Here is a 110,005-nt window from a genome sequence, read left to right on the forward strand (position 1 = left end):
ATATGCCCCTCACCACATCTAACTAAAACCTACCATGAGTTTTTTTATTAAATTAAACCCTTGTTGGTATAAACCACGGCAATATAGCCCGTTTGATTTGAACCCTGGCGATTTTAGCCCTCTATTTTTTTATTTAATAATTATATATGTATCTCTCTAGGGTGTGACCATTCTCCTTTCTGGGCCTGTGGTGTCCTTTAGTGGTCAGTAGAAAGTGGGCCAGTGCACAGCCATTTCTGGGGCCTTCGGGCCCTAGATCTTGGATTTTTCATTCCCCTAACCAAGCCCGTGCCACCGCCTCTGAGCTTTTGGATTGCCCCTCGTCTGGATTGGATTGTGTGTGATGTCTGTGAGTGTATGTGTATGATTATTGAATATTAAAATTAAAAACAAATTTATTGATAGTGAAAAAACTATTTATGAAGCACCATACAGTGCTGAAAGGTATTTAGTAGTGGGAGGGGCACCCCGCCCTCTACCACTATAAAGTCCAGAGGGACCACGCCCTCAAGCACTCTGTAGTTGCAGAGGGAACAGAGACAGTTGTCATTTCAATTCGCCTGATGAGAACCTTGGGAAAGTTCGAAACGCGTCGCGAGAGTGCCTGAATGACACAAAACCGTAAAAATGAGTACAGCTGCCATCATTTTGAAGGTGGGTGATGTAGCAGAGCTTTGGAAAATTTTCTCTTCGCCCATACAGGCGTCGAGTTGGTTAAAATGGCCGCCATCATTGTTGTGGGTGATGTTGCAGAGCCACATAATTTTTTCTCCGTCCACTGTGACGTCGAGCGTCTCCTCATGTCCATACAGACGTGAGTTATATGCCCCTCACCACATCTAACTAAAACCTACCATGAGTTTTTTTATTAAATTAAACCCTTGTTGGTATAAACCACGGCAATATAGCCCGTTTGATTTGAACCCTGGCGATTTTAGCCCTCTATTTTTTTATTTAATAATTATATATGTATCTCTCTAGGGTGTGACCATTCTCCTTTCTGGGCCTGTGGTGTCCTTTAGTGGTCAGTAGAAAGTGGGCCAGTGCACAGCCATTTCTGGGGCCTTCGGGCCCTAGATCTTGGATTTTTCATTCCCCTAACCAAGCCCGTGCCACCGCCTCTGAGCTTTTGGATTGCCCCTCGTCTGGATTGGATTGTGTGTGATGTCTGTGAGTGTATGTGTATGATTATTGAATATTAAAATTAAAAACAAATTTATTGATAGTGAAAAAACTATTTATGAAGCACCATACAGTGCTGAAAGGTATTTAGTAGTGGGAGGGGCACCCCGCCCTCTACCACTATAAAGTCCAGAGGGACCACGCCCTCAAGCACTCTGTAGTTGCAGAGGGAACAGAGACAGTTGTCATTTCAATTCGCCTGATGAGAACCTTGGGAAAGTTCGAAACGCGTCGCGAGAGTGCCTGAATGACACAAAACCGTAAAAATGAGTACAGCTGCCATCATTTTGAAGGTGGGTGATGTAGCAGAGCTTTGGAAAATTTTCTCTTCGCCCATACAGGCGTCGAGTTGGTTAAAATGGCCGCCATCATTGTTGTGGGTGATGTTGCAGAGCCACATAATTTTTTCTCCGTCCACTGTGACGTCGAGCGTCTCCTCATGTCCATACAGACGTGAGTTATATGCCCCTCACCACATCTAACTAAAACCTACCATGAGTTTTTTTATTAAATTAAACCCTTGTTGGTATAAACCACGGCAATATAGCCCGTTTGATTTGAACCCTGGCGATTTTAGCCCTCTATTTTTTTATTTAATAATTATATATGTATCTCTCTAGGGTGTGACCATTCTCCTTTCTGGGCCTGTGGTGTCCTTTAGTGGTCAGTAGAAAGTGGGCCAGTGCACAGCCATTTCTGGGGCCTTCGGGCCCTAGATCTTGGATTTTTCATTCCCCTAACCAAGCCCGTGCCACCGCCTCTGAGCTTTTGGATTGCCCCTCGTCTGGATTGGATTGTGTGTGATGTCTGTGAGTGTATGTGTATGATTATTGAATATTAAAATTAAAAACAAATTTATTGATAGTGAAAAAACTATTTATGAAGCACCATACAGTGCTGAAAGGTATTTAGTAGTGGGAGGGGCACCCCGCCCTCTACCACTATAAAGTCCAGAGGGACCACGCCCTCAAGCACTCTGTAGTTGCAGAGGGAACAGAGACAGTTGTCATTTCAATTCGCCTGATGAGAACCTTGGGAAAGTTCGAAACGCGTCGCGAGAGTGCCTGAATGACACAAAACCGTAAAAATGAGTACAGCTGCCATCATTTTGAAGGTGGGTGATGTAGCAGAGCTTTGGAAAATTTTCTCTTCGCCCATACAGGCGTCGAGTTGGTTAAAATGGCCGCCATCATTGTTGTGGGTGATGTTGCAGAGCCACATAATTTTTTCTCCGTCCACTGTGACGTCGAGCGTCTCCTCATGTCCATACAGACGTGAGTTATATGCCCCTCACCACATCTAACTAAAACCTACCATGAGTTTTTTTATTAAATTAAACCCTTGTTGGTATAAACCACGGCAATATAGCCCGTTTGATTTGAACCCTGGCGATTTTAGCCCTCTATTTTTTTATTTAATAATTATATATGTATCTCTCTAGGGTGTGACCATTCTCCTTTCTGGGCCTGTGGTGTCCTTTAGTGGTCAGTAGAAAGTGGGCCAGTGCACAGCCATTTCTGGGGCCTTCGGGCCCTAGATCTTGGATTTTTCATTCCCCTAACCAAGCCCGTGCCACCGCCTCTGAGCTTTTGGATTGCCCCTCGTCTGGATTGGATTGTGTGTGATGTCTGTGAGTGTATGTGTATGATTATTGAATATTAAAATTAAAAACAAATTTATTGATAGTGAAAAAACTATTTATGAAGCACCATACAGTGCTGAAAGGTATTTAGTAGTGGGAGGGGCACCCCGCCCTCTACCACTATAAAGTCCAGAGGGACCACGCCCTCAAGCACTCTGTAGTTGCAGAGGGAACAGAGACAGTTGTCATTTCAATTCGCCTGATGAGAACCTTGGGAAAGTTCGAAACGCGTCGCGAGAGTGCCTGAATGACACAAAACCGTAAAAATGAGTACAGCTGCCATCATTTTGAAGGTGGGTGATGTAGCAGAGCTTTGGAAAATTTTCTCTTCGCCCATACAGGCGTCGAGTTGGTTAAAATGGCCGCCATCATTGTTGTGGGTGATGTTGCAGAGCCACATAATTTTTTCTCCGTCCACTGTGACGTCGAGCGTCTCCTCATGTCCATACAGACGTGAGTTATATGCCCCTCACCACATCTAACTAAAACCTACCATGAGTTTTTTTATTAAATTAAACCCTTGTTGGTATAAACCACGGCAATATAGCCCGTTTGATTTGAACCCTGGCGATTTTAGCCCTCTATTTTTTTATTTAATAATTATATATGTATCTCTCTAGGGTGTGACCATTCTCCTTTCTGGGCCTGTGGTGTCCTTTAGTGGTCAGTAGAAAGTGGGCCAGTGCACAGCCATTTCTGGGGCCTTCGGGCCCTAGATCTTGGATTTTTCATTCCCCTAACCAAGCCCGTGCCACCGCCTCTGAGCTTTTGGATTGCCCCTCGTCTGGATTGGATTGTGTGTGATGTCTGTGAGTGTATGTGTATGATTATTGAATATTAAAATTAAAAACAAATTTATTGATAGTGAAAAAACTATTTATGAAGCACCATACAGTGCTGAAAGGTATTTAGTAGTGGGAGGGGCACCCCGCCCTCTACCACTATAAAGTCCAGAGGGACCACGCCCTCAAGCACTCTGTAGTTGCAGAGGGAACAGAGACAGTTGTCATTTCAATTCGCCTGATGAGAACCTTGGGAAAGTTCGAAACGCGTCGCGAGAGTGCCTGAATGACACAAAACCGTAAAAATGAGTACAGCTGCCATCATTTTGAAGGTGGGTGATGTAGCAGAGCTTTGGAAAATTTTCTCTTCGCCCATACAGGCGTCGAGTTGGTTAAAATGGCCGCCATCATTGTTGTGGGTGATGTTGCAGAGCCACATAATTTTTTCTCCGTCCACTGTGACGTCGAGCGTCTCCTCATGTCCATACAGACGTGAGTTATATGCCCCTCACCACATCTAACTAAAACCTACCATGAGTTTTTTTATTAAATTAAACCCTTGTTGGTATAAACCACGGCAATATAGCCCGTTTGATTTGAACCCTGGCGATTTTAGCCCTCTATTTTTTTATTTAATAATTATATATGTATCTCTCTAGGGTGTGACCATTCTCCTTTCTGGGCCTGTGGTGTCCTTTAGTGGTCAGTAGAAAGTGGGCCAGTGCACAGCCATTTCTGGGGCCTTCGGGCCCTAGATCTTGGATTTTTCATTCCCCTAACCAAGCCCGTGCCACCGCCTCTGAGCTTTTGGATTGCCCCTCGTCTGGATTGGATTGTGTGTGATGTCTGTGAGTGTATGTGTATGATTATTGAATATTAAAATTAAAAACAAATTTATTGATAGTGAAAAAACTATTTATGAAGCACCATACAGTGCTGAAAGGTATTTAGTAGTGGGAGGGGCACCCCGCCCTCTACCACTATAAAGTCCAGAGGGACCACGCCCTCAAGCACTCTGTAGTTGCAGAGGGAACAGAGACAGTTGTCATTTCAATTCGCCTGATGAGAACCTTGGGAAAGTTCGAAACGCGTCGCGAGAGTGCCTGAATGACACAAAACCGTAAAAATGAGTACAGCTGCCATCATTTTGAAGGTGGGTGATGTAGCAGAGCTTTGGAAAATTTTCTCTTCGCCCATACAGGCGTCGAGTTGGTTAAAATGGCCGCCATCATTGTTGTGGGTGATGTTGCAGAGCCACATAATTTTTTCTCCGTCCACTGTGACGTCGAGCGTCTCCTCATGTCCATACAGACGTGAGTTATATGCCCCTCACCACATCTAACTAAAACCTACCATGAGTTTTTTTATTAAATTAAACCCTTGTTGGTATAAACCACGGCAATATAGCCCGTTTGATTTGAACCCTGGCGATTTTAGCCCTCTATTTTTTTATTTAATAATTATATATGTATCTCTCTAGGGTGTGACCATTCTCCTTTCTGGGCCTGTGGTGTCCTTTAGTGGTCAGTAGAAAGTGGGCCAGTGCACAGCCATTTCTGGGGCCTTCGGGCCCTAGATCTTGGATTTTTCATTCCCCTAACCAAGCCCGTGCCACCGCCTCTGAGCTTTTGGATTGCCCCTCGTCTGGATTGGATTGTGTGTGATGTCTGTGAGTGTATGTGTATGATTATTGAATATTAAAATTAAAAACAAATTTATTGATAGTGAAAAAACTATTTATGAAGCACCATACAGTGCTGAAAGGTATTTAGTAGTGGGAGGGGCACCCCGCCCTCTACCACTATAAAGTCCAGAGGGACCACGCCCTCAAGCACTCTGTAGTTGCAGAGGGAACAGAGACAGTTGTCATTTCAATTCGCCTGATGAGAACCTTGGGAAAGTTCGAAACGCGTCGCGAGAGTGCCTGAATGACACAAAACCGTAAAAATGAGTACAGCTGCCATCATTTTGAAGGTGGGTGATGTAGCAGAGCTTTGGAAAATTTTCTCTTCGCCCATACAGGCGTCGAGTTGGTTAAAATGGCCGCCATCATTGTTGTGGGTGATGTTGCAGAGCCACATAATTTTTTCTCCGTCCACTGTGACGTCGAGCGTCTCCTCATGTCCATACAGACGTGAGTTATATGCCCCTCACCACATCTAACTAAAACCTACCATGAGTTTTTTTATTAAATTAAACCCTTGTTGGTATAAACCACGGCAATATAGCCCGTTTGATTTGAACCCTGGCGATTTTAGCCCTCTATTTTTTTATTTAATAATTATATATGTATCTCTCTAGGGTGTGACCATTCTCCTTTCTGGGCCTGTGGTGTCCTTTAGTGGTCAGTAGAAAGTGGGCCAGTGCACAGCCATTTCTGGGGCCTTCGGGCCCTAGATCTTGGATTTTTCATTCCCCTAACCAAGCCCGTGCCACCGCCTCTGAGCTTTTGGATTGCCCCTCGTCTGGATTGGATTGTGTGTGATGTCTGTGAGTGTATGTGTATGATTATTGAATATTAAAATTAAAAACAAATTTATTGATAGTGAAAAAACTATTTATGAAGCACCATACAGTGCTGAAAGGTATTTAGTAGTGGGAGGGGCACCCCGCCCTCTACCACTATAAAGTCCAGAGGGACCACGCCCTCAAGCACTCTGTAGTTGCAGAGGGAACAGAGACAGTTGTCATTTCAATTCGCCTGATGAGAACCTTGGGAAAGTTCGAAACGCGTCGCGAGAGTGCCTGAATGACACAAAACCGTAAAAATGAGTACAGCTGCCATCATTTTGAAGGTGGGTGATGTAGCAGAGCTTTGGAAAATTTTCTCTTCGCCCATACAGGCGTCGAGTTGGTTAAAATGGCCGCCATCATTGTTGTGGGTGATGTTGCAGAGCCACATAATTTTTTCTCCGTCCACTGTGACGTCGAGCGTCTCCTCATGTCCATACAGACGTGAGTTATATGCCCCTCACCACATCTAACTAAAACCTACCATGAGTTTTTTTATTAAATTAAACCCTTGTTGGTATAAACCACGGCAATATAGCCCGTTTGATTTGAACCCTGGCGATTTTAGCCCTCTATTTTTTTATTTAATAATTATATATGTATCTCTCTAGGGTGTGACCATTCTCCTTTCTGGGCCTGTGGTGTCCTTTAGTGGTCAGTAGAAAGTGGGCCAGTGCACAGCCATTTCTGGGGCCTTCGGGCCCTAGATCTTGGATTTTTCATTCCCCTAACCAAGCCCGTGCCACCGCCTCTGAGCTTTTGGATTGCCCCTCGTCTGGATTGGATTGTGTGTGATGTCTGTGAGTGTATGTGTATGATTATTGAATATTAAAATTAAAAACAAATTTATTGATAGTGAAAAAACTATTTATGAAGCACCATACAGTGCTGAAAGGTATTTAGTAGTGGGAGGGGCACCCCGCCCTCTACCACTATAAAGTCCAGAGGGACCACGCCCTCAAGCACTCTGTAGTTGCAGAGGGAACAGAGACAGTTGTCATTTCAATTCGCCTGATGAGAACCTTGGGAAAGTTCGAAACGCGTCGCGAGAGTGCCTGAATGACACAAAACCGTAAAAATGAGTACAGCTGCCATCATTTTGAAGGTGGGTGATGTAGCAGAGCTTTGGAAAATTTTCTCTTCGCCCATACAGGCGTCGAGTTGGTTAAAATGGCCGCCATCATTGTTGTGGGTGATGTTGCAGAGCCACATAATTTTTTCTCCGTCCACTGTGACGTCGAGCGTCTCCTCATGTCCATACAGACGTGAGTTATATGCCCCTCACCACATCTAACTAAAACCTACCATGAGTTTTTTTATTAAATTAAACCCTTGTTGGTATAAACCACGGCAATATAGCCCGTTTGATTTGAACCCTGGCGATTTTAGCCCTCTATTTTTTTATTTAATAATTATATATGTATCTCTCTAGGGTGTGACCATTCTCCTTTCTGGGCCTGTGGTGTCCTTTAGTGGTCAGTAGAAAGTGGGCCAGTGCACAGCCATTTCTGGGGCCTTCGGGCCCTAGATCTTGGATTTTTCATTCCCCTAACCAAGCCCGTGCCACCGCCTCTGAGCTTTTGGATTGCCCCTCGTCTGGATTGGATTGTGTGTGATGTCTGTGAGTGTATGTGTATGATTATTGAATATTAAAATTAAAAACAAATTTATTGATAGTGAAAAAACTATTTATGAAGCACCATACAGTGCTGAAAGGTATTTAGTAGTGGGAGGGGCACCCCGCCCTCTACCACTATAAAGTCCAGAGGGACCACGCCCTCAAGCACTCTGTAGTTGCAGAGGGAACAGAGACAGTTGTCATTTCAATTCGCCTGATGAGAACCTTGGGAAAGTTCGAAACGCGTCGCGAGAGTGCCTGAATGACACAAAACCGTAAAAATGAGTACAGCTGCCATCATTTTGAAGGTGGGTGATGTAGCAGAGCTTTGGAAAATTTTCTCTTCGCCCATACAGGCGTCGAGTTGGTTAAAATGGCCGCCATCATTGTTGTGGGTGATGTTGCAGAGCCACATAATTTTTTCTCCGTCCACTGTGACGTCGAGCGTCTCCTCATGTCCATACAGACGTGAGTTATATGCCCCTCACCACATCTAACTAAAACCTACCATGAGTTTTTTTATTAAATTAAACCCTTGTTGGTATAAACCACGGCAATATAGCCCGTTTGATTTGAACCCTGGCGATTTTAGCCCTCTATTTTTTTATTTAATAATTATATATGTATCTCTCTAGGGTGTGACCATTCTCCTTTCTGGGCCTGTGGTGTCCTTTAGTGGTCAGTAGAAAGTGGGCCAGTGCACAGCCATTTCTGGGGCCTTCGGGCCCTAGATCTTGGATTTTTCATTCCCCTAACCAAGCCCGTGCCACCGCCTCTGAGCTTTTGGATTGCCCCTCGTCTGGATTGGATTGTGTGTGATGTCTGTGAGTGTATGTGTATGATTATTGAATATTAAAATTAAAAACAAATTTATTGATAGTGAAAAAACTATTTATGAAGCACCATACAGTGCTGAAAGGTATTTAGTAGTGGGAGGGGCACCCCGCCCTCTACCACTATAAAGTCCAGAGGGACCACGCCCTCAAGCACTCTGTAGTTGCAGAGGGAACAGAGACAGTTGTCATTTCAATTCGCCTGATGAGAACCTTGGGAAAGTTCGAAACGCGTCGCGAGAGTGCCTGAATGACACAAAACCGTAAAAATGAGTACAGCTGCCATCATTTTGAAGGTGGGTGATGTAGCAGAGCTTTGGAAAATTTTCTCTTCGCCCATACAGGCGTCGAGTTGGTTAAAATGGCCGCCATCATTGTTGTGGGTGATGTTGCAGAGCCACATAATTTTTTCTCCGTCCACTGTGACGTCGAGCGTCTCCTCATGTCCATACAGACGTGAGTTATATGCCCCTCACCACATCTAACTAAAACCTACCATGAGTTTTTTTATTAAATTAAACCCTTGTTGGTATAAACCACGGCAATATAGCCCGTTTGATTTGAACCCTGGCGATTTTAGCCCTCTATTTTTTTATTTAATAATTATATATGTATCTCTCTAGGGTGTGACCATTCTCCTTTCTGGGCCTGTGGTGTCCTTTAGTGGTCAGTAGAAAGTGGGCCAGTGCACAGCCATTTCTGGGGCCTTCGGGCCCTAGATCTTGGATTTTTCATTCCCCTAACCAAGCCCGTGCCACCGCCTCTGAGCTTTTGGATTGCCCCTCGTCTGGATTGGATTGTGTGTGATGTCTGTGAGTGTATGTGTATGATTATTGAATATTAAAATTAAAAACAAATTTATTGATAGTGAAAAAACTATTTATGAAGCACCATACAGTGCTGAAAGGTATTTAGTAGTGGGAGGGGCACCCCGCCCTCTACCACTATAAAGTCCAGAGGGACCACGCCCTCAAGCACTCTGTAGTTGCAGAGGGAACAGAGACAGTTGTCATTTCAATTCGCCTGATGAGAACCTTGGGAAAGTTCGAAACGCGTCGCGAGAGTGCCTGAATGACACAAAACCGTAAAAATGAGTACAGCTGCCATCATTTTGAAGGTGGGTGATGTAGCAGAGCTTTGGAAAATTTTCTCTTCGCCCATACAGGCGTCGAGTTGGTTAAAATGGCCGCCATCATTGTTGTGGGTGATGTTGCAGAGCCACATAATTTTTTCTCCGTCCACTGTGACGTCGAGCGTCTCCTCATGTCCATACAGACGTGAGTTATATGCCCCTCACCACATCTAACTAAAACCTACCATGAGTTTTTTTATTAAATTAAACCCTTGTTGGTATAAACCACGGCAATATAGCCCGTTTGATTTGAACCCTGGCGATTTTAGCCCTCTATTTTTTTATTTAATAATTATATATGTATCTCTCTAGGGTGTGACCATTCTCCTTTCTGGGCCTGTGGTGTCCTTTAGTGGTCAGTAGAAAGTGGGCCAGTGCACAGCCATTTCTGGGGCCTTCGGGCCCTAGATCTTGGATTTTTCATTCCCCTAACCAAGCCCGTGCCACCGCCTCTGAGCTTTTGGATTGCCCCTCGTCTGGATTGGATTGTGTGTGATGTCTGTGAGTGTATGTGTATGATTATTGAATATTAAAATTAAAAACAAATTTATTGATAGTGAAAAAACTATTTATGAAGCACCATACAGTGCTGAAAGGTATTTAGTAGTGGGAGGGGCACCCCGCCCTCTACCACTATAAAGTCCAGAGGGACCACGCCCTCAAGCACTCTGTAGTTGCAGAGGGAACAGAGACAGTTGTCATTTCAATTCGCCTGATGAGAACCTTGGGAAAGTTCGAAACGCGTCGCGAGAGTGCCTGAATGACACAAAACCGTAAAAATGAGTACAGCTGCCATCATTTTGAAGGTGGGTGATGTAGCAGAGCTTTGGAAAATTTTCTCTTCGCCCATACAGGCGTCGAGTTGGTTAAAATGGCCGCCATCATTGTTGTGGGTGATGTTGCAGAGCCACATAATTTTTTCTCCGTCCACTGTGACGTCGAGCGTCTCCTCATGTCCATACAGACGTGAGTTATATGCCCCTCACCACATCTAACTAAAACCTACCATGAGTTTTTTTATTAAATTAAACCCTTGTTGGTATAAACCACGGCAATATAGCCCGTTTGATTTGAACCCTGGCGATTTTAGCCCTCTATTTTTTTATTTAATAATTATATATGTATCTCTCTAGGGTGTGACCATTCTCCTTTCTGGGCCTGTGGTGTCCTTTAGTGGTCAGTAGAAAGTGGGCCAGTGCACAGCCATTTCTGGGGCCTTCGGGCCCTAGATCTTGGATTTTTCATTCCCCTAACCAAGCCCGTGCCACCGCCTCTGAGCTTTTGGATTGCCCCTCGTCTGGATTGGATTGTGTGTGATGTCTGTGAGTGTATGTGTATGATTATTGAATATTAAAATTAAAAACAAATTTATTGATAGTGAAAAAACTATTTATGAAGCACCATACAGTGCTGAAAGGTATTTAGTAGTGGGAGGGGCACCCCGCCCTCTACCACTATAAAGTCCAGAGGGACCACGCCCTCAAGCACTCTGTAGTTGCAGAGGGAACAGAGACAGTTGTCATTTCAATTCGCCTGATGAGAACCTTGGGAAAGTTCGAAACGCGTCGCGAGAGTGCCTGAATGACACAAAACCGTAAAAATGAGTACAGCTGCCATCATTTTGAAGGTGGGTGATGTAGCAGAGCTTTGGAAAATTTTCTCTTCGCCCATACAGGCGTCGAGTTGGTTAAAATGGCCGCCATCATTGTTGTGGGTGATGTTGCAGAGCCACATAATTTTTTCTCCGTCCACTGTGACGTCGAGCGTCTCCTCATGTCCATACAGACGTGAGTTATATGCCCCTCACCACATCTAACTAAAACCTACCATGAGTTTTTTTATTAAATTAAACCCTTGTTGGTATAAACCACGGCAATATAGCCCGTTTGATTTGAACCCTGGCGATTTTAGCCCTCTATTTTTTTATTTAATAATTATATATGTATCTCTCTAGGGTGTGACCATTCTCCTTTCTGGGCCTGTGGTGTCCTTTAGTGGTCAGTAGAAAGTGGGCCAGTGCACAGCCATTTCTGGGGCCTTCGGGCCCTAGATCTTGGATTTTTCATTCCCCTAACAAACAAACAAAAATATCAATTACTCCATTATCTACACTAAAAATCTACCCCCACTTACCTGTTGATGCGGTCTGGACGGCCCTCTGTCGCCTACCCCGACTGTTGTTAGCCCTCTCTGGTCGACCCCTGCAAGAAGGTTTAAAAACAAACAAACAAAAATATCAATTACTCCATTATCTACACTAAAATCTACCCCCACTTACCTGTTGATGCGGTCTGGACGGCCCTCCGTCGCCTACCCCGACTGTTGTTAGCCCTCTCTGGTCGACCCCTGCAAGAAGGTTTAAAAACAAACAAACAAAAATATCAATTACTCCATTTTCTACACTAAATTCTACCCCCACTTACCTGTTGATGCGGTCTGGACGGCCCTCCGTCGCCTACCCCGACTGTTGTTAGCCCTCTCTGGTCGACCCCTGCAAGAAGGTTTAAAAACAAACAAACAAAAATATCAATTACTCCATTTTCTATACTAAAATCTACCCCCACTTACCTGTTGATGCGGTCTGGACGGCCCTCCGTCGCCTACCCCGACTGTTGTTGACCCTCTCTGGTCGACCCCTGGAAAAATATTAAAAACAAACAAACAAAATAGGGGTCATCTCATCATTTTTTACACTCATTATGGCACAACACAACCATATGGACAATAAAATATAAATATACACACGTGTGTGGGCAGACATATAAAACAGATATTATGAGACGGGTTATAGGTGTTAGCATTTTAATAATTATTATTATAATAATAATTTATTATTATTATTATTATATTTGCCACTAATATCATACACAGATTTACGTATTTGTCAAGTGGACATTGTAGTGGGACGTTGGAGCACGGCATCGTTCCCTTTCTTTGCCTTGGGTAACCTTTAGTGGTCAGCAGAAAGTGGGCCAGTGCACAGCCATTTCTGGGACCTTAGGGTCCCAGATCTTGGATTTCTCATTCCCCTAACCCTAACCCACCCTAACCCTACCCTAACCCTAACCCTAACCTAACCGTAAAAATGAGTACAGCTGCCATCATTTTGAAGGTGGGTGATGTAGCAGAGCTTTGGAAAATTTTCTCTTCGCCCATACAGGCGTCGAGTTGGTCAAAATGGCCGCCATCATTGTTGTGGGTGATGTTGCAGAGCCACATAATTTTTTCTCCGTCCACTGTGACGTCGAGCGTCTCCTCATGTCCATATAGACGTGAGTTATATGCCCCTCACCACATCTAACTAAAACCTACCATTAGTTTTTTTATTAAATTAAACCCTTGTTGGTATAAACCACGGCAATATAACCCGTGTGATTGGAACCCTGGCGATTGTAGCCCTATATTTTATTATTTTATAATTATATATGTCTCTCTATTGTCAGCACTGCTTTCCCTTTTGGGCCTGGGTTTTCCTTTAGTGGTCAGTAGAAAGTGGGCCAGTGCACAGCCATTTCTGGGGCCTCAGGGTCCTAGATCTTGGAATTTTTCTTCACCTAACCACGCCCGTGCCACCGCCTCTGAGCTTTTGGATTGCCCTTCGTCTGGATTGGTTTGTGTGTGATGTCTGTGAGTGTATGTGTATAATTATTAAATATTAAAATTAAAAACAAATTTATTGATAGCAAAAAAACTATTTATGAAGCACCATATAGTGCTGAAAGGTATTTAGTAGTGGGAGGGGCACCCCGCCCTCTACCACTATAAAGTCTGGAGGGACCACGCCCTCAAGCACTCTGTAGTTGCAGAGGGAACAGAGACAGTTGTCATTTCAATTCGCCTGATGAGAACCTTGGGAAAGTTCGAAACGCGTCGCGAGAGTATGCCTGAATGACACAAAACCGTAAAAATGAGTACAGCTGCCATCATTTTGAAGGTGGGTGATGTAGCAGAGCTTTGGAAAATTTTCTCTTCGCCCATACAGGCGTCGAGTTGGTCAAAATGGCCGCCATCATTGTTGTGGGTGATGTTGCAGAGCCACATAATTTTTTCTCCGTCCACTGTGACGTCGAGCGTCTCCTCATGTCCATATAGACGTGAGTTATATGCCCCTCACCACATCTAACTAAAACCTACCATTAGTTTTTTTATTAAATTAAACCCTTGTTGGTATAAACCACGGCAATATAACCCGTGTGATTGGAACCCTGGCGATTGTAGCCCTATATTTTATTATTTTATAATTATATATGTCTCTCTATTGTCAGCACTGCTTTCCCTTTTGGGCCTGGGTTTTCCTTTAGTGGTCAGTAGAAAGTGGGCCAGTGCACAGCCATTTCTGGGGCCTCAGGGTCCTAGATCTTGGAATTTTTCTTCACCTAACCCTAACCACACTAAAACCTACCCCGCTCACCTGTTAATCGGGTTTGGACGGCCCTCGGTCGCCTACCCCGACCGTTTTCAGCCCTCTCTGGTCGACCCCGGCCAGAAGGTTAAAAACATACAAACAAAAATATCAATTACTCCATTATCTACACTAAAATCTACCCCCACTACCTGTTGATGCGGTCTGGACGGCCCTCTGTCGCCTACCCCGACTGTTGTTAGCCCTCTCTGGTCGACCCCTGCAAGAAGGTTTAAAAACAAGCAAACAAAAATATCAATTACTCCATTATCTACACTAAAATCTACCCCCACTTACCTGTTGATGCGGTCTGGACGGCCCTCTGTCGCCTACCCCAACTGTTGTTAGCCCTCTCTGGTCGACCCCGGCAAGAAGGTTTAAAAACAAGCAAACAAAAATATCAATTACTCCATTTTCTACACTAAATTCTACCCCCACTTACCTGTTGATGCGGTCTGGACGGCCCTCTGTCGCCTACCCCGACTGTTGTTAGCCCTCTCTGGTCGACCCCTGCAAGAAGGTTTAAAAACAAGCAAACAAAAATATCAATTACTCCATTATCTACACTAAAATCTACCCCCACTTACCTGTTGATGCGGTCTGGACGGCCCTCTGTCGCCTACCCCGACTGTTGTTAGCCCTCTCTGGTCGACCCCTGCAAGAAGGTTTAAAAACAAGCAAACAAAAATATCAATTACTCCATTTTCTACACTAAATTCTACCCCCACTTACCTGTTGATGCGGTCTGGACGGCCCTCCGTCGCCTACCCCGACTGTTGTTGGCCCTCTCTGGTCGACCCCTGGAAAAATATTAAAAACAAACAAACAAAATAGGGGTCATCTCATCATTTTTTACACTCATTATGGCACAACACAACCATATGGACAATAAAATATAAATATACACACGTGTGTGGGCGGACATATAAAACAGATATTATGAGACGGGTTATAGGTGTTAGCATTTTAATAATTATTATTATAATAATTATTATTATTATTATTATTATTATTGTTATATTTGCCACTAATATTATACACAGATTTACGTATTTGTCAAGTGGACATTGTAGTGGGACGTTGGAGCACGGCATCGTTCCCTTTCTTTGCCTTGGGTAACCTTTAGTGGTCAGCAGAAAGTGGGCCAGTGCACAGCCATTTCTGGGACCTTAGGGTCCCAGATCTTGGATTTTTCATTCCCCTAACTATTTACGTCCATTTAAGACATAAACTGCATTTAAGTGAATAAACTGTTTAAGTGAATCTCCAAGACGGCCATTTTGACATATTTGTGTGTATATTTGATCGTTTAGATGCCCACACGAAGCTCAAAATATACGTTGCTTGTCTCGTTGCGGTGTGTTTTGGAGCGCGCGCCACATTTGGAACAGCGTCTATTGCGTCAATTCTGCGTACTTTTAATAGCCTTTTATTATCAAACACATCCCGCAGTTTAGCAACAGTAAAGACTACATTTTACAACAATCAACGATCGTGCAGATTCTGCCATTACGTTTGGGATTTAGGGAGAAATGACAGCGCACCGCCGTGAAGTTAAGGAAGTTGTGCTGGAGAGAATGCGGCTTTAGATTTTAATGGTTATACCTCAAATATCTTCTTTTTTATAATCATTGGAAGCCAAAATCTAAATCTAAAATAAAATTTGTTTAATATCAAAGATCTAAAGTGTAACCGTTTGAATGTTTAGTTCTGTCCTCATCGTCACTCATTAAAGGTGCCCTAGAATGTGTTGAAATAATATTTTAATTTTGTCTCTGATATCTACATAGAGGGTATGGCTTATTTAAGGGCATTTAAAATGTCCAGATATGGTTTTACAGGTCCATTTTCAACCCTAGAAATTGGCCCTAGAATGAAATGGTCTGTTTTTACCTTATTTGGAAGGGTCATGAATAGTAATGAGGAGTTCTGCTCTGATTGGCTGTTTCACTGCGGGCTCATTACAGTAGCTCAGAGTGACAGCAAACAGGTCCCTGATGTCCAGCGTGACAATGGAGAGATTAGGCGTTCAACCGTACATCAGAGTCCTGCACGGGTCCGATTTTGTAAATCCGCACCCGCCTGTACCCGCAGTGCTTCAAACCGCATCCGACCCGTTTTCCGACAGCAGCACTAATTAAAATCCGCACACGACCCGACCCGACCTGCTTAAAATAGAACCGACCACCCGACCCGCACCCGAAATAAAATAAGTTTGGCCAATCACATTATAGACACAATTACAAAAATGTTTATTGCCAGGTCATACAGAAGTTATTACACAACAATTAACACAAGGACAACTTCAGCCGAAGCTGTAAAAAGGCTGATACATGAAGAACATGGATAACGTTACCACAAAACTGAGTAGCCTTATAACATTTTACCAATCGCACAGACGCGGCTACAACACTATATCTGCCACGCAATTTCGTCTAGCCTACATCTGACAATTTTGGGTTCAAACACGCCCTGCACTAGAGCCCTGCACGGGACTGTTTTCTTCATCCCGCTCCCGCCCGCGCCCGCCGAATTTCTGACCATTACCGCCCGCTCCCGCAACGTATGTGTTACACTCCCGCCCGCTCCCGCAATATGTATGTCCACTCCCGCCCGCACCCGCAAAACTCTGAGAATTTATTCCCGCACAATAATAGAGATGCATTGATTTTGTGTCTTCTCCCGTCCCGCAGGAAAAAAAACACGTATTTGTATTGCTATTATTAAAGAGATTCATGGGGTTGTTTGTTTCGTTTCCCTGGCCTGCATGTAAAAAAAAAAAAGACAAAACACACAATATATTCAAATATAATTTCGTTTTCATCAAAAACTTTGCACATAAAAATAGACTGCTTTGCAAAAAAAAAAATATATAATACGATAAACTAGGCTACATGAAAAACAGCAGTTTTACAATTATTAGCCAAAGCCAGATGTCGCAGGTATTCTGTTTGAAAAAATACAAATAAGAATAAAAACATTCAAACTTAGGCAGCCTGCTCAATAACACTGGCATCATCACGCCTCTTGACCTAATTAACAAATGGCAACGAGGGGCTGTGCTCAAAAAACAACACTAATAAATAACATAAAATAAACAACGTTAACGAATGAATTTAACAAATGAATCACTTTGCAATATTGCTGTGGAGGAAGAGAATGTTGCTGATCGACTGCGGTCCCAATCCCGTGCGTCTCTCTTCCAAGATGCGCCCACAGACACTAAAGGCCCGCTCTGAAGGTGCACTGGATGCGGGGATACTAAAGATGAAACGTGCCAGCTTTGATAGCGCTGGGAAGCGCTCTTTGTTGAACTTCCACCATTGAAGCACGCTGTCTGGGTCTGGGTTATCAGAGAGCCGAGATATTCAGCCATTTCATCATCGATCGGCTTTGGCACTGAAGCAACGGACGCATCGTCTTCCCAGTCTGCAAACGGGTCTGTGCTTTGCTGTTTGCCTGGTGGCTCATCCTCTGCTGTGGCTGGGCCCAGATGAAACTGCATCTTCTGAATAATTTCCTTTGCACCTTTGGATAGGATTTGATTTATATAAAAATTAATATGTATTTTTAAAATGGCTCATGCTGTTATTCATTTAGATTTTTTATTTATTCATTGTCTTTTATCTCCGTTTCTATTTTTTTTTTTTTTTTACTGCTTTTTACTTATTCTATTGTGATTGCACTGTGTTTTGTGTATGTCTGTAATAGGTTACATATAGCCTACCTTTAACCACTTCGTCTTTTTCATCTGGGGGCAGCATCCGTAGCATTCGTATTTTAGGAGTCAGGAGCGTTGCAATTCTGTACATCATGTGGAGAGGTAATGCAGATGTGTCACTGGTGCCCATCAGTTCTTCCAGACGCGAGGCACACACATTGGCGACTCCAGAGAGCAAGGGCTCGAGCATTGCTGCTTGGCAGTGTTCAATGAGTTTCACGGACCACGGCAGTGGAAGTAATGTGCTGGGAGTGGAGTTGTCGGACTCTAAGTCATTAGTAGCTTCCTTGAATAACTTAAGGAACGCAACTACTGTTTTTAAAAGTGTATGCATTGATCTGCGCAACTCTTTCATACTGGTTATTTCTAAGCAGTATTGTGGAGATCTCCTCATGCTGTTGCAGTATGGAATCCAGCATTTCATAATTTGAATTCCATCTTGTCTCGATGGATTGCTTGAGGGATTTTTTTAAGATGTTTTGAAGACCTGAATGTTTGAAATATTTCACCAGTTTTTTTGCACTGGTCAACAGTTCAGACAGCTCAGTACTTTCAGCCAACACGTCTGGTGCAAATGCACTTGATAGGGTGACGTTCAGGATGTGCGCGTTGCAGTTCAGCCTGGTGTATCCACGCAGGGCAGCGACTATGTTGAGTTTCTGGAACAGCAGGCTCCTGATATTCTCCCCTGTCTTTGATACACCACTCTCAAAGGGAGCCGCGAATAACACCCTGGAAACGAGGTCGAAGTTGTTATTTGTATAATGGATGGTGCCGGATATGAAGGAAGTTTTATGATAATCCTCCGTCCATATATCGGTTGTGATGGCACATCCATATGTATCAATGATAGGCTTTATCTCCGCTGCCACTGACGCCTGCAGTACTTGGGCTCGCCCCTCGACATGTCTGGATACAGTGGTTGGATGAGGTAAAACATCTTTAACATCAAATTTGCCATATTTAGCAGCGACATCAACAAAGTGTTGCGATATATCAACAAAGCCTTTCCCGGCGACGAAGTCATATGGCCTTATGTCTAGACAGCACATTTCCACACATTTCTCTGTAGTTTCTTGTTTAATGTGTGTAGGGAGATGTTGTTTATCCTTGAAAACCAGCTTACTTTGACCGGGGAGAACAGAGCAGGTGTGTCGCCTCAACCCAGACGTGCCGGATTTGTGCCCATTGTAGATTAGTATCACTTGTCACAATGAACAAAGTCCAGTTCCTTTCCATCTTTATCACAAACAATTGAGAAACTTCTCCAAATGTCAGACTTTCCTTGCTTAGCTTTTGTGCTGTAAATACCTCGTTTGAGGTTCTTTTCTACATCATTTATGGACATCTCCATCATGTCGCTAGGCAACCTCCCTATCCCGCGGTGTTTTTTTTAGCCGCCCATTCCCGCCCGCAGCAAAATTCAAACCGCCCGCTTCCGCGAGATTTGTGTTGGGTCCCGCGGGACCCGGCGGGACTCAATCCCAATGCAGCCCTCTACCCTGCACACCACTCATACTTAACAGTGTTAAATTTGAAAAATACTGTTCGATAGAACTGCTTGGTTTGTTACTACAGTTATCTGCGTGCTTCCTCTGCGATGAAGTTCCACATCTGCGGCTATCCAACACGAAAATGCATGCAGCAAATAAGCCTTTCACAATATTTTCTTCAGATAACTCCAGATTTCTCCCACACACATGCATCCATCTCGACGACTGCAAGCAGATCACGCATGCCGTTATGATGAATTTTTAAAAGTGAAAGTAGCCTAGGTAACGTTATAGGTCCTGGGAGGGCGCAGTTCCGCCTGGCATTGAACATGGGCTGGCATATGCAAATTTTTGGAGGCGTGCATATTAATGATCCCGACTGTTGCGTCACAGTCGGTGTTATGTGGAGATTCGCCTATTTTTCAGGGGTGTTTTTCAAAAACGAGATTTAAATAAGAAGGAGAAAACAATGGTGTTTGAGACTCACTGTATGTCATGTCCATGTACTGAACTCTTGTTATTTAACTATGCCAATATAAATTCAATTTCAAATTCTAGGGCACCTTTAAGCAGAGCTGTTGTGTTGTGCGCGCCGTGGCTCCGCGTGAAAGATCGCTCTCTCTCTCACACACACACTCTCTATCTTTAGCAAAATTGCATCACAGACAAATGGTTCAATATTATTATATATAGAAGTGGCTGGCAAGATTAAATTTGCAAGATAATAATTTCTTAATAGCAATGATAAATAGCGTGTGTACTTTCTTAATTTCTCCAGTACCGACAGCAGAACCGATAACGTCCGAGCTTATCGATCCAGCGGTCTTTCATAATTCAGCGAGAAGTTTCTTTTATTTCCAAGCTTGAGATCTTAATGACTTACAGTCTCTGACGCCCAGACATGTTTAGAGCAGAAAAATAATAACTGATAAAACACTGCAAATATAATAATGTTGCAGTGGCTTCAGTGCTTGAACCCATTAAATACACCTGGATTAAAACCAGTGGCGGCTGCTGGTCTTTCAAAGAGGGGAAGCTCATTTTCGGCCTACATCATAAAAATTGTCCATTTATTTATACGTAAATTCTGCCCAACGTTCCTTTTCAAGAAAATGCTCTGTGACCCTATATCGTTCCAACTAGGCGTCTTTTCCAGTGACTTGACCAGTGTCCTCTCAATGGCCAGCAGAGTTAGGTATAATTGTATAAATGTAATAATATAATAAAGGTATAAATAATAATATAATAAAGTATAATGATAATACTACTAATAATATATAGGTTATTTTTAATTATTTTAATAATTATTGTTTTAATTATTACTACTAATATTATAAAAAATATAATAGGATAAGTCAAGTCAAGTCAAGTATATTTGTATAGCGCTTTTCACAATACAGATTGTATCAAAGCAGCTTCACAGTATTAAATTAAAATAATACAACAAGGTTTGTTTCTAGTGGAATTTATTGATTGATAAAATTAAATTAAATATCCCCAAAATATCCCCATATATTTTGTAATAATATAATAAAGGTATAAATAATTGTGTGAAATGTATTATGAAAAATGGCTAGCAATTTCGACAAGCAAATACCAAGAAAGAGGTAGCAGCAGTTTGTCTTTTGACTATCACTTGAAAAATCCACGATGGGACTGAGCTCGAACAGCTTCAGCGGCAGCGACTTTTTATTGTATGAAATCGCTGTCAATCAAAAGGAGATGCAGCCCCTCCAATCATCATGCGGAAGCCCGGAGTCTGGGCCAGCCCACTCCTCATTCACCCCCAGAGACGCTGAGCGTCCGTGGGTGGGACATAATCGCAGCATTTATTCAATGACCGTCTAGTTTCGAAGCGCTGAAAAAAACTGTTCAGAGCAGCCCCATTGAAGTCAATGGACGCTGGGCTTCAACAGGGAAATGCACTGTCTGTGACGCTACGGGAATGTATGAGAAGGAAATCGAGTCAGCCGACCTGCTGTATGTAGCTGATTCTGAACGAACTAACGTTTTCTAACGCATTTTTAGTCAATAAAATGTTAACACAATAGTACATATTTGACCATTAATTTTTTAGACATTATAGGGGAAGCCGAGCTTCCCTTGCAGTCTTAAAGAAATCCCCACTGATTAAAATACGTTTAAAGGGATACTTCACTTTAAAATTAAAACTCATCATTTACTCACCCTCAAGTTGTTTCAAACCTGTATGAATTTCTTTCCTCTGCTGAACACATAGGAAGATATTTTGAAGAATGTCAGTAACCAAACAGTTAACTGGAACCATTGACATCCATAGAACTTTTTTTTTCCTACTATGGAAGTCAATGGTTCCAGTTAACCCTCTGGGGTCTGGGGTGTTTTTGGGGTCCTTGAGATGTTCTGACATGCCCTGACATTTGTGCTTTTTTCAGTTGCTTATAAACATATCAATGCAAAAAAAAATTACACTCTATTTAGCACAAACAGGACTACCATAATATTTGAGCCACATGTATGTACATGTTTTCATTTTGGAGAGAATAATGTTTATGCATGGTTATTGAAAATACTAAAAATGAAAGTTTCTGAAATAAGGCCACAAAACACATACTAAATATGTGTCAATAAGACTTTTGACTAATGGACGTCGTCGCCTAGAGTTTTTTCTTCAAAATGATGTGAAAATCATCCTGCCTATTCATTCACATAAAACGATACATTGATTTAAGTTTTGTGAAACACTTTTAGTTTGGAAAGCCAATATGCGGATGGGGCGTAAACGATCATGCATATTTAGTAGTTCACACCTGATGAGACAATGCCCCTGCATACTTAATGAGCCATTCATTCAGGTGTGTCACCTATAGCTAACTTAAATATACAAGCTTCATAAAAATGATCATTCTAGAAGAAAATTTCAGATGGCATTTAGAGGCTTTTGCATCTGAACTCTTCATATATACACACACACACACACACACACACACACACACACACACACATATATATATATATATATATATATATATATATATATATATATATATATATATACAGTACCAGTCAAAAGTTTGGAAACATTACTATTTTTAATGTTTTTGAAAGAAGTCTCTTATGCTCATCAAGCCTGCAGTTAAAAAAAAAAAAAAAAACGAAAAAAAAAAAACAGTAATATTATGAAATATTATTACAATTTAAAATAATGGTTCTCTTTTTTAATATATTTTAAAATGTAATTTATTTTTGTGATGCAAAGCTAAATTTTCATCAGCAAGTACTCCAGTCTTTGGTGTCTTATGATCCTTCAGAAATCATTCTAATATGATGATTTGATACTCAGTTATTATCAATGATGGAAACAGTTGTGCTGTTTAATATTTTTTTTGGAATACTTTTTTCAGGATTCATTGATGAGTAAAACGTTAACAGCGTTTATTCATAAAAACAGCATTTATTCAAAATAAAAACATTTCTAACAATATAAATCATTACCATCACCTTTTATCAATTTAACGCATCCTTGTTGAATTAAAGTACTAATTTCTTAAAAAAAAATAGTTATTGTTCCCAAACTTTTGACCGGTAGTGTATATTGTTACAAAAGATTTCTATTCTAAATAAATACAGTTCTTTTTAACTTTTTATTCATCAAATAATCCTGAAAAAAGTATCTCAGGTTATAAAAAAAATATTAAGCAGCACAACTGTTTCCAACATTGATCATAAATCAGCATATTAGAATGATTTCTGAAGGATCATAAGACACCAAAGACTGGAGTACTTGCTGATGAAAATTCAGCTTTGCATTACAAAAATAAATTACATTTTAAAGTATATTAAAAAAGATAACCATTATTTTAAATTGTAATAATATTTCATAATATTACTGTTTTTTTGTTTTTGTTTTTTTTTTAACTGCAGGCTTGATGAGCATAAGAGACTTCTTTCAAAAACATTAAAAATAGTAATGTTTCCAAACTTTTGACTGGTACTGTATATATATATATATATATATATATATATATATATATATATATATATATATATATATATACACACTACCAAATTGGTTCACAGTTGGAAGCATCGCAATTTTTTTTTATTTTTCCACAAATTGTGCTTGCAAATTGTATAATATCCAAAGTTAACATCTAGTAATTGTGCAGTTAATTCTCATACTGTATTTTCAGTTTTGGAATATTTATCCTCTCCCCAAATTTGTCACTAATAAAACACAATACAAATTTTTTAAAGAAAAAAAATTATATTTACTTTTTAATAGTTTGTTTACATCTACCTTGTAAATATATATTTTTTATTAAAAAGGTTACAATTACAACAACAATTCAAGTGTAACCTTTCTTTTTAAAAACTAAAGTATACAAAACGTATTATTTGATGACTTTATTTTTGACAAAACATACTATATTTAACATATAAGCAAAATTGGCAAACAAAAGCTTATTTGATGTGGCAGTCTATTGTACAGTAAAAACTTTACAATCTATTCAAAACTATTCAGCGTCTTTCAAAACTAAAGTGTACATTTTATCATACGTATTTCAAAGTAAAGGATTCATTAGTTAGTTGATGACTTTATTTTTGACAAAACACATACAGTATATATTCCTCATCTCAGTATAGCAATAGAGTTTGCTAAAAGCTGTTCATTCAATACAGCAGTATTTGAAAATCGATAATATTTTGTAAAATTACATTTATATTTGCATTTATGTCAAAACCTAGACACTTTTAAACATCAAAATGACATTTATTAATATGTATTCGTGTCAAAATGACATAAACAGATTTTCCTATTCAGTTTTGCATGGAAACGCTTCCAAGATGCTTGCGTGTCGCGTGAAAAGTAGGCGTTGGTTCTATTTCTAGCATGCACGCGTTTTCCACGCGGCGATGCCACGCCTGAGACGCGCGTCTCACACAGGCAGTGTGCAGACTCTAAACTGTTAACATGGGAGCCGAAATAAAAACGGACACGCCACGCAGCTGAGACTTACGCCACGCATCCAGTGTGTCACCGGCCTTATCCAGCTGAAGTGGGCGTTTCACAGGTTTGTATGGATCGCCTCACATTTGCGTTTGTATAGCGCGGTCTCCGTGGGCGGAGTTACATTAAAACTTAATTAGCTGAGATGAGAACGACTGACATCTCTCTCTTTACATACATATTACATAAACTGTGAATATTTGTTTTTTTATAAAACTTACTTCATTTAAAAGAAGAGAATTCAAGCTTCATGCCTGTGTGTCTGTATGCCTGTTTGACTGAGTATTCGCTGAGTTATGGTTCATTTTCGGACGCGTTTCAGAATTGACTTCACTGACGGAGAGTAGGCAGAACTCGCATCATGTTTATTTTTCTTTATTTGGCGAAAAGCACAACACTTTGTTTTTATCATGAGTATACACAAAAAAAATACACACTAAACAGGATCGATTGATGTATAGCACAAGCTTATAAGATAAAAATTAATATTAGTATTTCGATTTTTTTTTTGGACTGATAAGGAAAAAAACGGGCCTATCGCGCCGGCGCGATAGCCGACCTCAGGGGGTTAACTGTTTGGTTACTGACATTCTTCAAAATATCTATCTTTCTGTGCAGCAGAAGAAAGAAATTTATACAGGTTTGAAACAACTTGAGGGTGAGTAAATGATGACAGAATTTTCATTTTAAAGTGAACTATCCCTTTAACAAATCCCACTTCTACATGATTTATAAATGATTGATGATTGACTCTACTGTGAAACTAAATGAAGCTGATACACACATCACACACACTGATGTCTATATGAGGATTTATTACACAGTTATTCTGACATGATATTCTGACAGAAGTTCAGCTGTTATTAATGTAATGAAGATAAAGTAAGAGACTCTGTAACATCTCACTTAACTGATTTATCATGAAGCTCAAAGCATTATGGGTTGAATCTCTCTACAGTCTATTCTCATTCATCAACAGTTTCATTGAGCCATAAACCCCAAACCCAGGATAGAGCGGCTGAGTGAATGTGGTCTTCTCTGTGTGTATGTGGCTCATTGTGTCTCCGCTGATGCTGTAGAAGGACAGAGTTCCTGCACTGTAATCCACATACACTCCTACTCTATGACTGCTGCTGGGCTTTACAGGGAGATTAGTCTCTATGTTATTGTGCCAGAATGAGGATCTGGAGGGAGAGCAGAACAAACTCCAGGACTGATCATTAGCTCCAAACTTACACTCATCACTCCGTCCCTTCCTGCTGATGCTCTTATATGACACTGATATAGACACACCATTATCACCACTCCACTCAATCTCCCAGTAAGAGTGTCCTTTCACACTCTCTCTACACAACACCTGATGATAATAATCAAATCTGTCTGGATGATCAGGATACGACTGATGCTCTGGGTGAGAGTAAGTAATCACTCTGTTCCTCTCAGACAGACGGAGCTCTTTATTCGCTGTATTCAGATCCAGAGTGAGCTGATGGGAATCTGATGGATATAAAACACATCAGAATCAGGAATTATGAATCTGATATTTTAATGTATCTGAACTCTTCATGTTCAATATATCAGCAGTGTCTCAGTGCTGTTTAATCATCATTTACATGATCAACTCTAAAACTCTTCTGTCATGTTTTCTTTCAGCTTCTCCAGGAAGAACATGAACACACTCAGTGAGTTTCTCTGCTTGTTTTCTGACTTACATTGAAGGAAGTCACACCTGGTCTTGGGAACAGTGGCTGTGGAAATCAACAGACATGAAGAGTGTGATTATCATGTCGAGAGAAAGTGATCCTGCATCCATTGCTAACACATGCAGAAATCCTCCAACACAGAAGATATTTAGAGATGTCTCTGCTGTTTACAGAGCCCAGATCCTGACACAACCACTGTTGAGGGTTTGATATTATTGACATGTCACCATATTTGATTTGGCTTCTGTAGACATGAACTGATCACAGATTTGATCAGAGGGAATATGGTTAATCATATTAATCATATACAAAGTAATCATATTGCTCTATAAGACTTGGATTAAAGCTCAACCTCCTTTTTATTCTTTTTCAAAGAGACATCAATTGATCAATACATGTCAAATGCTCAATCATTTTAATCATTCTACTGCTTATTATGAGAATTTTTGTGAATACATGAAAGCCGCATTTTAGTTCTAATTATTAAAATCATAAAAATGCATCACTGATGTTTGGTTTTAAAGGCTGATATCACAAAATCATATCTCTTAAATTCTTAAAAACATATTGTTATCAGATATTCATTCAACTTTTGGTATCAATAGATTTAGCAGTATTTAAATATGTGATTTAACAGTAAATATCAAAAGTTTCCTTCATGTTCACAAATGCATTGTTGTCATAAACAGTGTCTACTTAAAGTCACAGAGTACGGGGATTTAATGTCAGATATACTGGTTTTAATTATTGGCTTAAAGCACGTTCAACTCGTTCAAGTATTTGCAATAAGACAAACTGACAACAGAGAATACGGTGAGTTGTGTTGTCTGTAATATTGCTGTCATGATGTGGTGAACTAATTCATACAGTATATTAAGCTTTAATCTGCTAAAATATTGAATCTGTTCTCATCTTTATCATTTTATCATTGAACAGCCTGGTCCCATTGTTAATACGTAGGTATTAATACGTATTTTTCAGAGACACAAATATGTATGTTTTTTGTACATTTGGATAGATGCTAAAATGTATAATGTGGAAGTATCTGCAACATTTAAACATAGCATTATTACGCTTTTACAGCTACAGAACGTCACATATTTACAAATCTTTCATAGCATAAAGATATTTGTATAATTTTCCTTTTACCTAAACATACCCTTTTTATACAGAATTTAAACAGAATTTTATTATTTTTTTATTTTATTATTATACCTTTATTTAACCAGGGAAGAAAATCACATTGAGATAGATATCTCATTTACAAGTGAGCCCTGGCCAAGGTAGCAGCACACTAATAAACATAATAAAAACAAACAAAATAAAATTAAGAACATAAAACAATAATCACAACACACACATACACTAACACACTCACACACACTCACAACCACACACATACACACTCACACACACAACAATAAAACAAAATTAAAAGTTAAGAACAGGTACAGACAGTTTGGAATGTTTGGTTGAGATATAACTTAAACTCATTGACTGAAATAAATACAGTAAGTTTCAATGATCTTTGAATCTCATTCCAAGCAGTTGGTGCATTATACCCTTCTACCCTTCTAATGCAATGTCATGGCTTGAGATTGATTTTTTAAGCCACGTCTCAGAGATAACCAAAATGTCTGCTTTGGTCGTCTTGGCCCATATTTGTACTTGGTCTAATTTTGTCAACAGGCTACGAACATTTAAGTGTACAATGCCAAGGCCTGATCTATTTGAGAAATCCAAAGGAGTTGAAACAATTCCAACTGAACCAGGATTTGGATTAATACCGGCCAATAAGAGCAACAACATTATCAGATATCGCTGCCTTGGATTTTTTGGTGGAGGACTTCATTGTTCATTACGAGAGTCCAATAGAGAGTTCGACATGAAAAAAGGGTTCTTAGGAATGAGAATAAAGATGAGTGAGTTCTTTGTCCCTGTATCCATTAACGCGGGATTACTAGCAGCCCGAAATATGAAGATAGTGTCCGTACATTTTGATGGGAGATGCATGTGGAGACGCGCCAAATGAATCGCTTTGTCTTCCGTCCTCCTTGGTATGTCCCATAGTCCGAGCATGGAGAAAAGCAGCACCTTCATGATACCAGCGTTGAAGTGAAAATCGCACAAACAAGCTCTGAGACAAGCTCGCACAGACAGCTCCACGACCCCGATGGAAGAGCAGACAGCAGAGCGATAGTGTGGCAGATGTAGGCCTCGTTTACGGGCGAACAACAGCTGGAGAGTTCAGACAAGGCGAGAAAACATCACCGACCTTAACTGCAAGTATCCCCACCGCCGCGATGATCTGTGAGCTCCAGTTAGTTTAGTATCCGGGGGGTTCTTCAAGGAACAACCGTGACTTTCTGATCGCCGTTGTTAACGCAAACGCTTTCCAAAGCGAAAACGTGGTGATGGATGGCGACCCGGGGTAGTGCAACAGGTAAGCACACTTCACCAAACGCAAAATAGGTTGTAGGTAACTAAAAGTCTGTTAAAACTGGTCTGACTTTAATCCAGACTCAATGCAAGATAGAGCCAGATTTTAAAAAGCCTTCTTGAAATAAAACAAGCAACATTTAAACGTACGGGAGAAGACTGCAGATCAGCAGATCAGACAAGACAAACACAGTGCTGCCATCTTGGATTTGAACTTAAAACAGTAATGAACAGAGATGTGGCTGAATTTGGAAAATTACAATTTTAGAAACAATATAGCATTAAAAAGATGTTTTGAGCCGCTAAGTTAGGCCACTACGCCTAACACATAACCATAACCACAGACTACATAACGTTATGAAGAAAAACATAACAAAAAGACAAGTGTAATCACAATCATTTATTTATTGTGAAAATGTCAAAAGCGCCACAAAAAGTCGTTCATATGACGATGTGTCACAGTTGCAGTATGGATTCTAAAGATTTGGATTACAGTGAGCGAATAAAATTGATGTCTTTTGTGAATTTATGTTGTGTTTTGGTGTTTTGGTGTTACGAGCGTATGGGATGCTCAGAGAGTTCGGTTAAGCACTAGTAGAAATGGTGGTGGGAGTTTCTGATTAGAGAAACTGGAGCAAGAGAGCAGAAGGGTTTTAGTAAGATTATTTCCTTTACAATGAACTTCTGCATGCTTTGCATTAATAATGATTATTATTAAAAAATTTAAATAATGAGATTTGTATTTTGTTAAATATATTATTGACTGAGGTCTTTCTACATTGGGCTTAAAGGATTAGTTCACTTTCAAAAAAATGTTGCTGATAATTTACTCACCCCGATGTCATCCAAGATATCCATGTCTTTCTTTCTTCAGTCGAAAAAAAAATTAAGGTTTTTGAGGAAAACATTCCAGGATTTTTCTTCATATAATGGACTTCAATGGCAACCAACGGTTTGAAGGTTCAAATGTCCGTCTCAATGCAGCTTCAAAGTCTCGACACGATTCCAGTCGAGAAATAAGGGTCTTATCTAGCGAAACAATGTCATTTTCAAAAAAAAAAAAATACTGTATATATATACTTTTTAACCACAAATGCTCATCGTGTGCCATCTCTGAGATGTGCCACGTATTGCGTCATCACGTTGGAAAGGTCACGCGTCACGTCATCTAAGTTATTTGTCTGTGTACTCCGGTTCATGAAGGTAGGGAAGGGTGAAAAATTTCATCTCATTTTTTCCTCCAACTTCAAAATCGTCCGACATCTTTGTTTTCATTTATTATTATTATTATTTTTTATTTTATTTTTTGTGACCTTTCCAACATGATGACGTAATACGTGGCGCATCTCAGAGATGGTACAAGACGGGCATTTGTAGTTAAAAAGTATATACTGTATATATATATTTTTTTTTTTTTTTAGAAAATGACCGATCGTTTAATTTTTGTGAAAGTGAACTAATCCTTTAAGAGTCAACAGTTTTTGTGTTTTAAGTTGATTATTTGTTTTTGTGTGTGTGTTTTTGTTTATGATTGTTGTTGTTTATTTATTTATTTTATTTTTATGTCAGCTATATCATCTGGTGCTCTTTGGTCTGTTTTAGTTAAATTTTCTGTTTTAATTATTATTATTTTTTTCACAGCTTCATCGGAATGGTACGAAACTTGGTGACTTTTATGGCATTTGGAATGTGAACACACAAAAAAATTGAGGGCATGGTTCGAGCAGGTCATAAAAAATGTAGTCATTTCGATCACAAATGACCGACCATAGGAAATTAATGTGAAATGGACAAAAACACATTTGTACGATTTGTACAATCTACAAATCGGCCACGATGCAGAAAAAAAGTGCTCAGCAATGAAGGGGTGACACTCTAAAACATCAATAGTGCAAAACAGACACACCCACACACACACACACACAGACTGTACAGACTGGTGTGACTGTAATAGAACAAATATGTAAAATGAAATCAATAATTCAACCACAATGCAGTAAAAAAGTGGACAGCAAGAATTACATTCTAAAACATCAATAGTGCAAAACAGATCCACCTACACACACACAAGCACACACACACACACACAATTATACACACAAATGAACAGGTAGGGCTACTACCATACAGACAAAATGAGTCAGAAGACTGAAATAAGAGGTGGAAAGATCCAGATGGATTAAGCTGTGATACAGCATTCCTGTTTATTTTTGTTACATTTTTAGAATTTTAATGTTATGTGTAACAAAATGTCTCTGTATTCAGGTTTGGCTGTAGTTATAATAATGCAAAAACGTGTACACTTCAAATCAGCACAAAAAAAGTTTTATTTGAGAATTTCTTTTTAAAAAAAACAAAAAAACATTCAAATCCACATTTTAAAAGTAAGTAATTTTGTCCAAAAACTACTAGAGAATTCACAAGCCTCTCCATAGAGAGCTATACAGGCATCTTGTGGTAACACCATGAAATTACAACAGATGGCGCTAATCTGCCTTCAAAAATTGATTTAAAAGGCTTTGGGCCCTATTTTAACGATCTGAAACGCAAGTGTCAAAGCGCAAAGCGCAAGTAACTTTGTGGGCGGGTCTTGGCGCTGTTGCTATTTTCCCGGCGGGATAAATGACTCTTGCGCCAGGCGCAAATCTAAAATGGGTTGGTCTGAAGAGCTTCATTATTCATAGGTGTGGTTTTGGCGTAACGTGAAATAAACCAATCAGAGCGTCATCTCACATTCCCTTTAAGAGCAGGCGCGCTTGTTCTAAAGCGGATTCCTATCATAACGGCGGATTTGCCAGGCGCGTGCCAGGAGCGGTTCACAGCCGAGGAGACAGACGTTCTCGTCAGGGATGTTGGGGATGGAGAAACCCACCCAAATTAACTTCGATTAAAAAGGCGTATGATAATTTGGGTAAATGTGTAAGCTGGATGTATGCTTTTATAATAAATTGTCTATCTATCTATCTATCTATCTATCTATCTATCTATCTATCTTAATAATGTATGATTTGCAAAAATGAAAACTGCTGCTTCTGTGTAGATGAGAGAATCAAAGTGTATGCACGTTGTGCACACGCTACATTGATTATGGCCAAGCATGCTCCTTAAAATAGCACATGAATAACATGCGCAACGCGCCACTGACTTTAAACAATTTTTTCCTGGTTAGTGGCGCAATTGTTTTCTAAACCTGCAAAATTGCATGAAGGAACGTTTGCGCCGGAACACGCCTCCTTTTTTGCGCTGAACCGCCCAGGGAGTGCAAGTTCATTCCCTAGTTTAGCGACGTGATTCTGTGGAGGGAAAAGCGCGCTTTGCGCGGGTGCAAAATAGGAATGATACATGCGTCGGTGTACAAAGTCAATACTGCATTAATTGAAAAAATATAATGTTTTTAAATTATTGTCAATGGCAAAAATGGACCATAATTATTGCATAAACATGAATAATTACAATCAAATCCTCTCAAAATACAATTTTACATTTTACAAATTTGATCAAATAAAACTGTTGTAGCGACAATGGCATCTGCTTTTCAAATTAGCGGATCATGTGATAAAAAGAAACACATCGTCTTTGTCCTTGCTGGTTAATAATTGCCCCACGAGGACCAATTTGCCAGCACCGACCTTCTCCCCAACTTTTACAGCCTCCTGGCATTCCAGAAGACACACACACACACACACACACACACACACACACTCGTGGACTTTCAACCAGAAACCCACCACGAGATGCAACTGAAGCACATTGCCATATATGGACTTCCACATAGTAAAATTTCATTTTACCATTCATTACAAATTTATAATTGAGGTGTGGTTTGCTAGAGTAAAATCTTTAATTCCGAAGATTCATTGAAAGAAAATCACTCCATAGTGTCTTGTAACTCGAACCTGGTCATAAACTTTTATGACCTCAAGACGGCATCTCATCCAGTTCCTCTTGTAAAACCAACATTCCAAAACCTTAACATACATGGAACATTTCAGAGAAAACTCTTCAAATGTTTGATATGTATTCCTGTGTTTCTCAAGTGTCTTCACATACCATAACGGAAATACTGACCATTTTATTGTGTGTTTTAATCAAGTTTTATTTGTGTGTAATGAGGCATATGAACATAATGTTATGTGTGTCCAATATCTACCTGTAATTCTTGGTATCTGTCTGACCGTCCTGTTTTAATTCAACCAGTCCCGCACATAGTAACACTGTATTGTAAGATGTATTGTTCCAGGTGTACAATCTTAAGAAGAAATATGAATTCTTTCTCTCATAAGACATATGGTGAAAGTAGGCGTTTTCTTCTTCACACAAAGAGAATTTTCCCGCGTCAGAAAAGACAATCTGATTCGCTGTCGTTCCAAGAGAAGGCGTAAACAGATGTTTGTTAAAAGGCAGAAACCCCCTCATCACTTTCTCTTCCTTCTTCGACCTCGCTCTTCTCTCATCGATCCTGCTTGACCTCCTCCTTCTCCACGTGCAGCGCTGCTCCGGTTGGACAGGCCCTCGCCTCGGCCTCTGGGACACATGGCCCGCGTCATGTAAAAGCCTGCCGTCTTTTAGAAACCAAGATTTCTAGCCTCTTCCGCACGGAAGACGAACTTTCTCGATAATGTACATCCAGTGAGCCTTTAAACTTCGCGGCACCTGAAGACGCAACAGAAACAGGACACCATCCGCGCTGTCCTGCCAGTTTCAGCATCACCCGAACAAAAGACAAAATCGCAAGTATATTGAGTTGATAAAACTGCTTTCCAGGTTGTCTCGTGAATTTAGGTTTTCTGTATGTAATTATTATTTTCCCCTTCTCTGCCTTTCTTTCTTTCTTTCATTTCATGTTATCCTGATCACGTATTTTCTTGTTTGGTTAAATGTGTGTTTGTTTTATTGTTTGCATTTTTACGTACGTTTATATTCGTAGCTCATATAATCTCTAGTTTTGCATTTATTAAAATTCATAAATACTTTTCACTGTCTCTGTATTTGAAAGCCCACCATTCTAAAGTCACTGAAACAAAAGATCTTAAGCTACAAGCTCGATATTAGACTACATTCAGTAGTTTTAATTAATAAACTCAATAAAGTTTAATGTTCGTGGCCAGGACCTAAACTTTAGTAAAGTTTGTGAATACCCCTCCTTAACTGTACTGACCTTACATCTACTCGCTGGACGAATTAAATGTTGGTCAGACCAGTTACAGAACGAGGTAATCTCGATAATTGATAAAATAAATGTACATGCGACTTATGAATTATGACCATGAGTCATAAATATTAATATTCCCAAGATTCCCCATATTCTTGAGCTAATTCATATTTACCCAGAGTCGTATTCGTTACATGTTTGGTGGAAAATCCAAAGGCAGTTTCAAACTTTATTTTGGTGGGCAAAATTCAGTTTCAGTTGAATGTGTATTATTGGTTTAATAATTGTAAGCTATACGCGCGTTTTGAATTGTGAGTAAGTCGCTAAGGCGAACTCACCCAGCTGATGGTATAGGCACAAAGCCAGCTCAGCTCTGTAAAAATCTGCAGTTCATGATATTACAATTGTCTCTGTACATGTAATATGATTTAAACCGACTAAATGAAGACGAAGGATCTTTTTTTAGGACGAAGACGTAAATCTGATCTGAGCAGTGCGTCAGTTTCAGTCGTAGTAGGCCTTATGATACGTTAACGATAAACTCCTGGTCAGAAATTGGCGTCGCGATCCAATTTTGTACACCTAATGCATTATCATAAAGTGCTATTTTGATTAATGTTTATGGGAGATGAGCAGAGGCATAATTCCTGCTCATAGCTGTTTTGATGCCTGTCGTGCTCACAGCTTAAGTAAATAGATGTTTTAATCCCTGTTTGCTCACAGTTTCTAATAATTGAACAGAAGATAATTCCTGTTCACAGCTGGAACAGAAGAATAATACCTGTTCACAGCTGTAGTAATCACAGATGTTTTAATCCCTGTGTACTCACAGTTTAAGTAAATAGATGTTTAATCCCTGTTTGCTCACAGTTTCTATAAAACAGAAGTCCTAATTCCTGTTTTTATTGTAAACCGTTTCATATATAATGTGTAATTTAATAGATGTGTAATTCCTATTAGTCACATGTTATGAAACTCGTGTAATTTTTCCGCATGCAACAGAGTGCGAAATACTCGTGATTTCCACAGATAAAAAAATCTGCTGTCTAAATTGCTGAATCATGCACCGACACTAGAGGGCAGCCTCTAGAGGTGTGGCAGTGCTCAAATTACACGCCCCCCACCGACGTCATCCTGCGTGAGCGTCGCCTCCCACTGACGTCAGCCTGCGCGAGCGCAACTACGCCATCTCGTGGCGTTATAAGATAATACCTGCTTTCAATTTCTTTTTCTCTCTCTGCATTCATTTTCTCTTCTTTTCCCCGATCATAGAATGAACGGTCGAACTCTCAAATACTTACCTGCATTCAAAGCTTAGCTTATGCTGATATTATTTGGAGTTAGACAATTCTCTTTTCTGTTTTTGATTGTCACACTTTAAGAAAAAAAAACTTTTCCGAATTAAAGCTTAGACTTGATTCACTCAGTTCATTGATAGTCCCAGCCTGCATTGAAGGGTCTCATTGCTAACCTTTTCGTTTGATTATTTTTATAATCAATACTAATAACTTCAGTGTTATTGTAAGGATTATAGGAAGTCATTCTGAATTTCAGTTTTAATTATTATTGATACTTCACTGTTATCATTCTAATTTTCTTTCCTTCCTTATTTTTATTATTTTGGACCTCTCCTTGAACGCTTAGTTGAATTTCAATTCAAACTAGTTTGAATTTTGATTTAAAATTGTGTCTAATCCACCAGGTCGACCACTGAGAGGACATACGCCCTCACCCTTGTGGCACAAATCCACTGCCGGGGCCTATTCCTCTGCCTGCGTCTCAAGCCTGTGTTGTTATTCACATTTTATTTCATTGATAATTTTCTTTTTCCTCTTCCCTCTCTTCTCCAGTCTCTCCAAAAGGGGGGGGGGGGGGGGGGGGGGGTTATTCTGATAAATCACCATCAGTTATCATAATTTCCTTTTTGTTGTATCACTATTTTAGTAAAGCCTTTGCCTCTGACTCCTGCATACATATTTACCCAATTTGATGAAACCAGAAAGCCTTAATTCAGTCCAACCTCTTAATCCCTTATTGTGTATCTATGGGCAGGACTCAGTCAGTGCACTGTGGTGATTGAGACGTCATCACTGGTTTCCACCTGGATGACCTCTATTCACCCCAGGTAACTAAAATTTGATAGAACCCATCCACTTATTATGAACCACAGAATACTAGATATTCCTCCTGGTGTATTTTAAGTGTTTGGGCCCACCTTTTTCTCTCTAAGACACACCTTCTTTCGAGGTCCTGTCCCGATAACTCTAGCAGTATTAATAGGCTTAGGCCTCTTTAATTTTTTTTTTTTACTTTACTATATAACACTCTCCGTGTTATTGTTTGTGACATTTCATTGCAGACCAATTCACTTCCTTGTGTTGTGTTTCCCTTTTTCTTCCCTACCTCTAACTTTGTCTTTCTCTATTCTGTTGTGATTTGTTTCTCTCATTTCACGTACATACAGAACCTAAGAGAGACCCCAGGAAAGCTGAATAATAGAGTAAACAATCCAAGCGGGCGTCATAGACGACCCCCAGGCTACCGCCTGTCAAAATCTCTATTGTGGGTTTAGCCATACCCACGAAATTGGCTCCGCTAACTGTCGGCATCAGTTAGCCCCGAAATTCTCATAAACGGCCTAGCCCGTATGAGTATAGCTCATTTGACCCTAAAACAAACTTGCATTTTGTCTCTTTTTGTGTGTGCTGTGCTTCTCTCGCCAACAGTAAGCCGAGATGTCGAGCTCACCCTGTCCTGCAGTCCGCTGGGACGACCTTGAGGCATGGCTGAGAGACATAACAAAGACCGTGCTGCCCCAGGACCCACATCGCTCGAGCCAAGAGCAACGGGACACAGACCTGAGCCAGTTCGAGTCCCATGATCCAGCCCAGACATACAGCCACGAGCAGCTGTCCAAAATCTTCGGAAACCTCGCACTCAAACTCGTCGCCAGGGCCCGGGACAGCGAAAGGAGCAACGCCGACCTGTTTCACTTTTCACTTTTGACCGCAAAGAGAATAAGTGTGACTCCCAAATTAAATGTACACGTCACTTGTTTTTGGCTTTGTATTGTTTATTGTGAATGTCATATGATTAAGTATAGTAGCCTACATTAGACATCAAATACATAATATAACTCCGCGTCTTTAAGGACTATTTGTAACAACATGAACAAAGGAAATAATGCGTTCATATATACAGTCAAGTGGGAAATACTTTACAACATGTTACACATTTAATTATAGCCACACGTGTTAGGAAATATGGTTGTCAATGCAAACATTGTCTGTGAATGAAGCAAAATATATATTTTTTTAAAAGATAAAGATTAATGCAAAAAAAAGTGCATATAACACTTACCTGAAGACGGTATGGGGCCGATAGTGTCACTGGCTTCACTCACTCCCACTTTACCCACTATCCTGTAGCGGATCGAGTACTGCTTTCCAGACTCCAATCCAGTCAGAGTAAAGACTTCCTCAGCTGTGTTTATGATAATCCACTGTTCCTCAGCACCAGAATCTGCTTTCACCTGCTGGTACTCCACTCTGAACTGCACAGTTTTTCCAGTTGGGGACTTCTGCAGTTTCAGGATCACACCGCGCTCCAGGACCTTCATCACTTCTGGTGGAGGAGGCTTCGACACGGGCTGGAACTGTGTGTCTGTCAGCTTCCCTGATTCATACAGATAGATAGAGGAGCCAGGACTGGAGGGATCGGAGATGGCAGAAATAATGAATCGATATCTCTTTTCATCTTTATTAGCCTCTGAAAAACTTCTGAAAAGAGATAACTTCTCTCTCATCTTTGAGATGATATCAGGATCGGTGAACCCCTTTCTGACAGATGATAATGTGCTAGAATTGTGTTTCATTCCCTCATCTAGCTCTTTAAACTCGTCAGATTCCAGAAACTTCTTCATGGCTGAAAGATACGGGTCCTCATACTTCAGAGATGTGAAGGTCAAGCACACCACAACATCAATATTAGGATCAAGGAGGATGATGTTGAGATGGTTTGAGTCTTCAGTATTGATTCCCTCCAGCATCTTGGTTTGAAAACTCAAGAGGTTAAGTTCAGCCTTTGCATAATCTAACCACTGGTTAAGCATGTCAGCAGTAAAGGGGGAGCTCTTGTGGATCTTCAGGATGTCTTCCAATGAATTTTGCTCCTTCTCTCCTCCCCGTATAGCAGGCAAGACATTGGCCACTTCTTTCAGGAGCACCGTTTTGTAAGTGCTAAGAGAGCCCTGAAATAAACGGAGCCTCTCTTTGATGTCTTTGAAAATATTTACCCGTGTTTTTCTGGAGAGGTCGTTGCATGTCCTCTCTACTTCTCCCAGCCCCTCTACTATATCTTCAGTGTTGGAAACCAGACTTGTGCTAATTTCTCTCTCCAACTTAGCTGCTTTTGTATCCAGTAGAGAAAGAGGATAGAGCCAGACTTTTATTGGAACTGCATTATGTGGATTCTCCTTCAGTATAGTGGGGAGCTTCTTGTACACCTCTATGGCCTTTATATAAGTGGTGGGGTTCTGCTCAAGATGGACGTCACCATGAAATGTGCAGGCAATATTCTCAGCCACTTTCTTTTGAGCATTTGTCATATTTACAGCTCCGTGTCCCTCAATGGAAAATTGAGGAATATTCTTGACTATGATATTCAGGTCTCCCTCAATCTCCTGCTTGTCTTCCTCTTCTGAAAATGTCCGATCAAACACCATGAAGGCCTGAGCTCCGTATAGTACACCTGTGACCACATGAGTTGCAGTTTTCTGGTCAAAGACCTGAGGGTAGGTGATCTGACCCAACTGAGTCATAGTGAGCTGTTCGAATCTAGAGGTTTCACTGTAATACATTGTAACTCTGGACTGTTGGTTTGAGGATTTGGTGTCACGCAGGAACTTGGCAGATCCTCCCACCTCCACCAGCCGTGCCAAGAAGCTGGCCTTCAGAGAAGCACTTACATCCAGGAGACTGGACTTACTAGAGAGAGAGTCGGAGCTACTGAACTTCACATCTGTCCTGGACTGTGGACGACTGTCCAAATCTTCTCTCAATGATTTCTTATCCCACAGAGTGACACCTGAAATGAGAAATTACTTTTAGAGTTACTAGTACAAAATGCCCGTGCAAAATCAGTTTTTGTGTGTTTTTAGTAATTGTTGGTTTGCTGTGTTTGAGTAACTGCTTAAGCTCCGCTGCTTTCTTCAACCCTTTCTGTCTCTGGTCCTGGGCTGTGCTCACTCAGTGTGCAGTGTGAGAGGGGGAGTGGCCAGCTGTGCTCACTGTGTGTGTGTGTGTGAGAGGTGGAGTGGCCAGCTGTGCTCACTCAGTGTGCAGTGTGAGAGGGGGAGTGGCCAGCTGTGCTCACTCAGTGTGTGTGTGAGAGGGGGAGGGGCCAGCTGTGCTCACTCAGTGTGCAGTGTGAGAGGGGGAGGGGCCAGCTGTGCTCACTCAGTGTGTGTGAGAGAGGGGGAGTGGCCAGCTGTGCTCACTGTGTGTGTGTGTGTGTGTGTGTGTGTGTGTGAGAGGGGGAGTGGCCAGCTGTGCTCACTCAGTGTGCAGTGTGAGAGGGGGAGGGGCCAGCTGTGCTCACTCAGTGTGCAGTGTGAGAGGGGGAGTGGCCAGCTGTGCTCACTGTGTGTGTGTGTGTGAGAGGGGGAGTGGCCAGCTGTGATCACTCAGTGTGCAGTGTGAGAGGGGGAGGGGCCAGCTGTGCTCACTCAGTGTGCAGTGTGAGAGGGGGAGTGGCCAGCTGTGCTCACTCAGTGTGCAGTGTGAGAGGGGGAGGGGCCAGCTGTGCTCACTCAGTGTGCAGTGTGAGAGGGGGAGTGGCCAGCTGTGCTCACTCAGTGTGTGTGTGAGAGGGGGAGGGGCCAGATGTGCTCACTCAGTGTGTGTGTGAGAGGGGGAGTGACCAGCTGTGCTCACTCAGTGTGTGTGTCAGAGAGGGAGTGGCCAGCTGTGCTCACTCAGTGTCAGTGTGAGAGTGGGAGGGGCCAGCTGTGCTCACTCAGTGTGTGTGTGAGAGGGGGAGTGGCCAGCTGTGCTCACTCAGTGTGTGTGTCAGAGGGGGAGGGGCCAGCTGTGCTCACTCAGTGTGTGTGTGAGAGGGGGAGTGGCCAGCTGTGCTCATTAAGTGTCAGTGTGAGAGGGGGAGTGGCCAGCTGTGCTCACTCAGTGTGCAGTGTGAGAGGGGGTGGGGCCAACTGTGCTCAATCAGTGTGTGTGTGAGAGGGGGAGTGGCCAGCTGTGCTCATTAAGTGTCAGTGTGAGAGGGGGAGTGGCCAGCTGTGCTCACTCAGTGTGCAGTGTGAGAGGGGGTGGGGCCAACTGTGCTCACTCAGTGTGTGTGTGAGAGGGGGAGTGGCCAGCTGTGCTCACTCAGTGTGTGTGTGAGAGGGGGAGCGGCCAGCTGTGCTCACTCAGTGTGTGTGTGAGAGGGGGAGTGGCCAGCTGTGCTCACTCAGTAGGCTTGTTCGACTTCATGCAGCTCTGCGCAGACCGATCGGCGGCTGACTTGAAGCAGTGCATGCCAGTAAGAAATTTTATCCAACCTGATACAGCGCCGACACCACGTGACTGTGACGTGTGCCATCAAAGTACCGCGAGAGCGATTCGAGAGTAGCCGGAGAACTCAGACAGCGCAGCTTCTCAAGAGCGGCTGCACGAGGGCTGATGATGACACAGCTGTTCCACGATTGGCCGGATTCACCGTGTCATGGCACATATTTGTTTTTTATTTGTTAGCACCATCTTGTGGCAGTTTGGTGTTATAACAAAGAAATTGATTATTGTGAACCGTTTTCTTAGTGGTTGGTTTAGGTCATGTGACTCTTGGGTTAGAGGTTAACCAGGAAATAGCCGCTGTGTTCCAGTTTCTTTCCATGCGGTGGGCCAACAAGTCATCTCTCTGTTTTCTTTACGTTTTTGTGCCTCGGAAAGGCTTTGCCTGTAAGTTTATCTTTTTTCAGTGTTTGCATGAACGTGTATATATATTTGTAATTCATTAGTTTGAGTTTAAAAACGAACTATTCAACAGTGATGGCAATTTGTTTATAATTACACTAAGAAGAGCTGATTGTAGCCTTTTGATATGTGCTCAGAGAATATTTGTAAACAGCGGAAATTCATTTGTGTTTATTTTGAGAATATTTTGTAACAAGACATTTGTAATCTTTGTATATTTCAGTTTTACAAAAAAGAGAAAGAAGAGGAAAGAACAAAACAGTAAAACTTTCAACTTTAATACTGCGTCTGCCCTTTTCTGACTCCTGTTAGCTATCTGTCAGTGTTGCGTAGATGGAACGCGCATCTAGGACAGAATACACCGCATGACAATGATCACGTGTGTTTCGTGTTTATTCAAACACCTTTAGTTCCTCTAAAGCTCACAAATCAGTTTTTTTATAACAGTAAACACTCTTTTCATGTAGTTGCAATGTTATATTGTGTCATGTTTATCAAAGTAAAACTGATTAAAAAATGTAGACTCCACTTCATTGATAGTAGCTTATGTTGAACTTTACAACTCTGAAACATCTGTGTATTTGGCAAATATTGCATTTATTTCACTTCAGCTGTGGTAAGGCTGTGGCTGGATGTATATTAACCGATATATATTAACGATATCTTTTGCATGTCTAATCCAAACAACGTCAAACTTGGCACTGCACTCGTGCCCGTAGCAAGACACCTGTCAAGTTTGAAATCCATCGGACTAACGGATCGAGAGATATGGGAATAACACACACACACACACACACACACACACACACACACACACACACACAGACAGACAGACAGACGTTGCTGTAATTTATAGATAGATGTACGAGGAAGTGATGTACTGTTGAAGAAACATGCAGGTTTTATAGTGTTGTTAAAAACAAGGATTGGTAATTAGTGATGCAATATTTGATGAAGAGGGGAAAATAAACTTTTATTCATTTATATATTTTAGGTTTGTAAAGCACCTGGAATGAAGGTATCCTTGCGGCAGTCATACAGCATACCAGGATACAGAGGTCTTCCTAGAGCTGCCACTTCAATGGGCTGTGATGCCAGGGCTGCAGTAAATAACAAATAAAAGGTATCATTTATACTTAGAATATTTATAATATATTAACAAAATTATATCTGATGGTAATGAATACTGTTTAACTCTTTACCCGCCAGCATTTTTGAAAAATTTGCTAGCCACTGCCAGCATTTTTAATCATTTTCACAAAATGTTCATGACCCCCAAAGTATTTTGTTATGTGAATATCTCAAACATGCAAAATTTCAAAATAAAGAGCACACCCTCTGCTTTAAAAAACAAAAAGGTTGTATTCTAGCTTTATGCATTTCCTTTTTAAGTTAAAAAAAAGCAACAATGAGCAAAAAGCTGAAAAAATCACGTTTTTGTCAAAGACTACTGCATCTATATCTAAATCAGAACGATGATCAAAACATAGATGGATAGAGTAGATTGAGTCAACACCCTCAAAGCTTGCACAGTCCTATAGCTTGTCCTGGGTCGACTTTTCATTCGGTAACATTAGGCAGTTTGATTAATGTGATGTTTAAGGCAAGGCAAGGCAAGGCAAGGCAAGTTTATTTATATAGCACATTTCATACACAGTGGCAATTCAAAGTGCTTTACATAGAAGAAATTAAAATAAAAAGAAATAAGAATAATTAAAACAGTTTAGAAAAAAATAAAAAATAAAATACAGTACAGTACAAACAGTCGGACGAACATTGGCACAGTGCTCATTCATTAAATGCATAGTTAAACAGATGTGTTTTTAGTCTGGATTTGAATGTGACTACTGTAGGAGCACGTCTGATCTCCTCTGGAAGCTGGTTCCAGCTGCGGCTGGCATAATAGCTAAAAGCGGACTCGCCATGCTTAGAGTGAACCCTTGGTATTTCTAGCTGATATGATCCTAATGATCTGAGTGATCTGTTGGGTTTATATTCTGTGAGCATATCGGAAATGTATTGAGGTCCTAGGCCATTAAATGATTTATATACCAGTAATAATACTTTAAAATCAATCCTAAATTTAACTGGGAGCCAGTGTAAAGACCTGAGGACTGGTGTGATATGTTCATATTTTCTGGTTCTGCTCAGAATCCTGGCGGCAGCGTTCTGTATGAGCTGCAACTGTCTTATGGTTTTTTTGGGAAGGCCAGTGAGGAGTCCATTACAATAATCCACCCTGCTGGTGATGAAAGCATGCACAAGTTTCTCTAAGTCTTGTCTGGAAACAAAGCATCTAATTCTTGCAATATTTTTCAGATGATAGTATGCTGATTTAGTTATTGCTTTGACATGACTACTGAAACTAAGGTCTGACTCTAGTGTCACACCAAGATTCCTGACTTGATTTTTAGTTGTTTGACCCCTAGAGTGAAGGTATGCGTTCACCTTGAGAACTTCATCTTTGTTTCCAAATGCAATGACTTCAGTTTTGTCTTTGTTTAACTGAAGAAAGTTTTGACACATCCAACTGTTGACTTCATCGATGCATTGGCACAGGGAATCAATGGGGCTGTAATCGTTAGGCGATAGGGCTAAGTAGATCTGTGTGTCGTCTGCATAGCTGTGGTAAGCAATTTGGTTCTTTCTCATTATTTGGCTCATTGGGAGCATATACAGGTTGAACAGGAGTGGCGCAAGAATTGAGCCTTGAGGGACTCCGCATGTCATGGATGTCCACTCAGACTTATGATCTCCTATACTCACATAATAACCTCTCCCATCTAAGTATGACCTGAACCATTTTAGGACTATCCCAGAAAGCCCCACCCAGTTTTCCAGCCTGTCAAGAAGTATGTTATGATCGACAGTATCAAATGCAGCACTGAGGTCGAGTAGTACCAGCACTGATAATTTGCCTGAATCAGTATTTAAGCGAATATCGTTTATTATCTTTATGAGCACTGTCTCTGTGCTGTGGTGCGGTCGGAAACCAGATTGAAAATTGTCAAAGTATCCATTTGAGCATAAGAATTTGTTCAGCTGATTGAAGACAACTTTTTCAACGATCTTGCCTATGAAAGGAAGATTTGAGATCGGCCTATAGTTGCTTAATATGGTCTTATCCAGATTGTTCTTTTTCAGGAGGGGCTTGACAACTGCAGTTTTCAGGGAGTTTGGAAAACTCCCAGAGAGAAGTGAGGCATTTACCACTTCTAGAAGATCTGCTTCTAAACTGTTTAACACACTTTTGAAAAATAATGTGGGAAGTGTGTCAAGAGCGCAGGTTGATGTTTTAAGGTGCTGTACGGTTTCTTCCAAAATTTTGCCATCAATTTCTTTGAAGTCAGACATAGTAACTACTTTCTCAGGTGGTTTGATGGTCTGTCTAACCTCAGGGCAACTCAAGGATGTGCGGATCACCTTTCTGATATTATTGATTTTCTCAGAGAAGTAAGAGGCAAACTCACTGCACTTGTTGTCTGAGAGCATTTCACTGGGAATCTGGCTTGGGGGGTTTGTCAGTCTCTCTACAGTAGCAAAAAGAGTGCGTGTGTTGTTTAAATTACTGTTTATAATATTTGAGAAGAAAGTCTGTCTAGCTTTGCCTAGTTCCATATTAAAAGCATGGATGCAGTCTTTGTAGATGTTATAATGGACTACAAGTTTTGTCTTCCGCCACATGCGCTCTACTTTTCTGCATTGTCTTTTCATATTTTGCACTGCTGTTGAGTTTCTCCAAGGTGCTTTTAGTCTGCCACTCTTCTTCCTGACTTTCACAGGAGCAATATCATCAATTACAGTTTTAACTTTTGAGTTAAAGGAATCAAGGAGAAAATCAACAGAGTCTGCAGATATGCTTGGTGTTAAGGATATAGCCTTCATAAATAGTACACTAGTGTTCTCATTTAAGCATCTCTTCTTGACAGACATAGATCTAGCTTCAGTGGCAGGAGAGATCAATATATCAAAGAAAATACAGAAATGATCAGACAGTGCTACATCCTTAATAACAATCGATGAAATGTTTAGACCCTTACTGATGAGTAAATCTAGAGTGTGTCCACGATTGTGTGTGGGTCCATGTACATGCTGAGTCAGATCAAAAGTTTTTAAAACAGTATTGATTTCTTTTGCCATATTGGTTTCTGCATTATCTATGTGGATGTTAAAATCTCCAGCAATGGCAAAACAGTCAAACTCTGAGGTAATTGTTGATAACAGTTCTGTAAAGTCCTCAGCAAAGGCTGGAGAGCATTTTGGAGGCCTGTAAATAATGATAAGTAAAATGCGTGGAGCACCTTTTAACACAATACCCAGATATTCAAAAGACAAGTAATTCCCAAATGATATTTGCTTACATTGATAGATATCTTTAAAAAGAGCAGCTAGACCCCCACCTCTCTTAACAGCTCTGCAGACACTCATAAAAGTAAAGTTAGGAGGGGCTCCTTCATTGAGGATTGTTGCACTGCAGCTGTCTTCTAGCCAGGTTTCATTTAGAAGCATAAAATCCAGATTGTTTGTGGTTATTAAGTCGTTGACTAGAAGTGATTTATTTTTAAGTGAGCGGATGTTAAGGAGTGCTAACTTAACAGTCTTACTTTTCCCCCACAGCAATATTAGTTTGACGTGTAAGAGGCACCAGATTAGTTAGGTTTGCTGTACGGCTATTGAAGGCCTTAGACTTTCTATCTTGTAATAGAACAGCAATAGAGGAAGATACAGGCACACTGGGTTCCCGTTCTGTAAACATTTGAGAAAGTTACTGTTATCAAAACGGGGACCCGACACATATCACTGAGAGCTGGTATCAGTTGTTTTTGGTTCACCTCGAGCAGATGGAGGAGGGTGTGGGCCCTGGCGTTGTGGCAGAGGCCGAAGAGCTCTCACAGGAGGAGGGGGAGGGCGAGCTGGGCCCGCAGGCTTGGGTGGTAATGGTGCCTGTCTTTTTTTGGTTGGTATCTGGGGGCTCGCAGCAAAAGAGTGGGATAGTCTGGTTCCAGCATGCACTAGTTCTTCCATTTTCTGTGAGAAGCACAGTAGTGGCGATGCTGATGCTGGGGAGAGGGAGAAAGTGTCTGGTGAAAGGGGCTGTTGCTCTGGTGTTATCGGAGGTTGTGATATGCTGTCCTGGCTTCCCTGACTGTTTTCCAGGAAGTCGTCCTTGGGTGTTGAATCTTCAAGCAGTTCTGATATGTCTGTCTGTGGTGAGCTCTGTTGGCAGAGCTCAGCTGAGATTGTGTCCGTGAGCAGAGGTTGTTGTGGCGGAGTGGTGTTATCATGTCCATTTTGCTGCTGAAGTGAAGTCCTGTGGTCATTAATACTGTGTCCAGATGTGTGTATGCTGTTCAGATTGAGTGGATTGGCACACACTGCAGAAGGATGATTGAGGGAGAAGTAGATATTGTCCTTTAACACTCTTGAACCAAGTTTGTTTGGGTGATGGCCATCCCGATGAAAAAGTTGTCTCTGACTCCAGAAAAGATTGAAATTGTCAATGAAGTTCACTCCTTTTATATTGCAGGTTTTTTGCAGCCATGTATTAAGCCCAAGCAACCGTGAAAACCTGTTTGTTCCTCTTGATGGGAATGGTCCACTGATGAATGTTTGAACTTTCAGTCTTTTAAGTGTTTCAAAAAGTTCATTGAAATCCTTCTTAAGGAGTTCTGACTGCTTTTTATGAATATCATTCTTCCCCACATGAATGATGAGTCGATTTGCAGTCTTATGTTTCATCAGAATGTTCTGAAGTTCCCTGTTTATATCAGAAGTTGTTGCTTGTGGAAGGCAGCATGTAGTTGTATCCCTGCTGCTAATGTTTCTGATTATGGAGTCCCCCACTATCAGAGTCCTGGGCTCGGCTGCGCTCTGAGCTGAGTGCCGCTGTCTGCTCGACCTTGAGCGCCAGTTAGCATCAGTGTTAGCTACTGGCCCATTCAGTCTGTGTTCGATCACATTCATCACATTTGGGGATTCCTCATTTACATTCATTAGCACTTCAAATCTGTTCTCAAGATGTATAGGTGGTGGTAGGAGACCAGTGTTTGCAATCCTTGTCAGAGCTGTATCTGGGGTAGAGGATGCTACTGCGGCAATATGTGATGCTCGTGACAATCTGATGTCTCGAGTGCCTTTGGGTCTCGCTCCCTGTTTGTGCCATCGATTAGTAAGTCGATCGGCTTGTTTCTCTACCTGTCGAGGAGCACTAGTTTCATGGGACTCACCGGTATGCTGAGGGTGTCCATGACGAAGCTCTGTTGTGCGCTCCGTCTGGTTTGGTGGTCCTGTAAGTAACTTTGTTTCAAGAACTACAATCCTTTGTAAAAGTCTGTGGCAGTTGGTGCAGCAAGAAGATTCCAGAAGAGGCATTTTCTCTTATCCTTGAGGCAGTTGTGTTTTCCTTTCCCGGAATGTAAGCTGGTCGGGTAAAAGAATTCTGCGTTTTTGTAGTAATCCAAACTTTGTCGTCTAAGCACTGTGCTGATTTGCTGAAGTTAAAATTAGGTGAAAAAAGGAAATAAAATAAAGGAAATAAAATATAAAAAAAATAGGAGATAAAATGTAAAAGCGATAGAGCAAAGCGCGGAGCAGTAAGCAAGAGCGTCCGAACAGTAGCTGAGCAGGAAGAGTATGTTTAATGTTGATGAATGAATGTTTCCGCTTCTTTTTCACCTGTGTTTTGATCAGGAGATTCTTTACTCTTTCAGAAGATGCGTAATAGTGCCCCCTACCGTAAAACAGTGAAAACATGAAATGCCGGAAATTTCCGTCAATGGCAGGGAAGTGTTTTGTCACAAATGATGGAAATTTCCGTCAATGGCAGGGAAAGAGTTAATACTGAAGAAATCCATTTTAAAATAAAGATGCAAGCAGCAATATGGGGTCAAGCAAGCACTGAAGCCATAGCAAGCACATGGCATGGCAAAGAAAATGGTCATAGGAAATACAGAATTAAACTTTCGACCTTCAGGTCAGTATAATTATATCATATAAAATGCTTTATTTGCATGTACACATTTAAAAGACGCTTTTATCCAAAGCATCTTACAATAGAGTCTCTTACATCAATCACCAGAGCGAGCTGTGCTTGCACCTCCTATTCAGGCAGGCACAGCAGTTCATGCTTTTGGCAGAAACCAATCTGCTCTTCCAGAGGGCAATTTACTTTCTGGCTGAAGATTTGGAAACTTTGGGTCTTGTCTGATCTCTCAACTGAGGATGTTGAGACACTTTTGACTTCCAGAGCTCCCACCACAAGAAAATTGTATGACCTAAAATTGCAGAGTTCCTTTGTAGGATCTTTCTGTGGTCCTGGAAAGTTTTGTTTTTTTATTAGAGGCTCCATTTGAGCCCTTAGAGTCAGCCTCAGAGAGGCTTCTCACTTTTAAGGTGGCTCTACTCTTTGCATTGACATTGCTCAAAAGAGGCCCTGTCAGTAGACTTTGCCCCAGGTATGATCAGAGCTATTTTGCACACCACCTGTAACCAGCCACCCGGTCGTACTTCCCTTTGCCGCATGAATTGCCATAGCAATAGAGAGGCTGCATCTACTATAACCAATCCAGGCTCTTAGGATTTATTTCGGGCCAGTGGCGTACATTCTCCCAGTTTTATTGCAAGTGTGGATATCTGCAGGTTGGAGTAATGAGCATTATGAAAGGTTGGGGCATGCCAAATGGTAGGTGCGCATAGAAGGGTCTTTATTATCGGTCGCGAAAGCTGTCGACCAAAGTGTGCGGCAGGGTTAGTTTCTGTTGTAGCAATTTACACTTCCAAAGCACACCTCCTTTCTGCACGCCCATTGCTCCAACATGCAGCTACCCCTGTCTTGTTTTCTGGTCTGCTTTAGTAACACAGTCACCAAGCAGTGCCTTGCCCATTGGATTATAGATGCTATCGCTCTGGCCTATGAGGCCAAGTCAAGTCAAGTCAAGTCATCTTCATTTATATAGCGCTTTTAACAATGTACAGGGTGGGCCATTTATATGGATTCACCGTAATAACATGGGAATGGTTGGTGATATTAAAGTCCTGTTTGTGGCACATTAGTATATGTGAGGGGGCAAACTCCTCAAGATGGGTGGTGACCATGGTGGCCATTTAGAAGTCGGCCATCTTGGATACAACTTTTGTTTTTTCAATAGGAAGAGGGCCATGTGACACATCAAACTTATTGGTAATGTCACAAGAAAAACAATGGTGTGCTTGGTTTCAACGTAACTTTACTCGTTCATGAGTTATTTACAAGTTTCTGACCACTTATAAAATGTGTTCAATGTGCTGCCCATTGTGTTGGATTGTCAATGCAACCCTGTTCTCCCACTCTTCACACACTGATAGCAACACCGCAGGAGAAATGCCAGCACAGGCATCCAGTATCCGTAGTTTCAGGTGCTGCACATCTCGTATCTTCACACCATAGACAATTGCCTTCAGATGACCCCAAAGGAAACCTCAAGGCCACTGGATATTTAAAATTGCTACATGATGATGTGTTTCCCTCTTTATGCACTGAAGCTGGCACGTTCCCTGAGTTTTTCCAGCAAGATGGTGCACCACCACATTATGGGTGCCAGGTCCGAGCATTCCTAGATGAACAGTTTCCTGGAAAGTGGATTGGTCGTCGTGGGCCAGTTGAATGGCCCCCAAGGTCTCCCGATCTGACCCCCTTAGACTTTTATCTTTGGGGTCATCTGAAGGCAATTGTCTATGGTGTGAAGATACGAGATGTGCAGCACCTGAAACTACGGATACTGGATGCCTGTGCTGGCATTTCTCCTGCGGTGTTGCTATCAGTGTGTGAAGAGTGGGAGAACAGGGTTGCATTGACAATCCAACACAATGGGCAGCACATTGAACACATTTTATAAGTGGTCAGAAACTTGTAAATAACTCATGAACGAATAAAGTTACGTTGAAACCAAGCACACCATTGTTTTTCTTGTGACATTACCAATAAGTTTGATGTGTCACATGGCCCTCTTCCTATTGAAAAAACAAAAGTTGTATCCAAGATGGCCGACTTTTAAATGGCCACCATGGTCACCACCCATCTTGAGGAGTTTGCCCCCTCACATATACTAATGTGCCACAAACAGGACTTTAATATCACCAACCATTCCCATGTTATTACGGTGTATCCATATAAATGGCCCACCCTGTAGATTGTTTAAAGCAGCTTTACAGAGATAAACGTATAATTTAAGGTAAGATTGTTTTGGCTTTATAGCGGTTCTTAAAGTTATTTTCCAGCTTAAGTTAGTTTTGATTGATTCGCTTCCATCGCAACGATCATTTGTTATTAAATTAGGGGCCGCTAAGACGACACCATTCTCTCTACACAAACTTTAAACGCGAACCTGTGAGAAACGCTGATGGCGTTCACATGCGCATTAAGAATTGGTTCTATAGTTATGTGCGTTTGAATATATGTGCGCAGGTTTGTAATTCTCTACAGACCAAGCCTAAACAAAGTACTGGTGTTTCCTTATAATTTTTGATACAGAATTTTATTTTATTTTATCAATTTGGGGTAGGTACGCAAATTGAGTTTTCCCGACGACGCTTTATCTGTAGAGTGGTAAAGGGATCCTTCATAGGGAGAGACTAGTTGGCACTTCAGCACTGCGTTGACATCAGGTTCAGGCGAAGGTCCTTCGTCAGATCTGGATTCGGCCTGTATGCAGCAGGCTGCGGGAAAACCTCGGGATAAACGAAGACACTAAAATTAGCGTAGATGCCATTCTTCTCATGATGTAACGAGTACATCAGATTTATGGGAAGTGTTCCCGGTTCCAGCTGACCTAATCTATGCAGCCTAACATTGAATTATAGAAGTCTATAATGTGTTATGTGAATGCTAGGTCAAAGAGATGTGTCTTTAATCTAGCTTTGAACTGACAGAGTGTGTCTGCTTCCCGGACAATGGTAGGAAGACTGTTCCAAAGTTTTGGTGCAAAATAGGAAAAGGATCTACCGCCAGCAGTCGATTTTGATATTCTAGGTATTATCAACTGGCCGGAATTTTGAGATCGCAATAGACGTGAAGGACTATAATGCGTTAAGAGCTCACTCAAGTACTGCGGAACTAAACCATTTAGTGCTTTGTAAGTAATTAGCAATATTTTAAAATTGATGCGATGTTTAATAGGGAGCCATTGCAGTTTTGACAGAACTGGGCTAATATGGTCATACTTCCTGGTTCTGGTAAGAACTCGAGCTGCTGCGTTTTGAACTAGCTGTAGTTTGTTTATTAAGCGTGCAGGGCAACCACCCAGTAGAGCATTACAATAATCTAGCCTTGAGGTCATGAACGCATGAACTAATTGTTCCGCATTTGTCAATGAGAGCATATGGCGTAATTTAGATATATTTTTAAGATGGAAAAATGTCGTTTTACAGATTCTAGACACGTGACTTTCAAATGAAAGATTGGTATCAAAGAGCACACCCAGGTTCCTAACCGACGACGAAGACTTAACAGAGCAGCCATCAAGTGTTAGACAGTATTCTAGATTATTACGTGAGGAAGTTTTTTGTCCAATAATTTGAATCTCTGTTTTTTCAGAATTTAGAAGTAGGAAATTACGAGTCATCCAATTTTTTATATCAGCTATGCATTCCGTTAATTTTGTGAATTGGTAAGTTTCATTAGGTTTTGAAAAAATATAGAGCTGAGTATCGTTGGCATAACAGTGAAAGCTAATTCCATGTTTACAAATGATATCTCCTAATGGTAGCATGTACAGAGTGAACAGCAGCGGTCCTAGTACTGAGCCTTGTGGTACGCCATACTGAACTTGTGATCGATAAGACATCTCTTCATTTACTGCTACAAACTGATAACGGTCAGATAAGTATGATTTAAACCATGCTAGTGCAATTCCACTAATGCCAACATAGTTTTCTAGTCTATTTAACCCCCTGAGGTCAGCAATCACGCCGGCGTGATCTGCTCGTTTTTTTTTATATCAGTGCAAAATACTCTGTTGATTTTGATTTTACATACTTGTGTTGTACATCATTCAAAGCTATTAAATGTCTTCTTTTATTTGTGTACACTCATAATAAAAACAAAATGTTGTGTTTTCCGTAAAACAAAGAAAATAAACATGATGCGCGTTCTGCCATCTCTCTCAATGTGAAACTCATTCTGAAACGCGACAGAAAATGACCTGTAACTCAGCGAATGTTTGTCACACAGACTTGAAACGCATGTCTATACAACGCTTGGAATCTCTATTTTTAAAGTATGTAAATTATATAAAAAACAAATATTATATTTTTAAGTAATCCATACGAAAGCAGCGGCATGTACAGTTTCTCAGACGCGTCCTAATTAACATTATAATGTGACCACACCCACGCGCGCACAAGCGATTGACATGCAAATGATCCATGCGGAGAAACGCAGACCTGTAAACGCCCTCATTACCTCAAAACAAAGAAGCAGAGACTTCATAACTTACTCCTCTCTGCTTTCATCGAGTTGGAAGACTGTAAGCTGTGCTGTGCTGGTTACCTCGGATTTACCTCGGATTTAGCTCAGAAGAACGCGATTTGAAGATGAGACGAGTTTTAAGGTAAGACATGTTAAACTGGTCGTGCCAGATTAAAATGTATGTTATGAAATGAGTTTGGAGTAAAAACATGAACTAAGCCTAATGTCATATATGTAGCCTACATGTATATATAGACAGAAACATGAAATGTGAACTAGAATGGTAGGCAACCTTTCAGTGCTTGTATACATGTTCGACACGAGGATGTTTTTATATTCTATAATAAAACACAGCATGGTAAAAGTAGGCTAATATATAAATATATATATATATATATATATATATATATATATATATATATGTGTGTGTGTGTGTGTGTGTGTGTGTGTGTATTCTGCACATTTTAAAAAGCTATTTTAACCTGAAAAATCTAAAATGTATTCCCCAAATTGTGCAGCATAGTTTCTCTTGATATCAGCATGTTCACAGCTGTTTTGTTGTTGTTGTTGTTTTTAGAGGAACAAGATGCCACTGATGAGTCCTGCTGACTTCAACATTCACATAAGTCTCCATACATGAACATGCTAAAGTGAAAAATCAAACACCATGGAAATGAAAGGTACTATGTTTCAGGAATGGCACAAAGGTGTGTGACAGTTCAAGTCTCTGTCTTTAGTTCAGTGTGTTAAATAATGTGTTTTTTTGTCATTTGTGTATCTTTGGATTATGTTGTGTTGTAAATAAATTAAAAACAATCAAAAAGCCATTCTTTTTTAAATCTCCTCATTCTTTGTGCAAGGTTGCTCAGAATGACAGGGCCTGATAGCTCCTAATAGGGCCGTTAGGGGAGGTTCTTTGTCCTTCTCAGGTGAGAAAAGCTTACATATTAATGAGCTCCCGCATAGAGCTTTCTCACACAAAACACGTCGTAAAAATTTTAAATCAATATATTGTCTTCTCTGAATGAGCAGTCAGGGTGATTTTCACATAGTTTTGAAGCAAATATTCTAGGCTATGTCATACAATTTTCAAAAGTCTTGTGAAGAAATAATCAGTATGGGTTTCATGAGCTTATTTCAGTGACAATTGTTTTTTGTTTTTTCACAAACCACGCATAAATGTTATTATCTCAAAACTAGTCAAGTCAAGTCAAGTCAACTTTATTTATATAGCGCTTTTCACAATACAGATTGCATCAAAGCAGCTTCACAGTATTAGATAAAATAGTACATCAGTGTTTGTTTCTAGTGTAAAACATCCACGTTTGTTAATGCTGATCAATAGTATTGTTGATTGATTAATTAAATTAAGTATCCCCAACTGAGCAAGCCAAAGGCAACAGTGGCAAGGAACCGAAAAACTCCATCAGGTGACCTAATGGAGAAAAAAAAAACCTTGGGAGAACCCAGGCTCAGTCGGGGGCCAGTTCTCCTCTGGCGTTTATGAAGTAGAGACCGGATTTAACTGTAAGATTAAAAATATTATATAAATGCCTGGCTGAAGAGATGCGTCTTTAGTCTAGTTTTAAACTGGGAGAGCGAGTCTGAGCAACGAACAGTATCAGGAAGGCTATTCCAGAGTTTTGGAGCTAAATGTGAAAATGATCTCCCTCCTTTGGTTGATCTGGATATCCTAGGTATGACCAAAAGCCTTGAATTTAGTGATCTTAAAGAGCGCGATGGATTATAGGGCGATAGAAGATCCGTTAAATAGACTGGAGCTAGGCCGTTTAGGGCTTTATAAGTCAGTAGCAATACCTTGTAGTTAATACGGAACTTTATAGGTAACCAATGTAGTGATGATAAAATTGGTGTTATATGGTCAAATTTTCTTGATCTAGTAAGAACTCTAGCGGCGGCATTTTGGACTAACTGTAGCTTGTTTATTGAGGATGCAGGACAACCAGCTAATAAATCATTACAGTAATCTAGTCTCGAGGTCATGAACGCATGAACTAACTTTTCTGCATCAGAAACAGATAGCATATTACGTAGCTTAGCAATGTTTCTAAGGTGGAAAAAGGCTGTTTTTGTAACATATGAAATATGATTTTCAAAAGACAGGTTACAATCTAATATAACACCCAGGTCTTTTACTGTAGAGGATAAAGTAACAGGACACCCTACTATGTTAAAGTTGTATTGTGAGAGGTTTTGTGGGCGGTTTTTTGAACCGATAAGTATTACCTCTGTCTTGTCTGGATTTAATAAAAGAAAATTGCGCGTCATCCAATCTTTTATATCTTTAACACACTCTGTCAATTTGGATAATTCAGCGTTTTCATCCGGCCGTGATGAAATATAGATTTGAGTGTCATCAGCATAACAATGGAAACTAATTCCATGTTTCCTTATAATATTTCCAAGTGGCAGCATATATATTGAGAATAATAGAGGGCCTAACACAGATCCTTGCGGCACTCCATAGTTTACTGGAGTTATGATCGATTTTTCTCCATTTAAATAGACAAAATGGTATCGGTCAGATAGGTATGATCTGAACCAGCTTAATGCTTGTCCTTGAACACCAGTATAATTTTGTAGTCGATCTAAGAGTATTGTGTGATCTATAGTATCGAACGCAGCACTAAGATCAAGTAAAACTAATATTGAGATACAGCCTTGGTCAGAAGCTAAGAGTAAATCATTTGTGATTTTAACGAGCGCAGTTTCAGTGCTATGATGCGGCCTGAATCTAGACTGAAACTTTTCATAGATGTCATTTTCTTGTAAGAAAGAGCCTAGTTGGGCGGACACAACTTTTTCTAGTATTTTGGACATAAAAGGAAGATTTGAAATGGGTCTATAATTTGCTAGGTTATTTGGGTCTAATTGTGGTTTCTTAATGAGTGGTTTTATAACTGCCAGTTTAAAAGTTCTTGAAACATGACCTAAAGTTAAAGATAAGTTAATAATATTGAGGAGAGGCTCTTCCACTACAGGTAACACTTCTTTCAGTAGTTTAGTTGGTATAGGATCTAATAAACATGTTGTTGTTTCAGAGGAAGTGATAAGTTTATTTAACTCTTTTTGTTCTATAGTTGTAAAGTACTGTAATTGTTCTTGCGGGGTAATCGAGGCTGAATTATAAGGCGCGATTGAGGATTGAACGTTTACAATTGTGGTTCTGATGTTTTCTATTTTTTCAGTGAAAAAATTCATGAAATCATTACTACTAAACTGTAACGGAATATTTTGTTCAGGTGACGCTTGTTTATTTGTTAGTCTAGCCACGGTGTTAAATAAAAACCTAGGATTGTTTTGGTTATTTTCTATTAGTTTGCGGAGGTGCTCAGCCCTGGCTACTTTTAGGGCCTTTTTATAACGTGACGTACTGTCTTTCCAAGCGATTCTAAAAACCTCTAAATTAGTTTGTTTCCATTTACGCTCTAAATTACGGGTTTCTCTCTTTAGAACACGCGTAGTATTGTTGTACCATGGTGCTTTAATTTTCTCTCTGACCTTTTTTAGTCTCATAGGTGCAACAATATCCAATTTCCCAGAGAGAATGGTGCTCATAGTGCTGGTTAGTTCCTCTAGTTCATCTGTTTGTTTAGGTTCAGACAGCAGCCGAGACAGATCCGATAAGCAATTTGAAAAATGATCTATGGTGGATGGAAGGATTGTTCTGCCTAATCGATAACGCGGCGCAGCATGATATATTACAGGGGTACGTAATATGCAAGTTACCATGTAATGGTCAGTTACATCATCACTTTGTGGAATGATATCTATATCGGTTGGATCGGTTCCATGTGATATAATTAAATCGAGTGTATGATTAAAACACAATGAATCTTGTCCAGCTCAGATTCAAGATGGCGGCACATGTGTTTCACGTTGTTTTCGTCTCTGTGTTTTATGATTACCTTGTTTAGTTTGTCTTGAGATGGCTGTTTTATGATTTTATGGTGAATTTGGGGCTATTTGGAAGAAAAAGGAAAAAACTAAACAAAAAACAAAACAAAAACAATAACAAACTATAACAACAGTCTCATAACTACACAACTATGTGGCCCATCGGGCTGTTCTACCTATGGGGTAGCATCGTGTTATCATCACAAATGGCAGACAAATCGGAGGATAGCGACGGACTGGGTGCTTTGATGTGGATCACTGCGCCTTGTACGGTGGATTTTTTCCATTCGGATGTGGCTCCATTTGGATCAAACCACTGGAATACAGCAGCGCGTCCTGCAGAATTGTGTCAATCTGACAATCGGCGGTTGCAGCACGTGCAGTGGTGTAGAGGAACAATGAATGCGCGGCAGTTTGTTTCTTCGGCTGCTTGCAGACAAGGACGGAGATTTGCTCCAGTTAAGAAACCCTTGTTGATTCTACTGCTTCTTCTACCAGGTAACATTCACCCCAATCCAGGCCCTGATCTGGCACAGCTTGAAACCCCAGAAGATTTAAAAAACAGCAGTGGACTAAGTTTCATTCATTTAAATGTGCGCAGTTTAATTAATAAAATTGATGCAGTTCGTGTCTGGGCAAATTCGACTCATTGCGACGTCATGGTTTTGTCAGAAACGTGGCTGAAGTCATCGATTACAAATAATATGATTAACATTGACGGATACAACATTTATAGGACAGATCGCACCAGTAAAGGAGGGGGAATTGCGATCTATGTCAGAACGGCATTGAACTGCACTTGGATTGATTCAATCAGTAAACCAAAGTGTTTTGAATTGTCTGTAGTTAAGTTACATCTTCCTAACGGTGTGGATTTTACAGTAATGGGATGCTATCGTCCACCATCGGCATCTCACAAAGCTTTAATACTGCTGTCGGACTATTTGAAAATGTCTTCAGACAATGACTTTGTATTACTAGGAGACTTAAACTGGGACTGGTTATCGAAAACTTTAAACGTTTTAAGGACTTCTGTGATGGCCTAAATATTTCGCAATTAATCAACTATCCAACTCGGTTGAATTTAAAACATATGGAAAAGTCTACTCTGCTTGACGTTATCCTTACAAATTCTCCACAAAAGTATTCTTCAGTTGGAATATTTAGTAATGATGTTAGTGACCATTGTACAGTAGCCTGTGTTAGAAATTGTAAACTTCCTAAATATAAACCCAAGTTCATTTTTAGAAGAAACTATAAACATTTTAGTGAGCAAGCCTTTTTTACACGATTTGTACAATAGTGATGTGTTCCATGTCTGTGAAATGGCAGATGTTGATCTGGCATGGAAGTATTTTCAAACAAACTTTTTAACCTTGATTAATAAGCATGCACCTGTAAGAAGATTGAGAGTACGCGGTAAAGATAATCCATGGTTTAATAAATCAATATCCTCCTCCATTAGAGCAAGAAACATTGCCTGGGCTAAGACAAAAAAAACTAATAATGCTAGTGACTGGGAACAATATAGGGCATTAAGGAATATTTGTACAAAAATTATAAAAAATGCAAAAAGTGAGTATTACCTTAACATGATAAATAAAAATTTTAATGATCCTAGTAAATTTTGGAAGCTGGTCAAATCATCAACGGGGTCTATTCCCCCTCCAGCAGTTCCTGATTTACTAAAGGTCAAAGATGAAGAAATTAAGGATAAACGAGATATAGCAGAAGCTTTTAATTTTCACTTTAATAATGTAGGCTCAAGTTCAACAACTTATTCAAGTATTCCTGTAGACGATAAAGATAATATGGTTATCCCTTTAAGTAGTAAAAGAAATCATTTTAATTTTCTTCCTATTTCTCCATCCCAGGTTTGTAAAGCTCTGTTAACTCTCGATTGTAAAAAATCTGCTGGCCCTGATCAAATAGAGCCTTATTTTCTAAAAATATCTGCGGACTTGATAGCGAGACCGATTGCTTCTATTTTTAATTTAAGTCTAAGTAGTGGTTTGATACCAAGTTCATGGAAGTCAGCAGAAATTCGTCCATTACTGAAAGGTGGAGATTGCACTTTGTTGGATAATTATCGCCCTATTTCCAGACTGTCTGTTACAGCCAAAGTGTTTGAATCCCTGGTAAATGAACAGTTAAAACACTATTTATCGACTAATAATATTTTAAGTCAAACTCAGTCAGGTTTTAGACAAGGACATAGTACTATAACTGCTGCAATGTCAGTCACAAATGACATTATTACTGGATTGGATAAAAAAAAAATCATGTGTTGCACTTTTTATTGATTTATCCAAAGCATTTGATTCTGTGGATCATGATCTTCTTTTGCAAAGGCTTAAATGTGTAGGTTTTAGTAGTACAGTTTTAAAGTGGTTTTCAAATTATTTGACTGGAAGAACTCAATGTGTGTCTGTAGATAATTATATTTCTAACCCATTAATAGTGAAGACAGGTGTCCCTCAAGGATCAATTTTGGGACCAATTTTATTTTCTATTTACATAAATGAACTTGGTGTAGGATTAGAGACCGTAAAAGTACACTTTTATGCAGATGATACTATCATTTATACAATGGCTTCATCCATAAAAGTGGCAATGGATTCCTTACAGAATGCTTTTAATTTATTTCAGACTTCACTTGATAATCTAAAATTGGTGATGAATAAAAAAAAAACTAAATACATGATCTTCACACGCTCTAGATTATCACTAAATGATTTTATGATTAAAACTTTTGATGGTACTTTGATTGAGAGAGTCGCATCCTATAAATATCTTGGAATCTGGCTGGATGATAAATTTACTTTTAGTTCTCATATTGATATACTTTTAAAGAAATTGAGACCAAGATTGGGTTTTTATTTTCGTTTGAAAAAATGTTTTTCCTTTGTTGCTCGAAAACGATTAGTGCAAAGTACCTTTTTGCCAGTATTGGACTATGGTGATATAATATATATGCATGCGCCTCTAAATACTTTGAAAAAATTGGATGCTGTTTATCATGCTGCCTTACGATTTGTGACTGATTCAAGTGTGCGTACACATCACTGTAAATTATATGAGTTGACAAATTGGACTTCACTGTGCTTGAGGAGGAAACATCATATGTTGATCTTTATTTTAAAAGCTTTACTGGGTAAATTACCACAGTATATATCTAATCTATTGACATACTGTACTAGTATCTATAATACTAGATCAACAGTTAAACTTTTACTCAAGAACTCAATTTTCCATACAGAACTAGGTAGATCAGCCTTCTCTAATTATGCTCCTTATGTATGGAATGAGCTCCAAGGTATATTACACATGAAATATGTACCATCACTTACTTATTTTAAAAACACTTTAAAGTCTGTTTTTATAGAACGGTGTAAATGTTTTAGTAATTGATTGTGGGTTGTGCTGTCTTTCAGATATGGAAATTCTTTGTTTATTTTGTTGTGTTATGTACTACTTTGTATTTTTGTTTTGTGCTGACTATCTTGACCAGGACTCCCTGGTAGAAGAGATATTGTATCTCAATGGGACCTTCCTGGTTAAACAAATAAAATGAAAATTAAAATGAAAACGATGAGTTGGTCCGGAAACGTTTTGCTTAATCCCAAAGGAGTTTAATAAATCTATAAACGCAGCCCCTAACGCATCATTTGGATTATCTACGTGTATGTTAAAATCTCGCAATACCGCCGCCACGACCAATCAGACGGGGCTCATGTTTATAGGAGTATCCTGATGGAGTAGATTCATTTAGACCGAAATAATCATTTGGTTTAAGCCAGGTTTCAGTAAGGCAAAGTACATCGATGCTATTATCTGTGACTATTTCATTTACAATAACTGCCTTATGTGTGAGTGATCTAATGTTTAAAAGACCTAGCTTTAGAAATTGTTTTTGTTTACTAATAGAAACATTTTCTGTTTTAATAACAACTAAGTTTTTCCTAGATCCTGCAGTAGATTTATTTATTTATTTGATCGCACTAAACGAGGAATAGACACAATTTCTATGCAATGTTCTACAATAGTATTTATATCAGTTAATTTGGTGCAGCAGAGACTATGATTTGGACTTTTGGTTACTAGTCAAAAGGTATTTAACATTTTGGAGATGTTATCCGACAGAAGATCCGCTCCGAATCTGTTTGGGTGTAAGCCATCAGCACGGAAAAGCCTAGGACGCTCCCAAAACAGATTCCAATTATTTACAAAGAGCAGTTTCTGCTCATTGCACCATGACGTTAACCATTCATTTAGCGCGAATAATCTACTAAACTTGTCATGTCCTAGACGGTACGTGGGAAGCGGTCCTGACACAATGATCGTTATATCAGGCGATGTGCTGCGTACCGTATCGATCAGATTCCTGAAGTCTTTCTTCAGAACCTCCGTCTGGCGCAGCCTGATGTCGGCCCCTCCCGCGTGCAGGACCACAGTTCTGACGCGCTCGTTCAGAATCTCGGGAACGTGAGCAGCGATTTCAGAAACACGAGCACCAGGAAAGCAGTGACTGTGCACCTTATTTTTACCTAATATAGCGCGTACGTGTCGAACGATGGAATCACCGATGATCACAGCATCGCGTTCTGTTTCGCGAAGAGGGGAGAAGCGGTTTTGTGTGGATATCTCGAAAACCGGGAGGGTCGGAGAGAGTTTTCTTGGTCTAGACCTGACTCGTGTCTTCCGCTGCGGAAATATCCAGGGTTCGTGGTGGCGTGTTGGAGCTGGAGTGAACGAGACCATGGCTGGTCGCGACCTCGACGCTCGGGACCGATGCTGAGTAACGCACAGAGTAGACGAGGTCGGAGTCAGCGGGTTAGTAACATTAATCTCTGATTTGTGAGCATCAGCGCATGATGTTTCAAGAGCTAACCGCCGGTCTATTAGCTCGGCTTGTCTCACTAAAAGGTTGTGGATCTGTTTCTCAACAGCTTCCAGCTCAGACTGTAACGCGTGCAGCTCAAATGTGTCCTCACCTGCACCAAAAGGTAGACTACTTACATCTGATATATTCGCCATTTTAACAGATGGACAGTAAGTTAGCAACGACGCTACCAGTGATGCTATCAATACTAATTTCTGACTAACGTCTTAGATATAATCCGTCTTTTAGTGGTACGGGTGTAGAGTAGACGCACGATAGGCGAAGAAATGTTTGTAAAAAGTGAGTGTTGAGAAGAACGCGTTCAGCCGTGATCCCCGGGAGTAATCTATAAGAGTATCCAGCGTTGGATCACTAACAGGCTTGAGACGCGTCTGCTCAACAGTCCGCGTGTAACTATGAACTTTTATATACTTGCTGCTGATATATTATTGTAGCAGAGTTTGTGCTGAATACAGTGTAATCAGACTTTAGCCATGAAAATGTCACAAGTAACAGAAATAAGCACAAATGTCAGAGCATGTCAGAACACCTCCAGGGCCCAGAAAACACCTCAGACCTCAGAGGGTTAAAAGAATTTTGTGGTCAATGGTGTCAAATGCAGCACTAAGATCGAGTAACACTAATAGAGAGATACAACCACGATCGGATGATAAGAGCAAATCATTTGTGACTCTAATGAGGGCAGTCTCTGTACTATGGTACGCGGACTGGAAATTCTCGCAGATATCATTTCTTTCAATAAAGGAACACAGTTGTGAAGATACTGCTTTTTCTAATATCTTTGACAGAAAAGGTAGATTCGAGATCGGCCTGTAATTGACTAATTCTGTAGGATCAAGTTGCGTTTTTTAACAAGCGGTTTAATCATAGCCAGCTTAAAGTTTTTTGGTACGTATCCTAGAGACAAAGATGAATTAAAGGGATACTTCAGGATTTAGCATTAAGCTTTGTATTAGTAGAAAACCTGTAGTATTTTTGAATTACCATGCTTTCCACCCTCTTATCCCCCTGAGAGGAGAGATTTATGTATTTTTTGTCTGGAAAAAAATCCTCAGATGACGCAAAAATCGTCATTTTGCGTCATCGGAGGATTTTCTGGCCAGAGGCTGAAGACTACAGCCAGTAGGAGGCGCTGTTCCGCATGTCCTCAACCCGCCCATAGGAGGTGGGATCTCACTCACAGAATGTACACAGTGTCAGCCGTCTTTCTTTGGAAGCTAAGTTAACAGGCTCTTGTTCTGTGGAGAAAGCTGAATAGTAGGAGAAAGCTGAGTAGTAGGGGTTACCATCCTCCTTTTCCTGGACTTGTCCGGCGGGTGAGATCGTTCAAAATGTCCGTGATTCGGCTTTTGCTTTCTGCAGTCGCCATTCATTGTTTACATGCACACCTTTTGTTTCAATCTAACTGAATTCATTCCGATTGGTGAATCTGAATGTAGTGTTTACATGAACGCTAAACAAGTGATCGGTTAATGTGCGTTTTAACATTGCTATGAAAATTCCCGCTCCTCCGTGAGAGATACGAGACCGGCGCGTCTCAGTAATGACGCCACCGGCCTCGTGCCGTTCTCCCGCGGCCATCAGCCTCGTCCTGCTCGCCACAGTAAACATAATGAATGGCGACTGTAGAACGCAAAAAACGAATCCTGGACATTTTGGGCGATCTCGAAACCCAGGGCAAACCATAGACTGTAAAAAATAGGGGGCAAACTCGTCACGGAGACTCACTAGTAGCCTAACCTTGTTGTTTTCAACTGCGCTCTCTTACCGGTAGGCGTGGCTTGGGAGTGGCCTCCTAGGGCAGCGAAGCAAGTGCATTCTGGGAGTTGTTGTCTTTCATCCACATAAGCCAAAAATACATTTTCTGGCTTTTCTCAGTCTAGAAAGCTCCAAATTCAAAAATTTCTTCAAATTTCTTCTACATAAATGACATATTTTAAATACACATTCATCTTTCCAGAGGTGAAGTATCCCTTTAATGATATTAAGAAGAGGATCTATGACCTCTGGAAGCATCTCTTTCAGTAGCTTAGTCGGTATAGGGTCTAACACAGTGGTTCTCAACTCCAGTCCTCGGGACCCACTCCTCTGCACATTTTGTATGTCTCTCTTATCTGACACCCTCAGTTCAGTTCATGGAGTCTCTCTTAACGAGCTGATGATCTGATTCAGGTGTGTTAAATAAGGGAGACATACAAAATGTGCAGAGCAGTGGGTCCCGAGGACTGGAGTTGAGAACCACTGGTCTAACATACATGTTGTAGATTTAGATGATTTAACAAGTTTAGTAAATTCTTCCTCTCCTATAGCAACGAATGAATCAAATTTTTCCTCAGGGAGACTTAAACGCACTGCCTGATGCGATACTGTAGTAGACGGTTGCATAGTTATAATTTTGTCCCTGATACTATCAATCTTATAAGTGAAGAATTCATAGTCATTACTGCTGTGCTGCTTGGAAACTTCTGGGCTTTAAGCTTTCTTTTTCGTTAGTTTAGCCACTGTTTCAAATAAATACCTAGGATTATGTTTATTTTCTTCTAATAGGGTTGTAAAATAACCAGATCTAGCAGCTTTTAAAGCCTCTCTGTACGTAATCGAGCTCTCCTTCCATGAAATGCCAAATACCTCTAGTATTGTTTTCTTCCAGTTGCGCTCCATTTTTCTGGCTGCTCTCTTAAGGGCCAGAGTGTGCTCGTTGTACCACGGCATTGGACTATTTTCTTTAATCTTCTTTAAGTGCAACGGAGCAACTGTGTCTAAAGTGCTGGAAAAGAGAGAGTTAAAAGTTTCTGTTGCAATATCTAGTTATTCTAAGCTATCTGGGATGCTGAGATGATGAAACTGATCAGTAAGATTGTTAACCCTCTGGGGTTCTTCATTTATGACTCACACTCAGGACCTTCGGGTCAAAAATGACCCGGAGGGCGGGATTCATATTTTATTTTTTTTTCAGCAAAATCAATCAAATGTATTTTTGTTCAATAATATTTTTTCTTTTTTTCTATGGTGTTTTGAGATAATTTTATGATAATAATTAATATTTATGCAATAATTATGATCCATTTTTTCCCATTGAATATAATAGAATTTTTTTATTTTTTTTATTTTTTTTTCAATTAATGCTGTATTTCAGGTTAAAGTAGAGACTAGGCCTGTAGAAAACAATTTTTGAAGTCAGATTGGTGCCATCTGGTGGATGTAGTAAGCATAATTATCGTGAAATATCATATTTTAACCACTAGATGGATTTACAGCTCTCTGTATAAAGGCTTGTGAATTCTAGTTGTTTTTGCACATATTTGCCTATTTTTTTCAGGTTGTGGATTTTAATATATAATAAGAGATTCTCAGAGACTATTTTTATAAAGTTTTTTGTTTGTTTGTTTGGTTTAAATGGTAATTTGAAGTGCCAGTTTTACTTTATAATACAGTCAAACCTGAACATTGCATTAGAAAGAGAACAAATGGAAAGCATTTTGTTACCCATTGTTTTAATTCTAACTTAATAAAAATGCAATTCTTTCAGTCATAACATTTTTTTATTAACCTTTTATAATAAACATTTTCATTAAAATTATTTTTGTACAATTCAATGAACAGTAACTCTTATTCAAAACTGGCAACAGCAATTATGAACAAAAAACTAAGGCATTTTTAGAGTTGTTTTGTCTGAGTGACACACACAAAACTAAAGACTCATAACTTCAAAACTATAACAAGGAGAGTCAAAAGGTAGGTATCGTTTGATAGAACACTTTTCAAAATTTTTTATTATTATAAATTACATTATATTTGGACATTCTCCTTCCGAGAAACTGCTGATAAAAGAAAAAAAATCTATATAATTTTTATTATTATTTTGCATATCTCTCTTGTTTGACATGCAATAACTCGGGAAGGAAATAAAGTAGGGGAAAAATTCTTTTTTGAGGAAGTTTCCCTAAATGTGAGCTGCATCTGCATAAAATTTTGTAGTGATCGCAGAAAGTACTCAAAAGTTACAGAATTTGGAACAAAGGTAGCCTTTTTGTTTAGTCCTCACACATTTGGAAGGCAATAAAAAAATTGTTTTCTGAGTGACATACACAAAACTAAAGACTCATAACTTCAAAACTGTAGCAAGGAGAGTCAAAAGGTAGGTATCTTTTGAAAGAACACTTTTCAAATTTTCTGAAAATATAAATTACATTACATCTGGACATTCTCCTGCCGAGAAACTGCTGATAAAAGACAATATATATATATATATATATATATATATATATATAATTTTTATAATGATAATGCATATCTTTCTTATTTGACATGGAATAACTCAGGAAGGAAATAAGGTAGGAGGAAAATTCTTTTTTGGGCAAGTCCATTTATATATGAGCTGCATCTGGATAAAATTTTGTGGTGTTTGGATAAAGGCATCAAAAGTTACAGCATTTGGAACCAAATTGTTCAGTCTTTGACGCCCCCTCATTGGCATTTTTTATATTGTTTCACCATGAAGAATATCCTGTAATAAAAGCAATAGATTAAGTTCATTTTGGGCTCATTTTAATTGTAATAATATGCTGTAAAAAATGAAGTGCCATTTTCAAAGATTTTTGAATGTTTCATGAGATGTATGATGTTTTTGACACATTGCAGTACATGGTACAAAAAAGTATTTTATAGATTATGAAAAAAAAAATTCTATTTATCAGCAAATAACTCAGCAATACTTAGGAGTTTTTCAAATTGGCTACATTCACTGTAAAGATCAGACTCTAAGCTTTCAAATGACACCAATTTTGTTTTAATCAAGGCAATATTTTTGAAAAATATGATAATGAATACTTTCGCAGCTAGGTGGAGTCCGCGGGCAGTACACTCCGGTTTAGCGCAACTAGTCAGCTCTCTTTCAGAGTTGATCGAAGTGGTTGGATGCTTTAAAAAGCTGAGATTCTACGTTTTAAGATGATACATATTTTTTGTTATTCCACGTTTGAAAACGAGCGCGGACGGTTATGGAAAAATTGGAAAACACTTTGCACCCCAAAAAGATGAGAGACTTGTTTTTTAGCCAAGTATGCATAACTTCGTGAGGGATATCTCGTGATCAAAGTAATGGATTGTGTTGTGTTTGGGCTCTTTGTAATCGTGAGAATCTGCTGTAAATAAAGATGTTCATTGTTTCATTGAGTTATGAGCTGAAACGTCACATCAAAACAACATAGCATCACTGCTACTGCTACTTCCTTGGTGCATCTGTGGTATTTTTTGTGTTAGAACACCATGCGGAATATCTTTAGATCTGATTGATGGAATATATTGATTATATATATATATATTATATATCGTTTTAATCGTGAGCTCCTGCTGTAAATAACGATGTGTCATTTTTCATGATCGATGTATGTTTCATGAAGATACGAGTAAAAAGGGCAAGTCTAAGCTACCTTGTTTGGCTACGTGCGTCTGTGGATTTTTTTGTGTGTTAGAACTCCATGAGGAATATCTTTAGTTCTGAGTAAAGAATTATGTTGGGTTTGGACTCTTTTTAATTGTAAGCATCTGCTGTAAATAATGATGTGTCATTTTCCACAATCGGAGCATATTTCATGAAGTTACGAGCGGAAATGTGTCTAAAATTGAGTATCCATATATGGGTCTTTTGAGGGGCGTCTTTTACAAAAACCTTGCTTAAATTTAGTAAAAAGCCTGAAACAATTATGCTTGTTGTATTCTACTCATCGAGACCTTTCAAATGACATATGACACAGGACTATCAGAATTGTATGATGTCTTTGACATGTTGCTGTATGTAGTACAAAAAAGTAGTTAAATATTCATTCATATAATAAACGATGAAAACATTTTTTTTCTATTTATCAGCAAATAACTCAGCACTACATAGGAGTTTATCAAATTGGCTACATTCATTGTAAATTTCAGACTCTAAGCTTTCAAATGACACCTATTTTAAGTTGATCAATGTAATATTTTTGAAAAATATTATGATTATATTTTTCGCAGCCAGGTGGCGCCTGCGGGGGGGTACACTCTGTTTTAGAGTGATAACTCTACACTCTTTTGGAGTTGATCAAAATGATTAGATGCATTAAAAAACTGAGATTCTAAGCTTTAAAATGATACCTATTTTGTGTTATCGTGGCTGATTTGTAGATTGTACGCACAAAAAAACTCTATAAAAACTCTAAAACTATTTTTGCCAATTTCCCATTCATTTCCTATGGGGGTCATTTTTGACCCGAAGGTCCTGAGTGTGACTATTTTTTTTACAGCCACTTAGACTATTCAAATCCTGTCCCCATTTTTTTGGGTGTTCATATACCAAGTACCAACAAAGTCACCAAGTTTCGGACCATTCTGATGAAGCTACGATTTTTAATAATTTTTTATTAAACATACATAGCAGCAACATAAACTTAAAAAAATCCGTAATTTGTGGTCATAAAAATAAAATAAATACATGATTATAAACTATAGAGTGTCTTCTTTTTTTTGTGTACACTCACATTAACATCAAAACCTTGTTTTTATTTTTAAATAAATAAAATAAACAGGGTGCGCTTTCAGCTCACTCTGTCTCCGCAAAAATCTTTCTGAAACAAGTCTGGAAAATGAACTGAAACTCAGCTAATACTTATCACACAACCATGAAACATGCGTCTAAAGAAAGCTTTAAATTTCTACTTTTAAATAAAACAATTCACATTCAAAACAAATATTCTCCTGCAATGTAATCTGTATGAAACTAAATAGAAGTACAGTTTCTCCCGTCTCATCTAATTATCGATAATGAGTTCACACCCACTCGCAGAGCGCGCTATTCATAAGATAATGTGCTGAGGTGATCTATGCAAAATGAGGTAAACGCCCCCTGAAATGCCTTCAAACCTCTATGCTTCAAACCAGCAAGTTTCATTCATTCACATTCCTGCGCTGTTGGAATATCACGAGTTCAAATTTTGCTCAGAAGAAGAGCAGGACACTGACGAGTCGACGAACGTTTGTATTTTGAGCAATGAACGTTGAGCGACTTGATCCAGCCGTGGATAATATTTCGGGTGAGTAAGTCTTTTAAATTTACTTGCATTAGTTGACACGTGTTCGCATTTATGAGGAAAAAACAATATTACGTGACAGTTCTCCATTATGGACGCGAGCGCTTTGAAAGCAGCAGACTTTCAAACTTTCACAGAGACCTCAAAACAGAAAGCACAAATCCTTTCTTTAAAACGAATTTCGTTTTGTATTAATTGTATCTTAATTTTAATATTATTTTCATTAACAAATTTAATACATAAAAAGCAATCACAACATAAGGGGCTTGAACTGGAGATCATCATTAACCAGACTACTCGCCTCACATGTCTAAAAAATTTGAAATATATTTACAGAAAGCTGGTTCTAAACAAAACCATCCAAAACAAAAAACTATGTAGCCTAATAAATGTGCATTTCACCGGTGCGTTCACTAGCCTACTGCTGAAGATCGCGAGTCAATAGCCTATCGTCAAATTCATCTTTGCCAGAAGTTAATAAACAATTACAATGTCTTATTGCAATATTTTACATATTCATAATCATTACTTTTGATGGATCTTTGAGGCAGCTTTTTAGGTTTATGGCGTTTTGGAAAAGAGCTTCACGTACAACGTTTCACCAAAGCACAGCGGCCCTTCAGCACATAAGAAAAAAAAGAGAGAAAAAGCACGAGACTTACTCTTTACGAAACTTTGATGTGGTTGAACAGGTGAAACAGTCACAAATTCCTCTGCAACTCAAACTTTCTCAGTACAAGTTATGAAGGAAGAGAACAGCATTACAGTTTTCAGCGCGTCCTCCTCTGATTGCTGTGTTCTGACTGAAAAAGTGCGTGAAGGAGCACATGCGCAAAACGTAGGTTTGTAAAATGTGCTTTTTTAAAAGCTTTTTTATGTCCTCTCCACATAGAGGAATTACAATAAAATAAAAAAAAACCTCCTCTACTTCTTTGTTCAGGCTGTGATGGGCCATTAGTCATGGGGGGGTGTCTATGTCACACCCTGGTCTGAATCTCATTAATATTTATAGCCATTACCACTCCCATGCATAAACCTCTTCTGACAAAAAAAACTGTTTTACAACGTTTAAATCAATGTATTGTTTTATGAAAACGATTAGGCAGGATGATTTTTACATCATTTTGAAGAAAAAACACTAGGGAACAAGATCCATTAGTCAAAAGTCTTGTGGACACATATTTACTATATGTTTTGTGGTGTTATTTCAGCAACTTTCATTTTTATTTTTTCAAATAACCACGCATAAACATTATTTTCTTAAAAACACAAAGATTTACAAGCATGTTGATCAGATATGATGGTAGCCCTGTTTGTGCTTTATAGAGTGAATTTACACCTTTGCCATTAACATGTTTATGAATAACTGAAAAAAACAACAAATGTCAGAGCATGTCAGAACACCTCCAGGGCCCAGAAAACAGCTCAGACTCCAGAGGGTTAACAATGAGTGCTTTTGAAGTAAGCGATCGAATATTCAGCAACCCAAGCTTTAGCATTTGTTCATCTGTATTATAGCTGTTTTTTATTTGTTGAACATCAATTAAATCTTTAACCTTAGATGGGTTTAAACGTTTTTTGGATTTCCAAATTCGGGGAACAGACACAGTCTCTATATGATAATATCTAGGTGAAAGAGGCTCTATGTGATTGGTTGTATCTGACCTTGGTGACGCGAGGCCGCTAGCAGACAGTTGGTTTAGCCAGTCTGTCTGCTTCCTGACCTGAGCCCCAGATTGTCATGTTTGAGCTCTAAGACTATGTGTCATATTACTAGAGAGAAGAGCAGCACCATCCCAGGAGGGATGAATACCATCTCTTTTCAACAGGTCAGGTCTGCCCCAAAAACTTTTCCAATTGTCTATGAATTCTATATTATTAAGCGGACACCACTTAGACAGCTAGCGATTCAGTGAACACAATCTACTAACTATCTCATCACTCCTGCGAACAGGAAGGGGGCCAGAGCAAATTACAGTGCTTGACATCGTACTTGCGAGTTCACACACCTCTTTAATATTAATTTTGGTGATCTCCGACTGGCGGAGTCGAACATCCTTAGTGCCGACATGAATAACGATCTTAGAGAATTTACGATTAGCATTAGCCAGCACTTTTAAATTTGCTTTGATGTCAGGCGCTCTGGCTCCAGGCAAACATGTGACTATGGTGGCTGGTGTCTCTATTTTCACATTCCGTTTGATCGAATCACCAATAACTAGGGCACAATCAACAGAATTCTCAGTGGATGTGTCACTGAGCGGGGCAAATCGATTTATTATGGTAATCGGAAGAGTGGTTTTTTGATCCGCGACTAGAGTGATCCCTCACTGTCACCCATTTGCCCGGCTGCACGGGCTCTACTTCAGCTGGTACCGCATCATGTAAAGAGTTCACTACGCTAGGCGCATCCAAAATAGTATCTAAAACTCTAGCACTCTTACTATCCTCAATTAAAGTTTGGATGCGTGTTTCTAGTTCTGAAATCTTCTCTGTCAGCCTATCTGACTCCTTGCATTTATCACATATAAATCCTATATTGCCAACAGAGAAGGCTATGCTAAACATGTGACATGAAGTGCAGGTGACAATAACAGGACAAGACATTACTCACTGTGTTTGTTGACTGATTCTTACTCACCTGAGCTTTTTATGAACTCAAAGGCGCGGGCGCGTGAAAAAAAAAGAAAAAAAAGTAGCTGAGTGCACGGGTGGCGCGTTAACAGGCTAGAGAATTACTAGCGTGTTGTGCTAATAGTAACGGAAGCTAGCGATGTCAGGTTAATCTGAGATGTTGGGTAAGCTGTATTTAGTAGTAGTATAAACAACTAGAAATGATAGTAAATGATGGTTCAAAACAAAGAAATACGAGGCTAAGACGGAGCTTACAGCACCGAAGCAAACACACTCACAGCAGGCAGCGAGGCAGTCAGGAGCCAATAATGGCTCTCATAATGGCTTTGCCTCTGGAAATCCACAAGGAGTATAGCATCTTCTATAGCTCTATCTAGGGGTGAGCCCTAACATAAGGTTTGTGCTGCAGCCGGCTGGCCCTCTCCGCACACATTACTTAGGATTTACAGTCTGGACATGGGCTCAACCCCAGGGTCACAGGTCCTTCAGGGTTTACCAAGTCATGTCTGCATTCAACAGTTGTCTGTGCCAGTATTACACAGCCTTGTTGAGCAGACAATCTTCCTCAGTGTGGCAGCGTTGGTAATGACATTCCCATAGTGTCAATGCCATGACAGTGTTGAGTTCCAAAAAGGAACGTTTCCGGTTACGCATGTAACTTGGTTCCCTGAAAGGGGAACTAGATGCTGTCATGGTGTTAACACTATGGAAATGTCATTACCAACCCTTAGGGAACCAGGTTATATGCGTAACCTGAGACAATTTTTCCTTCAAATGATATTGAATCTGTCCAGTGATATTTTTGATATCACATTCACATTTTGTAACAACATTTCAATCTTACCTGGATGTTTTTTGTTTCCTTCATCTGCTAAGAAATGAAGTCCTCTGGTGTCTTTATTTAAAATCTGAAGGTCATCAGGTTTGGGCTGTAACACTTCCTATTTTTGAAGGAATGGTTCATAAAAAAATACAAATAAAAAAAAACTTCCACAAAGGTTTTTTATCCTTAATCTCATGAAATACATCTGGTTCCACTTGCACATTTTGTCTGAGGGAGTGCACTTACCTGTGCATTCACCGCAGTTAGGGTCGCCAACCATAGATATGTACAGTAGATGCAGCTCAGCTGCTTCAGGTACGTCAAAACTGCCGCCATCTTGGAATTGTCAGCCAGGAGACCTGTTTGAATGTCAATGTGAAGGAGATGCCTGTCACGACCTTGTCTTGTTTAGTCTCATTGTCATATTCTGCTTAGTTTTCCCTGTCACCATTTGTTCTCGTTTTTTGTTTGTTGTTTCTTAAGTGTTCCTTTCTAATTATTTATAGTTATAGGCTGCCTGCATTTTTCTTATAAAATAAAGGTAAAATTATTATTATTATTTTAATTACTATATTATATTTATTCTTAAATACTGTAATTTTATAATAATGAAATAGTGCAACCCTACAAGTAGGCACAATGTGAATGTTAAATCGCAATTTTAACCAGAATTTAATCAGATTTCCCCCCTAAACTGTGCAGCCCTAGTTGCTCCTGATTTCAGCATGTTCACAGTTGTTGTTTTTTTACAGGGACCAGATGCCACTGATGAGTCCTGCTTACTCCTCCTAACCTTCTCTGATAAGTCAAGTCAACCTTTATTTTTATAGCATATTTAAAAACAACAGAAGTTGACCCAAAGTGCTTTACAGATCAAGCAAGAATAAACTTTTCTTTTTTTTTTAATTACATCATACATTCTATCAGCTTCAAAAACTCATTTCATGATCTATTCAAAGCCAAAGAAAACAGAAATGTTTTTAAAGAAGACTTAAAAATGGCTAGCGATGAAGATGACCTCACATGGAAAGGAAGACTATTCCATAATTCCGGACCCTTCACCGAAAAGGCACGGTCACCCTTAGATTTATAACAGCAACGAGGAACTGTCAATAGCAATTGGACAGAAGACCTGAGTCTCTAGTTGGAGACTGTGCGATTTGCGTCAGATTTTTAGCCGAAATCTGACTTGTGCGACTCTTTTTCGGGTCGGGCCGATTTTCAGCTTTGTCGTGCGTAGTTTATCGCGCAGTGTTCGTGCAGTGTATGGGGGGAAACGAGAGATGATAAACCTCTCCTAACCGGCAATCGGATGGTCGGATGAATTTCTGGCATGTCAGACATTTTGGTTGCTCCTCGTGACTATATCGCACAATTGAAGCAGAGCTACGAACCGATTTCCCTAAACTCAGTGTTGTTCCCTCACTGCACCTGCGCAAAAACAGAAGTTTCACCATTTCATCTTTAATGTAGCAAGAAAGAAAACGAAAAGAGGGAGATCTTTAAGTTCTGTAGATATCAAACTAGCTACAAATTACTGTTGCTTACCTCCAGTTCGTGTTGCAAAATGGATAAACCATATTATCCACGTCTTTCAAGCCACCTGTGATGTAGCTACACCCTGTCTCTTTTATTAATTTGTTAAACAATGTTCATGTTACACAAGCTGTTTTTGAAATAAAGCTGTTTTTAATTTTCATTGGTGACTGATCATTGCAGTGTTCGGAAATATTATAGACTGTTAATAATTTTAATTATAGGCCTATTATTCAAAGTAATCGACCTAAATGTTTTTAGACAAATTTCAATGAGGAGGAGTAAGCTTCTATGTAATCTTGTATTATCTTCGCAGCATGTCGGTTATGCAGTGATGCACTATGAAATTATTGCGTGGCAAATTAATTATAATAGCCTGTCAATTTTATAATAAAAGTGCGCCTTCCCTAATAATAATAATAATACAATAATACTAATAATAATTTAATACATAAATTGGAAATGCTAAATCCTCTTGATATTGATAGCTGATGCTTGTTTTGACAATATCTCTGGATACACGATATCATGGTCTATTGGCGCAACCCGGCACGGCGCTTTATCGCACATATTTCACATGTATAGTGTGAGCAGTCAAGTCACAGCTCGATGATCGGACACCCTTGACCCTCCTAAACTTAAGTGGAGCGACATTATCAAGTGTGAACGTACAAGACTTATTATAAGCCTCAACCAGTGATTCAGTGTCAAGCCCAGTTGAGACATCATCTGAAAAATGCATTAAATACAATTCTGAAAAAAAGATTGGCAGTAGACGAGTGCATAGACCGGGATTTACATAAAGGCTGAGTGTATGTAGGGCGAGGGCAGGCAAACACAGACTCAAATATGATTGAATAATGGTCAGAAATGCCGGTATATAAAATCTCTAAATTGAACACAGAAAGACCATACAATAATACCAGATCTAATGTATGACCCTTGTTGTGAGTAGGATCAGTGATGTGCTGTACAAGGTTTAGTGACTCAGTGAGCGAGATAAATTCATTTACCAGCAGTTTTGATGGACAGCATACATGGATAATAAAATTCCCAAGTGAGGAGTCTGTCACCACGAGTCACCAGTCCAGAGAGGAAGTTCGAAAATTGTTGAATAAAATCCTTGTTAAATTTGGGAGGTCTGTAGACGAGTACACAGAAAACAGGACCCAAGATGTCAATTTTTTACAACTGGGCCTCTAAACTGGAATACATGTACATAGGTAGTGTTCTGCATTTAAAAGAGTTTTCAAAAACACTAGCGACGCCACCGCCGTGTCCTGAAATCTGTGGGTAATTTAGAAAGTCGCAGACTGGCGGTGTTACATCCCCCAAAGCCATTTGTTCGCCGGGGTTCAGCCACGTCTCAGTGATGAATAAGAGATCCAAAGATTGTGATATTAAAAAGTCATTAAGAATAAAGGACTTGTTCGATATTGAATGAGTATTAATGAGAGCCATTTTAATATTGACACTATCCATGTTTTGTTGGGAAGAGATGTGCGTTTCAGTATGTCAAGATTGCCACCCCGCTTCGTATCACTTTCACTAATCGAAGAATGACGGCATGAAGACCAGATGGCAAGTATTTGGTTGTTATCAGGGTGGTCGATCTGTAATCTGCAGAGATGTCGTCGTTTTGACCCTCAATGGACATAACAGCGATGTGCAATTCCAGGTGCAGTGCAATGATTGTATACTCCGCCTGACAAGCGATCCCAGGGATTCAAACTCTGTAACTCCAGAGATGAGTAGAATAGGATCATATCAGATAAGCAGGGAGCTCTCTGTTGAAGTTGGCGAGGGCAGGCAGTAAAATTCCAGAAGGCCAGACTAAGCAACAGAAGGCAGATCATTCTCAATGCATCCACCAGAACAGTTCGGAAAGGAAACAAGCAGCCTATTTTAAGACTTCACGTAACGGTCACAGCAAAGGTGAGTGCATTGGTGTTAATTTCCTTGAGGTAATCCAGTCAGACGTGAGGTGTACCGTAGATTTCAAATGCAAGAAAAGTCATTAATCCATACAATTGTCCGTAGAGAAGGAAATATTTGAGGTTCCTAAAGTCATTCATACAGAACACCACTAAGACGAAAACCCGGAGAGCAGCGGCAGACAGACACGCCAGCGTTCACTCTACCGGAAGTCTCTTTCTTTCTTAAAGAGATGATGACAGGGTAAATGACAGGTATGTTGAACAGGAACTGTTTTAGGAATGGCACCAAGGTGTTTAGATCAGTTTGTTTAACAATGTGCCTTTTTGTCCTTTGTTATGTATATTTGGATTGTGTTTTGATGTAAATAAAATAAAAACAATCAAAAAGCCATTCTTTTAATCTCCTCACATTCTTTCTTCTAGTCCCATTCAGATGATAGGGCCATTAAGAGAGGAGTCTCTGTCTTCCCAGGTGTGAAATATTCATGATGATTCACCGTGGCCGGCCCAGGCTCTGTTGGTGCCCTAGGCGAGATTTAGATAGCGCCAACCACAAGCCAACTAGTAGTTATAAGTAGTTATAAGATTGTCATCAGTGTCCCGCGTTCTCATTGGTTTACGCTCTGTTGTTATGTATCGTCATCACTGTCCCGTGTTCTCATTCGTTTATGCTCTGTTGTTATGGATCACCATCACTGTCCCGCGTTCTCATTGGTTTACGCTCTGTTGTTATGTATCGTCATCACTGTCTTGTGTTCTCATTGGTTTATGCTCCATTGTTATGGATTGTCATAATTGTCCTGCGTTCTCATTGGTTTATGCTCTGTTGTTATGTATCGCCATCACTGTCCCGCGTTCTCATTGGTTTAGGCTCTGTTGTTTATGAATCGTCATCACTGTCCCGCGTTCTCATTGGTTTAGCCTCTGTTGTTATGGATCGTCATCACTGTCCCGCGTTCTCATTGGTTTATGCTCTGTTGTTATGTTTCGTCAAAACTGTCCTGCGTTCTAATTGGTTTAAGCTCTGTTGTTATGTATCGCCATCACTGTCCCGCGTTCTCATTGGCTTAGGCTGTGTTGTTATGGATTGTCATCACTGTCCTGCGTTCTCATTGGTTTAGGCTCTGTTGTTATGTATCGCCATCACTGTCCTGCGTTCTCATTGGTTTAGGCTCTGTTGTTATGGATCGTCAGAACTGTCCTGTGTTCTCCTTACGGCTGTCACTTTTGAGAAAAATCAAATTCGAACGGATATCAAATATCAAGCAATGTATGAAGTTTTATGTAACAAAGTTCGGGAGGAGCATGTTCAGGTAATCATCCGATCAGCAAAAGAAGAAGCCAGTATAAATAAAGCCTTCCCATATCTCCTGTCTCATGACTAATTTCTCAGCATCAGACTCCGCCTTCGTGCCGTCATGTCCGAGTTAGAGCTCTTCCCCTCCGACGATGAGTCTTTCATCATGGAGGTGTCTCCATCGCAAACCGCCAATCCAGAGACCTTTTCTTCTCCAGCAGTTAACAACAACATCAAGCCTCCATCCTCAAACAGGGGATGCCGGCCCTCCAGATCCTCTCCACATACACCAAGACGCCGAAGACTCCCCTCACCACCGCCAGCGAGGAACTCATCATCTTCCTCATCGTCTTCCTTCGCGCCTTCCCACTCTTCAGCTCACCCAAACATCCCTCCCATAGGGAAGTGGACAGTTAAGGGGCTGAGACAAGCCTTAATTAATTCCGATGCAAATTCTTCCCGCAGAATGAAAAAAGCAGAATTGTTTAATTTATATGTCTCTTTACAATCTACTCACCCTTCTGTTTCAGCACCCATCCCATCGGCTCGAACGAGCAAGGCCCGCTGGGCCCCGATCGCTCGTCCTGCAGTGTCTCCACCCTCCTCACATGCAGCGCCGGGCCCCGCCCCCGCGCCACGTCATCGCAGACCTTCCGCTAGCCTGGTCGCGGAAGGGCGCCAACCTTTTCTGGGTCAACTCCTCTCCTCAGCCCCTCCCACCGTGGTACCCCACGCTCCAGATCTCTTCAACACCATTTTCACACACGATCCTCAAATGTTTTCCTTCCCTTCTACATCTTTCAGTTTTCCTTCTTTCCAAGCGCCAGGTGCTCACGTGAGGTTGCCTCCGTTAGCCGGTCAATAGCCGGTGCAATTCCTTCACCTTCCACACTATGCTCATCTTATTCCTCCTCCACCTATCCCGGGGGCCGATCTCTGCGCGAGGATGCCTCCGCAAACGGCCACAGCCCCGACTTTCCCTCCCATTAACCCTCTCCAATTGCGATCTCCTTTCTCTCTCTTCTCAGCCACTCCTCAACCAGCTCCTCCAAACGCTGTGGCCGCAGAACCTCCTCCAGTGACGAACAACATCAGAGCTCAAATCCTCGCAGGTGCAGATGTAGATTTGGGTTCTCTCCTGTCCTTGTTTCCCCCAGCAGAGTCCAATCGCCAAGTGGACTGTGGTTATATATGAGTTACTCTAAAAAATAAATCACAGTTCCCTTTCAAGGGAACTCCCGTTGCGTCGAGAATGACGCTATGGGGAACGCTTTGCGTGATGACGTCTTGAAGCACATGTAAAATCAGTCCAATGGTGTGGCGGAACGTCAGAGGCGGGTGACGTCACGTACCAGGAAGCTATATAAGCCGGCCCGAAACAGAAAACGAAAGCTTTCTGAGTCTTCAGTCGCGCTCTGTGTTGAATCTGTCCTTGTTATTTGGTGTTGTCTGTCTATATATATATATATTCAGTATGGCGAGCAAGCAGCAGTTTAGAGTGTGTGTCCATCCCTGCCCGCGTTATTTAACGGGAGGTGACACACACACTCTTTGTGTTGTTTGTTTGGGAGAGGAGCATGCCCAGTCAGCACTCGAGGGTGGTGACTGTGTGCATTGCTGTGCGCTTCCATTGCGTACGCTCCGATCCCGGTTGGCACGGTTCAATCCCGATCACGTTCCCCAGGGCTCTGGTCCCGCTGCTGCCGAGGCACAGCGTCGATCTCAGACCTGGGGTTCGCAAATGGATCTATCAGTGGATGTTGAGACGGGCTCTGCCTTATCTCAGCAACCTTCTGATAGATCCAGTGCCTCTCATCAGGGTGTGGAAGCACGCGCTGCGGTTTCTTCCCCCCCGATGGAGGCACCAATACTGCAATTGTCCAGCTCTGAGGAGTTGGACGTTGTTAGTGTTGAAGCTGAGTCTGAGGATTCGCCACCTCAGTCTCATGCTTTTGAGGAATTGCTCGATGTTGTCACGAGAGCAGTTCACAGATTATCTATTGAGTGGCCAGAGGATAGGCAGGACGTTCGCTCGAAAAGTAAGCTCGACGAACGCTTCCTGCCATCTCGTGCACAGCCTCAGAGAAAAAGCCTTCCGTTTTTCCCCGATCTCCACACCGAGGTGTCGAGATCGTGGGGGAAACCTATGTCTTACAGAGTTTACACAACACAAACCTCTCACTACTCTTCCATTCACAATTATAAAGAGCATGGTTATGGGGAGATGCCGAAGGTGGAAGAGACGCTCGCGAGCTATCTCTTTCCAGCGACGGCATCTTCCTTGAAGGCTCCCTCTCTTCCCTCTAAACCAGTAAAATTTACTTCATCGCTGGTTCATAAATCATATGCAGCCGCTGGTCAAGCTGCAGCGTGTCTGCATACAATGTCTATCATGCAGGCCTATCAGGCTGAATTATTGGGGGATTTAGAGGAGGGCGGGGGTATTGGTCCAGACACAGTGGCTGAACTACGCAGAGCCACGGATCTGTCTCTCAGGGCCACCAAGGAGACCGCTAAATCAATCGGGCGGTCTATGGCAGCCCTGGTGGCCACTGAGAGGCATCTGTGGCTCAATCTGAGCGACATAAAAGAAAAAGAAAAACATGTTCTCTTAGATGCTCCGGTTTCCACTGATGGTCTATTTGGTGATGTTGTGAACAGTGCGATAGCTAAATCACAAGAGGCCTCTAAACAGGCAGTTGCACTCCAAAGACTTCTCCCCCGCCGTTCATTCTATGAGGCTGCTGAGCGGGAGCAGCCTCACTCCTCTAAAAAGGGCGCTGAGCACCGTGCCACTCAGAAGCAGAGCGTGTCCTCCCGTGCTCCCCCACAAAAATCTCGGGGACACGGAGGGCGCGCTCAAACCCAGCAGTCTTCGAGGGGTAGAGCGGATCTGCGGACCGTTATTACCGCCAAGAAGGCTGCTGGGAAGAAATCCTGATGTCCGAGGGCTCAGGACTAATGAGGGTAGTCCCCCCCGAAGCAGAGCGGTTAACACCTCTTTTTACGGTGCCCGTCTCTCTTCGGTACCCTCAGGGGACCGTTCTGCTAACCCTGCCGCCTCCGGTGTTACAGGGCGCAGCGGTCTCCGGCGAGCACATATCTCAAGGACCACCCGGAAACGTAGTGGCCTCGGGATGCCCGCCCCCTCCGAGGAGGGTGTTAGAGCAGTCTGTTCGGTCGTTCCCTGCCGGTGCGCCGTTACAGGGCGACGAATTGACTACTCAACAACAACAAAATCCAGAAACCAGTCTCGAGAGGCTGGTACCTCTAGTAGAATTTTTGACAGCGTGGAAGCTACTGTCAAATGTTTCTCGTTGGGTCCTGCAGACCGTGGAAAAAGGGTATCAAATACAATTCAAAAAACGCCCACCTCGGTTTATGGGGGTCCTGCCCACAGTGGTGGGCCCCGAGCAGGTTCTGGTCATGGAACAGGAAGTGAACACTCTGTTAGAGAAAGGGGCCATAGAATATGTACCTCCCTCCGACAGGGAAACCGGGTTTTACAGCCGGTACTTCATTGTTCCGAAAAAGGACGGGGGATTGCGTCCCATTTTAGATCTTCGAGTTCTGAACGATTCAGTCATGCAGCTCAAGTTCAAAATGTTAACATTGAGACAGATCGTGCCACAGATCAGGTCCGAGGACTGGTTTGTCACGATAGATCTCAAGGACGCATATTTCCATATTTCCATCCGTCCGTGTCATTGGAAGTTCCTGAGGTTTGCTTTCGGGGGCAAAGCATACCAATATCGTGTTCTTCCATTCGGCCTAGCTTTATCACCCCGCACTTTCACCAAATGCATGGATGCAGCTCTGGCGCCGCTGCGCCTCCAGGGTATTCGCATCATGAACTACATCGACGATTGGTTGATTTTAGCTCAGTCGCATCAGTTGGCGGTTCAACATCGAGATGTTGTTCTCGCCCACATGAAAGAGCTGGGGTTACGGCTGAACGCCAAGAAGAGTGTGCTTTCTCCACTCCAGAGGACCACTTTTTTAGGCGTGGTTTGGGACTCAGTGTCGATGCAGGCGCGCCTGTCACCGCCACGTATAGAGTCCATCCTTGCAGCTGTGAAAAGTGTAAAGCTAGGCCAGCTACTCACTGTCAAACAGTTCCAGAGACTGTTGGGTCTCATGGCAGCAGCTTCCAACGTGATACCTTTTGGACTACTGCACATGAGGCCCCTGCAGTGGTGGCTCAGGACCAGGGGGTTTTCCCCGAGGGGCAACCCATTTCGCACAATCAGGGTCACGCGGCGATGCTTACGTGCCCTGGTTATGTGGAAGAAACCTTGGTTCCTGTCCCAGGGCCCAGTGTTGGGAGCTCCTTGTCGTCGCAAACTGCTAACGACGGATGCTTCCCTCACGGGTTGGGGAGCGATCCTGGAGGGTCGCTCATCTCAAGGTCTGTGGGAAGACCATCATCGTTCCTGGCATATCAATCGCCTAGAGATGTTAGCTGTCTTCCGGGCTCTGAGGAGCTTTATCACAGATCTCAGGGGACACCATGTGTTAGTACACACGGACAACACGTCGGTAGTCGCCTATATCAACCACCAAGGGGGTTTGCGCTCGCGCCCGTTATCCAACTTGGCACGCCATATCCTCTTGTGGTCCCAGGGGAAGTTACTGTCACTCAGGGCAGCTTACATCCCCGGGGTCCAGAATATAGGAGCAGACACTCTGTCGAGGCAGGGGCCGAGGCCCGGGGAATGGAGGCTCCACCCCGAGGTGGTGGAGCTGATATGGAGGGAGTTCGGCCAAGCTCAAGTGGATCTGTTTGCGTCTCGAGAGACGTCTCACTGTCCACTTTGGTTCTCCCTCACGCATCCAGCTCCTCTGGGACTGGATGCTATGGTTCAGACGTGGCCGAGGCTACGTCTGTACGCCTTTCCCCCAGTTGCTCTGCTCCCGGGAGTTCTGGAGAGAGTTCGCAGGGACCGGGTTTGCCTGCTTCTTATAGCCCCGCGCTGGCCGGGCAGAGTATGGTTTCCCGATCTGGTCTCCCTCCTCGACGGGCATCCTCTGGAGTTACCCGTCAGGAGAGACCTTCTGTCCCAGGCAGGGGGCTCAATATTTCACCCCCGCCCAGAACTGTGGAACCTGTGGGCTTGGCCTCTGAGGGGGCCCAGCTCATAGAGTCAGGTCTCTCAACTGAGGTTGTTGAGACCATTCTACAATCCAGAGCTCCCTCCACGAGGAAACTTTATGCCCTGAAGTGGAGAGTCTTCACTTCTTGGTGTAGTGACCGTCGGTTGGACCCAGTTAACTGCCCAATTGGTACAGTGCTGGAGTTCCTGCAGGACCGGTTCACAGCAGGTCTAACCCCGTCCACTTTAAAGGTTTATGTGGCGGCCATAGGTGCTTACCACATTCCTTTGGGTGGAATGTCTGTGGGGAAAGACCCTTTGGTATCTCGTTTCCTTCGTGGCACTTGGAGGCTGAGGCCTGCAGTTCGCTCTAGGGTGCCACCTTGGGACTTGTCCATTGCGCTACAAGGCTTGTCCCTGGCCCCCTTTGAGCCTATTGAGGAGGTTCCTGAGAAGTTTTTAACGCTGAAAGCTCTTTTCCTTCTTGCCATTTCCTCTCTCAAGAGAATAGGGGATCTCCAAGCGTTGTCGGTTGCTCCGTCATGCTTGGAGTTTGCTCCGGGTATGATCAAAGCATTTCTTCATCCGAGACCGGGCTATATCCCCAAGGTCCCCACTAATGTGGCCAGACCTATTGTTCTGCAGGCCTTCTGTCCTCCTCCCTTTCAAAATGCGGACCAGGAGGCTAATAATTTGCTTTGCCCTGTGCGGGCGTTAGACGCATATGTCCACAGAGCTGCCCTGTGGCGAAGAAGTGATCAATTATTTGTGTGCTTTGGGTCCCCTAACAAAGGAGGCCCGGTGTCTAAGCAAAGGATGAGTAAGTGGGTGGTCGAGGCTATCTCACTTGCCTATGAGGCGGCTGGGCAGCCTTCTCCTTTGGCTGTCCGGTCGCACTCGACGAGGAGTATGGCGGCCTCTAAGGCCCTTATTTCAGGAGTTTCTTTACAGGACGTCTGTGATGCGGCAGGCTGGTCCTCACCGCACACTTTCGTCAGGTTCTACTCTCTGGATCTAGACTCTGCTCCAGGGTCTCATGTTTTGTCATCCTAGTGCTGCTCTACTAGATTTCACACAGGACAGACATTCGTAGCTATGGAGGCGTTGGTATAGACGTTCCCCATAGCGTCATTCTCGACGCAACGGGAGTTCCCTTGAAAGGGAACGCCTCGGTTACGACTGTAACCTCGGTTCCCTGAAGAGGGAACGAGCGTTGCGTCGCCTTGCCATATCTCCTTCATGCCTGTCAGCTCGACTTCAGACTTTTACGAAGCTTTCGTTTTCTGTTTCGGGCCGGCTTTTATAGCTTCCTGGTACGTGACGTCACCCGCCTCTGACGTTCCGCCACACCATTGGACTGATTTTACATGTGCTTCAAGACGTCATCACGCAAAGCGTTCCCCATAGCGTCATTCTCGACGCAACGCTCGTTCCCTCTTCAGGGAACCGAGGTTACAGTCGTAACCGAGGCGTTTTCATCACGTACATTGTCACTGGACGAATTCTGTATTGCCTAGAGCCGCTATACAGAAATCATATGCTCGACTTTCCCCCATAGACGGCGCGAGCTGAACGATTATCTTTCTATCATAGCGGAGCTCGCGTTGTCTTATGGGGGTAGTCATTTTTACACTTACCACAAGTTTTTTTCCGCAAAATGCGCCGTCCGCATTTCTCAATGGAATCAGTGTCCCTATTGGGGAGTGTTGGACACTGATCTCCATAATCGAGTCTTCCTCGGGTGCCGAAACATCTCCTGCGAAATCTGCAGATCCACAATCCATGTCACCACGGAATGCCCTCAAATCAATCCCTTGATCCCTCCCTGCCCAGAGCAGAATGCCATAAAATCCACAAGTTAAATTCCGCGATCCGCAAGAGAAGACCACACTTTCGGTAAAGATATTTCGATCAAAGCACCATACATGGCACCCGACAGACAAGTTTGTAGAAATTTCAATGAAGGGAGATGCCCAAGACAACGCTGTCGTTTTCTCCACGTCTGCGATTACTGTGGCGGTGCCCACGCCCGCGTGGTATGCCCAGTCAAAAAATCTGTCAATAAAAATGTAAAAGACTATCTCTCGACTCCTGTTGAGGCTTTAACCCTCTGAGGTCGGCAAACGCGCCGGCGCGTTTTGCTGGATTTTCTCCACATTGTAGAACTATAAACTTAAATTACTCTGTCATTTATGGTCATACAGAAAAAAGAAATATAAAAAAAGAATCTGTGATATTTCTACCTTTGTATGTGTCCACTTACAATCAAATCAAAACATTGTGCTTTTGTAAAATAAAGAAAATAAACAGGGTGTGCGTTCTGCCTCTCCGTCGCGGTGAACTTTTTTTTCTTGAGCACGTCTATAAACTGAAACAAAACTCAGCGAATACTTGTCACACATTTATGAGCCATATACCTTTATAAACATTTAAGTGTGTACTTTTAAATGATCAGATTCAAAACGAAAACAAATATTCTCTGTTTAAGTAATTTGTATAAAACCAACAAGATGTCCAGCTTCTCAAACGCTTGCTCATTAGATTTAATTTGGCCACGCCCACTCACGCAAAAGAAATTCACATGCAAATCTCTACATGGAACGCAAACGCGCTCGTTACCTCAGAAACAAAACACCAAAACACTTCACTTCACTTTTCGTCGAGTTTGAAAGACGCGCCTGAGCTTACATTGGATTTACATCAGAAGAAGAAGAACGCGATTTGAAGACAAGAAAGATGTAAGGTAAGAAATTCTTACATATTAGTTTGCTATTGTTGCATAAATTTCACATTGCAGTTGAACTGTTGCTAGATATATGGTGAATATTATAATATTTAGACCCGTGCTTACTGTTACTGTGTTTGTGGATATCTGCTCAAACGTAGATATGTATATGGTAACCATAATGTTTTATATTTGAGCGTGATCTCGTTTGAATGTATCATATTTTGGATCGTGATCGCGTTTGAATGTATCATATTTTGGATCGCGATCGCGTTTGAAAAGCAAACGGCTTCATGTTTTTACTATTATCTCATTTCATATCATCATAACGAATGGAAACATTTGAAGTAACATGATAATCAATATATTTTTCTCTAGCTTAGTTGTTGCCTGCGCATAGCTTATGCCTACAAGGCACAACAAACCTGGTGTTCATTATATTATATATTGTTGGAAACATTTGTGTGTGTGTGTGTGTATTCTGTAAATTTTAAAAAGCAATTTTAACCAGAAAAATCTAAAATTTATTCCCAAAATCGTGCAGGCCTTTCTCTTGATATCAGTATGTTCACCTTTTTTTTTTCAGGGCCCAGATGCCACTGAGTCCTGCTGACTTCAACATTCACATGAGTCTCTGTACATGAACATGGTAAAGTGAAAATCAAACACCTTGGAAATGAAAGGTATGTACAATGTTTTTAGGAATGGCACAAAGGTCTCTGTCTTTGGATCATTGTTTTCAATAAGTGCTCTTTTGGCATGTGTTGTGTATCTTTGGACTATGTTGTGTTGTAAATAAATCCAAACAATTTAAAAGCCATTCTTTTTTAAATCTCCTCATTTACAGTATTGTGCAAGGTTGCTCAGAATGATAGGGCCTGATAGCTCCTAATAGGGCCGTTAGGGGAGGGTCTTTGTCTTTCTCAGGTGTGAAAATCTTACATATTAATGAGCTCCCGCATAGAGCTTTTTCACACAAAACACGTCGTAAAATTTTTAAATCAATATATTGTCTTATCTGAATGAGCAGTCAGGGTGATTTTCACATAGTTTTAGAGCAAATATTCTAGGCTACATGATACAATTTTCAAAAGTCTTGTGAAGAAATAATCAGTATGGGTTTCATGGCCTTATTTCAGTGAGAATTTTTTTTTGTATTTTCACAAACCACGCATAAATGTCATTATCTCAAAACTACAAACTTTTACATACATGGTGCTGATATATTATTGTAGCAGAGTTTGTGCTGAATACAGTGTAATTAGACTTTAGCCATGAAAATGTCACAAGTAACAGAAATAACCAGAAATGTCAGAGCATGTCAGAACACCTCCAGGGCCCAGAAAACAGGGTTAAACCCGGCGTAGAAAGTCATCCCACGCAAAACATCATCTGCGCTAATCTTCAGTCCTCCTTAGCGGAGCCTGAAGTAGTAGATAAACTAATTAAAAAAGAAATCGAATCCGGTTTCATGATAGGCGTGGCTACCAGGAAATTCTCGGGAAAAAAGCGGTTGATAATCGACCTTTCAGCCCCCCATAATTCTCCATATCCGAGCATCAATAGTCTTATCCCTCTCGAAGAATATTCTCTCAACTATCACGATATCGAACAAGCCATAACCATGATTAAAATAGCTGGTTGGCAAAAGTAGATATCTCCTCTGCCTTTAAAGTAATGCCAATCCACCCTGATTCGTGGCACTTATTCGGCATGAACTGGCGAAAAAAGTATTATTTCGCCGTGCGTTTAACTTTCGGATGCAAGAGCAGCCCAAAAATCTTTGACACTCTCTCTGAAACCATATGTTGGATCCTTTCCAATAATTACGCAATTCCTCATCTTCTCCATCTGCTCGACGATTTCCTAATAATTTCACCACACGACGCCATCCCTGAGGCTCACCTCCTCACAGTGCAAAAAGTTTTCGCCGAGCTAGGGATTCCGTTAGCTCAGGAGAAAACATCGGGTCCAACTACATCCATCGAGTTCCTAGGCATCAATCTGGACTCAGTAAATTTCCAGGCCTCACTGCCTAAGGAAAAAAATCTATCATATCATCGATCGTATCATCTTAATCGCATCCAATTTTACAGACGGCACAGATTGTTCCAAACGCGAACTTCTCTCGCTGCTGGGCCACCTAAATTATGCTATGCGCATTATTCCACAGGGCCGCCCCTTTATCGCGCATCTCCTCGCCCTCATGTCATCCGTTCACGCGCTGGAAGATCAGATTATTCTTTCTGGCGAGTCCAAAAACGAGCTAAAATTTCCTTAACCAGTGGAACGGCTTAACTTTTTTTTATAACGACTTTATCTCTCTCCCCCTCGATATCAAACTGTTTACAGACGCAGCTCCCTCGATCGGCTTCGGCGGCTATTACCAAGGACGCTGGTTCGCGTCTCCCTGGCCCCCTCAGCTCCTAGACACACCCCAGTCTTCAGCCTCCTCGGCCCTTTTCGAGCTCTACCCGATCGTGGTCGCAGCTTTCCTATGGGGGAAAGAGTGGTCAACCAAAAGCATCCAAATCCATTGCGACAACGTCAAAGGTCTCCAAGCCGGATCCATAAAAAGCTATCTAAGCGGCATTCAATTCTTCCATAAATTAATCCATGGTAAAACCGCACCTGCAATAAATAACTCCCAAACGTCCCTTCTAATTAAGGGAATCCAAAGAACCCGCCCCACTCGCCCAGATACCAGACAACCAATCACAATCGATACACTCACCAGATGCATTTCATCACTCCGTCTTGGATACCACTCCACCAACACCGCCTATACATTAGAAGCAATGTTCATCCTAGCATTTTTCAGTTTCCTCCGCTGCTCCGAACTGACCATCACTTCCTTATTCGACCCAAATATTCATCCTACAATTTCAGACTTACAGATCGAAGATAATGAAACCATATCATTCTTCATTAAACAAAGTAAAACTGACCGAGCTAAAAAAGGTCACTATTTTCAATCTACAAACTCCCATCCAACCGTACCATGCTCTTTTTAATTACCTGCAGTACAAACGTTCCACGTCCAAATCCCCACTCGGCCCACTCTTCACAAACGACTCCAATCATCCAGCCATGAGATTCTGGTTCCAAAAGCACCTTAAAGCAGTCCTCAACAAATCCGGCGTCTCAGCAAATAAATTCTCTAGCCACTCATTCCGTATCGGAGCAGCTACCACAGCCGCACAAAAAGGTCTCTCCCAACAACAAATCAAAACCCTCGGTCGCTGGTCATCGAATGCCCAAATGCTCACCAAGCCCTAACTAATTAGTTTGTTTATCTCCATCACCTGCTGCGCTTCTTTTTTAGTTACCTCCGTCACACCAAACCACTTTCGATTGTATCTGGGCTCGCCGCATGCACGCTCGCTTTAATATTCATAGCTAAACATTTTTACAACATATGCAGACTCCCCAATTTGTACGCTGTGATGGCTCACCCGTTCGAAGGCCGGGCTCTGTCCCCCTTCCGAAGCGCTGGTCGAGCCCTCCCGTTTCGAATTTCAGTGAGAGCCTGCCCGTCTTAGTCGTCGCCGGACAGCCGCGCTCGTGTTGCTAGGTGGGCTCCCCATTCGTCGGGCTGCGAGGGGTCTATCCCCGTGCCCCAGCCCCCTTCAAAGTGCCGGTCGAGCCCTCCCATTTCGAATTGCAGTGAGAGCCTGCCCGTCTTAGTCGTCGCCGGACAGCCGCGCTCGTGTCGCTAGGTGGGCTCCCCATTCGTCGGGCCGCGAGGGGTCTATCCCCGTGCCCCAGCCCCCTTCGAAGCACCGGTCGAGCCCTCCCGACCGAGTTCAGCGGGCGCCCTCCATCCAACCTGGCGAGGCTTACCCATCGGATGCTGCGAGAGTCCTCCTGGGTGAATGGTTAAACTCGTTCACAAATTCACGCTCGCATAATTCTTGCGTCATCAAGCTGTCAGTTCAACTGCAGAACGGGCTCATCCGTCCGATGCTGTGAGCATCCAAGTTCCCGTCGGACGTTGCGAGAGCCTTCCCAGTCGAACAGACAAGCTTGTTCCTTGGTAAATACATACCCTTCACATTTTCGGTGGATAAATTCTACGCTCGCTGTCCTGCGTTCATCTGGCCTTTTTGGGGGGAGTACTCTGGGGTCGGGCCGAATTCCGAGCTCGGAGCCCTCCCCCCGGACAGCAAGCCAAATACGCATTATAATATTACATCAGATTTCATTAACATGTGAACTCGTGAAATTAAGTTTTATGTAACAAAGTTCGGGAGGAACGTGTTCAGGTAATCATCCAATCAGCACAAGAAGAAGCCAGTATAAATAAAGCCTTCCCTTACCTCCTGTCTCATGACTAATTTCTCAGCATCCCACCACCACCCCATCACCTCACACTCGGCTGGGTCTGCTCATAGATACCTATGATCTATAAATTCATAGGGGGGAGTACTCTGGGGTCGGGCCGAATTCCGAGCTCGAAGCCCTCCCCCCGGACAGCAAGCCAAATACGCATTATAATATTACATCAGATTTCATTAACATTTGAACTCGTGAAATTCAAATATATTTGAATATCTACAAAAAAAAAAAAAAAACGGAGATTCAATCACAAATTTATTAACAGTCTGACAGTCATAAACAGGATTCGGGCCATAGCCTGTCTGAAATTTTTTTTTTGAAACAGCAGGTTATCAGCTTAATCTATATGAAGTGCCACTATGCATAGCCAATCACAAAATTAGGCTACATGGAAAAAAAGGTGCCGACCGGTTGTGCAGGAAAGTATGCAGTCATTCGATGCTGGATGCCTGGCGATGCTCTGGCCGTCTGCTGTGTCTCTGACTCCGCTGCCTCATCTGGACGGTAACTCAACAGGTGAGCGCGAAGATTGGATGTCGAGGATGCGTAAGTAAACTCTTTTTTTTTTTTTTTTTGGCAAATTCAGCAAACTACCTTATCTTTAATGGTTACTTTACCATCTACAGTGTAGAACCCAAAATATTTCCAGACGCTACTTTTTAGATGAGTTGGGGTCGTAATTTTCCGCTCAGGCTGGCCGTTCTGTGTGTTATCTTCCATTTTAAAAACAGGGTGGCTATTATTCGCTTGATTTGGTCATGGGCCTACGCTACAATACGTTTAGAGCGCCTGCTACTGGATGAAATGGCAAACAATAAAATAAAAAACAAACGGTCTAATCATAGACTGTAAAAAATGCGCTACACATGGCACTTTAAAAAACGCATAGCTTATTTATAGTTCGATTACAGATATTTCACATCATGTTTGAATGCATATTCGAATATCGAATAAAAAGTGACAGCCCTAGTTCTCATTGGTTTACGATCTGTTGTTATGTATCGTCATCACTGTCCCGCATTCTCATTGGTTTACGCTCTGTTGTTATGTATTATCATCACTGTCCTGCGTTCTCATTGGTTTACACTCTGTTGTTATGGATTGTCATCACTGTCCGGCGTTCTCATTGGTTTGCTGGCATATGGGGGATTTAATGCGCAGGGAAAGCTGTCCGCGAATCGTTCACCCAAGAGGAAAAATGTGCTGTTACTGCCATATCTCGATCCACGAAAATTGGATTGGAAAAAACAAGACTAACTAGACTAAATCAAGTGGAAAAAAAGACATAATGGAAACTATTTTCATAGTATTTTATTTTCTCCATAGAGATATTTATTATTAACAAAAATGTATAAAATGTTAAAGACAGACCTACTGTAAGCAGACCTGTAACTATACAAGGCTATGTTAATCGTAGTCTATGTGTTTGTTAAAGTCATCAATTTGCATTGTTTCAACATATATTTAAAATGAATACTTATATTTTCATTTTTCCTTACATTTATTCTAATCATATTTTCCATCCATCCATCCATCCATCTATCCATCTATCTTCTTCCGCTTATCCGGGGCCGGGTCGCGGGGGCAGCCTAAGCAGAGATGCCCAGACTTCCCTCTCCCTAGACACTTCCTCCAGCTCTTCCGGGAGGACACCGAGGCGTTCCCAGGCCAGCCGGGAGACATAGTCTCTCCAGCGTGTTCTAGGTCTTCCCCGGGGTCTTCTCCCAGTGGGACGCGCCCGGAACACCTTCCCGGGAAGGTGTCCAGGAGGCATCCGGAACAGATGCCCAAGCCACCTCAGCTGACCCCTCTCGATGTGGAGGAGCAGCGGCTCTACTCTGAGCTCCTCCCGAGTGACCGAGCTTCTCACCCTATCTCTAAGGGATCACCCAGCCACCCTGCGAAGAAAGCTCATTTCGGCCGCCTGTATCCGGGATCTTGTCCTTTCGGTCATGACCAAAAGCTCATGACCATAGGTGAGAGTAGGAACGTAGATTGACCGGTAAATCGAGAGCTTCGCCTTGCGGCTCAGCTCTTTCTTCACCACGACAGACCGGTACATCGACCGCATTACTGCAGAAGTTGCACCGATCCGTCTGTCAATCTCCCGTTCCATCCTTCCCTCACTCGTGAACAAAACCCCAAGATACTTAAACTCCTCCACTTGAGGCAGGAACTCTCCACCAACCTGAAGTGGGCAAGCCACCCTTTTCCGACTGAGGACCATGGCCTCGGATTTGGAGGTGCTGATTCTCATCCCAGCCGCTTCACACTCGGCTGCAAACCGTCCCAGTGCATGCTGGAGGTCCTGGTTTGATGAGGCCAACACGACAACATCATCCGCAAAGAGCAGAGACGAAATCGTGTTGACACCCTCCGGCCCCTGGCTGCGCCTAGAAATTCTGTCCATAAAAATTATGAACAGAACCGGCGACAAAGGGCAGCCCTGCCGGAGTCCAACATGCACCGGGAACAAGTCTGACTTACTGCCGGCAATGCGAACCAAGCTCCTGCTTCGGTCGTACAGGGACCGGACAGCCCTTAGCAAAGGACCCCGGACCCCATAGTCCCGGAGCACCCTTCACAGGCCGCCGCGAGGGACACAGTCGAATGCCTTCTCCAAATCCACAAAGCACATGTGGACTGGTTGGGCAAACTCCCATGAACCCTCCAGCACCCTGTAGAGGGTGTAGAGCTGGTCCAGTGTTCCACGGCCTGGACGAAAACCACACTGTTCCTCCTGGATCCAAGGTTCTACTATTGGTCGTATTCTCCTCTCCAGTACCTTGGCATAGACTTTCCCAGGGAGGCTGAGAAGTGTGATCCCCCTGTAGTTGGAACACACCCTCCGGTCCCCCTTCTTAAAAAGAGGGACCACCACCCCGGTCTGATCCCAGAGGCACTGTCCCCAACCGCCACGCGATGTTGCAGAGGCGTGTCAGCCAAGACAGCCCCACAACATCCAGACACTTGAGGTACTCAGGGCGGATCTCATCCACCCCCGGTGCCTTGCCACCGAGGAGTTTCTTGACTACCTCGGTGACTTCAGCTTGGGTGATGGACGAGTCCACCTCTGAGCCCTCAGCCTCTGCTTCCTCAATGGAAGACATTACGGTGGGATTGAGGAGATCCTCGAAGTATTCCTTCCACCATCCAACGACATCCCCAGTTGAGGTCAACAGCTCCCCACCTCTACTGTAGACAGTGTTGGTAGGGCACTGCTTCCCTCTCCTGAGGCGCCGGACGGTTTGCCAGAATCTCTTCGAGGCCAGCCGATAGTCCTTCTCCATGGCCTCACCGAACTCCTCCCAGGCCCGAGTTTTTGCCTCCACAACCACCCGGGCTGCAGTTCGCTTAGCCTGCGAGTACCCGTCAGCTGCCTCAGGAGTCCCACAAGCCAACCAGGCCCGATAGGACTCCTTCTTCAGCTTGACAGCATCCCTTACTTCCGGTGTCCACCACCGGGTTCGACAATGGAGGTGGAGAACATGGTCCACTCGGACTCAATATCTCCAGCCTCCCTCGGGATCCGGTCGAAGCTCCGCCGGAGGTGGGAGTTGAAGATCTCTCTGACAGGAGACTCTGCCAAACGTTCCCAGCAGACCCTCACAGTACGTTTGGGTATGCCGAGTCTGTCCAGCTTCCTCCCCGCCATCGAATGCAACTCACCACCAGGTGGTGATCAGTTGACAGCTCCGCCCCTCTCTTTACCCGAGTTGTAGCACCTCTACATATTGATATTTAATTTATGTCAGTGTGTTATGCAAGAATGGAAATTGGATTAAGGTTATCAAGTTGTATCTTGATTTCTAATAATGTGAAGTTCTTGACTCCATTTCCTACAATGCTGTGCTGGACTCTTGTATTATTTCCTGTTTTTGTTTCTTCCTGTTTGGTGTTTTCTTCATGAATGATGATTGCATATGTATATAAGGGGGTAGGAACCAGTGTGTGGTGTGTTGTTTTCCCGGGAACTTTTCCAATTGACGGAGCTCTAGCTTACCAGGTGGATGTCCTTGTTTGCAGCATGCCTCGCTCGTTTTGGAGTATTTCGTGACATTGGACTTTTTGATGCAATGCAGCACAAAGGACTGGGGTACATTTATGGAAGTAAAATAATGTCAAATGTTTTTGAAACAAAAAGCCTGTTGAATTGCACTACTTGGAAAAAAAATAGGCATTGCATTAACCATGCTTGCATTTTAATGCATTGTATTTTTAGGGCTTGCATTTTTTTGGGCTGAAATTCAACATGGTTGTATATTTAAGCTGTGAATATTTCAATTAAAAACATTTCAAACACATTTTCATTATTAAAAATTCAATAATCCATATTCACCTTTTATATTTCACTTCCAAAATATTCAAACTGTTTTAAAATACAACCTATAATATTCAACAGGCAATTTTCGGTCCATTTTATTTCGCTTTGCAAATTCACTTCCACAAATTCAGTGGTTCAAATTCGACAGTAAATTCAACATTGACGTCCAGGAACTGCAGGAAAAGCAATAGATTGCCGAGCATACTCTCCATCTGCTGTTAGTCAACCTCACCAGTAAGTGGTGCAAAAGCGCGTGTTGTTGACGAAGACCAGCAACAGTTAGAGCAAGCCATTCATTCATAAAATGAAAATGATTATGTGTCAGTATATATGCGGAAAAGATGATAAAGACACAAAAGCTGTGTTTATGTTTCATTCAATAACTTCATTGTTACTTTCCCTGTGTAGCCTACATGTTATCAGCTTTCTCTACCATGAACAGGATTATTTATCGGTTTCCCTCAATACCTCATACTCAAGGATTCCCCTTCCGTCGGGACAAAACGCTTAACGTAGCTTATGGACTAATACAGTGATATAAAAGTCCAAACTTGCACCTTATTGGGGATGTAGGCTGTAGACTACTATATAGGCTAGATGGACTAAGAATATGAACTATATATATATATATATATATACATATATACATATACATGTATAGTATAGTAGACTATGCCTACGTGTATTAGCTTAAACTGGGAAGAGTCATAGCACTTGCATATTGTTGTCCTCCTATTGTTAGTTTAACTGTAAATCGCTTGGGATAAAAGCGTCTGCTAAATAAATGACTAAATGTAGCCTAATGTAAAATTGGCTTGACATTGGACATTCGCACATTTAGGGACCGTCTCAAAAGTTGCATACAACATTGACATACACGTTTCTAACTTCAATAGCAAACTTTAATTTATTTGAATAAATATCAAAAATCCAAAGGGTGCTCATTATGCCTGACACCTACATGAACACTTTACAGTTGTTTTTATGACTGTAAGTCGTTCTATTCAAATGCTATTGAAGTTAGAAACGTGTATACCAAAGTCGTATACACTTTAGAGACGGTCCCTAAATGTGCGAATGTCCAACGTCAAACCATCTTTATGCCAGTCTATCACTGGGAAACGTTTATCATTAAACTTTGCGCGTTATTCTATAGTTATTATTATAGTCCATCTGCTTGCCTGCGAGTTTGGTCTTTTACAACACTGTAGTCCATTAAGCCACATTAAGCGTTGTATATGTCCAGCAGGGGAATCCTGAAGTATTGAGGGAAACCCTAATAGCCTGCATACAGCACATCGCCACAATATAAAGTTAAGGCAACTAAACAACCAAGAGAAATATATGTCATCCTCAAAAATGTAACATTGGATCTGTATATCCGCATCGGGGAATAACATTATAATCTTGTTCACGGTAGAGAAAGATGCATGTAGGCTACACAGGAAAAGTAACCATGAAGACACTGAATTTAACATAAAACCGCCGTCATAATAATCACAAATACACTTGCATTGGTGTTAAATGAGTTTTATGAATGAATGGCTTGCTCTAACTGTTGCTGGTCTTCGTCAACAACACGCGCTTTTGCACCTCCTGCTGGTGAGATCGACTAACAGCAGATGGAGAGTATGCTCGGTAATCTATTGCTTTTCCTGCAGTTCCGTTGAATTTACTGTCGAATTTGAACCACTGAATTTGTGGAAGCGAATTTGCAAAGCGAAATAAAATGGACCGAAAATTGCCTGTTGAATATTATAGATTGTATTTTTAAACAGTTTGAATATTTTGGAAGTGAAATATGAAAGGTGAATATGGATTATTGAATTTTTAATAATGGAAATGTGTTTGAAATGTTTTTAATTGAAATATTCACAGCTTAAATATTCAACCATGTTGAATTTCAGCCCATAAAAATGCAAGCCCTAAAAATACAATGCATTAAAATGCAAGCATGGTTAATGCAATGCCTATTTTTTTTCAAGTAGTGCAATTCAACAGGCTTTTTGTTTCAAAAACATTTGACATTATTTTACTTCCATATACATTTGTCTGGGACTAACGAAGGTTGTGGTAAGAGATATGCGACTCATCTGTTAGTGCAAAGACTATGGGAACTACGATAAGTAACGATAAGGTGGATTCTGCTCATATGTTTGATTGTTGATATGTATATTTTGGGTGTTTAAATAATACACATCTCTTTTGCATCGTGAAATGACTGAACTATTTGTATTTTATTGATGTAACATCGCTAATATTGAGAGTGTTACAGAGTGTCCAAGACATACGGCCGCAGGTCAGATGAAACGACCACAAAGTCGATCATCGACCTAGGGCCTAGGGTGTCCTGGTGCCACGTGCACTGATGGACACCCTTATGCTTGAACATGATGTTCGTTATGGACAAACTGTAACTAGCACAGAAGTCCAATAACAGAACACCGCTCGGGTTCAGATCAGGGGGGCCGTTCCTCCCAATCACGCCCCTCCAGGTGTCACTGTCGTTGCCCACGTGGGCATTGAAGTCCCCCAGTAGAACGATGGAGTCCCCAGTCGGAGCACTTTCCAGCACCCTTCCCAGAGACCCCAAGAGGCCCGGGTACTCTGCACTGCCGTTTGGCCCGTAGGCACACACAACAGTGAGAGACCTATCCCTGATCCGTAGGCGCAGGGAAACGACCCTCTCGTTCTCCGGGGTAAACTCCAACACATGGCGGCTGAGCTGGGGGGCTATAAGCAAGCCCAGACCAGCCCGCCGCCTCTCACCATGGGCAACTCCAGAGTGGTGAAGAGTCCATCCTCTCTCAAGAAGTGTGGTTCCAGAGCCCAAGCCGTGCGTAGAGGTGATCCCGACTATCTCTAGTTGGAACCTCTCAACCTCACGCACAATCTCAGGCTCCTTCCCCACCAGCGAGGTGACGTTCCACGTCCCTAGAGCTAGTTTCCGTGTCCAGGGATCGGGTCGTCGAGGCCTCTGCCTTCGACTGCCGCCCAATCCTCTCAGCACCAGCCCCTTACGGTCCATCCTGCAGGTGGTGAGACCACGGGAAGGCGGCCCCACGTAGCTCCTTCGGGCTGAGCCCGGCCGGACCTCGTGGGGAAAGGAGCCCCAACCCCGGGCCTGGCTCCAGGGTGGGGCCCCGGCTGCGCCATACCGGCCGATGTCCTCGATTTAATGTCACTCATAAGGGTTTTTTGAACCACTCTTAGTCCGACCCGTCACCTAGGATCTGTTTGCCTTGGGAGAACATAGCTCCTAGGGTCATTCGGGTACTCAAACCCCTCCACCACGTTAAGGTGGCAGTTCAAGGAGGGGTAGTTCATGTTTTACATACATGTTATTTATAATAGGCTACTAATATTTATTTCAATATACAAATTTTTAACTATAAATAAAATAAATAAATAAATAAATAAAACACTTATGTTATGAATTTAAATAGACGCCTGCCATGGTATTTCTGATTTGTCATCTCTGATTTATATTAGTGCGTCCTCGGCCGATGCGTTGTACTGTTTTAAAGGTGAAGCATGTAGTTTCTGCGACATTAGTGCCACCTTGTGGAATTATAAAAATAAAGCATATTTTGCAAATGGCTACTTTCAATAAATGGTCAAATATATCAAGAAACTTTTATCTGTGTTGCTGTATGTCATGAGAGTAAGCAACTGAGCAGCGAACACTCTGTCTAGAGCGAACTCACTTATTATAAACCCATCCAACGTGCACCAGGTGCATTTCTGACATGATATGTCACCCAGCAAACCAGGTTAAAAAACTCACCGCTCGCCACTTTTATATATATATATATATATATATATTTTTTTTTTTTACTTTTTTGTTTTATAGGGATGCACCAATAACACTTTTTTTCCCAGAAAGAGTCTGATACAGATACTTTAATTTTTGGTACTCACCGATACCGAGTACTGATACTAATACCTGTATTTTCACTGCATTTGTATTTTTTTTCTATATATTGTGTAGAGAAACCAAAAGAATATAAATAATATTAGTTGGCTTAATTTGTTCAGCAAATATATATTTTCTTCAGTTATTTTCATGATTAATTAATACTGCTAAAATGCATTGCATGAGTTTCTGTTACTTTTATTGTTCATTCTTTTGCTCTATCATATTTGATCTATCATTTAATAGCACAGCACATATTCAGAGCAGCTCCAGCAGGGCTCAGTGCTGAGGATTGGGCCAGCGGTTCAGATGTTTAGATACCAGTGAAATATCACAAATCTCTATTACAATTTTTATACTACAGCAAAACTACAAGCTTGATTAATGTAAATTTACAACATTATTAAAGACAAGTAAATAGTCATTAATAAAACATGAACAAATAATCAAATTACAAATAGCACAAATAAATACAAGAAAACAAAGTAATCATATGTGAAATATCACTGTATATTCATCACTGTATAAATTAAATATAGATGGAACTTTATAAAGTTACGAAAGGTATTTAGTCAAGAACAGTGAATGATTTCTTTGCAGGTTTATTAGACTGCTGTCCCTTTAAGACCGAATGCACCGGTCCAATATGAATATACTGTCTACGTTTCCTTGAGATATAACTAACTATGTTTAGGATACTCGACCAAGATGGGTGTTTTTAAATAATTTAGTGTGAGTTTGTCCGTACAAGCACAAGACGTGAAAGAGAATTCAGTTCAGTATTCACACGCTGTGAGGCACAGATTTTCAGGGCACGCACTTCAGATGTTTCATTTCATTAAACTTCTTGACCTGCCAACATCCTGTAATAATGTAGGGAACCACTCGTTATACATAAATCAGGTAACAGTTTATGTTCTACTTACATATACGGTTTAGTTTTAATCCAAATGACACGTGTGCTGAGTGAACGATCAGCAATCATGAGCCTTCAACAGAAGTACTCTCTCTCTGTCTCTCTCTTTCTCTCTCGTCAATTAACGTTAATAATACATGCCTCGTTTTTCCTTCATTTGCTATTGACATCCGACTGAACTACAAACTTTCCACTGTTGTCTGTGAAAAAGGGATGCGCTCAAACGCATCTGCTGCTGAGCGCTCAATCCACTGCGCGTTTTTCTCTTATCAGCTCGCGCACACAGCTATATAGGCGTTACTATATTTTGTTTAATATTCCACTAATTACATAGATTTACTTCATGACAGTCTTCTCTTTTATCCCCATTATATTCTCTGTTGTCTGTGTTTCTTTGTCTATATCAACTTCAAACATGTGTTGCTCAGTCAACAGAGTTTTGAGAAAAATCATGTTAAAGTTTTCTGAAGGTTCCAAAACAAAATCACTAAGCAACCATACTGTAAAATCCCTGATAATAACACCACATTTGGAACAAACCAAGTCAAAACCCATATCTAGAGGAAAAATATATATTCAATATTTTTCCATGATACCACAATTGTTTGATTAACTTTAATGAGACAGACAGCATATATATATTATGACTTACAGAACCGTACAGATGTAATATAATGTTACACATCAAATATTTTTCCCCAACAGTTCACAAAATGTTAATTTAAGACATAACAGATAATGTTTGTGTGAATACTTGCCAAGACAGATATTTTGAAATACTGTAATTCTGTGTATGCGTGTGTGTCAGGATTGAGCTGTCTGAGAGTTTTTGTGTCCGTCAGCGCGCATAAGATCGTTTGTTTACATCAGCATGAGTTTGAAAATCACATTTCATTGGTTCAGACTCATGCCATCGAGAATTGGCTATGAATATTCACAAAGCTGGAATGCTGCGCTATAACAGTATTTGAAGGTATTCCTCTCAGAGAACCTCAGATTCGACCAAAATTTACATTTTTCCTGCAGCTCGTAATTAGTCAAGTCAAGTCATCTTCATTTATATAGTGCTTTTAACAATGTAAATTGTTCCAAAGCGGCTTTACAGTGATAATTTATGTAAAAGAGATTGTTTTGGCTTTATAGCAGCTCTAGAATAAAGTTATTGTCCAGCTAAAGTTAGTTTGATTGATTCACTTCCGTCGCAACGATCATTAGTTATTAACTTAGGGGCCGCTAACACGACACCGTTTTAACAGAAAACTCTTCAGTTCTCTCTATGCAAACTTCAAAAACGCGAACCTGTGAGAACGCTGATGGCGTGCACATGAGTATTACGAGTTCAGTCTATTGCTATGCACGTTTGAATATATGTGCGCAAGCGTGTAGTCCTTCCCTACAAATCAACCCTCAACATACTAAACATACTACTTGTCTGGCCTTAAAATTTATAATACAGGATTTTTTATTGCTTCCGCATAGCCACGCAAACCTGAATTATCCTGACAACGCTTTATCTGTAGAGAGGTAAAGAGAGGGAAGGAGCCCTTCACAGGGAAGAGCCTAGTTGACACTTCAGGACTGCGCTGTTGTCGCGTCCAGGCGCAGGTCCTTCATCAGATCTGGATATGGCTTGGATCCGGCGGACTGCGGTAAACCTCGGTATAAACAGAGAGACTAATATTAGCGTAGACGCCATTCTTCTTATGATGTAACGAGTACATCAGGATTTATGGGAAGTGTTCCCGGTTCCGGCTGACCTAATCTATGCAGCCTAACATTGAACTATAGAAGTCTATAATGTGTTATGTGTATGCTAGGTCAAAGAGATGTGTCTTTAATCTAGCTTTGAACTGACAGAGTGTGTCTGTTTCCCGGACAATGTTAGGAAGACTGTTCCAGAGTTTTGGTGCTAAATAGGAGAAGGATCTACCGCCAGCAGTCAATTTTGATATTCTAGGTATTATCAACTGGCCGGAATTTTGAGATCGCAATAGATGTGAAGGACTATAATGCGTTAAGAGCTCGCTCAAGTACTGCGGAGCTAAACCATTTAGTGAGTAGAGAGAGACTTTGTAAATAATCAGCAATATTTAAAAATTTATGCAATGTTTAATAGGGAGCCAGTGCAGTGTTGACAGAACCGGGCTAATATGGTCATACTTCCTGGTTCTGGTAAGAACTCGAGCTGCTGCGTTTTGGACCAGCTGTAGTTTGTTTATTAAGCGTGCAGGGCAACCACCCATAATAGCATTACAATAATCTAGCCTTGATGTCATGAACGCATGGACTAATTGTTTCTGCATTTGTCAAAAAGAGCATATGACGTAATTTAGATATTTTTAACATAAGTCAAGTCAAGTCAAGTCAAGTATATTTGTATAGCGCTTTTCACAATACAGATTGTATCAAAGCAACTTCATAGTATTAAATTAAAATTTGTTTCTAGTGGAATTTATTGATTGATAAAATAAAATTAAATATCCCCAAAATATCCCCAACTGAGCAAGCCAAAGGCAACAGTGGCAAGGTAAATTAAATTTTTAGATAAGACTTAATAGAGCAGCCATCAAGTGTTAGACAGTATTCTAGTTTATTATGTGAGGAAGTTTTTTGTCGAATAATTAGAATCTCTGTTTTTTCAGAATTTAGTAGTAGGAAATTACTAGTCATCCAAATTTTTATATCAGCTATGCATTCCGTTAATTTTGTGAATTGGTAAGTTTCATCAGGGCGTGAAGAAATATACAGCTGAGTATCATCAGCATAACAGTGAAAACTAAGGCCATGCCTCCTAATGATATCTCCCAAGGGTAGCATGTACAGAGTGAACCGCAACGGTCCTAGTACTGAGCCTTGTGGTACACCATACTGAACTTGTGATCGATAAGACATCTCTTCATTTACTACTACAAATTGATAACCAGTGGTTAAATTCGGCCGGGGCTCGTTCGTGTCCTGATGTGCCTGTTTGCAGTCAGTTGCCTGCTGGAAATTGTCACATTAAATTTGACGAAAGTGATGCTTTTGAAAACATATTTCTGACAATAAATGAAAGATTTTTGAAATGGCATGTCTATTTTGTCTCGGCGGAGCTGAGATGAGAACAATCGGAACTCGGCCTTATTCTTGTTCAGCTGCTTAATCTCGTTGTCAGTCGACCATGATTGCGCACCGCTCGCGCATGCCATGCGCATCTAGGTAGGCTACTACTCAAAACTCTGACACGGAATAATGTACGCAGCAATATATAATGAATGTTCCTGGGAGATCCGTAGTTGCACGGGATGTGGAAGCACGCAAAAGTTCCAGAACCTTCAACTGCCTTGGAAAAAATTAAAATAAAATCACGAGCTGATGGCTGCCGCTGCAGCAGCAGATCAATTTTGTCAAGTTAAGCACAACGTTGGTTGTACAAAAAATGCCCTGGCCTTGAATGACAAGGTAAGGAAAATAAGACTAAATCAAAATTAAATAACCAAGACTAGGTTGACCATGTGATTTTTCTCAGGAGATGCTTTGAGCATTTTACTTCAGACACCGGATTATCAGCAAACTGCCAAGAGAACTGCTAGCTGGCTACTCAAAATAAACTAGCAATCTATTCAGTCAGCATATTTGTGTTTGATCTGTGTGAATTACAGAAATATAAGACTTGCTAGACCTACTTTTAGCTAACAAGCAACCTGAGTGTGTGTGTGTTGTAGTAGTACATTTACATTTTCATTTATTAATTTAGCAGATGCTTTTATCCAAAGCGACTTACAAATGAGAACAATAGAAGCAGTTAAACTAACAGTAGGACAACACTTTTTTTATTTTTTTATTTTTTTATTATAGAACAGAATAGAATAGAATAGAATAGAATAGAAGAGAAAGTATTAGTATTACTGGATCAAGTGCTTTCGAAAAAGAAGCATCTTCAGCCATTTCTTGAAAGTGGCTATGGACTCAGCCGCTCTGGTTGAGTTAGATCATTCCTCCAGCAGGGAACAGTCATGGTAAAGGTCCGAGAAAGAGATTTTGTGCCTCTTTGAGATGGCACCACAAGACGTCGTTCACTTGCAGAGCACAAGTTTCTGGATGGCACATAAGTTTAAGTAAAAGGGAGCAGAACCAGTGGTTGTTCTGTAGGCCAACATCAGTGACTTGAATTTGATGCGAGCGGCAACTGGCAACTAGTGCAATTTTGTGAGGAGAGGAGTAACATGTGCTCTCTTCGGCTCGTTAAAGACCACTCTAGCTGCGGCATTCTGGATCAGTTGCTCTGGATCAGAGTGTTACAATAGTCCAATCTGGATAAAACTAGCGCTTGGACAAGGAGTTGTGTAGCTCTGAAAGGAAGGGCCTGATCCTCCTAATGTTGTACAAGGCAAATCTACATGACTGGGCAGTTCTAGCAATGTGGTCTGTAATACTGTAATTTTCCAGATGTGCTGGATTTAGAGTGGGTTTCTCTTTTAGTAAAGAGAGAGAATGGGAGAAGGAAGTTTGTGTGAGGTGGACCTGGTCACCACAGACTCAAATCTTCTCAGCTGTTGCTACTGTCATATGCTGCACTGTCTCTTCATGTGGCACATTATGTTTGGCACATTGTATGGGTCACTATATCATAACAAGGTAATACAATGTGTAATCAAGTGATGACTGATTAACAGTAATGTAAATGCTAAATGTCCTAATACCTGTTGATACTACAACAATGCAAAGCATATGCTCTTAACCTTGCAGTTTTTCACATATCATGTAAGACTCAATTTCTCTATTTCTTTGCACAAAACTCTCCAGAAAGTGTCATTTAGGGCCCTATCTTGCACCCAGCGCAATTGACTTTGTACACCGACGCATGTATCATTCCTATTTTGCACCTGCGCAAAGCGCGTTTTTCCCTCCACAGAAGCACGTCGCTAAACTAGGGAATGAACTTGCACTCCCTGGGCGGTTCAGCGCAAAAAAGGAGGCGTGTTCCGGCGCAAACGTTCCTTCATGCTATTTTGCAGGTTTAGAAAACAATTGCGCCACTAACCAGGAAAAATAGTTTAAAGTCAGTGGCGCGTTGCGCATGTTATTCATATGCTATTTTAAGGGCGCATGCTTGGCCATAATCAATGTAGCGTGTGCACAACGCGCATACACTTTGATTCTCTCATCTACACAGAAGCAGCAGTTTTCATTTTTGCAAATCATACATTATTACGATAGATAGATAGATAGATAGATAGATAGATAGATAGACAATTTATTATAAAAGCATACATCTAGCTTACACATTTACCCAAATTATCATACGCCTTTTTAATCGAAGTTAATTTGGGTGGGTTTCTCCATCCCCAACGTCCCTGACGAGAACGTCGGTCTCCTCGGCTGTGAACCGCTCCTGGCGCGCACCTGGCGAATCCGCCGTTATAAAAGGAATCCGCTTTAGAACAAGCGCGCCTGCTCTTAAAGGGAATGTGAGATGACGCTCTGATTGGTTTATTTCACGTTACGCCCAAACCACACCTATGAATAATGAAGCTACTTCAGACCAACCCATTTTAGATTTGCGCCTGGCGCAAGAGTCATTTATCCCGCCGGGAAAATAGCAACAGCGCGAAGACCCGCCCAAAAAGTTAGTTGCGCTTTGCGCTTTGACACTTGCGTTTCAGATCGTTAAAATAGGGCCCTTAATGTTTTATTATTCAAATAAAATTCCCGAGGGGGGCATACCCCCGGACCCCCCTAGGGAGAGCCCCCCCCCCCCCCACATAATAAATCCCAATTTAACCCCTGCTGATAATGGTCAGATAAGTATGATTTAAATCATGCTAATGCAGATGAATTAATGATATTAAGAAGAATTAACATTCTGACTCATTCTGCTAGCACAGGACACACACACACACACACACATATATATATATATATTAGTGCTGTCAAACGATTAAAATATTTAATCGCGATTAATCGCATTAATGTCATAGTTAACTCGCGATTAATCGCAATTAATCGCACATTTTTATCTATTCTAAATGTCTCTTGATTTCTTTTTGTCCCATTATTTTTTCTCATTTTAATGCTCTTATCAACATGGAAAAGTGGATCGGCTTGCTTTGAGCAAATGTTTCTTTTTGAAATCAACATTGGCATACTGTAGTGTTCAATTTCACACTAACATTCTCACTTGGAGCAAATAATCTCTCACACAATGTAACACTGTCCATCAATAAAAGGGTGAAAGAAATACTGACGAGGTCCTAATATTGACAAGGGGGTGGAGAATTCGCATCAGCGAATCAGTGTGCTTGGCCATCAAGTAGTAGGCCATTTCAGACTGGACGTGCTGCAATGATAGCTCAGTTCACAATGACAAAACACACAGATCACTTTGGTCTTGTCAACTGAAACATTTTGGCCACTTTTTTAAAATTAAACTTTCCATTCAGAATCTTATTGGCATCCATTTCGGCATCTCGCGCTCATCATTCATCCACTCAAAACATAATGTTAAAGGGGGTCGCACACTGGACGAGTAGCGAAGCGCAGCGCCTCGTATTTAAAATTCGAACACATTATTCTCTATGAGTGTACACACCTTTTATTGCTGGCCATAAACTGAGAAAGTACGCGTCCGATGTGCGATACAAGTTGTCCATAGACGCGGCTTCTCGTCCATTCTTTGGCCGGCTCGCAAGCCCAAACAAGTGTGTGCGGCATGCCTGTTGTTTTGTTTCCGGTCTAGCTAGATCCGGTGTTGTTGTACTAACGTTACTAGTTGTTGCAAAAGCATGTCAAAAAAAAAATAAAATAAAAAAACTACAAAGTTTGCTAGGCGTTAATCGCGCGATAAAAAAATTGACGCCGTTAAAATGGGTTTGCGTTAACGCCGTTAATAACGCGTTTAACTGACAGCCCTAATATATATATATATAAAACAGTAATATAAAAGGTAAAAAGATAATATAATAGTTAAATACAACTTTGCACTTTTTAGTATTTCCAGTTTCAACTTCATGGTTTCACAATTTCTAAAGTCTATCCTCTAAAAACTTGCTTTAACTTTTTCTTTCAGTGAACATGTAGATTGATTTGCTGAGCATTGTATTAAACTTCTCTCAACCTTTACTCCAAAACACACTGACACTGCCTGTTGATATTGTTTTAAAATCACATCTTACCTGGAGTCTCTGTTCCTGATATGGTAAGAAGTCTGAGGCTGTAGTTAGGGTTAGTTAAAGTTCTGCTACTGTGGAAATGTCTCATGAAAAAGTGTGTTGTCAGAAAAAAGTATTCTCAGAATTGTTGGAGGGGAGGGGAGGTGACCCAGTGGTCATTGCCCCTTTGACCTTGAAATGCTTTCTGGCAGTATACAATCATTTTTGGCAGTATACTGTGTTTGTGTGGCTACAGTGCCAGGGGTGAATTTTTTTCCCAGTCCGCTCCTGCATATAGGCCTACAATATACATTATATTCTGTATCAGATTATGTTATCTTATATCCCAGCTGGATTTAATACATAAGCAAATATAGCAGACAATATAATCAGGGCATGGAGGCGCCGGCGCGATCACTTGCATTGCACGTGAACTGAAGCTCGTCTCATAAATGAACCAAAACTCAGCGTATAGGCTACATGCCTCACAGACATGAGAAATATATAATTTGTGTCAATGAGGCCACAACTCGTGTGATGTGTAGTCTTGTCAACAGATTCACATACTGATCAATGATATAAAATATACAAGTATGTGATCATAATTAAAGTAATTGAGAAGAATATTTTAGGTGTTCTGTTTAAAATATATATAATTTATATTATAGGGATGTGTAGTGTTAAATCATTTAAATAATGCTTCCTCAATAATCATTTCCCTTTTTATGCATTGGATGAGGTTTTACATTTTTTTTTATACTGCATGACATTCGAAGCTTCTAACGTCATCAATCACATGGTAGTGTCATTTCGATACAAGCCTCGGTATAGTGTGTGATACAATAGTGCTACAAGGCTTAACCCCCTGGAGTCGGCGGTATCGCCGGCGATACCAGCTCGCGTATTTCCTTATCAGTGCAAAAGAGACTCTAAATACTCTGTTGACTTTGATCTTCCATACACGTTTCATACATCAATCGATCCTGTTAAGTGTGTATTATTTTTGTGTATACTCACAATAAAAACAAAGTGTTGTGCTTTTTGCCAAATAAAGAAAAATAAACATGATACGAGTTCTGCTTTCTCTCTGTCAGTGTAGTCCATTCTGAAACGCGTCCGAAAATGATCTGTAACTCAGTGAATATTCAGTCAAACAGGCATACAGACACACAGGCATTGTTATGTCCAAAGTTATTCTGTGCCCTGTTTTGCAGGTATCCTGGAAGCTCCTCCCATCATTTCCCTAATTACCTGGGTCTGCTGGCCAGCATTTAAAAGCCCCTGTCTAGCTCCACCCACTCTCTCTCTCACACTGCAGCCTGGAGCAGTAGCATGGATAGCAGCAGCCACCATTATTCTTTGTTTGTTTAACTTTGTTTGTAATAAACCTATTTTTAGTCATAATAGATGTTTGTGACTCCTCTATGTTGCCTCCCTTGAGCCAGGGTCGTAACAGGCATGAAGCTTGAATTCTCTTCTTTTAAATGAAGTAATTTTTATAAAAAAAAACAACTAATATCTCAGGTTATGTAATATGTATGAAAAGAGAGAGATGTCAGTCGTTCTCATCTCAGCTCATAATGTTTTAATGTGACTCTACCCACGGAGAGCGCGCACTATTCAAACGCAAATGTGAGGTGATCCAGGCAAACCTGTGAACGCCCACAATCAGCTGGATAACACACACCGCGAGTTCACTTTCAGACTCATGTACTTTACGACGCTGTGAGGAATAATACTATCTTAATAATAATCCTGGAAAATTTACCTCAGAAGTGCTGGAAGTTTCATTTAGAGGATCAATGGATCCAGGAATAGGTCAGTTCCATATTTGCTTTGTTCTAATCGCAAGTGTCTGTACACGCAAAAAGACTGTTTAAATATGAATCGCGTTTCTGTGTGTGAATGAATGAATTCACAGATGCGCGCTGTTGTGTAGCTACTACAGCTGGCAAAAATACTGTTTCAAAATGAATCGCGTTTTTGTGTGTGAATGAATGAACAGCTTTTACCTGCTTTACTCTATTGCTTAATTAAATTTGTTTACTCTATTGCTTATTTAAATGTGCTTTATAAATAAATAAATAAATGAACTGATTGCTATACTGAGATGAGTAAAAATCAACTACAAAAATCGGATAGATTATAAAGTTTTTACTGTAAAATAGCCTGCTGCCACACATCAAATAAGCTTATAATGTTGCCAATTTCTGCTCATGTTAAATATCTATATAGCCTATATTATGTTTTGTCAAAAATAAAGTAAAAAAAAAACTAAAATGTTATTATAGTGTTCCAATGTAGGCAATATTCAAACTAATGAATCCTTAACTTTGAAATACGTAAAATAAAATGTATACTTTAGTTTTTACAAAGAAAGATTACACTGGAAATATTGTTAAATGTTTTATTGTTTTTGTAATTGTATAACCTTTTTAATGAAATGGCAAATATATATATATATATATATATTGTGTGTATACCTTGTGTGTATATATATATATATATATATATATATATATATATATATATATATACACACACAAGGATAGATGTAAACAAAATCTTAAAAGGTCAATATAAACCTTCTCTTTAAATTATTTTTATTGTGTTTTATTAGTGACACATTTGGGTAGAGAATATATTCAAAAACTTTCTGAAAACACAGTATGGGAACAATTAACTGCACAATTACTAGAAATGTTTACCTTGGATATTATATATATTATATATATTATATTATACAATTTGCAAGCACAATTTGTGAAAAAAAAAAACAACAACTGTGAACCAATATTGTGTGTGTGTATATATATATATATATATATATATATATATATATATATATATATATATATGTATATGTATATATATATATATATAGTCCTTGCATTCTTTCCTGTGGCTCAGTGACACACCTGAATGAATGGCTCATTAAGTATGCGGGCCCCATTGTCTCCTCAGGTGTGAACCACTCTATATGCATGATGGTGTTTTCTTTGGTGTCTTATGATCCTTCAGAAATCATTCTAATATGATAATTTGATTGATAATTTGATTGATTTGATAATCAGTTGTGCTGTTTAATATATTTTTTTGGAATACTTTTTTCAGGATTCATTGATGAGTAAAACGTTAACAGCATTTATTCATAAAAACAGCATTTATTCAAAATAAAAACATTTCTAACAATATAAATCGTTACCATCACCTTTTATCAATTTAACGCATTCTTGTTGAATTAAAGTACTAATTTCTTTAAAAAAAAATAGTTATTGTTCCCAAACTTTTGAACGGTAGTGTATATTGTTACAAAAGATTTCTATTCTAAATAAATACAGTTCTTTTTAACTTTTTATTCATCAAATAATCCTGAAAAAAGTATCTCAGGTTATAAAAAAATATTAAGCAGCACAACTGTTTCCAACATTGATCATAAATCATCATATTAGAATGATTTCTGAAGCATCATAAGACACCAAAGACTGGAGTACTTGCTGATGAAAATTCAGCTTTGCATCACAAAAATAAATTACATTTTAAAGTATATTAAAAAAGAGAACCATTATTTTAAATTGTAATAATATTTCAATTATTACAAAAAATGGGTTTTTTTTGTTTTTAACTGCAGGCTTGATGAGCATAAGAGACTTCTTTCAAAAGCATTAAAAATAGTAGTGTTTCCAAACTTTTGACTGGTACTGTATATATATATATATATATATATATATATATATATATATATATATATAAAATATATATTATTTTGTGCCTGTATGGAAGTTACATACCCCAGACCCATTTTTCCCTTAATTGTTCTAAAAAAGCAGAAAAGGGTACTTAACACAGGGGTCCAATCTTAAGTGCATTGTTAACACTGCAAAATATGACACATCAAGACCAATTTAGACCAACATTAAAAAACAAATTTGGGGGTTGGTTGTTTTAGGCTTTAGGGTGAGTGATATTTCTTATAATACACAAGTGAGATAGACAAGTGCAAATATTACAAATAGGTTGTTAAACTAATAACTTTATTACCACAAGTTTTGCCTAAAACTACCTGACAAATGAAGCCATGCAATGATGACGAAGGAGTTAAGATGAAGTTTATAATAAACTTTAACTGTGGTTTCGCTAGCTATTTGAGTAAATGAAAACATAATAGGCTACTTACATTTAAATGTGAATTTGCTGTCCACCACCGATCTCTCGGCCGCCGGCCTGTCGTCAACGGTGCGCAATGACTTATGGGGTAGGATAGGCCGCTAAGTGTCCATTTATGTATCCTTCTTTTCACGGGGAAACGAAGGGCGCACTTGGCGTCGCTTTTGAATCAGGGTAGCCTTCGTCTCGGCGCGATGACGCAACCGTCCTTCGAACACGGCCTTCGGAGGATGCAGAATTGAATTGGGACAGCCTTCATCGAGCCGCGGTGACGCAATCGGTCTTCAAATGCGACCTTCCAAGGATGCAGCCTTAGAATTGGGACGTCCTTCGTCGCGCCGCTGTGACGTGTGACGTGGCAATCGGCCTTCAAATACGGCCATCCGGCCTTCAAATACGGCCTTCGAAGGACGCAGCCTTCACTTTGGGACACAGCTGCGGACTCCGCAGCAGACTTCTTCCCGACAGTCAAAGCGGCATTACGTCACGAAAGTGCGGACTCAGAGGAAGACCGCGAGAAGTGACTTATAGGAAGTGACATCACCACGACACATTAGGTGTGTTCGACATCGGCTGCGGCTGGATGTATCCGATCGGCGAGAGTAGCCGCGTGCAGGCGGGGAGGAGCTGCAAATGGAGACGTGAAGTCGGACACTTTCTGGTTCCCCTAGTGACCCCTCACGTGGTGTTCGCATACTTTACCACAGCTGCAGTGAAATAAATGCAATATTTGCCAAATAATACACAGATGTTTCAGAGACATTTTCATTCAATACTTTATGTAGGCTACTGCTTCATACAGCGTCTGTTTGAACAAGAATAAAGTTCAACATAAGCTACTATCAATGAAGTGGAGTCTACGTTTTTTAATCAGTTTTATTTGATAAACATGACACAATATAACATGACAACGACATGAAAAGAGTGTTTACTGTTATAATAAACTGATTTGAGAGCTTTAGAGGAACTAAAGGTGTTCGAATAAACACGAAACACACGTGATCGTTGTCATGCGGTGAATCCGGCCAATCGTGGAACAGCTGTGTCGTCATCAGCCAATCGTGGAACAGCTGTGTCGTCATCAGAGCTCCTGCAGCCGCTCTTGAGAAGCTGCGCTGGATGAGTTCTCCGGCTACTCTCGAGTCGCTCTCGCGGTACTTTGATGGCATACGTCACAGTCACGTGGCGTCGGCGCTGTATCAAGTCGGACAAAATTTCTAACCGGCATGCACTGCTTTAAGTCAGCCGCCGATCGGTCTGCGCAGAGCTGCAT

General features: G+C 41.0%; 1 protein-coding gene across 1 annotated transcript; it reads right to left on the bottom strand.

Annotated features, from left to right (window-relative positions):
- Window positions 1-23,883: 23,883 nt before the first annotated feature.
- On the bottom strand, window positions 23,884-104,700 carry LOC311072168 (stonustoxin subunit alpha-like). Its single transcript, XM_084096957.1, has 7 exons — window positions 104,590-104,700; window positions 71,600-71,712; window positions 71,375-71,471; window positions 41,579-41,671; window positions 36,961-38,685; window positions 26,019-26,054; window positions 23,884-25,803 (listed from the first exon to the last, which is right to left on the bottom strand). Exons 1-7 carry the CDS (start codon window positions 104,672-104,674, stop codon window positions 25,259-25,261), a joined length of 2,694 nt encoding a protein of 897 aa, XP_083953083.1. The 5' UTR covers window positions 104,675-104,700; the 3' UTR covers window positions 23,884-25,258.
- Window positions 104,701-110,005: the final 5,305 nt, after the last annotated feature.

This window comes from Abramis brama, assembly GCF_963993115.1.
Source record: "Abramis brama genome assembly, chromosome: 21".
In the NCBI taxonomy this organism is placed as follows: domain Eukaryota; kingdom Metazoa; phylum Chordata; class Actinopteri; order Cypriniformes; family Leuciscidae; genus Abramis; species Abramis brama.

Coding starts and splice junctions, on each gene's coding strand:
- LOC311072168 (XM_084096957.1), bottom strand. CDS start 104,674: ATGAGACATTTCCACAGTAGCAGAACTTTAACTAACCCTAACTACAGC. Junction 41,672..71,374: donor AGGAAACAAAAAACATCCAG/GTAAGATTGAAA, acceptor TATTTACTGCAG/CCCTGGCATCACAGCCCATT. Junction 38,686..41,578: donor CAAGGATACCTTCATTCCAG/GTGCTTTACAAA, acceptor TTCTCATTTCAG/GTGTCACTCTGTGGGATAAG.